At 41.7% G+C, this 143,533-nt stretch overlaps 7 protein-coding genes across 15 annotated transcripts; 6 read left to right on the forward strand and 1 right to left on the reverse strand.

The window, feature by feature from the left end:
• The first annotated feature begins 12,542 nt into the window (after nt 1-12,542).
• On the forward strand, nt 12,543-21,656 carry smad3b (SMAD family member 3b). The gene is made up of 9 exons (XM_034588600.1): nt 12,543-13,079; nt 16,738-16,931; nt 17,055-17,189; nt 17,320-17,394; nt 17,478-17,528; nt 18,444-18,656; nt 18,775-18,912; nt 19,044-19,188; nt 19,996-21,656. Exons 1-9 carry the CDS (start codon nt 12,877-12,879, stop codon nt 20,117-20,119), a joined length of 1,278 nt encoding a protein of 425 aa, XP_034444491.1. The 5' UTR covers nt 12,543-12,876; the 3' UTR covers nt 20,120-21,656.
• Nucleotides 21,657-22,227: 571 nt separating this feature from the next.
• aagab (alpha and gamma adaptin binding protein) lies at nt 22,228-25,928 on the reverse strand. Its single transcript, XM_034588874.1, has 10 exons — nt 25,729-25,928; nt 25,241-25,431; nt 25,052-25,148; nt 24,859-24,948; nt 24,218-24,301; nt 23,943-24,022; nt 23,672-23,768; nt 23,417-23,521; nt 23,190-23,239; nt 22,228-22,798 (listed from the first exon to the last, which is right to left on the reverse strand). Exons 1-10 carry the CDS (start codon nt 25,820-25,822, stop codon nt 22,721-22,723), a joined length of 966 nt encoding a protein of 321 aa, XP_034444765.1. The 5' UTR covers nt 25,823-25,928; the 3' UTR covers nt 22,228-22,720.
• A 415-nt stretch (nt 25,929-26,343) lies between these two features.
• iqch (IQ motif containing H) lies at nt 26,344-47,760 on the forward strand. Of its 3 annotated transcripts, none has more exons than XM_034587671.1 (21): nt 26,344-26,463; nt 26,762-26,881; nt 26,983-27,080; nt 27,181-27,271; nt 28,004-28,123; nt 30,136-30,235; nt 30,407-30,493; nt 30,867-31,063; nt 31,143-31,688; nt 33,109-33,175; nt 34,176-34,259; nt 34,338-34,519; nt 35,423-35,695; nt 35,864-36,052; nt 40,534-40,654; nt 40,857-41,143; nt 44,315-44,467; nt 45,632-45,754; nt 46,219-46,280; nt 46,731-46,839; nt 47,025-47,760. In XM_034587671.1, the coding sequence occupies exons 1-21, from the start codon at nt 26,419-26,421 to the stop codon at nt 47,106-47,108; spliced, it is 3,138 nt and encodes a 1,045-aa protein (XP_034443562.1). In that variant the 5' UTR covers nt 26,344-26,418; the 3' UTR covers nt 47,109-47,760. The 3 variants fall into 3 exon arrangements, with proteins under 3 accessions (XP_034443562.1, XP_034443563.1, XP_034443565.1); XM_034587672.1 differs by having other exon boundaries at nt 27,196-27,271; XM_034587674.1 differs by lacking the exon at nt 30,407-30,493.
• Nucleotides 47,761-48,476: 716 nt separating this feature from the next.
• Nucleotides 48,477-49,667, forward strand: c6h15orf61 (chromosome 6 C15orf61 homolog). 3 transcript variants are annotated; one of them, XM_034587682.1, is made up of 3 exons: nt 48,477-48,581; nt 48,850-49,276; nt 49,370-49,667. In XM_034587682.1, the coding sequence occupies exons 2-3, from the start codon at nt 48,910-48,912 to the stop codon at nt 49,495-49,497; spliced, it is 495 nt and encodes a 164-aa protein (XP_034443573.1). In that variant the 5' UTR covers nt 48,477-48,581; nt 48,850-48,909; the 3' UTR covers nt 49,498-49,667. The 3 variants fall into 3 exon arrangements, with proteins under 3 accessions (XP_034443573.1, XP_034443572.1, XP_034443574.1); XM_034587681.1 differs by having other exon boundaries at nt 48,567-48,673; XM_034587683.1 differs by having other exon boundaries at nt 48,567-48,651; nt 48,844-49,276.
• A 7,945-nt stretch (nt 49,668-57,612) lies between these two features.
• skor1b (SKI family transcriptional corepressor 1b) lies at nt 57,613-93,292 on the forward strand. 3 transcript variants are annotated; one of them, XM_034587677.1, is made up of 11 exons: nt 57,613-59,175; nt 59,803-59,911; nt 80,045-80,120; nt 85,357-85,636; nt 86,105-87,852; nt 88,191-88,284; nt 88,385-88,489; nt 88,613-88,672; nt 89,281-89,355; nt 91,600-91,674; nt 92,551-93,292. In XM_034587677.1, the coding sequence occupies exons 5-11, from the start codon at nt 86,122-86,124 to the stop codon at nt 92,622-92,624; spliced, it is 2,214 nt and encodes a 737-aa protein (XP_034443568.1). In that variant the 5' UTR covers nt 57,613-59,175; nt 59,803-59,911; nt 80,045-80,120; nt 85,357-85,636; nt 86,105-86,121; the 3' UTR covers nt 92,625-93,292. The 3 variants fall into 3 exon arrangements, with proteins under 3 accessions (XP_034443568.1, XP_034443566.1, XP_034443567.1); XM_034587675.1 differs by having other exon boundaries at nt 57,614-59,175; nt 92,493-93,292; XM_034587676.1 differs by having other exon boundaries at nt 57,614-59,175; nt 92,496-93,292.
• Nucleotides 93,293-95,200: 1,908 nt separating this feature from the next.
• pias1b (protein inhibitor of activated STAT, 1b) lies at nt 95,201-104,127 on the forward strand. Of its 3 annotated transcripts, none has more exons than XM_034587679.1 (14): nt 95,201-95,310; nt 97,099-97,531; nt 97,702-97,786; nt 98,004-98,051; nt 98,745-98,835; nt 98,929-99,063; nt 99,202-99,307; nt 99,683-99,756; nt 99,943-100,103; nt 100,610-100,743; nt 100,832-101,003; nt 101,082-101,221; nt 101,309-101,346; nt 102,072-104,127. In XM_034587679.1, the coding sequence occupies exons 1-14, from the start codon at nt 95,266-95,268 to the stop codon at nt 102,396-102,398; spliced, it is 1,989 nt and encodes a 662-aa protein (XP_034443570.1). In that variant the 5' UTR covers nt 95,201-95,265; the 3' UTR covers nt 102,399-104,127. The 3 variants fall into 3 exon arrangements, with proteins under 3 accessions (XP_034443570.1, XP_034443569.1, XP_034443571.1); XM_034587678.1 differs by having other exon boundaries at nt 95,266-95,872; XM_034587680.1 differs by lacking the exon at nt 95,201-95,310 and adding an exon at nt 96,351-96,368 and having other exon boundaries at nt 97,213-97,531.
• A 2,449-nt stretch (nt 104,128-106,576) lies between these two features.
• morf4l1 (mortality factor 4 like 1) lies at nt 106,577-111,486 on the forward strand. Its single transcript, XM_034588741.1, has 12 exons — nt 106,577-106,755; nt 107,944-107,990; nt 108,082-108,149; nt 108,251-108,337; nt 108,898-108,975; nt 109,087-109,112; nt 109,277-109,368; nt 109,542-109,643; nt 109,742-109,830; nt 109,945-110,117; nt 110,852-110,936; nt 111,026-111,486. Exons 1-12 carry the CDS (start codon nt 106,716-106,718, stop codon nt 111,108-111,110), a joined length of 972 nt encoding a protein of 323 aa, XP_034444632.1. The 5' UTR covers nt 106,577-106,715; the 3' UTR covers nt 111,111-111,486.
• The last annotated feature ends 32,047 nt before the right edge of the window (nt 111,487-143,533 follow it).

A 143,533-nucleotide genomic window follows, 5' to 3' on the forward strand; every position in this document is an offset into this window, starting at 1 on the left:
TCTCGAGGGCCACGTGTGGAGTCCATGAAGGGTTTGTTGGACAGGCTCGGCGAGCACACAGCTCGGGGAGGGAGTGGAAGTGTTCTGTCATGGTTGAACATGGGCGTCTGGTGGTGATTACAGACCATTTGTTTCTGTCAGAGCACAAAGCTGCAGCCTTCTCTCTGCGTGATAGATGAATTAGTGGAAGTGAACTGGAAAGCAGGATAAAAGGGGACACACTCATCAATGAAACACTCTGACACTGAGACGTTTGGTGATTACCTGCGCCGGAATGTTTTTCTCTAACAGCGGCCAGATCTGATTTAAGAGAAATGTCTTCCTTCAGTATTTTTCCCCTCTGTCTGTGTGTGTGTGTGTGTGTGTGTGTGTGTGTGTGTGTGTGTGTGTTTTGTTCTCTCATGGATAAAATTTTCCATTTGTGTTTTAAGTCATTGTATCCAAACTTGTCCGCCCCTCTCTCTAACCCCTTGTTGTTTTCTTCTCTCTCTCTCTTCCACACACACACACACACACACACACACACACACACACACACACACACACACACACACACACACACACGCACATACATAATAAACATACTAGTTGATGACCTGGCTAATGCTTGTTCCCCGTCTAAAGAGCAGAGATAAAAACAGAGAGGAAAGTGGCGAGCGGTGCAGTAGACCCCACCACCACCGCCGCCTCCCCCACCTCCCCTCTCTTTCTCTCGCTCTCTCTCTCCCCCGTCCTCCCCAAGGGGATCGGATGTTCTCAGCCGTTATAAGCAAGCAAAGCTGGCGGCCGGCAGACCGTCTGGCTCCAGAGCAGCCCGGGCACACAGACAATGCCAGACCTTCTGTCATGAGGTTTGCTTTCACTGAGGTCAGCTAAACAAGCCTCGAGGCCCTAAACACAGCCATGTGCACACGTACGCCTTCATCCTCACACGCACACATACACACACACACACAAACACACACACACACACACACACACACACACACACACATCTGCACACACTCAAGATAACTGGCTTTACTTCCTACCCCAGGCAACAGTGTCAGTCCCTTGTTTGTGTTGTCTACGTCTGTGTTTGCAGTGTCACTCGGTCCTGCAGACAATGACTTCCCTCTTCTTGACCATTGATTGGCCACCTGACCCGCTCACCGCGCCCACGTCCACACACTTTGCATGCCGTGGCGTTTTGATTAGAGCATCACTGTGCATTATTATTACACATACACTGTTAACACTGTCACCGCCAGCTGTCAGAGTGAGCTGCTATAACACACTGTGACATATCCCATTGTTACCGTGGACATCACTGCAATGAAATGTAATCCTGCTGTGAAATGTAACAAAGTACATTTACTCAAATACTGCACAAACCTACAGGTCCGAGATACTTTTACTTTACTGGACTATTTAAACTTTAAGCACTATTCATATATAATGCTTTTTACAGTACCAGTCACATTTACCATTCGCCCGTTCATACTGCGCTTTTTATCTTAGACACCATTCATACACAGCCATCAGGAGCCAGTTGGGGTTCAGTATCTCGCCCAAGGACACAAGGACAGAGCACAGACGAAGAGCCAGCGATCAAACCACCGACCATCTGCGTAGTGGACGACCCTGTGTACCTCCTGAGCCACAGCCGACCCACGTTATCTAACACCAGAGGTGGTAAAAAAGAACACACATTCTTTACTCAAGAAGTACAGATACTTGTGTTCAAAAATACTAATGTTTTCTGCCGGCTGTATCCGTGCAAAGAAAACTTAAAGTAATGTCACACTAATATAGTTCACAAGACAAATTTAACTTGGCCTACTCTTACTTCAAATAAAATTAAAAATACATTACAAAAGCAGGGGTTATTGCAAGAAAAGTTTTGTGAGCATGAAAAACTGTCCAGGAGGAAACGTGTACATGAATGAAGTAATCTTAATTTAAATAAGGCCAGGGATGGAAAATTCGTAGTTCTGCTTGGTTGTAGACGTTATCAACGTAATCAGTAACGTTGAATTCTTCACTTTCTTCCATGTCGTTACTCTTTGTCACAGACATATACGCTGTAATTCTTCTCTGCAGTTTAATGCATCAGCGATAATAATCCTGTATAATGATAAATCATCAATTTGCTGCAAAAAAGTATTTTTCATTTTAAAATGACACCTTTAAAACTTAAACTGGATTGCATTACTTATTTGTGATCACTCAGTGAATATCAGTGAGTTGATACAATAATATCAATTTTTTCACATGTAAAATTCAGTTTGAGATTTAAATTGCTCCCTCCCCACTTTAGCCTCGTCTTTCTCAATTAATCCGAAAACATATAGTGACAGAAATACATCTACATTATTAACATACTGTAGGACCGGCCATCCTCTCTCATGGTATGCAAAGTGTTATATTGCCGTATTGATATATACCATGATGCAGTCAATATTCTGGAAAATCAATCAAGACGGATGCTGCTGCATAAAGCAGTGTCTGTTTTAGCAAACTCAGCAAATTAAATACCTAATAAATTTCGGTTCTTTATTATATTGATGAAAGAACATATAAAAACTGCAGAGTCCTGATCATTTCTCTAATGGCTTTAATGTATTGGAGCATTAAAAGGGCAGGAGATAAACTACTTGGAAAAATCTCTGAAAATACACTTTTTTCTCTTTGACCCCTTTACTTGTTCTTTGAAGTTATAAAAATCGTCTTGTGTCTGAGGGAATCATATATATGTTTTATCGGCTCAGTCCAGCTCTTCTTTAACATCACGCTGAATAAAATACATCAAGTTTGGACTCTGTGGTTTTTATGGCTGCATTATTCTGTTTCATGTTTGGGATGTTTTGTGAGGGTTTGTGTAACGCACGACCTTGTTATGACCGACTTCCCTTGTTCCAGAAGCATGATGTATATATTCTCTTCTCTGTGTCTGAAAGTATAGACAGAGAGGAGAGGAGAGGAGAGGAGGGGAGAGGAGAGGAGAGGAGGAGAGAGGGGGGCCGCTGGACAGATCAAGGTCTCCTGTGTTTGGGGATGCGCCAATCAGCCCTCACTCAGGAAAGCAGAGTAACTTTTGTGAGTGAGTTATTCCAGCTGAGGCTTCTTTGTAGCCTGCTGCGGCTGTTTTTGATTTCACAGTTCACCCCCCCACCACCACCTCTCTCTCCCAGCTAGCATCTCAGAATGCCCCCCTCGCCCCCCCCCCCCTTCCTCCAGCACTACCCCTATACTACTCACTGGTACTCACTCACGTTCACTCTCACATGTTAAAGCAGTGACACGCACCACAACAGGTGTTTACACTCGCTTGTCTGTCCGCACAGGTCTCAGGGTGATTTATGAAAGACGGCAGGAAATTAAGCATGAAGGATTACATTGTGTTTGAGGCGGCGGCCGGGGGCCTGCAGAGCGTGTGTGTGGTGTTCGCCGGGGGAGGCTGCTGCTGGCCTGCAAATGTGAGTCCTCTGATAGACAGATTTAACAATTATGGACCATATAGTGGCGTGAACTTTTGTAAAAGAAAGTGGCAAAAAACAATTGAAGCACACTTTTTTACAAGACATTTTTAAAGGAGAAATTCTTACTCTTATAGTAGATGGAAAAATTAAAAGAAAAAGCAAAAATGAATGTGTGGATTTGCTGAAGTCGTTTCCTCTTTTTGAGCTTCCAAAAATTATCTCCACCAAGGGGGGGGGGGGGGGGGGGGGGGGGTAGGCTTCAGTGGAGGATTTTTCTAAATCAGGTTCCATAAAGGGGCCGCAATTTACACAGAGGGGCCAATTATACAGTATGTCCAATATCTATATGCACAAATTCCTGATCCAGTAATGTGCACATTTAAGTCATTCCTCATTGACTGTTAGGCTCTATAGCTTTGAGCATTCACTGAATATATTTTGAACATTTTTCCGTGTTTAAGCTAAATAAAAACTCTTCACAAATTGTCATATTTATTGTTCATGTTAGTAGGTAGCTTTTTTTTTTAAAGAATACTGAGTGGGGCAGGGACACTGCAGGGGCCCATCAGATTTCAGCTGGGGCAACTGCCCCCCTAGCCCCGCTTCTGGATCCGCCCCTGTTATGTTCAGACCCCTGTCCGTTTGGTGGTTTGTTTGTAAGCAAGATTACACAAAAATCACTCTCATGTTTAGGGGACAGATATTTGTAATATAATAACATTTATTATGTGTTCAATTTGGTGCAGATCCTTATACAAATGTGGATGCAGTGAATTTAGATGTGGCTTCATTAGGGGACTGCTGGGCCTTAGCAGAGGTGAGGTATGCGCTCAACTCACAGTTTTATCAATGCAAAAAAAGGCAGATGCTTCTATACCAAACAATATGGGACACTAATGGTATCTGTTCTAGATACATGCGACACTACTGTGTGTACTTCACACAGCAGATTGTGCTGTTTTATATTGAGAGGTCTACAGTGCAGTCTCTCTGCAGAAGGAAATAACAGCTACATGCTCTGAAATGCTTCCCTCCCCTTTGGCCTGCTCCCGCTCTGCTCTCTATCCATCTATCTCTCCTACATCTCCTTCCTCTCCTTCTCACCGTGGTTTTATAATCACTCCCTCTCTCTGAATGAGCTGCCCTCGGATCACTGGGGCTTGTGGAGGTCTATCAGAAACATGTGTGGAGGGTTGGAGGCGGCTGATGGGAAGTCCTTCATCAGGCGGCTCACCCTCGCTTCTCGCCAAAGGGCCCGAGCCAGTGGGGAAGAAAACCTCTGCAGCGAGTACAGAGACATAAACTTATTGGCTTTTTACAGGATATTATTTTCCACTGAACAGATAAACAGGAAAAAACTTCTCACCCTAAACCACTCTCTGTAAAATACAGGAGCCAGTTGGAGAAGTGGAACATTCACTCCCCTCCTGGAATTGCCCTCAGCCATCGGCGCCCCTGCTTTCAGCCTGTGCCTCTCCTGCCCTCTGCGTCTGTCTGACTAATCCTGTGTGTGTTTAATTGTGAATTATATCATCACAGAGCCACATGTTGGGATCTTGGAACATCATCATCAATCAGGGACGATCAAAGGAACCAGTAAAAGATCATTAAAGATGTGATTTAATCTCAGACTGCTCTCTCAGTTTGTGTGGATGAGTTCTTTGATAATTGAAAATGTTTCATCATATCAATGTTTATGAATGACAATGGTATAAAGGCGGCCACTGACAGAATTTACACTTTCACTTCGCTTTTTTGCAGAGCACTCAAACACTGCCCTCTTGTGGACTGTGTTGTCTTGTGAGATGTGTATTAGTAGTAATGTTTTAGAGTGAACCATTTTCAAAACAGAACACTTTAAACAGCAGATACAGATGCAATGAAGCAATGAACACTCATTGTGCGTAAAACGTGTATTCATGGAAGAAGTACTTGACAAGAATGTCAAACACCCCTTTACAAGTTAAAGCCCACAGAACTACAGAAAAGACAGTACAGAAATACTGTCAGCAAGAATACTTCTTTTGCGATATTACAAGATTCAAGTTCCTACTGATGAATTGATGTGTAAGTAGTTTTTTAAACTGCTGTAGCTGAAAGTTTGGTCCAGTGTCTCCCTATTTAGAGGTCAGGTCCTGAGATTATTAATGGACTATATGAAAAAAGGAAAAATACATTTCTGATTCGTGAAATTACGTAAAACTTCCCTCTTTTGGTCTCAATCATTGAAATTAGACCAACTCCGAGGTTTAATCAGACAAAAAGACACAGTTAGGAGCCACTGATTTAATCTTTAACAATTTGATTTAAAGATATGTCAAATAAAACTGGTGTCGTTAAAATGCAATATTTACATCTAAAACTAAATTAAGTAGAAGTAGCAGAAAAGGGGGGAAAACTTCAAGTATCTCCAAGTTTAAACAAAATCCAGTACTTGAGTAAATGTACTTTTCACGCCTGAAAATATGAAACTTGGTTCTTTTGCTCCAGTTGAACAGTGTCACTATGTTGTTGTTATCACAATCTTTACCGTCAAGAGATGCATCAGAATAACTACATTTATAATTTTGGCATTAACTGGTACTATGCAACCAACCAATCAGCCTTCAAATCAACGAGGTGTAAATTCACCAGTTACTGTAAGTACATTACAAAACCTGAAGCCCAGTCTTTCTGCTTATTATAAAGAATTCACTGCAGGAGAATGAGGAGTCGATCTCCCCGCTCTCATGTGTTTCAGCTGCCGAGCAGAGAGAGCCTGAGAATGAGCCAGAAAGGGAATGGAAAAATCCACAGCATTTAGGTAAAGCCGTGTCATAAAGGCAGCACTAATGAGCCAGAGGTTTTAAGAGGGGGGGGAGGAAGGCAGAGGAAATTGTTTACATATGGATTTGAAAGAGCACAGGCATCACAGCTATGTTGTGTATTTAATGAAGCAAAGTAATCCTGGTGCACATGTCTCTCTCACTGCTGCTCCAACACTCCTCTTTCACACACACATGTGTTTTATCTTAATATTATCAACTTATTCATACAAGAAAAACTATATTTACCATTGTTAGATATTGAAAAGTAGGTTATTTGATTTGAAAGAACGGAAATACACTTTGATGACGCTCTCCCTGATCAAGGAAGAATATCACAAATGTTCCTTTCCTCGAACCCTCTCAGGAAACTGGGTCCTTGTGCCAAAAGCTACTAACAATATGTCACTTTTCTGATGCTACCAGCACTAAAACTAATAATTCCACATCTATTTTGTCTCCAATCTGCTGCTTAAGCTCAGAGAACGCAGGGATTGACCAGAGGCTGCGTGCAAATGCATAATAGATAAATGCAGACGATAGCTGAGGACTAGAACTAGCCTGATTGCTTTCTTTTCCTGAAGCCACATTCAATCATCCCCTAAGCCACATTAAACTTCGTACCCATTACAAGGGAAATAGGCCGGTAGTTTTAATGAGTGATATACCTGGAAGAAAAGCCACACACATTATAGATGTGTCAGCCTCATTCAGCTGCTTCATCTCCACATGAAATATAACAAGAGAAAAACTATGAAAATCTAAATTGCCCTGAAATACTTTGGGTGGTGTGGTGCTAAGAAACCAAACGGAAATATTAATGTCCTGAAAACAAAAATACATTCATCCCATTCAAGGAGTATAGCAGTTAATTTACTGCAAGTTGCATGAACATATTACAAAACTTGACTTTTTGAATGTACTTCTTTTTAACAACGAGCCATTTTTCTAATTTATTTACGTATTTATGTAACATAGTGAAAATCTGCCAGAGTTGAATTATTGTTGCAAGTAGTGAAAAGTGATGCAGTGCATTAGTGAATCTGCACTTCAACTGAATTACCATTCAAAGTTATGTATTATTATATTATGATATTATTATCGCACAACACACACACACACACACACACACACACACACACACACACACAGACGCGTTCTCTGTTGACATTTATTTCTTGTTAACTTCAAATGATAATTGAGTTTCTTGAAACTTCATTTCACACCCACACAGAAGACAACTTCTTCTCGCGCTTCCTCTGATAAAAGGTTTTACTGTCTGCTTCTCATCATCGCACACATTCTTTACTTCAACCACAGAATTAAAACAATACTAGGTGATTTGGTTATGTGAGAGTTTTTTTTAAAGACGCAATTTTATGTGACACATAATTAAGGACTAAGATTTGGTCCTAATCTGGTTGCGTGGTGGCTCCGGTATGCATCTGCTTTTTAATCCAAAACACATGTGAATTACGTTGCCTTAGTTTCAGCCTCTTATACAATCTCAATGTCTATAATAAAAGAAATGATGATATAATAATGTCTAAATAAAGATTTTTCTTTATTTATTAAACAGCTAAATCATGCCACTGTTTCCTAAATTGACTGTTTTGTCATCATATCATCTTTTATTAGGTTTTAAGGAACGTATGTGTTGGTGTTCAAATGGAAACTGTATATTTAAAGATGTTTTAAAAAGATTATGATTGTTGATATGCTAATGAAAATCACTTTTCAGGATACAGTAAGAGAGATAAAACAAGAAAACCCTAACGACTGCTTGCCTACTAATACTAATGAGAAGACATTATCGGGAAACACCAGAAATGGTGATGAGTCCAATAAGAGCCCTGCACTGCCTGCAGTTCTCTGAAATAAGCAAGTTTTAATGTTCAAGAGTAATGCTTAATTATCCATACATGGCCATTTACAAGCATATTGCCACAGGGCTCCAGTTTCACAACAGTCCCCAATCTAATAGAAGATAGCATTATTGCGTGCAGTCAGAATTATTCACTGCATTACCCACGATTCATAGCATGTATTAACACAAGCAATTTCATGCATATGGATACAGTGGGTCTTAGCAGGGGAGCTCCTGATTGCTCTGAAACTAATTTCACAATCATTAGTTTTGGCGGTGGTGTGAGTGACAGAGTGTATTTACCAGATTTCAGAAAATGACAAGTTCCACCAGCTTTGGGGAGGAAGTTTGATCTGTGTGAAGATTTGTTTTTAAAAGGAACTATCAAGTGTATGCTGTGTTGTCAGATAAAGGAAATCTGCTTTAATCGCCAAACTTTTCCCTTTCCAAACTCAGAATGTACACATTATATATGATAAATAATCAAAATTGCTGAGTGTATATCACTGATGATATCAATGTCCGCCCATAAAAACAGATTTTTTTTAAAAAGAAACACAGAAGGAGCTGTCTTTGTAAACACAGGGCCAAGAGGAGCGGGCCCAACAGAAAGCCATTTTAGCCTGGAGGTGAAGTTAATGAATCATGGCCAAGTGCTGCATCGTGTCCTTATGTAAGATGAGGAAATATTGTGCTAAGCCTCTGAATCAACTTAATGCTGTTATGGGCCGTTGTTCACAATAAACATGTAAATTGTGTTTATGGAAAACCATATAAATCAATGGCACTGATTCACTAATAAATTAACAACCACACTGATTCCAGACCATGTGTGTGCATCGGCAAAAAAGTCCAAATAATAACAAAGGCATCATTAACACACACACACACACACACACACACACACACACACACACACACACACACACACACACACACACACACACACACACACACACACACACACACACACACACAGCTGAATGTAGATCGGTTAAAACAAATTTCTGTTCTGTTCTTTTCACACTATGACATGTCAATATGTTTTCAGTCGAAAACATAGTGGTACATATAGATTATTCAGAATGGCAATTTACTAGGAAATATTTACATTCACAAAAATTCACAACAAATAGCTGAGCTGTGTATCATGATGAATCACATTAACTCTTGTAGTAACCAAAAAACGCCAGTAGGTGGCGACACATTCTTTACCTTGTGGGAACTTGTATTGCAACAAAGGTATCAGCTAATAAATGTAACATATTTCTATCAGATTTGTTCAAATCATTCTGGATAATTGTTTAAAAATAAGCACAGTAACAGAATTAATTAATGAAGTGAACACTGCGCCACCATCCAATTAGGTGCTCTTTATGCTCACGTTCATAGATAATGCAATTATATTTCTTAATAAATAATTTACTGATGCTTTATAGATCCATTATAGGGAAATAATGGGAAATTATTTTGGGGTTACAATAATACAGTTATAAATGTCTATTTATAGAAGCTGATGGGTTTCTTACTTTCTGTCATGTTGACATTTATAAATGTTACTGTCATGTGGCAAAGAAGTGTTTTTTTTAAATAACTGATGTATATATAAAACAGGAATGAAGGATGGTTAACCACTGATAAAACCATCTGTTAGAACTTTGTAAAGTGAACCTTGTTAGACAACGGTTCTGCACCTTGACATTTGCCCGTCATAGGTGATCAGACGTGCAGCCACCTGTGAGGAAAAACACCAGAAGATAGATTTCCAAAATGGTGGGAATCAGTGAGAAGGCAGGCAGCTGATGCAGGCAGAGAGGTGGATGTGATGATGTGTCACCTTCATGGGTCTGAAGCCAGAGGAGGAGGATTTGAGGGCTGCTTCGGTTAAGGCCAGAGGGAGGGATGCAAAGAGAGAGAAAGAGAGAGGGAGGAGCAAGGTCACTGCTGCCCCAGATTTGGAGGTGCCACTGTCTGGGGAGAGATTGATGGCTTCAAGCAACAGATAACAGCTTGCAGTGTGAAGGGAGATTAGAAGAAGAGGCAGAGATTGTAGGGAGAAGCCGACCCCACCCTTCTGGGTCTGTGCTGAATGGTCACATCAGATTCTAGCACACGGCAAACAGCTGCTGAGCCAATTACAGGTTTGTGGAGGATAAATGGGAGCTACTCTGATTTTTTAAAAATCATACTAAAGAAATACTGGAGAGCAATCACTGATCACAGATAAGAATAACTCATAGACAGATGATTAGTTGCCTTAAAATTGAGTTTTTTTAAAGAATTCATTAGTCTCATAACACTTCTTATTTGACTACAATCTGTCCATGTGGATTTACAAAAGGCACATTTACTCTACTTGCTACTCCGTCCTTATCTAATGTTGTTGTGACAGCAGCCCAGCTGATTGGGCCTCTTCCAACACATCCTGCTTGTTTCCCATGTAGCCCATGAGTGGTCCATCACAATGCCATTGTTAACCACCACATTGTCTGCAGCCATTACTTATTCAGCCAGCCACCGGGCCTTTTGTCCAAAATCACCACTTCAGTCTGTCCCTAAGACCTTCTCCTGCATGCTGTGGCCCATCTGCCCCTCTGTCTGCCACCCCCCCCCCCATTCCCTCTCTAACACACACTCACACATTGACACTCAGACACGCAAAAGCTCTCCACACCAGCTGTCCAGCTCGTGTCCCCCGGTGGTAAACGATGTTGTCCCCAGAGCGAATCAACAGAGTTCACATGGAAGACGTGGTCACCGCTCAACAGCTTCTTCAGTTTAACAATAGTAGTTGTAAATGCAGAGTGAACTCTTTGCAGCTTTGACTTGATTTGACCAGATTTAGCGATAGAAAGTACTATGTCAGGTACTGCATGGAACAGCTTCAATCCTACTCTGTCACCACAAGCACAATATTTGAATATTCTATGATATAAATATGTATTAACACCCAGTATGTAGCTGCTTTTTAGTTAAAAAAAACCGATTAGTACTAATAATAAGTATATAGTTATTATATTTTCATGACTATTTATATATATGTTTAAATATTTTCTATTATTATGTTTGTCTTTACCTTTATTTTATTTCATGCTTAATTCTTATTTCTGGGTTTTTGTGTTTAATCTTGTCTAAATGGAGAACTGGCAAAGTAAGAATCTATTTTGACTGTCAATATTTATCAAACATGCCAAAAAAAAGAAATTTTAAGATGCATAAAGTTTTTACAGAGGGATACAGTTTGTAAGGTGACACTGTCAACATAGCTATAATACGTATTTAAGAGGAAGGAAGTAAGAAGCCATGCCAAATACTTGCTTAGAAATAGTCAGCACTCATTGATGGAGGATATAAATAGAGAGAAGGAACAGGGGCTGGTCCTGGACGGGGGATATTTATAGCACAGGCTCATTGCTGTTTACTGGAGGCAGCAGCCAGGGGTGTACTTATCAATAACACCATAACCCCCCCCCCCCCAAAAAAAATACTACTGAATGCACAGTCACCCCCCCTCAGCCTCTTCTGGAGAGATGTGTCAGTGAAATGAAATCACTTTTATGAGCGGATCAAAAGGATTAGTCCTCAGGGTCTTCTATTCATGGACACACTCGATGCAAAAAGTTGGATCACTTTGCAGTGTTGACATATATCTGGTTACAGCATGTTTCACATTTCGTGCATCTTAAGTTTTTATAAATGTTGGTGCACAGAGCACGGTTAAAAGAGGGAGAGAAATCCCATAACTGAAAACTGAGTTCAGAGGAAACTTTTATAATGTGACATGGACAGTGTGTGAATTACTAAAACAACCCATTGTGTTATAGGAGTTTATCACACAGGATGACTTCAATAGTGCATTTTAGTTTGGTGGTTGAATGTTCTACCCTGGGTTTAGAGGGATAGTTCACCATAAAATGAAAATTCACCCATTATCTACTCACAACTTTGCCGGTGGAGGGGTGGGTGAAGTGTTTGAGTCCATAAAACACTTTTGGAGTTTCAGGGGTAAACATTGTTGCAGTCCAATACAATTGAAGTAAATGGGGACTTTTCACAGCGGACATTTAGACTAAAAACATGGTGTAAATGGTCCAATTTGAATGCCGGCGCTTACGGACACTTGGATGACACCACACAAGCAGTATGGAGCCGTTTTATATATCTTTGTCTGTTTGAATAATCGGTCACCATTTACTTCAGTTGTATTGGACTTGGCTGCAACGCTGTTTACCCCTGAAACTCCAGAAGTGTCTTGTGGACTGAAACACTTCACCGACCCCTCTCCATCAGCATGGTGAATTTTCATTTTTGGGTTAACTATCCCATTAAGAAGGGATTTCTTATTTGGACTTGCAAACCAAACGAGGCTTTTTCTTCACTCCCCAGTGTCACGTGTTATTTAGTGGTGTTCCTGTAACAAGTCGAAAAGTGGATCTCAGCTGCATGTGTGGAGGAAACACTTGATCCAGGTGGAGGACAGACCAGCTGACTGGGGACCAGGGGGAGGGGACTGACAGGCGGCTGGAGGCGCTGCTCCACACCGACAGACAGACCACTTGAGCGGAGTGAACCTGCGACTCGAGCCGCTGCCGCCGCCGCCCAGCCCCCGGCAGCGACCGAGGCTGCTGCTCTGGAAGTATAGCGAGCTAAGCTAACTAGCCAACAGCAACAAGCTAATTATTTGCAGCGCGGGGCGGTGGAATCCGACCGGAGCACTGTCACTGGTTGTTTTGTAATTTAAAACATGTCCATATTACCGTTCACGCCTCCGATCGTGAAGCGGCTCCTGGGCTGGAAGAAAGGGGAGCAGAACGGACAGGAGGAGAAATGGTGCGAGAAGGCGGTGAAAAGTCTGGTGAAGAAGCTGAAGAAGACCGGGCAGCTGGACGAGCTGGAGAAAGCCATCACCACACAGAATGTCAACACCAAATGCATCACCATACCCAGGTAACACACGCAGCTAGCGCCCACTAGCTGCCCCGGAGTTAGCCACGCTAGCGCTAATGACAGCTAGCATTAGCCGATTAGCTGGGTAGTTAGCTTGAGTAGTTTTTGCGCGAGGACGAGTTAACGTTGTCTCGAACAGGTTCGATCCGACGTGATTGATGAGAAGATAAAATAAATGACATAATTGCAGTGTTTTTTTTTTCTTCGCACCGATCGTTAGCTTTAGCTGCTACAGTGCAAACAGTCCTACAGAGGAGCTAGAGCTAGCATTAGCGGATCAATGCAAAGTTAGCCCGCTATTTCTGCAAAACAAGCTCGTTTTGTTTGGGAGGAAGGCGACAGCCAATGGTCATATTTTTGTCAGTCTGAAATACCGACGCACGAGTACATGTCACGTTTGTGTGTGTGTTCGCCAAATGTGCTGCACAAAGACCCACGATCACACACATTGGATTGTGTTATGTCACACACCGGCGTTAGTTGTGCAGCAGGAGGATGCACAGGAGGACCAGAGGCAACCTTCCCGAAAATGTCCCTGTTGTGAAGTGAATGTGATGGAGTGTCTCTGAAAGTGTCCAGGCTGCAGGTTAGTGGGACACGTAGTGCTGCACAGACAAGTGTGTCCACGGCTCACACGTGTGATGTGCAGGAGGAGAAGGGCTGACTCACAGAGGATGTTTAGGCTGGAGTGTGTGTACTGTGGAAAAGTGTTCGGCGTGGGACTCCCCATGTTAGATACCCATCTGTCTGAAGTCAGTCTGAACACATGAGGGCTTGATTGCGGTGAAAGGTGTGTGCATCTGTACAGTTGTGTTCTCAGAGGTTTGAATGAGTCCCAACATGGTGATGGATTGATAAGTATTATACAGTTTTTAATTAGTACATTCAGTGGACACCCTTTTTCAATCTGTATTAACTCTGCAAATGTCAAATCTGTACTTCCACCTGTTGCCCTGGCCAAATGTAACTGTAAATAAAAGTGGATACTGTTTGCAGAAAACTCAGCCAGGAAGAACAACATACAGAGACATAACAGCATGGCCTAGACTGTAAATACATTACACCATTTCTACATTGTGAACTATTTTTGGCATTGGCACAGTCACTCTTTCCATGTTTCCAGTTTGAATATAGATTCTCTGCTCTTTGTTCTTATATGAAGTGAATCAAGCAAATACTGGCCCCGCTGGTAGGAGGCAGTGTTGAGGGAGGTCAAATACACCCATCAGTAACTTTCTAGTTGTAATTCATCCTCGAACTTTTATTTTTTTATATTTCATCGCTTAGCTTGCAGGATCAATAAAACTAGGAGTGGCGATCATAGTGTGTAGAGAAGTCAGAGCATGGGTGGTAACCTACGTTAAAACCCTCTTCTCTGTTCTCGGGAATGTGCTCCAGGCTTTAGGGAGGGTGTGGGCCACTCTTTGGATTGTGGTTCAAACCCAGTGTGTCAGCGTTTAAAAGTGGTAAATGCAGGCCGGAGATGCTCGAACTTAGAGTGGACTCGAGCCAACAGGAAATTATTATGGATTAATACATCTCCATTGTGGCAGCTTCAAGAGCAGATCAATTGTCTGGTCCTCTGTAGTATGTGGAGAGTTTTATAACTTCACCATAAACTTAGTGTTTTTGATTTGTTTGGTGAAAAGGCAAACCTGCTCACTTATGTTACATGTGTTTTATTTTGACAGAATACAGCAATAGGCTCAGACTTTTTATAATTGCCTTTTGTTATCTGTATAAGATTGTAGCAGACACTGCAGGTATAATGTGTTTTTTGGTTAAGAAGAAATTTATAATAACTGGAGGGCTTTTGCCTTTTAATACCTAACTAGTCAATATAGAGGTGACAGATAATCATGAGAGACAGAAATGAATTATTCTGATCATAAAAATATGAAAAAATGTATATATTTATACATGGAGGTACTGGGCAATACACACTTATTTGCTTGTGTAACATCATCGAAAGTGTTTCTTATTGTTGCTCCTGCAGTGAAACTCTTCAACAGACAGTGGTTTCTTATGATAAGGTGAAGGACTGGTGATGGGATGGTGGTGAATCACCGGCTGGAAGCCATACAGTTGTTGTATCGTCTGTTGGATAAGAGGGTTGCCTCAGTCCAGCTGTGTGGCAGAGTGGTCATCATGTCAGAGTGACAAATCAGGGGTGACAGGCCTAGGCCTGTCTCTCAACAGAGGCATGGCAGTGCTGACCTCAGCTGCCCCAACAAACACACCCTCTATGCAGGAGGCAGTGCTGGAAAATGAGTCTGAAGCCATCTCTTTTGCGGTGACCCTTAGTCCCCTATTTACACCTTTCTCTGGTCTTATATGAAGTTTTGATATCCATAAAATGATATATTTGTGGTTTTAAGTACCCAGAACCATCTTAATAAAGTCTTGCATCTCCTCTCATACACTTTTCCACTCTCTTCACTAGAACAGGGTGTTTTGTGTCGGCCTCTGTGTCTTCTGATTGCCTGACGGTTTTCTGAGGTAACACAATGTTGCCTCCTACTGTAGTTTAGTTACAATTACTGATAAACATATATAATAAAGTATAACAAAAAGGACATAGAAATCTCAATATCAAGCCTCATGGTAACAGTGTCCATCTCAGTCCAGTTAAGCACCTCTGTTTTTGAGATATGCACTTTTTTGTATGATTGGTGCAAACTGTGTCAAAGCCTGTTGTTATGGTTCTCTTGGTTATCCACTGGTTGATGTGGCTGTTGATTTCAATCATGCAATTACATAAAGGGCTGAAAATGCTTTATCTGAATGATTTTGAGCTAGACAGAAAGTGGATCACATTTTCTTCAATTCCCTGGAGGACCTAATGCTAATGTAGCCTGGAATTATCTGGTTTATTGGAAATTATAGTACTTTGCTTTAATTTAACAACATTAATAAGATATATTGTCGGTCACCTTAAAACTAGTGCCCAGCGAGCTATAACTCGTTTTCCTTGAACCCAAGTCCCCCTCTGACATACTTCACGGGAGGCCCGGCCGTGGTAAAGAATGAGAACCATATGTTTCTTGTCTGACAGTTTAACAATGAGCTGAACTGTTGTTGAGTTCAAGTGGAAAAAAACTGTCACCACTGTGGAGTCAATGTGAACAGACAGATCAAGGCTCTGTTACGGCCCTTCTTTTCCCTTTTTAGTCATTTGATTTTCATGGCAACATACACATGGTCCTACACTTCAAAGGTACATAATTACTGTTAGTATGAGTTTTCATCACTTTTTGCACACAGCTGTCTCTTTATGCAGTCACGACTTTATAGTAGGACATCATCACTTCAGACAGCTGATGTTTCCCTGACTGGTGCTGCTGCGTGGGAAGAACTGAGGGAATGGTTGGCACAGAAAAACCTCTTTCACACCTATGTAAATACAGTCAATGGAAAAAAAAAAAATGTATATTCAAATTGTGTATTGGAAAAAATGAACTGGTCTGACGTTAGTAAAATGCTTTGGTGTTCTGCCCACCTGGTAATGTTGACTTATGTAGAACAAGGTAATATATTATTTATACATTTTATCCTGTGCTTCAAAGACATTGTTTCAGCATAAGTTAGAGCATCGAGCAAAGCAACACAAAGTGGTTACATCTAATCCGCATGTATCATGTTTCTTTTGATCTCTCAGATCTTTAGATGGGCGTCTCCAGGTCTCCCACAGGAAAGGTCTTCCCCACGTGATCTACTGCCGCTTGTGGCGCTGGCCAGATCTGCAGTCCCACCATGAGTTGAGAGCCGTCGACCACTGTGAATTTGCCTTCCACACCAAGAAGGACGAAGTGTGCGTCAACCCCTATCACTACCAGAGGGTGGAGACGCCAAGTGAGTGCAGTTAATTGCTACGTGATCCAAATTACGGTATTCAAAATAATGCTTTTGACAGAGGGCTACAGAACCAAACGTGTTTTTTAATGAATTTATCTGTGTGTGTGTGTGTATGTGTAGTTTTGCCTCCTGTCCTTGTACCACGGCATACAGACATCCCTGCAGTGTTCCCACCACTGGATGACTACAGTCCATCTATTCCTGAGAACACCAACTTCCCCGCTGGCATTGAGCCCCGGAGTAACTATATTCCTGGTGAGAAAAACTATGCCTCTCATTCTGAAGGCAGAAAACAACTTGAATTCTTATCATCGATTGATTTTGTCCTTTTTACGTCTCTAACAAAAAATATAGTATTCATTAAGTCTACTAATGCGTTTCACAGAAACTCCCCCCCCTGGGTATCTGAGTGAGGATGGAGAGACCACTGATCACCAGCTCAACCACAGCATGGACACCAGTGAGACACAATTCAACCTCATACTGTTCTAATTATGCCTCATCAAGATCATGACCCAGTCCTGTATTACTGCTCTATTTCAGGTTCACCCAGCCTGTCGCCCAATCCTGTGTCACCCGCAAGCAGCAATCTTGGTAAGCAAAAGCAAAGGGCGCTGAGCTTCACTTACAGAGCATAACATTCATTATGTGCAGTCATAAGTTCAACTGAAATCACATTCATTCATCCTCTCTGCTCTGTTAAGTAATGTGGTTATTAAATGTATTGGATTTTTTTAATAAGATACATTTACAACAAAGATATATAAACAAGACATTAAAGGCAAGGGGGAACAAATATAAATTAATGTTAATTCATTAATTGTCATATGTGGCAGTGAGAAAGAGTTCCTATTTGTTCCAGATTTTCTATATATTGACTATATTTTCTATATATATATCATGTCTGACAAATCAACATTACTTATTGGTTGAATAGTTAGGGATATCTCTAGGACCAACAGTGGTCTTTGAGTGTTCTTCCATGATAGGGCGATCAAACGCTTCTCTTGAAGTAGACCAACATCTTTTAGCGTGTGTTTATGTGTGTGAGAGACAGACCAGTAATATACAGGAGAAGAGGACTACTTCTGTGAGGGCCTCGGGGCAGTAACAGAGAAAGTACGGTATGAATGGAGTCTTTGTCTGTGGTCCATCCTCATCTGTGGAAAGGCCAACTACAGACAGCACAAGATAATGCAATAACAGTACCATCCTGTTGCTTGGTTATTTTATCCATGTGGAAAGCCACAAGCAGGTCACTGTTTAAAAAAAATATACACGCGTGTCATGTCTTAGCCGTTCCTGGCTGGGGCCGTGAGGGTCGTGGGAAAGAGCCATTGAAGAGAAATCAAAGGGAACATTATCAGCAGTGTACATCTTCCCAGTCAAATGGTTTTGACCACAAAGCACTTTACCTGTTCCCATGAAGAGTTTTTTTTCATGGCTCCTACTGAAGCTTGCTTTGTACATTTCTCTCTCTCTCTCTCCTCTCACCCGCTGTTCACACAGACTTACAACCCGTGACGTACTGTGAATCTGCCTTCTGGTGTTCTATCTCCTACTACGAGCTGAACCAGCGTGTAGGAGAAACCTTCCATGCCTCCCAGCCCTCCCTCACAGTAGATGGATTCACAGACCCCTCCAACTCTGAGCGCTTCTGTCTGGGCTTGTTGTCCAACGTCAACCGCAACTCGGCAGTAGAGCTCACGCGGAGACACATAGGTGGCCATTTTATTTCAAACGAGTATCACATAAGATTTGATCTGATTTGCATTTTATATCTGCACTTGACATAATCAGGTGGTTTCTGAGATACAATCTTTGCTCCTCATCCTTCCAGGGCGGGGCGTGAGGCTGTACTACATCGGGGGCGAGGTGTTTGCGGAGTGTCTCAGTGACAGTGCCATCTTTGTCCAGAGCCCCAACTGCAACCAGCGCTACAGCTGGCATCCTGCCACTGTCTGCAAAATCCCTCCAGGTTAGTATGAGAAGATATGTACAAACACGTGACGTGACCAGAGCATAAATCAGTTCTTATGACCCACTGACACGAACATCTACATGCTTCTCAGTGCTAATGACCCTAATAATGAATCTTTTGCTTGTCAGGCTGCAACCTGAAGATCTTCAACAACCAGGAGTTTGCTGCGCTGCTCGCACAGTCCGTCAATCAGGGCTTTGAGGCTGTCTACCAACTCACAAGGATGTGCACCATTCGCATGAGTTTTGTCAAGGGTTGGGGAGCTGAGTATAGGTAAATAAGATATCTATACAAAATTAAGCTGCTGAATAATGGATACCTATAATTATATCTGTAACATCTAGTCATTTTTAAGGTATCTTTGTTGGCCCCATTTGTTGAACAATTAGTGTTATTTATTAATGTTTTTTCCTAATATGTTTTAACTTTTATAATGGTTAAAGGCTTACAAATTACAAACTTGTACTGAATAAGAGGTCAGACAATGGTAGCATAACACTTTACATGTTCAGGACACAAAAGTTTTATTAAGCAGAATACTCAAACTTAATAAGAAAACGTGCGAGGGCTTGATATTTATGATCAGGATGATTCAATTCAGTCTAGGGGTGAAAAAGAAGGATGAGGGGGTGCTTCTACACAGACGGTAGCAGACTTGTAAATGAAAAAAAGGGTGATGGGGGATGGTGCAGCTGTGAGTGTGTAAGAGAGGGCTGAGTAACGGTGGAAGAATGCAGCAGGCATGCAGTGATATGGGGGACATGGGAAGGTGAACTCATTTCAGACAACCTTTGCGAGGGGATTCCCACTGGACTATGAGTAGTGGGGGTGAAATTTCTGGCACCAAACACCTCGGAGAAAAACATCTCTGGTAGAAACTTGAATGACTTAGAAGAGCCGGTAGAGTTTTCTTCACGCTTTGTGCTAATTCAACTTAAAATAGTGGACTGTATCGTTGCATTGACTGCAATGAGGTTATATGAACACTGAGATGACTCATAGTCATTTTAAATTTGTATGGTACCATGAGTTGAAGTTTGAAAACAAACTACATTGCCTCTCTCCTTCTCTTCCCTGCAGGCGGCAGACGGTGACCAGCACCCCCTGTTGGATAGAGCTGCATCTCAACGGTCCTTTGCAGTGGCTGGACAAGGTCCTCACACAGATGGGCTCTCCCAGCATCCACTGCTCCAGTGTGTCATAGGAGCGGCCCCCTATCCCCCAACTCACTTAAATACAAACCACATAGGCAAACTCAAGTATCCTTCAGTGATGATAAAGAAAGAGACGCCATTCGTCAAGTTTCTCACCTCCCTTGTCTAGAACCTTTCACCGCACATGTACAGCATAGCACTTTCCTTAGAACCATCGAGTGTTTCCATTGAGTCAAGACATTGTTTTGTTTTCATGTGTTCAACAGGGAACCAGGGTATTTGCCGTAGGATTCAAAAGAATACCCTAATTTTACTCATTGTTCATTCAGACATAATGTCTGTGCTTGGTCAATTTTTGATACAGGGGATTGAAATGTCATCATCTACATGTTTCATTTTTGATTCTATGAATTAGCTGAAATTGTGAACAAGCTGCCATCACTGGTGTCAGAACCACTTGTGTTAACACTGAATCAGGAGGATTATTTATCAAAATGCTTTAACTTGAAAAATGCCATTCTGTTTAGTGATTAAATAGAATATATAGAATTAATATTTTAAGTACAAGGTACTTTGCCCATATTGATTTATCTGTATTAATGAAAACGTTAATTATTGGAATGATAATTTAATTGGTATTTTATCTATTTTTAACAAAATATAGACATTAGCGCCATTGTTTCTTGATGAGAACCCTTGTATGAAAACTATTTTGCTCAGTGAAAGAGACATTTTATAAGTTATTTTTGCATATTGTCCTGCATGGGAATATATTTTTATTATTGCCTCGATATAATTGTAAATAGATATTTATAGCTTGTGATTTCTTGTGGTCATGCGTTGCTTGAAACTGTGGACCTGACTGACCTCTGGCATGAGTAGATTCACAAATACAAGACTTTTGAATGACCCAAAAACTTGGCCGCCGTTTGACGCAGGCTTTTCTAACACATAGGATTACTGTACCAGCTCTTACTGTTGTTTCATAATGACACAAAGTATGAGTGATCATAGTGGACTGAATGCATTTAAGTGTGACTTCAGTGTGAACAGTACTTAGTAGCATGAACCGTGGCTGTGGTTCTTCCACGCTGGTTTTTTAACCATCCGTTAGCCAGTAGTACACTATGCTCCTTGTGGGTAAATGATGCACTTCAAGTTTAATGTGTTGATCAGTGTAAAGCTTTAGTTCCAGTGGTAATTTGACTTGTCCAGTAAATACTGTATATTACATGTACATTGCTACAGTATAAGGCATGTGTAATATGCTCGCTGTCATTGTCTATGAAGCCACCGATTTAACCCTGCATTTACTTACAGTGCGTAAGACTGAGACACCGTGTTATCCATTAAAAACGTTACATGGTGCTAAACTGAAATACTGTGTACTGCAATGCATTAGCTAGTTGCTAGATCCGTATCAGTACTTGTGTTCCTTGATGTTTGCAGTTGGTGGTTTTCTGTTCGAAGTCTTATGTACATGTTTATTTCATGTAGTCTAATATTTGTTGTCAATTGACGATTGTTTTGTTATCTGTGAAAATTTAATAAACTGCAACTGGATAAAAAAATTGAATTAAAAGCAAACGGCTTGTTAATTCAGTGAGTGGGGAAACAACATCCACACATTCATTCAAATCCAATATCACTTTACTGTAATGAATGCTACCATCGGAGAAACTAAGATTCAGCCCTGGAGGTTTCTGGAGGTCATCTTGTTGGACAGAATATTGTGACGTGTTAATCATTCTTGCTTCTCCAGGTACTCACACCTTGAAATATACTGTAGATGTAAGTGTTTTTCTGTTCTGCATACTTACCTTTGCCAGGGTTGTTTTCATTGATCACATACAAACTACTGGCAGATTACCACAGAACTTTGTGGAAAGATGCTTCATGGGTCAGAAGAGAAGCCTTGAAGTTTTAGTGCGAGATTTTTCAACATTATTATTGAGTGTGTGTAATTTGGTGCAGATCCAAATAAAAATCCAGATCTAGTGAATTTAAATGTGGTTTTCTAAGTGGACTGTTAAGCTTTTGCAGAAGTACTCTGTGCTCTACTGAGTGCCATTGTAGTTCTTCATAAGATTGACTTGAGCTGTATGTACTTTAGTAGTATGCTAGTCTTGTCTTCACAATAAATGAGCCACACACCCACTAAAGAGCAGGAACAAAATTAAAACCACAAGTCTTTATGTTGAGTCAACAGAATGTGCATTACAACTCTTCTAAGGCACATTATGTCACTTCAAAATATATGTGACAACTGCACCCAAAGAACAAATACATAAATCAAAGCCCACATACTTTAATTAATGAATTTTTTTTCATATGTAACACCATCACGTGTTCACGTTCAACTCAGGGCTTAAAATATAGTGACAGGACCCAGGAAATAGGACTGAGGGTCGTGGCCACTCACTGGCTTTGTGTCCCGATTATCAATTTCCATCTGCTTCTCACTTTTACACCAGTACTGAAATCATTTCATTTGAGTAATCCAAGGTTTCTAAACATGACTATGCCTACAGTACCATCTGTAAGCATCTCCACTTTCCAAGTGCAAGAAGCAGGTGAAAGGACGCTGGATCATGTGGAAGTCCCAAGAAAGGAGGAGGATCTGGAGATTAGTCTCTGGAAGCCTTTTTTTTTTAGCTTTCCTCACCCGATGACAATCCATCTATCTCATCGACATCACCACCGATGGCCGTCCAAAATGCTTTTGCTACCTGCGAATGACATTTAATGTAATATAAATAATTAGATTTTGCATTAACACGTTTGCTTAAACAATTTGATTGAGTTGATTAAGGATTTCGACAGAAATGTTTCCAAGTGGCAAATGTTTAACATTGAATGAGTGGTTTGTATGACAGAGTATTAGGCCATATGTCTAGCAAGTGGGGGGGTGCATTTAGATGTAGCATTATCATTGCATCTGCCTTGCAATATAGTGCCCTACACAAAGTTAATTATCAGTTTGTAATACACTCATCCAAACAATTCTATGGTAATACCATAACATTATTTTGAAACATTCAGTATATTTAAACATGCATCTACAACAAAAAACTAGAAGAATGAACATGCTTGTGGGGAGCATGTTGCACAGTGTCTCACCTTCTCTGCGTGAACCTTCCTCTGCTCATGAGGTAACGAAGAAGCTTTATCTGAAATTCACAGAGCACGTCATCATGAATGGCATCAGCTGTGCAAACATTTGATCTCCATGTGAACAATGACAGCTATGTATAAACTTTTTGTTTGTAAGTTTTAAATGGAAAAACACAGGCTGTGAATAGTTTCTCGACAATATTGCGTGTGTATGTGTTTCTTTCTTCCATTACCTTTCATCTCTTTTAATTTGGTAAAGAGACGTTCAAAGTTATCCACATCTGCATCTCCAGATGTCAGATTAGCAAGTTCCTGAATGTCCAAATCAGTCATAGCGTCTGAGAAAATCAACACAAGTGAACATGATCAAGATATTCACATTTTGGAAAAAACATTAAATTAAATGTGACAGCAGGATTACCAAAAGGTTTTGAGGAAGAAAATAACTAAATGTTGAAAACAGATTCCATCCAGAGCCGTTCACTTACCGACTACTGTCTGCCCTTGTGTGTTTGTGTCTGTGCTCCTCTCCTCTGTATGGTGGGCCTCAGTAACTACTGTGCCCTCTTCTGGCAAGCTGGAGGACTGTCACAGAGAAGAGGTTAGCATGCCTGCTTGAAAACTGACAGATTTAAAAAATTCAATTTAAATGGAAATGAATTTATTTATGTAACTAGTGAGTGAGGACACATTAAAGATGATTACAAAGGGAAACTTCAATCAACATAAATTAAAATGGTTAAAGAAAAAGCTCCTCACTGCTGTATCTTGGCAGTTGCGTGGGTTGTTGTGTCTGGAGGCCACCAAACTGCTCATCAGACCAAACCCCTGATTGTGCTCTGTTAGACAGAGAGATCAATTGTCACACGCGATACAAACAGCATACACAGTTAAACTGAATAGTAAGATGACATGACCGAACCCGACTATCATTTCAAAATGTATGTCTGAACCCGGCCCGAGCCCGTCAGGACCCATCAGGATCCGACAGGCTCAAGTCGGTTATCCACACTCTACTAAGGACTTAATCTCACCATCTCTCATCTCCATACTGGACCACACGTTTGCATTGAGAGCTTGAACAATTCTCTTTACTCCAGTTGATTCTGGAAAGTCATCTGATGAAAGAAACAAAGACTGTGTAAATGTCAGTATCAAAACATTTTACAAACCACGAAGAATGAAAACACGTCTACATCGTCACTAGCGGTTTTCAGACATGCATTGAACTCTGACATGGACATTCTACGAAGGGGCTGTATGTGTGAACGCAAATATCCGAAATAGAGCCTCCGGGCTTTCTGTGGACTTTCTCCGGCCAGCTCCCTAGTAAGAGGTCAGCAGAAAGTCCCAAAGAACCGATGTCAGAACACCACGAGCAAGTTCCTCCGATTAAAAAAATAAAAGAATACTAATATCGCCGCTTGAAAAACAGGTGCCACCCCAAGAAGGATGTCAAGAGAGCTTTGGGTGATATGGGCCGACACCACAGAATGTACATGTTGGGTCCTGCCTCCACCGGAGGATTTGCTGCAGCTGTGAACGCGTCTGAGCGGAAAATCTCCTGCTGAGTTGTTCATGTGTCAAAGGAAACTTCAGGAGAAAGACCTAATCTAATTCTGCAGACACCCTCCAGAGGTCATTTCTGAAAATGGCGATTGTGATTTATGCTCACCATCTTCATCCGGCTGCTCCAGTGGATTGAGCTCCACCAGCTCGAAGGCATGAGACAAACACCACTGCTGTGCTTCATGTCTGCTGACCCCTGCAATATGAATATCACTTTTAATGCCATATAACAACCTGAAACTGTGCCTTCTGGTGCCTTTCTGCAAACACAAGTCACCACAAAGTGCTGCAGAACGAACCTGTTTCACAAACTCTGTCACACACCAGGATGAGCACCTCCGGAGAAAGATCCTCCACCACTGATATCCAGGGATGGAGTTTTTCCAAACCATCCTTCTGCAAACACAATGCAGGCACGAGACACATTAGAAATCAGTCGGTATACTTCCTAGATTTAAAAAACAAGACCTAATTTGTAGGTCACGTACCGCTGTACTGTCAAAACAAGCGATGAAAGCCTGGGCGGACTGGGCGATCTCTGATGACATCTGGAAAGTGCTGGGCACGACACATAGCCTGACGTCAGCTGTGTAATATTTGTTGTTGATTTCCCACGGGTACCAGGTCACCGTCTCCTCTCGCTTGATCGGCTCCGGTAAAGTCTTCGAGCTGAGGATCTCTGAGGAAAACACACATTTCTCATATCAAATAACCCAAAACAACAAGAGGCGCTAGGTCAGGCTGCGCTGCTACACATGCTAGCTGCAGAAACAAGGTTTACTTAACCTCGTTTAAAAAGCCTTAGCATCGCCACTTGTACAACAGCGGCACAACAGTTACTGACTTGACCCATTAGCTTGACATACCCACAAACGAGTTAATAACCTGTATGACTAGTGCCATGCAAGCTAGGAGCGTTAGCTTTGTTTGACGTTAGCCTCTCGGACCAAATCCTACATGTCCATGCTAAACTCACGTTTTATCAGCTCCTCCTCTTTAAACCCGCTGTCACAGCTGGTGATGAGTACGCAGGGAATGGTCATCTCTGTGGTTTCTTCAGTGTCAGACATTTTAAAAAGATATGTAAAGACGAGCTTCTCCCCCTGGTGTTAGCTTAGCGCTACGTTAGCTCAACTTTGACAACCTTTCAACTCTGACCGAGCCGCTGCGCCGGTCACTTCCGGTGCAGCGTTTCGCTAAAGATCACAGGTGTATTTTAAAAACTGTTTTCAATAGAGCCGATTTCTTCTATAAATATATACATATATATATAGTATAATCAATATGTGTAATTTGTGTTTATGGCGATATTGAAGTTGACGCTGTGTGCTTACATTGGTGACAGAGAGTAATCCCTGAGTTTGGTCTTTCAGGCAGAGCAGTATCTCTTCCTAAAGCTTCATTTAATAAATAATACATGTTTATGATGATGAAGGAAGAGGATGAAAACAAAGTCTTGATATATTTTTTGATCAGCCAATTATAGCGACATTTAATGGAGGTGTGTTTGCCTGACAGTCTGTACACGGAACAAATTAAACACCATCTCTCGTTGTCATGACTACGTGTACTGTTTCAATGACAGCTAGAGAAAGACTTTGGTCGATGGACTGAATTTAAAGAGTTTGGTCGCAGTAGTTCGCTGTTTAACGCAATATGCAAAAATATGTCTCATAGAAACCAAGATAAATTTGGAGCAGTTTTACTTCAGGTAATGTTTCTAGTTTAGCTCAGCTCACAATTCTAACTTCCTTAGAGAATACACTTGCTTATTGGCCATTAGCTTAAGTTTGTTTGTTTGTTATACAATTGGCTTGGTTTGATGTCTGTTAATCTGACCACAGTGCTGAAATATATATATTGAAATATGTGCATATTGCATATATATGCTATTGTGTGTTAATATTTCTCTTAATGTTTAACCAATTGACAGATGTGTAGCTAAACTCCCAATATGCGAGAGTCAGCCCAAATTATGTTTGCACTCATCACAAAACTGTATATTGCAGGTTCAAGATGATTTGAGACAACTGAGAGGTAATCTCGAGAAAATCAGTCTCAGTGAGAGAACAACACTGGACATCCAAGTCCTGGACGACGCCATTCGCAAGACAGAGAACAGCATCAAGGTGATAATGGTTTATTCAGATTAAGCCCTGATAACAATGTAATGTGATAGACATCAGGTGAATGTGGCTGACCATCTCTATGTTCTTCAATTGTAAAAAAGAAACATGCAGAAGATTATCTGAAAACAGTGACTGAGCAGCTGCTGGTTCTTCCAAGCATTGAAGACATACACAAAAAGACCGTGCAGATTCCCAAATGGTAAGTATTTGTATTTAAGTGGGGAACATCTCCTTAAGCAGGTTGAAGATACGTGAACAAATATTTGTACATCTGATGATGGATATTTTGATCCTGAAAGCAAAACTTTACACAGGAAACCTGATCTGGACAGTTTCCCAGATATGCCTCCACAAAGGGAAGACCTGCCAGGAGCATCTCAGAGGGAAAAGGTAGATCACTATTCACAATTAAATACGCTGTTTTTATTTGATAATATAATATTGTGTAAAAGTGAACAATATGACTCACAGAAATGTTAGACATCCATCTGTTCTGTAGTATTACATGTTAAAATAAAAGTAGATAGAGCAGCACAGGAAAAAATAAAACACACGGACACCTTTCTATTTAGCAGAAATACTCCGTTTTCAGTTTATAAGGTACGCATGGCTAAAACTAATACAGTGTGCATTACAGCTGTCCCACAATAAATCCTATCTTCATGATAGTTATGTTCATTTTATACTGGAACTATTTTAGAGAGTTTTTGATTCTACTTTATTGTCATTTTGAAAGCTGGGGTTTGTTGTGCTGTTGAGTCATATTGTGTTATATTGGCAGGTCTTTCTATTATTTTGCCCATACCATTTTTATTTATATATAGCTAAATAAAAGAAGTATCTCTCTGTATTGTGCTGTACAGTCCAACACCACCACAAACTGCACCCCCCAAAATGACCATACAGTTGAATCAGCAACTCTCAATTTTAAGTAATCAGTAAAAACCTAATGGTAACAAAGGACTATTGTATTAGACTGAATTCTCTTTCGCAAGTGATACCTTTAATGAGCTTCCAGGTGACTGAATATAAACATTTTAATATCTAATATAGCTGATTCTACAGTCTGTCTAATTATTATTATAAAAGTTTTTAAACTCATCCTCTACCTGTCTCATTCAGCACAAGTCAACGTTATCCATGCATTCGCTTTGCAATCCTGCTCACCCAAACAACAGAGCTATTATGTACCGGAAAAGTGGGACATCACTTCCCGATGTCCACAAGAGGAGCACTAATGTGGTGAGTTATGTCACAATAGGTAAATTTAGTTTTAATCATAAATAGGATGTATTTTATGCTTTCTATAGAAATAACACACTACAGAAAGCTTTCATTAAGATTACATTGGTTTCTATCTTTAACCTGTATGTGTTTATTCTTGTACACAGCTCTCAAAAGAGATCATGCTCTACAAAATCCCAATTTCCAAAATAGAGCATAGTTTGGGTCATCTGTATCATGATACGTATTGCTACACTTACTATGCTTATAATAATATAATATTATAATATTGTCTTGACTATAAGAACAGTGTGTGATCTGTTGATTTCATTGTGACTTGCTTTTTCCTCCAGGTGGGTTTAAAACGCAGGTCTGCAGTAGAGCAATTTACGCCCTATGTAGAATTGAGGTGATAGTGGATTATTTTGACATTATCATTACTTATTATGTGCTGTGGATGGCAGTTAAGTCAACGACCTACTCAGTAGAATGTGAACTTTCTATTTGTGGAGAACACAGGCTACATCTGATATATTGGCCTTCTTACTTATGGAGCAGATATTCTCATCATACTTCACGTTTATCGCTAATAAAAGACACCGGTCAGTGCAAAAAAGCTTTTTTTTGTGCGGTGAGAAATAGACTCCTGTTGTATCTGTTGATGTTAATTGTAATATACAGCACATACGTCAGGAAAGACTTGATTAGGAAGTATTACAAGAGGTTCTGCTAGAGTTAAGATGGATTTGATATCATTGTTATTTTCCTTGATACTGTCACCTTTAATCCCCAGAATAGGGTTCATGCCGGAGTGAAGAATGATGGCACAGGTTTGCATTAAAAGATTCCTCAAGTCTCCTGCTCAGGGGGACACTGGCACAAAGGTCACTTGCATTAGTGTTGACAGCCAACACTTGTCACCGAAAACAAATTAATCTTTGCAAAGGTCGGCATTAGTTTTAGATATATTTTACACACTTTCCTCTCCAATCTGTTTTTGGGAATCTATACCTGACATGAGAAATAGAGGCCAAGACTGTCACTCTGATATAGGAGAGGTAGAAGAACTGGCTGCAGAAAGCGGAAAGCAGCAGATTGCAGCACATCAGCATTCTTCTAAAGAAACAGGCGCCTGATTGCTGTGCTATGGGCTACTGGTTTACAGCTGTCTCAGGACAGAAGTGGGTACCTGGTCCAGCATGCCAATAAGACAGCCGTAGCTTCCCCAACTGCTAACCACTGGCTCTCTGCCTGCTGCCTCCTCCTGCATCTCAGGCCAGCTATTCTCTACTCCACACCCATGCCAGGGAATGAGCTTTTGCATTTTAGCAATTTTACAAAAGGTGCCACCTTTTCCCAACCCCATCTGAAACAGATGTGTGCCTTTGAGGGGAGATTTTCCCAGCACCTGGCTACTACCTGTGGTCTGTCAAAGAGCTCACTGGTCTGAGGAGAACGAAGGAGAGGACATTAGGTGACATGTCTGGAGGATCTTGGGTTTTATGAGTAATGATGGATGAAACATTAGATGGAACTCCTGTTATCTTAAATTAGGACATTACATCTATCTTCAATTTTAAAATTCTGATACAGTACTGTGCATTGAATGTGTCAGCTACCAGCATAACTACTCTGAGTTATAGTATGTTAAGATCAGTTTTTAATCTTGAATACATGTGTTTGCATGATTGTTACAGGAAGTGGGTCACAGGACAGTTAATACATTTAAGAAATGTTTTTTCATAATTATGTATCAGGTCTCTCTTTCATACCCATTTTGCTAAATCATTTTTTCTCTTGCGCTGCTAAGCTGGCATGAGACTGATGAAAGTTACTCTCTGTACAAAAGTCACAGCACTTTTAATTGAAATGTCATCAAGCTTCGATCTTCTAATTGTTGCATTCACTGTGATGATGTTGAGGGCAAGCTTCTTTAACTTCTCAGGGACGAACCTGAATCTGGTAGCATTTCTTTGTCTTCATTTACATTGGGTGGAAAATCTCTGAGCTTATAAACATGTTCGTTTCAGGCAAAACCTCCCAGAATGATCACTGGCCCTGCAGGGAGACTGAAGCCATGGCCAAGGGGCCATCACAACCTGGCCGTACCTGAGGAAGCCACAGGGACACGTAAGCAGACATTTCACCTTCTCATCACCAGTCCCTCACCTCATGCAGACTGGATGTTCAGACTCGTTCTGTATCTTGTATTTTCTAATCTATCTCAGCCTAACCCAACCTTTATATAAAGAAGGACACATATTTTGAAAATTGCTTTTTTTACATTTATATTTTCTTCAGTGCCAGATACAAGTTTGCTCTGTATGTCGATCCAGCACAAGGCTGCTTCTCTTCACCCTAGACAGGAGCCATATTCTTGTAAGATAGGTCAGTGCTTTCTAAAGACTTTACATTTTTATGTGATAGTAAAATCTCCCAACTGTTGTATTCATAAAATTAGGATAAATTATCCCAAATGTGTGGGATGGAAAGAAATGTTGTGGACTGGTTCATGTTTAATGCTCTGGTAAGAAGGAAGAAAAGCTCTGACTTTAGAAAAAAAGTCTGCCGTGTCTCGTCCTCACATCCAATATTTTGACAGGATTTATTGCTACAACAATAACAGTTATGCACTTGCCCATCAGCATTGCTCTTCTGCCTTTTAAGCCCTTAGTTGTTAGAACGGCCTTGACCGCTTTAAATTGGACTGATGATTAATTACTTATACAGTTAAATTGAGCTTGTCCGTCTGTGACTTTAGGTCTGATGGGCTCAAAGTCTCTGTGTCATAAGCAGCTGAAATGGGAAAAAACACCTGGACACACCTGCGAAAAAACAGATAGCAAATGCACAACATTCTGGACCACCAGGACACCGCCTCCCTCCACATCCTCACAGAGCATGGAGCACAGGAGTATGATGCAAGCCGCCAACAATCTTATCAGTCAAAATCATCAGGTATGAATAATATTAAAATTCCTTTAACTGTATATTTAAAGTCTAGGTTGCCTCTCACTACTTTGACTGTGTTCCGCAGAATTTACCTGTGCCAGTTCCTGTAAATATCAGCAAATACCCCTTCGCCATCACAAAGGGGAGGATGGACCCATTGGCAGCGGATTTCTGTCTCTTCAGGCAGAGCTTCAGCTCGTGTTGGAGCAGTGTGGTTTCTGCTCTGGAGGCCCTGGAGAAGCTGCTCAGGGACTTTGCTGTGCCTATGGCCAAAGTGAGTGGGGAGCGACTAGTGGAGTTCTCCCATGGTTGGGACAGTGGTTGGAGAACAGCCCGTCCAGTGATTGGCCTCGTCTCAGTGCTCGAAAACTGGGAGGAGGTGTTGGGTCTGGTATCACGCCCAGGTCAGCGCTTCAAGGGAGAAGGAGGCATCGAGGCGGCTGCCATCCACATCCAGTCCTGCTGGAGGCGCTGTGTGGCCCGGACAGCCTACCTGCGCCACTGCCGCCGCAAGTGGGCGGCGGGCACCATCTCCCTCTCATGGTTGACGCGCTCTCAGATGCGTCGTGTCAGGGAGGCCCTGCAGGCGCGGCGTCTCAGACAGCTGGAGAATTCTCGCAGCAGAGCGCAGGTGATGTTGCTTTTATCCAAATGCCTCTATTCTCTCTGCCGCTCCCTTACTTAATATTGCTCTCTCACCTTTTCTTCATGATTTCTAAATTAAATTAGATAAGACAAATCAGAAGCTTCAAGGCAAATGATGAAGTTATCCACATAATATTTTAAATGTACATTGTGCTTGTGTGACTAAAGATTTAGATATAAGAGTTTTATTAATTTACAAATTAAAAACCTTTACTGTTTTTATAATTCAGGGCAAAAATGATGTTATTACATTTCATCTTGTTGGTATGAAGTTCTGTTTCCTATTTAGTTACAAAATCCAGTGATTTAATGAGGGCCAATCAAAATCTGTGTTTTGAGTCTTTATTCTAGGACATTAAATAAAGAACAAGACCAAAATAAAGACAGAAGGGAGGGAATGTCATGTCCATATGCATACAGTGTTATTAATCGTTGTCATTTTATTTAGTACTCCCAGTTTGAGATTAATAGAGATACAAATAAAGATATAACATTCAGCCAGGTTAATGAAAAACGTATCTACTAAAAAAAAAAAAAGCAAAAAGGAACAGCGAGAAACAGTGAGGCACATCAGCAGGACATGAGCGGAGACAAGTGAGACAGATGAGCAGTAGAGAACAGCAAAGAGATGGAGAGAGACGGATGAATAAAGTAACACTGCAGCCACGCTTCAAACAAAAGAAGACAAATGTAGAAACTGTGATTATGAGGGCGGTAGAACAAAGACAAAAAAGTTCCCAATCCATCCCAATGGCCTATTAAAATATAATCGCAGCAGTTAAATATATAATGACGTACAATAAATATTATAGCTAGTTTAAATAATTAAAGTTGTTTTGTTGCAGTGACAGTAGGTTTTAATTTGAAAACTGATTGTAAATGGAAATTCTTTTCTTTTCTTTTTTCTTCAGCTCATGAAATCTTCATCAGTATGACAGCACATCTTTTCCACATGATTAACACTTAAAAAAAAAATTCCACTATAGATAAAATGTCTGGACTGTCATCTGTCTTGAACATCTTTTTTGTGCGCTGACACAATATTAATTAGTGCCTACAAGTTAATTTAGTTTTAACATCGCCATGTGTGTATACATGCACTAAATGTATGTTCTCACTCAATAAACATTCATACCCTGTTAATTAAGCCTGATAATCTTCCCCTGGCAGTGGCATCATGTACCTTCCTTATTGAATTAATTGTGGGAAGATGTTTCTAAAGTAAACGCTCAATTTAATTAAGGTGGTATTTTATGCTTGGTTTGCTTCTGTTAGCCCAGAGAGAGATTGGCTTGATGTGTTTTAGCTATGCAGTGATGTGTGATGATTTGTGTGTGTGTGTGTATGTGTGTGTGGTGTGTTTGAGGCAGTCCCCTCTCTGATCACTCCTTTTTCTCCATCCACAGAATCTGGCAGCCAACTGGAAACACATCCAGTCCTCCAAGAGAACCATTATCCACATCCCTTCATTAGGTAGCTTTCTCTGCCTGCTGCACACGCATACACACACACACACACACACACACACACACACACACACGCGCAAACATGCGCACACACACACACACACACACACACACACACACACACGCACACACACACACACACATGCATAGCTGCAGCCATCCCATGTCTCACCACTCTGCTGCTCCAGTCTGTGGCCCTGGTGGAGTCACTCCGTCTCATTCAAATGACTCTCCACAGGAAAGCACTCACAGAATGATGACAGTCCCCATGCCAGGGAACTGAACAATTTAGTCTCAATCGCCATTTAATTTGCAGATTAAGCAAATGAAAAGCCATTTTGTTGAATATTTGCAAAAGGCACAAAGGTCTTATTTTATTGCATGGCGAAAAAAAAAAAAAAAAGCACACACACAAAAGAGGAAGAAGCTGCTATGTTTTTGCACAAGACACAGACTATGCTGCGTTCTTGTTCTAATTTTACCTCAGCTCTCACATTTCGACTGTAATCAGGCATGTGCATGGTAAATCATTGAGCGATTGTCTAAAATTATTAAGCCTAATTACTAGCAGATGGAATGCTTTATTTGCACTTGGGGTGGCTACACAGAGTGCTGTGTGAGCAAGGATAATTAGAAAGTTGAACCCCATTGTTGTTAATTAGCATGAATCCAATCATTTAATTACCTTGATTCAGCTGAGGATTCTCTCCCAGGCAGAAATCCAGACAGACATAGAATAGAATCCTGGAGGTGTCACTGGATGTAGCTCAGTGGTGGCTGGACATGGTGCAACAGGACTCCCAGCACACACCAGACTCTGCACCTGCTAGTTATTAAGCTAAATTAATCATCAGATCGCATTACTGTGTGATTAGACCTGACTACCTCATGCCCCAAATCTAGCAGCGCACACATCTGTGCGGAGCGACAGATTTTGAATCATTTATAGAAGACACAGATCTCTCTTTGAAAGCCTTGTGAGAGTTGGTGTGACCTTGTTTTGACAGGATACTCGCAGAGTCAGCGGCTGAACTTGAGGGAGTTTGACATCCTACAGAACATCCAGATAAACAGGCTGTGTGATATCAGAGGTAGGAGCTCCACCACTTTCCCCCCGTAAGTTTCACCGTGAACATGTGATTAATGGCGTCCGCTTTGCACATTTTTAGACAAAAACGTGGAGGTGATCTACGTTTGCCCTCGGCATCTGGGGGAGGACATCTTGCACTATTACACCAGCCTCCTGGTGCGTGATGGAGCCACAGACGGGGCTGAAAGCAGAACTACTGAGGCCTCATCCTCCGTCAGACCCTTTATCATCCTCACACCTGAGGCTGTAGATTATTTCCCGGTAAGGTCAATCACATTCTCATTTTGTACATGTAAACTTGACAATGTGTGTTTTCAGCAGGATATCTCTGTGGAGAAATCAACAACATAGCGCTGTAGAGATGCAACATGGACCTGCAGTTTGTGAATCCTCCTCTAGAGGGTACTAGAGGAGATTGTTACTGTACTCTTACCCTGTAACAGTTTAATATTTTTATTTTCCCTTTACTACATACTGCTACTTTGTTGTTTTAAAGTAAACACACGAGAGCTATATTAAGATTTACTTAATTAAATGGTCTCTTGCTGGTTCTCAGCATATAGTCAAATTCCATATTCCGTTCCATCAACTATTAATTCCAGGTTGCTGCTGTGATTTTGTTTTTAGAAATCCTGAACAGTTTTGGTCACCTTAATATAAAACAATCAAGGTGTTGTAAAAGTTTCTTTTGCATCCATCCATTCCATCCATCTTTTTACATCCATTTGCACCAGATTGAATGTGCAACATGACGTGGTCTTCTTTTCTTTCTATTGATTTTCCTGCTGTTTTGTTGTTAAAGTGTGCCAGACGTGTTGCTGAGATGAATCACTGCTACCCACGGCTGGCAGCGCATTCTGCCAGTGACAGAAGGGATAATTCCATGTGGATCAAATAAATACAGATGTGAAGTAATTAGTTGTATTCCCAAGGAGCTCATTGCTAGCGCACATTAAAGATGTGAAGGATAGGGGAGGCCTCCCACAGGCAGCTTTTATCAATTCAACCTGCTGGAATACAGGAGAGGTCAAAACCCTGCTGGCTATTACAATAATAGATCTGTTGTGTGTACACTGTGATAAATCAGGTCAAGAAACAACCCTTGGAAGACACGCTGAGAAACCATAGCTCCTGCAGTAATCTTTCTCCCCTCGTCTCTTCCAGACCCGTAACATGTGCCTGTCCACGCTCCTAAAGTACAGTCCACGCACCCTAAAGCGCATAAGACACCTGATCCAGGGGAAGCGGGCCTATATTGTGGGCGGAGTGGCCCATGTGGATGACCTGGCAGTGGCTGATGAGCTGGGAGTGCCCATCCTGGGACCAGAACCAGCTATTGCACAGCTCTACAGCACCAAGTCTGGAGGGCGGAGGATCTTCAAGGGAGCAGAGGTCGATGTGCCCCCTGGTCAAGGAGACATCTACACACTAAACAAGGTCAGAGGCCAAAAACAGAAATGCATTCGCAGACCCCATAACAGCCTGAGGTCCTTCATCAGTAACCGATAACATGAAATAACACATTTACATTTTTTTGATGTAACCTTTATTCGTAGTAAATCATATCAATTAATTTGTAACTCATATCTTTTTGTTTTGGTTTAGCTTCATGAAGCACTGGCAGAGATTATGACTCAAAACTTGGGTGTGCAGCGCTGGCTCTTCAAGATAGACTCCGAGCACAGTGGCCGTGGTACAGCATACTGTGATGTGTGCCATCTGAGCTGCTACAGTTGGGCGCTGCAGGAGTACCGTCGTCATAGTGTCGAGCTGTGGAACACAAAATGGATTCAGGTAAAGATGCGACTTTGAGGATGGCGTCATTTCTCTCCTGAAGCACATTTTGTACAATTACTTTTGTTTTATTGAATTTGCATGAATTTTGGGGTATGCGCTTTTATTTTTTTATTCACCTCATTACCCGGTAAACTGATGAACAGGTTTTAGAAAACGCAATACAAATTATGTTTATTGCTCTTATTATTACTCTCATACCAATCAGGAATTGTCCATTTAAAGTACACATGGTAACAGCGAGATACTTAGCAGATCAAATTACAGCAACACCTCAAAGAAGGGTTAGATTCCCTTCTGTCACTGAATGATCAAAAGCACAGGTCACACCGGGGTCACAAAGATGCCATCATTTAGATTAGAGTCAAACGTGTTAAAGTAACAGTCACAATTCTAGTCCCTGTTGTACAGTATTTTGAGCATCGTCCCCAGAGCCGCAGAGCATTAAATCAATACATAAAATATCTGTTTATACACGCAGCCATTATCCATTCTCTGGGGCACACACATCAACTAGTGTCATTGTGGTTTGGAGAACAAAAGCCTGTACAATGGCACTAAAATCACCTGGAACTGACAATTAAATCGCAGTACAGACATTCTGCTCAACAGAGCATTTCTTGTGAATTTATTTGTCTGAAACAATTTTTTAGATTAATGTCACACAGACTTACGAATGTCTTGAAAGTATATTAAAGTGCAAATAACACCAAACACTTAACATCTTTAATTGTAGCTGGTGTTGACGCTTTGATTTGCTCTTCTAGTATTTTAATACATTGATCTTTCTGTTTGTCAGTAACACTCACTGGATGTGTCTCAGCCATTTGTAAAGACAACATTATAATACAAAAACGTATTTATAGACTTAATGTGACATTGTAGTTATTCTCTAAAATATAAAAATTTGCTTTCACCTCAAAAATGAATTCAGGTTCCATTTAGACCTATTCAAAACAAATAAATGTATTTAATCATTGGTAAACCATTCAATTAGTAGCGGTGCAATCTGTACACAGCTCCTGAGCCCCTGGCTCTTATTTCTCATATGCTTACATAGTAGCCTTTGATTTTCTGTCATGTGTTAATTACCGTATTTTGCCATTTAACTCGGAGCTTTGTGTAAACTAATTACAGGCTAATGATTGTGGGCTTGGAGCACAACGATTTTACTTTTTATTCCATTTGAAAGAACAGCAGTCATCTCAAAGCTTCTTATGGCTCACTCTGTTTTGTTCCTATTAGCTTGTTCTTTGACTCATAGTGTATGTGCAATGCGGGGCTGTAATTGTTGTGGCATCGGTGCTGTTAATTATGGCAGAGAGTGGCTGAGCCACAGCCAAGGTCCATAATGGTGGCGGAGGCAGCACAGCAAAGTAAATGGGGTTTGTTTCACCAGCTGGGGTCCCATGGAGAGGGAAGAGTGCCGAGGCCCCCAGTGTAGGCTGACAGCCTCGGGGCTTGAGGGCCATATGGACACAACACTTTAACTAGCCTTTATTCTACACCTTGCTCTTTTAATCAAAGCAAAGCACACATCCTGTGCTCCTGATTGCATGATGTTTTTGTTATGACATTGTTTTCCCCTAAAAATGTAGTAACCCCTTAAATGTCCGTCTGCTGTTGTATTAGTTTATATTGAAGATAGCAATTTGCCTCTATATGCTGAAAGATTACAGAGCAATGTTGGTGATTAGATTCAAACATATGAATATTTAATATCGGAGTATCTCCTCACAGCAGAAACTGTGGATGGATGTGTAAAGATGGCAGTATATTTTGAGATATAATGCTCATTAATGGAGCACTTTGTTGGAAAGAAGTAGACTTAATTGCGATCGCAATGACAGCCAGTGAATAGGATAGATATTCACAATGCTGAATATTTGCATGCATTTAAGAATTTGGTTAATAGATGTTTAAAGCTATGTTTATGGAAATGGTAGCAATTCAGTTAATTATTAATGAAATACAAATTATCAAATGAAGCATTTAAAATATTAATTCATAATTCTTCACGAAGATTATTGTTTACCAAGAAATAAGTGATGATTAAATTTGATCTAATAAAAATTAGTTTCACAATTCAAAAGGATATCCCGTTCCATTAAAAAACACTGAGAGTGGATTAGAGCAGTACACTTGGCCTGAGCCTACACACACTGCATGCATATTTTTTTTAATTATTGCTTGTTCTGAAGGGCTCAGCATGAAGAAGCCCGACTCACAAGAAAACCATGTGGCCTTTCTGAATAGAACCAACAGTCAGATCCCTTCTGGCAACGCAAAAGAAAGCCTAAAAGGATACAAGAAGGAGGAGGAGGAGGGATCGCATCCACACTATAGCGGCTTACACGGAGGTCTGGAGACGTGTGTGTGCTCCTCTAAATATTGTGAGGCCTCCAGCACAATGTTGCAGCCCGCAGAAAGCCCCCGGGCCTCTTTTAGCATTTACACAGAGAGAGGTTAAAGACATGTAGATCTGCTCCCATGCAATGCCTGAAGGGGGCCATACACACACTTAAGCGCTCACACAGCTTGCATATGGATCATTAGGCACAAGAGGGTAAAAATTACACCTAATAGCGTCAACAGATGGAGTATTTCTTTTTGTCACGCTGTGTACAAACAGATCTTGAGCAACACCTTATTTAGGTTACGTTTGTCGTCGAAATGGGTCATTTGATAATCACTACCACTGAAGAGGTAGAGGGACATTTGATACAGATGTTTTCTGTCTAAATATTGTGCAGCCTGTGCGTGCATGGAGAAGTTTAAATATGTAAGGATCTGCCTGAACACAATTAATGAGAATTTACCTTTTTTTTGTTTTTTTGTGGTGCACATTTTAGTGCAGTTGCTCGTCGGTTCCCTCTCAATTCGCTGGAAGTCATAAAAGCTTTGTGTGTAATGTTTAAACAGACAAAAGACTTCTGGCCCGCTCTGAGATTTTAACCAGATGAGGATAATGTGAGAACTAAATGTTTTATTTAATATTACACATCGAATTAGTCGTGACCTCAAGTAGTTTGAGGTTTGAAGCTCTGGTTTGTCAGTGTCACAGAAAATGAATCTTCATACAAAACGAATCAGATTATATCGCTCTATTCTCAGGATTCTCTCAGTTGTCTCGGTGTGTAATGGCAATCACAGAGGCAGGGGCAACATCTATTTCATTTATGACCAGATTGCTTGGTTTTATGTGGACACAAAGCAAAGCTGGAATCCTATCACAGGGCACTGTACGCAGTTTAAGTCCAAATAATTTATTGCAGAATACAGCTCTTTCTTTTCCCCCCTGTCCCGCTGCTTCTGTGAACTGCATAGGCAAAGTCCTGGGGTGAGCCTGCTCTTCCGTTGAAAATGACAACCGTTCCCTTACACTTTTTGCCGCACCATTGTGTGCTTTATGGTTTGTGTAGGGGGAATCACTGTGTAGCATTTGACCTCGCCTCTTACAGTACTTGAATATGATGATGGCTGTTACATGACTGGAATGTCAACAGCATAATCTCCGGTCCTGTCTCCAGTGAAGCCAGACAGCGTATACTCAAAACAAAGTGATGCTCTGGGTAGAACAGTGAGAGAACAAAGATAATATTTCCATTCAGAATTTAGTCAACTCTCCGACGGTTTTCGCATTTTATTGTGTATGACCAAACGGAATTCCTGTCTATTAGTCATACAAAGACATTATTGCATACAGAAGCCTGTATTTAAAAGAAAACCTAGCATTTGTATCATAAGCATTTAGTTATAGATTTATAATACAACGATTAAATGACAACTAAAGGTTCTACGTTGCCATTTTTCTTATTATTTGTAACTATATGAAAACACCTATGACAAAGATGGAAATAACTCAAGTACCCTGATAAAATCGGATGTCTTTTATTTAAAATTATTTCAGATTGTTGTCATTAAACCTAAAAGTGTCTGAGGAAAGGGTGCACTTGAGTCGCCGCACTGTTAAAGAGACGCCTAAAACAAAAGTAAGAAATTAACAGCGTAATTAAGTGGTGAAACCATTATGGCATTTCCTACTTACAGAAACAAGAGTGATATCGATCCCAGTCCAGCCCTGATTGATCCCCAGATAGATGGGGTTAGCTTAGGTATTCATCAGCTGCCCAGAGGAGAGAGTTGTTATTGAGGGCAGGTGCTGTCTCTGTGGCTGTAAGTTAAAGCCATTAGACTCCTGAGGCCTTCTGATAATAGGCTGTCACTCACAGGCCCTCGCGCAGTATCCGTCAGGCACTCGCACAGAAATTGAAGCAGCCACCAAAGGTCTCAAGGATAACAAGCAGTCACTGGAGTCATCCGGATAACACCGGAGCATTTCCAATAATACAGTCGACACAAAATAATGTAGCCAGGACTTCTTATTGACTCGTGTTTGATTCCACCAAACGTACATGATTTCCTGTATCACCAAATCCTTTTCAGTAGATTCCTGATGCACCGTGACTTTCTTTTGGCAGGAGTCTGTTCTGCTCAGATATTCAGATGAGATCCCACAGTGGCTGACCCGTTTCGCCCGGCCCGCTAAAACCTCCCGCTATCCCAACTGGGCCTGCTTCCTTAAGACCTTCCTCAGGCAAGGTCAGATATCTATTGTCAGGCACTGGAAACTATTCACCTGCTAATACAGCCATTTGAATATGTTAACAGTTATTCCCCATTTCCTACCCAGTTCTCAGATGTTCATTATGTGATTTAATGTGATGTTATTTTAGCTGTTTGTTATACTGCGGGATCCAGGAGCTGTATCATGGGTAACACTCTGCTCTCACTCTCTGTCCAGGCGGAGTGGTGGAGGCCTACCCCCCATCAGACAGTGTCACCTGTCTGACAGTAGATCTGCTACTGGAGCCTGGGGGCGAGGTGACCGCGTTGTCCTGTGGAGACCAGCTTCATGGCTCCTGTCAACTGGAAGCTATAGGTTGCACTGTTCCTCAGACCTCTGTGCACCCAGAGACCCTGCACTCCATCTGCACGCACGTGGGCCGGGCCTGTCTGCAGCGCTGCATCGTGGGTCACGTCTCCGTGGACCTGGCTACGTTTCTGAACCACAACACCATGGAGCAGGAGGTGAGACACAGCGAGGGGCAAGACAAGGCCTTTAGCACATGCTTCCACGATAAATATGACCTGAGCTGTTGTAACACATGGTGTCAAAGCTCTCTATATCACCACGTTGGTGAAAGGGATCAATTTTTAGGCTGGAACAGGGATCCATATGGGAAGATAGGTGCCTCCCATTCTGCTCCCCAGGGAAGTGGAAAACAGGCAAGGCAAACAGTGGGCACAGGCACCACATGTGTGACAAGGCCATCTAATAAACTGTCAGGTCTTATTGTGTCAATACACTCATTCCGCCATTTAAGGCTTGCCCTTTAACCTTGCAACGCAGAGAATTTCAGAGGCACCTATCTTTTTCAGACAAAGGGTCATTCTAAAGTGATTTGGCAGCTCCACGGCGATGCCCTGTCAGTGTTTAACCCCTACCTGCTCGGTCTGCTGAAATGTTTCTCCTTGTTAGAGCAAAACGGCATCGGAGTCGTATCTCATTCGTCAGGATTACTTTTTGTGGAAACCTCCTTGATTTATGATATTGGAAAGGGACTGGTTTATGATGGTTTAAGCGCTGCTCCTAACATGTGGCTACATTGACTGTGTATTGATCCGGAGCTGTAAAATGAAATGCTCTCTTTACAATATGGTGTATAAAATACTAAACCTGTAAAACAGTGGAGAAAGCACTGGGGCTACTTTACAGTGTCACAAAGGATATGAAAAAACAACACAGAAAGAGTGTCAATACAATTCCTGCTCAAAGAGTTTGGATTTCTTTTCTTTCATAAAAAAAAAATCCACCAAATAACAAAACAGCATTTGTTTTATCCTGAACACTTCAATAAATCTCTGTTATTTGTTTTTGTTTGCTCTTCACTGTTAAAGCTTTATTTATGTTTACAGTCATATTGTATTCCCAATAAAAAAGAGGGTAGACAGTAGCTAAGGGCACACTTGCCACTAGAGGGTAGTATCTTATGGATTAGATGTTAACAGTGTGAGTGAAGCAGTGTTCACACAATGTGAAACTTGAAATATCTTTCTAATGAACTTGATTCTAACACAGAACATTAACATTCTTGTTTACATTAAGATTTTGAATGCAGTAAATATATTTTTGTCAGAAGAATAGTCCTCATTTTGGCCATTTAGCTCACCATATTTAATTGATCATTTCAGGTATAAAAAAATGCACATAATATATATATATATACATAACTGTATTTTTTTACCTTTCAAGATTTCATATGGTCAAACTAAATTGCCCTTCCTGTGACAAAGCTGTGACTCAAACAGAAAATGTTGAGAAGATTCCTTTTTACTTAACTGCTTAGAATGATATAATGACAGCCTTAAAATACATTTTGAGTTTCAATGTTGACCTGAAATTGAATGTGATTCACCGACAGTAGGATTAAGAATAGACGATAAACAGCATGTGCTTCAATGGAAGCAGGAATATTAAGGACAGATTCTTAACCATCTCCCCCACGCACACACAGCTCAGACAGAAGAGAGCCACATGGGCAAACCTGTCTGGATTTAAACATCAATTTAGATTCAAACCTGTTGCTAAAAGCTGCCTACTTTATTTGATGGGAGGAAGTGGGTCACATATGTTTGCCCTTGCAGTCGTTCCTCACATTGTGGAATGGTGGGGCCCCAGCTGCAGCATCAGGGTTTTTAATGAAAATTCAAGGCAATAGAAAACAGGTGCAATCCAGGCTTACATTTCCCACTGCTTTGTTAAGAGCGACAATGGGACATTGGAGTATGATTTTTAGTGAGTCGAGTGAATGGCCCAGCGGAGTGTGTCCGTCACTCAGGCCCAGGTATCTGATGCATAGAGCCTCTACCCAGTGGTGGTAACTGCAGCCCTTACAGTAAAGGTGACCGAGTGTCGTACATACTGCTGAGCTGTTGCTCAAAATGAATGTACATGTGAATAGTTTATATCACTTTATGTGATTATATTCAGTTTTATGGCATTCCTGTGCACAGTAGCTTAAATTCTATTTTAAAGCTTATAAAAAATATTGATATTGCAAAATTTACTGTGGACGAGATTATCAATTACTTCACATCAACGCATTATTTCTGTCCTATAAATCAGATTATGTGTCTAAAATTGTTGTAACGTATAGAATTTTTTTTCCCCTCTATGATATTGTAATATATAATTTAAAATATCTCCACAAGAGGTGTTGAGTATTTCTTTGTATGACACATACATTTTAAAATTCATACATCATGTTTTGATTATTAATAGATTTAACTTGACCAAAAAATGTGCAACAATTATAATAATTGATTCATCATTTTTGATTATTTTGAAAGCAAATGATTGGACAAAACAAGACATTTGAAAACCTCGATTTGGAAAATGTGATTCTGTGTTTTCTGACTTTTTTAAGAAATATTAATTGAGAAATATCAATCAATTATGAACCTAATCATTACTTGCAACCCGACGACTATGACCTATGATTTGTTATGTCATTGAATTTAATAGAGAGTCAAATATAAAAGAGAAAGACTGTACGTGGTCAGATATCCATGTGTTAGTGGAGATAAAGTGCTCAGGTTACAGAGACTGCAGGGTTTCCGACAGGCAGCGATTTGCATTCAGTGGCAGCAGCGTTTACTTTGACAAATAGGAACAGCAAAAGGAGGCAGCCGACTGCCACTTAGTTATTAACAACTCCTTCACTCGTGATTTATTTGCCACTTTTGAAGAGAGGGCATAGCGATTAGGTTATTATTGGGGAAATTAGCCCTGTTTAAGCAGGAGGCTACGACCATACCTGACCCCTTAATATACTTATAATGACGCCATTTACCATACATATCTGAACATAGCTTCTCATCAGACCTGAGCCAAACAAAGTAGCCCAGGGCAGACTGAATCCAAATATGCAGGGAGGGATCTACTTTTGTGCACGTGTCACTCCACAGCTGAATTACCTATCTCTGTCGAGCACACGCCATTAACCGTGTTTTCCCTCTTCCCCTGCCTCTCAACATGGAGAAGATTGTGAGGATTAAAAGGTACTGACCCTTCTCTTTATAAGGACTGGTGGGTGAAATACTTTGAGGGTCCATTTTTGTGATTAAATTGGAATTATGCAGTTCACGGCGTCTGTTTTTCTCTGCTGTGACACCGAGTGCATGTTGTCTTCTTTTCAGGTGTGGGCTATTGATCTGGACCTCACATACAGTGACCAGCTGGCCATGACCCAGATGCTTCTGATGAGGACTGGAGGAACGTTGAATTGCCACACAGGCTGTTTAGAAGTGCCAGTCAGGGAGAAATACTGTGAAGACCAACCTGCAGCCAAAGTAACATTTTTCTATTTTTCTTAAACATCAGAATAAGGATTTTAAATGCTGAATTTGGATTTGTTTGATGCGTTTTTTTCTCAAATTGTTGTTAATTTATGCAGCCAGCAAGACAGAAACCTCTAAAGCGAGCTGATACTTTAGAGAATATTATTATACCACGAAGCGTCATCAAGTTCTGCTCCTCATTTTTGTTAAATACAACTAAATGCTGTAATTATGCACTGAGCTCAATTGGTGTTTAGGTGCTGAATTCATTATCATTTTGATAGATGAGCCTAAATAATCAACACATTAATAATTCATACCATTTCCATTATGCATGTGTATGCATGCTTGAACACCTCATCAACCTGGTGCCAGGCCTTAAACAATAGACGTCTTTTATTAGCAGTATGCCGGAGTTTACGCTTGTTAATCTGCGACTTGTATTATTTTATCAAACATTCATTTAGTTGGTGGCCTGGTGCTTCAGTGCAGCAGTTGAGCCACCGCGGTGGTTAATGGCTTTAGCAGTGGCCATCATTAGGGGCCTGCATATTACAAACACAATTAAATCCCTGTTGGACACTTTTATTGTTGTGTGAGAGTCCCGGGTTTGACAACTGCAAACACGCGGCCATCACAGCGAGTTATGGGCCATCTCCTGAGCTCACAGGGGCTTATGGCTGTGCTTTTTGTCTCCCAAAGGTGCCAGAGAGCCAGGAACATATTTATCCTCTTGAGCCCTGCCACTTACAAGTAATCAACCTCTCTAGTGTTACTTATGACACTCACATACCCAGAACCCGCTCTAATATGGTGATGGGTATTTTGCCGTGAGTAGTTCTATTGTATCTAGTATTGAATGCAAACATTTGTAGTCCAAAAAGTGTATTTTCCTTGATTGCCGTCTCATCTTGTGTTTGGCGTGTCTTCTAAGCATTAATTGTTCCTCCCCGCGGTTAATTAAGAAAGACCCAACAGTTTACTCCACGTGCCCGACACTCATCACATTCACTAATCACACACACAGTGACCCTTATGACTCATTTATGGGGTCTCTGTCCATTAGATACACAACACCATACACATACGCTGAAGCTCCAAATATAAAAAATAAAATTATTTTCAGGTTCAGGCCAACGATAATACATGTGCCTTCTGTGTCTTCTTCTTTTACAGAGTCCTGTGGTGAATCGTTACGCAGTTCTCGGGAGCCACTTGTTTCACTCTAACCTTTCCATGTTGTACCACAATGTGTTCCTTATGATGTGCAAGGCTCATGGCATAAGATTTAACATGAAGGTAAAAACTGTCATGATTAACCTATTTATGCTTATATCCTTCTTGCAAATTTTTTTTGCAACTGACCCGGTGATGATCGTAAAAAAAAGAAATACCCAAATGGCGATGCACGTCGAGCAACAAAATATGTGGCGCTCATAAACGCAAAATCCGGCGAACAAAAAACCTTATTCTAACTAAAAACCACAGAAATATTTGATTGTGTAAAAATAGTCTGTGTAACCTATGGCCTTTGCAAAAATGGCACACCATGAAGTGAGCATGATTTGTTGCTGCACTTGGAGACAAATCTCACCATGGTGTGATGATATGGAAATTTTGCTGCTTGTAAATTATTTCGCATTTATTTCCGTTATTTGTTATTACAAAATATATCTTTTTGGCCTGGCGGGGGTTCTTTTATAGGGGAAACAGTGTCATGATAAGGGATTTACTTTCAACTGTTTGTGGTTCCTAAATTACAGAGGAAAGAAGGCACCGTCTTTGCTCTTTACGACAGCAGTGAGCGATGCAGGATTGGAATGATGTGAGTATTTCCTTTTGCATCATTATACTTGAATGAAAGCAAGGTCTCCCCGAAGAAGAAAATATCAAATGAAGGTTTCCAATCTCAGTAGCTAAAAAGAGAAAAGCACAAGAGAAAAGGATTATGTGGGATAAAGTCTTCTGCAGACTGAGAGGAAAGACAATTCTTTCAGGGGATTGAGATGCCACCTCCGGCTTTTCTAACTGTTGTTACAAACTCTACAAGTTGTTCAGCAGAGTGGGTTTTGAACATATTTATCACACAAATCCTTTAGCTTACACTGTGCTGTAACAGTTAATTCAAGCTGTGCTCATCCCCCTTAAGACTGACGATGTTGTCTGCCGAAAGTTTCATTTAACAACCCCCCTGTCAGATGAACAAGGTGATTGTTTCTTAGCTGGCAACGTGGGGATCATTAGTAAACTCGTTTGTTTGGGGTGTTGTTAATAGAACGGTCTCCGAGGATCTCCAGGGAGCTCTGGTGACCTTTGCTCGGAATCTGTCAGTCATTCATCAGGAAATATCATCTTCTAAGATGCAAGAAGAAACCAATTTCAAGGTACCACGTTAATGACTTAATGATTTCCTCTTCTCTACACCAGGAAACTTACATATTCAGCGAAGCTAAAGTCAGTTGAAATTCTTTTGTTGAGGAAAGTTTATTATGTAAAAAATATAGATGAAATGAAGGATGGTGCTCACAGTTCTTTGAATTCACTGTCTCTTTCTATTTGTACTTTGGAGGCTCTGATCAAGAACATAGAGGACGTGCTGCAGACGATTGTTCAGAACAAGCTGCGAGCGGTGAAGGATAAACCTGCTGCTTAGACGGCGGCTTCAAAGATAAGCTTGCATTGCCCATACCAAGCTAAGTCATTGTGTCTTTGCCAACTTTAATGCCACATTACACTGTGAATGTTTTGGCCCTGGAGATTTATCGATGTTGAGCAAACACAGATTGCAAAATAAATTGCTGAGAGACATTGTTAGAATCTGTCATATAAACAGTTTTTGTTATCTAGATCTACAGTCTGAATATACTCTGTTAATACTTGAAAACAAATATAATAAACTGTGCACTTAATAAATACCACTGAGGAATGAGAAGGCTTTGTTCAAGTACTCATAAAGTAACAGCAAAACAAGCAGTGTCATCTTGCACTGTACAGTATCTTGAGTTGTATATCTGCTGTGGACAGTTGAGAAAGTGATCAGATTTTGAAATGTCTTCTTTTGTAGGTTGACTATATTTATTTAATTTCTTCTGTAACACAGTTTGTAGTGGAATATATCATTATTTTTAAAAATATAAAGGATTGTGTTTGCAGTGAAGTGCTAACCAGCTTGTGTTTTAGCCTGTTCATAAGTCATCATGTTTTGTAATTGCTGTGTGGTTCCTTGCTTTGTGTACATCAGCACATATTATTCACTAATGTCAAGATTAAACGTGAATATTTGACAATAAATCTACATGTGTGGTATAACATTTGCAGCAGGTGTGTACATGTTCTTTTACTTGATCCAGGGTCAGGTGAGGGGGCAGGGTTCAGTTAGCACAGAAAGGTACTGGCTGTGACTTCACCGATCCCCCGCCATCTCTACATCCAGAGAAAAACCATAGGAGCTGGAAATGAAACATTTGTGAAGATAATTATGAACTAATATTTATTATTTTTAATAGCTAGGTCTTAGATCACTTCTATGTCAGTAAATACACTGTAGGCCATGTGTTTGAATACTGTCTGATTAACCCTTCGTTTGCCTTCTGTCACACATATTCAGTGTTGACTGGCTGACATGAAGAAACGTTGCTGATTGGAAATAATTCACCAACCGCTGCAGTGTCTCTCAGAGGATCTAGTTTGCACTTTGAGGAGGATGTGCTTGTGGTGTTCACACATTTCTGCCACGATTGAAGTTTTTTCTTTAAGAGATTTAAATATTGTCTGTCTCGATGTATGTTAGTCTCTGATAAAGTTGTTTATCATATTTTTTAACAATTGTAAAAGCTAAAGGAAATTCCAGACAGCAAATTAAAAAACCCAAAATGTAATAATCAGCAACATGCTATTCAAACATTTAAATGATGGCAGCTGATCTGTGTGTATTATAGGATTGCCTGGTCTGGAGTAAACAGTAGTCTGAGCACATGGAGAACATCCGGTCTCTGAACAGGTGAGTACATATTTCTATACAGTCTCTGGTCCTTATGCATGTAGGTGATAGTTGTTGTTTCTGCTGAGCAGGAACAGCGGCGCCGCGCTGCGTTTCCAGTCGGATGACTTTGGAAGGAGTACCAGGTCAGCTCATGCAGTGCTGCAGAGGAGCAGCTCTGTTCTACTGTCTGCTGGTTTAAATCATGTTAGGATTCATAGTGTGTGTGTCCGGACAGGTAGCTCTGTGCACGGGGGTGTTGTCGCTAGCTTTAGCCAAGCTCACAAACACGGGCTGTGTTGTTTGCTAACATTAGCCCACGCTTGTTTCCCATGTAAACAGACCGGTGAGCAGCAGCACGCTCCTTCCTCCTCTGCTCTCAAGGACGTGTGTTGTGCATCAGCTGACTTCAGGTTTTCTGTGCATTTAATCTATGGCTTCCCAGGGAGTCGCTCACAGGCGGTGCAGGTGGTGAATGACTCATCTTTCCGCACGAGTCATGACGGACTTCTTGAGGACGGCGCACCGCCTCTTTCTGAAGCTCGCCCTGTTCCCCAGCTCGCTCTGCAGGACGGGCCCGCGGCCGAGCGCCTCCGAGGTGCTGACCTGCCACCTGCTGCAGCGCCGCCTCCCGCCGTGGACCTCGTTCTGCGTCCGGTACAGCTCGGTCCACAACGACCAGTTCGGTCTGTCCAACTTCAACTGGCCAGTGCAGGGGTCCAACTACCAGATCCTGAGGACAGGCTGCTTCCCCTTCATCAAGTATCACTGCAGCAAAGCACCTGCACAGAACCTGGACTTTGAGGACAGGTTTTTCACCGCGCTGAAAGTGATTAATCTGGGTCAGTGAATGCATCTGCTGCCCCTCGTCACTCATTTCAGTATATTCCTACACTGCAGACTTCCCACACTCACTGTGCACCTTGTTCTTGCAGGGATCCCTTGTTTGGCCTATGGCATCGGCTGCTGGATGGTAGTGGGAGCTTCAGAAACAGTGCAGACCAGTGTCGGACCTGTCACAGTCTATTTCGCCTACAAAGAAGACGAAGGCTCACAATATTAAACCGAGAACTTTTTTTTTTTAATCGTGAGATCATATGTTATATATTTAGTTGCTGTATTTACAGCATTTCCTCAGGTGGTGTTTTCGGGCATCCGCTGTCACAAGTCTTCTCATTGTGTGAGAGCACAGGTTCAGTTGTGTTTTAATTATTAAAGATTTAAGGTTGTAAAGGAGGGAGTCACTTATGCATGTTATTGCACTGACATATAACACGGGCAGTGTTGATTCAGAAAGCTGACTGCATTTACTTTACATTAATATTTAATGTAAAGTTCAGGAATTCTAATTAGACTGTTGGACACAATGTCTTTACTGACCTACACGTTTCATTTACTGCCTGCTGTTAATGTGGGTGTGTACACTCTGTATTACAGAAATTACTTACAATACTTACTGTGTTGTAAGTAATTTGTGCAACAAATATTAAAGTACCAAATGGCAGCACAGGGAATTTTGACGACAATGGGGACTTAAAATGATCAAGATCAACTAAAAAAAAATGATAAGATGGTTCTCGCTTTGAAATGAATATCGAGTTGCATTATTTATTTGTAATTGCCATGCCCTTTGCTTTAGTATCTGTGACAAACACAGGAATGTAAATGACTGCAGCTCATTTATTTAAAGGTGAATTAGTGATCACTCTCCATGCAACAGATAGTCAATAGTGTTAGAGAAAAAACCGGTGACAAGACAGGTCTGATAAAATAGGTTTTAATTACCAAAGTGTGGCCTTTCTATAGAGACATCTACATCCCTTCCTTCAGGCCCTCTCTGGCCTTTGATTTCTGGTAATGTGCTTTGCTGACGGGGCACACTTACCTCCGCCGCAGAGTCCTGCTCCCTCCGAGAGGCAGGTTGACAAACTGCCATATTGATTTCTTCACCCCTCAGCATCTCCTACTAATAGCGTTTATCAGCGACCTCAGTTTTCTGGCCTTGGCCTCTTCGTTTTCAGCAACAAAGAAACCAAGCGAACAATTTCTTGTTCTACATGTAAATCAATGCACCTTTTGACCTTCTCTGCTCTTAAAGGTTATGGGATCCACCTATTGGCTCCTGATGGTGTACAGCATCTTCACGGGTGACGTCCTATGCACAAGCATTTACATTTAAATTATATTAATAACCGTGCAGCTCCTGAAAAAATCCTATCCCCTTATGAAACCACATTTAAATTGGTTTCATAAGGGGATAGGATCTAGATTTTTATTTGCAACAAATGCCCAAACTCATAAATATCAGTCTCCTTAATATACTGGATGTTTTTTATCACGATCCCTGAGTTAGTCGTGTGAAATTTTGGAAATGTAATGGGTTCTCTCTTGGCGCATGTCCCATCCCGCCACCAAGTTTCTTGGAAATCCGATCAGAAGTTTTTTGATAAATCCTGCTGACAATCAAACAAAAAACATGGACAGGGCTGAAACCATAACATTCTCAACGGAGGTTATAAAAGAATATCAATAAAGGTGAAATTTTCCTTCCTCAATCGGAGGCTGCGTACATTTGTAGGCCTAACGAGAAGGCTTATTGGCTTAGCCCTTTAATTAACAAATCATTTATCCAACAGTTGTTTAAGGCTCCTGAATGTGCAGTAATTTGTACATCTCTTCAGTTACCTTCCAGAAAAACCCCAGGTTTTTATTGCTAACAATGCAAACCTTTGCCATTAGCACCAAATTTCGAAACCTCATGCAGAATTCATCTGCGAAATCCCGTTAAACAGCCTGATGACACCACACTATCTCGTAATCATGCTAATTGCCTTGAACGAGGAACATTTAGACACACTTATGGAAATCTGATCCATAGTATCAGGCTGCACTTAAATCCCCCTCCTTTCATTTCCAACCTTTCAGCAGGACTGACAGTGTGCATGGGGAATGCTCAGGCAACCATGTCTTAATTACTCATTGACCCTTTGACCCACGAGATGCATTGATACCACCGTATACAGCCAGACCCACAATTGCATGGGGTTGCGGCGGACTGCAGCTTAGTGTGTGGCTTTTACCGGGTGATGGGAGTCAGTGAAATCTAAACTGTGCAGCAGGTGAGCACATTGTATTTGTTTTCAGGGCTTCGTCCTAGAAGTGAAACTGCAGGGGAGGGCACCCCATCGGCCCGAGCAGAGGCTAAGCATTACACATTGAACCTCTTGTCACCGCCGGGGCAGTTCCAGGGCATCCTGACAGCAAATTGACTTCTGTAAATTAACAAAATATATCGGTATTTGGTGTGAGATTGATGCCTTTTAATTGTAGCCCTGTATTGAAAAGTCTAAATTACCCAGCACACATCTAACATGGTAATGAACAAAGAATGAATGCCTGTTTGGCACGTTTAATTGCACGCTGGAGCTGGTAATAAGTTTTGTCAAGGTGAAATCTTTAAATACTTGTACTGTTTAGGATTTAGGTAAGTAAAGCAAAACAAGTGCTGGAATTGAGTGTAGTGTTGCTGTAAATTGTTAATGTTTAGCAGAGAAATTGCTAATCAACTTGCACAGACTTGTAATTATCTTCTAATTAGCTAATAACTCATCAGATTCTTCCGTGTTAAAAGATAAAAAAGCAGTCCCCACCATGTTGACTTCCTTGAAATAGGTGATGCAGCTGATTCTTAAATCAATTATTTAGCAGGACAAGTCACACCATGTTTTTTTTCCCTCTGTCATATAGATATATAGCTTGGCAGAAACAATTATTGTGTGAACAACCCCTGCAGCTAATGCTGGTGAGGTTATCATTATGAAGCCTCTGGATCGGCCAGCAGCTCCATCTCCGTGCTTGCTCCACGATCAGCAGGGGTACTGGAGCCATCACTCAGATCACTTTAAGGATCACGACGGAATTACATCTTAATACACAAGTGTCAGCCGACAGTGTCGCAACGCTCCCTTCGACGTGGCATTTCTTTTTTTCAAAATTATAATGAGACGACCGAAACATACAGCTCATTACTTTTCAACCAGAAGGCATATGAACACTTTGAGCAGCTTTGTAAGCGTTAATAAAGGACTTTGATATTTTAAGTAATCAAATATTTAGTTTTGTTGTAGTTAAAATATATTTTCAGTAGTTGATAATCGTTCACCTCTTGCCTTACCTTACATTTGAAATACCTTTCCTTTTATCTTTTGGAGTGGGGTAGTGTATTGAAGCCATTAAAAATCTATTATGGTGTATTTCTTCACCCAAGGGATGACAAGGAGCACCATAATTCTTTTCTTTACATCCCCCTTTACTTCTTTATCTTTATGACATTGTGTGTGTGTGTGTGACAGTAGGGGAAAGGGGGGTTATATGCCTGCTGTGCCTATAAGTGTTGCCAAAGCTACTGCCAGTGGGTGGCTAAAATATCTGTCAGTCATCTTCTCTGGCTTTTCTGCCTCATGACCACTCTCATCCGACATCAGGACAAAGTTTTATCAAATAGAATTTTCGGACAATTTTCATCGAGGTCTTTTATGATTTACTTCACAGCAAAAACATGATAAAAATGCTAATTTTGTATCCGTAGAGTGGATCTAAATTTATTTCGTTTAATTTATCATTGTCACTGCTTATTCTGTGTTTAGTCGATGCCCTTAAGCCTGAGCACTTAACTTCCAGCCAAAACCTCCTTTTTTCTGGAGTTGAAGTTGATTATTGCTTTGTTTTTCTCTCTTGTTGATGATGTGGTATCATGTTCACTTCATTCATACTTAATGCTTACTCTGTTGACATTAAGAGAGTAGTGGATTTTAATAGTTTTTCCACGACTTATCCGCGGAGTTAAATGAACTATCCGTTTTTATTATATATTATGCAGTATTTAAAGTTTCAGCTCATTAAAAAACAGACGCCCTCCACACACCCCCAGGCTGTCTTTTACCCCCCACCAGCATGCAGTCGGGCTCCTCTTGCCACAGGCTCTGCTTGATCTGTTTTTCCTAAGTCAAAAATTGAAATACTCCGAAATATTTATTCATTTGTTTATGCCTTTTTCTTTCTCCAAAGATAAGAACAGCCTAATGTGTTTGTAGCCCAAACAAGCGGCATCGGTGGATCACAAAAGGTTGATATTGCTTGGTTTTGTTTGACAGATATAATTCATTGCACGTTCATATATGTTTTATCAGTTGCTTCAAGACAAAATATCTCATATGTATTAGTAATACTGTATGTACCCTAATTTTGCACCAGACCAGGCCCCTTGTGATTGCCCTGCTTCCTACATGCACAATGTGCAGCTACCCACACAGCAACTCAATGCTAGACTGGAGATTTACATTAAATACACTGATACTGATGCTGCATGCAAACACAGAAATGGAATAAATCAATTTTGTTCTCAGAAATGCTTCACATACTTTCTGATGCAGTGTGATCTCCAATCTTTCTGCAAATGAGCTGCGGTCCCATGTAATGGTTTCTGCTCCTCGTGGGAGGCCGGTGTCTGAGAAAAGCTGCTGATTGAGGGGGAAATGTAATACAGGTGTAAAGCAGACTTGATAGGGGTCTTACACGAGGGTTATGCATTTTCACAGCGATATACATACTGTTACATATTTATCAAAGAATATGGAATCTGCTGGCTTGACTCTTTCTGGCCTGCAGAGATTTGCGGGTTTCTGCTGGAGTGTTAATTCTGGCAGAAAGGGTGGCTATTATGTTGAATTAATAGGAATTAAGGGCTTAAATTGGTTAAGTAAGCACTTCATTAATCGTGACTGGATTGCTGTGTGAGAGAGGTTTATAGGTGGTGTAGAGTGCTGGTACTTAGATGAAAGAAAAGGGAGGGAAGGTGTGGATGAAAAAGCGGGATGGTGCTCAGTATGTAGCCAAGCGATCTCATATATATCACATAATAGAGAACTGAAAAGATTAGTTGATTCATTAGTTAGTTAATCAAAAACCAATTGGCAACTATTTTAATAATTGAATGATAATTTTAGTCATTTATCAAGCAAAGTAGTGAAAAGGTGTTGGGACGCTTCAGGTTCCGACTCCTCCAACTGGAGACATTGCTGCTGGTTTAGTGAAAACATTTTGGTTTTGGACTTTTGGTCATAACAAGACATTTCAAGACATCACCATGGGCTTTGGGAAGTTAAAGCTTTTTGTGGCCTTTTTATAGCTGTAACAATATTATTCTGCATTTTAGCCACTGACTCAGTGAAAACCTTTGTTGCTAGAGTATAACTGTGCTGACTGTATGCTGTGTGTATTGTCCTAGTCCAAGTTCTGTGTAACGTTTGGGACTTTTATTCGACTTTTCAACTTTTACTACGAGATACAATTTTAAGGGCTTTCATTTGATTAAAGGCTTCTTTATTCTGTTAATGCTGAAACCATTGGGCAACCGTTCAGTCAGGTAAACTTTGGCTCTCAGTTCGGACACAGCATTAGCAGCAGTAGGTGAAGTTATGGCGTAGGTCAGTTGGAAGCGTCTGCCTTACTTGACATGCCTCCCCTAGCAAAGCCGGACTAATTGAGGTGTGTTTTTATCTGGGCTTGCTAATGATGATGAGGGTGCAGGAGAAGTAGTCTGTCCCCTCAGGCTGAGGAATAGCATGACTTAGCCAACCCTCTGTACTTATTGTCCAACAAAGGGGGAATTCACTTAATGCAGTGTTTCAGAAAAGTGGATAATTGTGGCCACAATCAATAAAGTAACCGAGCGGAAAATGAACGGTGTGTGCAGTGTAGCTGTGTTGTAGATATTTGACAGAAATCGAAAAAAACGCGAGGTTCTTGTTTTTTTGTTTGTTTGCTTCAGCCGAGTCATCAAAAGAGAGGTTGATTCCAGTTTCTGCCTGCGATATGCATATGCAAGCTGGTAAAGCTGCACGTATTTACTTTGTGTCCATGTAGGTGTGACCAGGAGCACGTGTGTGTGTGTGTTTGTGTATATATGGTGGAGGGGGTAGGTTTGGTTGGATGAGCCACATTGTTCCTGTGCGGCCTACTGACATCGCTGGAGGCCAGAGAGGGATGGAACCTGAGAGGGGTGACAGTGATAAATAGCCCTTTTAATAACAGCTGCCCCACTTGGCCAGCTAGTCCCAGTCAGTGTCCTCTGTGTATTTATGCCTATGTTTATTTATGCATCCATAGCATGCAGGAAATCACCACCGCAGGGGTACAATCATTCTTTTTTGTGGTGGGGGGATTGCATCGGTTTAACTTTGGGAGGAGGTAAGCCAGCTCGTCTTAAACCAAGCAGATATTCATTTAACCCTGATCTTGATCTGCTGGTATGTCTCTGTGCTGAAATATAAAATAAATATTCTCATCTGAGATGAGATGTTTTTGTGACGTAAAGTACAAACAAAAGTTCTGACTGTGCAAATAAAGATAGGTTTATACTTCCATGCGCATGTCATAGTTTTGGACTCTGGTTTGGTATTGGTTCCCCTTGCGGTGAAGACAGTATTTTATTTTGAAATCCTATTTTCCTACTATATTTGAGGACAAATTCAGTGTTCAAAACACCCTGCAAGTCTTCTTAAAGGAATCTGGATGTGTTATTACTTTGCACCATAATGGTTAATCTTGTGCTTTTTACTGCCTTCAATCTGCATGGCTTTTACATTTTTGGTTTCATTGTTGCTGTTTGACTGAAGTCAAAAACCTTTTGTCTGCTGAAATATGACCTCAGGCCCGGGCCTGTGAATAGGGAGCGGGGAGGCTGTAGATCAGAGGTGTCAGAGCTTCTTCCCGGAGGGCACCGCCGGCGCTGTTCTCGCTCCAACCACTTCCCTCCCTTTAATTGGTTCAATTAGTTAAGTATCCATATACATTATTGTGTATGCATTTTTCATGAATCTTCTTAACGCTCTGTTTAAACCGAACAACTTCCGGCTATGATTTGCCATTTGGATGAACGTCAAGGAGACTAAATGATTGCGCTAATTGAGTAATTAAAAGCAGATGTTAGAGCAAGAGCCAACAGCATACACTTTAAACACTTTGCCCTCCAGAAAACCTACAGTGTTTTTGACACCCCTGTTATGTATGGTTATCCCAGAGGTGCCTCTGTAATAGTTACAGTTTCACCCTTGTGATTATTCAGTTGAAGTCTTTGCTATTGAACCAAGATGGTGTTTTTATGCTATTTTGGCCATGGGAAATGGTCTGGAAAAGAAAAGCCCATCATGCTGCCTAATGGCCGGACTCAGTGGTGCACAGATTCAACACGAGCTCTAGACGGGCAAAGCATGATATCTCTACACTTGCCATACCACTGTAGCCCCCCCCGCTGTCCTGTGGTGGGACACTGGTAGCCTGTACGAGACTCTTATGAGGGACATGATGTTATGTTGAAGGTAATTAACGCTGGAAATGTGCCAGTAATGGGAATCAGTGTGCCATCAAATCGCAAAGGAGCAGAGTCCTTTTCCGTGGTTTGACAGCTGTGGTGATTGGAGCAGTGCTGGAAGGCTTCACAAAGTGCAGATCAATAAGTAACAATTTTCCTATTAAAGAAAAATTACCTGGACATTGCACTAAGATAGCTTGTGGCTCTTTCACTTCAGACCAGTTGTGTACAAGGCTTCTTGTTAAAAGAAGGTTTGTGTCATTTAATCTGAGATGTTATTTGCTTTTCAGTCCTTCTAGTGTTTGGTAATAATTAAGTTTTTTTTTTTTTTTTTAACATGGATTGGAAAAAGGTGAAGCTAATGTTGGACCCCTTCTCCATCCTAATAAGTGAAAGTTGTTTATTGCAAAACAAATATTCTGCCGTCACATAATTTTTTGGTTCAGGTTAAGTAAGTAATTTCCCCATTACAACCAGGGATGAATTACCATTATGATGACATGTCTTTTAGACATGTTTCATGTTTGAATCAGATCCTGAGCAGAACATTTGATTAACACCTAATGTTTTACAGGGAATAATTAATGAAACTAGAATGGAGCACGTATACCTCCGCCAAGGCCCAACAGTCCCTTTAAATTCAATAAGGCTGCACCAAATTTCACACACTCGTACATATCAGTTCCCTAAACATGATCCATGAATTATTATCTAACTATTTTTAAAGAAAGTTATAAAACAGTTCCTGGATCCGCTCCCTCATCAGTTGTTTTGGTGTAATCTTGCTTAAAAACAAACTAACTAACATTTAAACCAACTAAACAACAAACGGACAGAGGTAAAAACAACCTCCTTGGTGGAGGTAATTAGTTAGGTAAACAGGTTTCAAAGAGTTTTTACAGAAGTTTACTTGCTAATCCGATATCTTTGAACCATCCTTTATGTCACAAGACTAAATAAAACCAAGTAAACAGTGTTATCACTCATTTTCCCTGGAAAGCTGGGGATATTTGTGATCATCCAGACCCTCTGACACTGTCTTATAATGGTTTTCAATTAAACGTTTACTGTCGACCCATTTTCCCAAATAGTTTATTTTGGCTGTTTCACCTGTGAAGTCATTTGAACAGAGAAGCTAATAATTGCCCACCTATGCCAAATGTAGTCAGTTAAGATGTTCTAAAGCAGCAGAGAGCGTTGATGGCAAATCTTGTTTTAATAAATCTCCAGGCCACTGGCGTGGCTAATGAACTTAGTAATTACTCATCACTGGTTGGGAGAGTTTAGCCCGGGTGAGATGAAAGCAGTGGCTGCTGGGAGCCACAGGAACGGCACAACAGGCAACAATCAACACAGTGTCTGCACAACAATCAATCAAAACTGTCAGGCCCTTAACACTCACAGTAATTTGCTGTTGTTTTTCAGAAATGAGTACACCTTGTAAAATGTAGCTAAGATCACTTTCCCAAACACCTTGCAGCACAATATGTTTAAACCAATGGGATCTGTGCCATATGATTTATCACGTTGCTCTCTGAAAAATTATTATTTTTAGCTAAGGAACTGTTTCATGGGCTCAAATGACTCCACTGGAGCTTGAAGTCAGTTATTTTTACAATACACTGTACTGTGTGGTTAAATGTTACTTTCCTTCAGTGTTTTTTTTTTGGGCTTAGTGTTACAGCTCAGTGGTTTTTTGTTATTTGCTTTGCTTTGTTTTTCACTTTAATGTCTAGTCAATCATGCATTTCGTGTTGTGAGAATGAGACGATATTACACTTTGGTAGCAGCTCGACAAACAATGACATATATATGAAACATATGAATAACAAAGCAGAAGTTTGTGAGTTTGTTTATTTATTTATTTATATACACATATTTATATTTTTATATATATATATATATATATTACAAGGAATCAGTAGAGACAGAACTAAAATAAAGTGAGGGGATAACTCTATCTATCTCTGTCTATCTCTCTATCTCTCTATCTATCTCTCTCTATCTATCTACTCTATCCATCCCACGTTGAAACATTTAAATATGAATAGTCAAACATTTAAATATGAGTCGCTGTGTTTTAGTGAACATCTGTTAAACCACAGTGATATTTAAATACGAGTCAGAGCAGGCTGGTGAGTAACACTGGACTATTCACAGATGCTCCTCTGCACAACTCTAAATCATGTTTCTTAATTCCCAGAGCCACATCTCAATCATACTCCTTGCTAATTTGAGAGTCACCCTCATTTCATTTTAAACGATTCATTTTTGGCAAATTTGTAAATGGCCCTGATGTGTTCTACAATTTAGTCAATTACTGTTTCAGCCAGCAGGACTCCGGGGACCAGGAACATACATCGCCTGGAGGTACCATCTCAATAATTGTTTCAGAAAAGTTGGGAATGGATTGCTAATGCTCTGTTCCACTTATTGAAATGTCAATTGGAGCCAAGACCCTTTTACTTCTCCTCTCACTCTTCCTCGGTGCAGTATGACTGCTTCACCTCTCCTTCCCTGTGTCCTAACCATTGCTACAGGAGTAAAACTGAATTTGATATTTCCTCTTTCCTCTTTCTACTTCCAAACCCTGTGTGTTCACGTGACGACTCTTTTGATACGGTTTATTTACAAAGAGCTCAACAGAACAGATTAGCTTCTGGAGGTTTCTCTGAATAAAACCATGACTTGCAGCTTTGCTGTCATTTGTGAAATAAAAATGTATGATTTGAACTGCTGTATACTGAAATTGTAATTAATTGATAATTAGCTGGATAGAATTAAGAGATGATACTAATCCAAATTAGGTCTTAATGGGCACTAATTAAGTGGAGAATCCTTCTTTATGGAACCAAACAGTGTGACCTGCAGACCCCAATTAATTAAGCTATTATTAGCCATTTCCCCGTGTTTGGCTGATCTGGATCTTGTTCAACAGAAAGCAACATTTGTTTCTAAACTGTGGGAAATGTGTTCCTGTTTGTTTTTTTCCTACAGCTTCCTCCCGTCCTCCGAGCCAATTAACCTGTGACGAGCCCGGTGGTACAACGCTGATTAATTAGAGCAGGGAAGAGATGCACACATGACGCTGTGGAGAAGCCCTCAGGTGAGCACATGTTAGTACAGGCAGTTATCTGTTGGCTTTATCCACACGAGTGGGAACTGAAACACGGTGAAGTCTTAGTCACCCAGACACTAAAAAACAGCTTAGACATGAAGAAGCTATTTGGTTAAATGGCAAACTGTCTTCAATGTCATAATAGAGATTCGGATGAGATAGTCGAACTTTTTACTGTTATCACTAATATCACATTTCTCCATTGTTATAGGTAATATATTTACATATTTCCAGAATAGAGGTGTTCAACAGGATCATAAAGGACACAATGTAAAACTCATTTGCATCACAACCACAGTGGAGCGTGATGTCTGCAAAATGCTTCAAAATACAGATTAATTATAGTGATTAGGTAAGTGAAGTACAATACTTTGCAATTTGAAAACCATGATGAATGGCAGATCTGCAAATTATCCAATTCATAAAACATTACCAAAGGATAACAGATACAGATAATTATTTATTAGTCGCGCTGTGGGGAAATTTGCCATGTTACAGCAGCAAAGGGGATCGTAAAAATAGAAAAGTAATAAATCAATAATTTAATATAATTATATCAATTGCAAATAAAAACCGAAATCGGAAAAATATTGTTGAGTTCCTTAATATAATGACAACTAGTTGAGTGATGTTTTCTCAGTAAAAATGCGTTCAGTTGTTTTCTTTTGAACTTGAATATTTAATTGCATTTGCTTTTTAAGTACAAAGACATTGGAAAACCTTTGTGAAATCATTAAAGATACTTCAAAAATGACTCAATACCTGTTATAATACATCAGTCCGAATGGCACACAGTGTATATTACAGTCATGGTTAATAACAGGGAATAGATATGTGTGTTTGTGTGTGTGTGTGCTGTGGGTCAGCTGCATGTGTCTGTTCTGATTACTGGATGGGTAATTCTGTACTTCTGTGTGTAAGACCTTCAGCTCTATTCTATAATTAACTCTTGCCTGCGCCCATCAGCTTCCATTCCACACTTGATGTGTCCATAGTGACTGTTACATGCAACCAGCTTGCCATTCAGTATGTATTAAGCTGTCAGAGTGGGCTGCTCTCCCAAGCCGCCTGTCTTCGCTGAACAACCCAGCCTATTAACTCCTATTGACTGTGACACACATGTCCCTCCAAAATGAGCGGTTCCGTATTGATTTTTCCTGAGCTCTCCTCACTTCCCCCTTTCACGCCGCCAAGGGTGAGATCTTTATCCTGACTGATTGTATATGTTCATCGTATCAGCGCGCCGTTGTGCAATTGCCATTTCAGACCCATGGACCCCCGCTCTGTGCTCCTGCTCCTGTGCATCACGGCTCCTTGTATGCAGCCGGGTCTCAATGAGACAATTAAAAGACCCGACTCCCCTGTGTCCTCTGCAACACCGCGGTCAAATGGAGCCGTAGACCCTCCACACGACCCATCGTCTCCCTCCAGCTTAACACAGCACACAACATAAGACATAAGACATGACAGCCAGCTCTTCTCCCCCCACTAACAGACTGCCTCCCAATCAATGGAGCTGAGTAGAAGGGTGCCATATCCTCTCAGTGACGCTCTCTCTAACGGCTGCAGACAAAATGAACACTGACAGCAGGTATCGACGTCATATCAAGCTCCGCCATTGAGAGAAAAATGATTATCTGCTGCTGGAATCAGTTATTGACACGCTGTGGAATAGCTTCCCCTCCCCAAGGGATTTATTGATACAGTTTATGGTATATAAATATTTATCTAATATGTGTCTGAAATAGATTTGTCTAGTTAAGGTACACAGTGCGTCTATGGTTAGCCCACGGAGGGCTATCAACCCTTCGCTCCCGCCACTCAACCATGACTCTGCCTTTCCCTCTTGTTGGATACTGTTTTTACAGGCAGCATGAAATTGCTTTGGCTGTTGTGACTCGGTCTTGAAGTTAATAGTAAAACATGTTGTAATTATATTTTATAGCCACTCACTCGAGAAAATCAAAATGGCTTTACACAGGCCCTCGTACCGTAGACCTGCCGCGTGTCACGACATCACTGCAGGAGCTACTCAAACCCTAAAACATGAGGAGAAATGCCTTAATCGGAACTGTAGGAGTCTTAATATTTTATGTGGAATATTATTATTTTAATTTTTGACAGCAATGCAGTTCATTTCTACAGCATATAATGAAGCATGCGTTTAGACACTTTGGATTTTAAGTTTTTGAAGTTTGTGCCATTGTGTGGCTGCAGGTCCAAACTGATAACTGTGAGTTATACAGACATCATGATATTACATGTGCTATTGCAAATGGTTAGATACTAAGTTTGTACACCAGGTACAGAGCAGCCAAGACATGAGCACCTATGATCAGTCTTTTATAGTCAGCAGCAAAATATGTTGCTTCTGTTTCAACAGCTGCGGAAAAAGACAGTTTTACATTTGCTCTAATGCTTAATACAGCCCTTTTGTCAGATCTCTTCTTTGTCACCTGTCCATACTATGATTTAGCAAATATGGTTCATTCTTGAATGCAACATCTATTGCTTGTGTGTGTGTGTCCTGGAACAGGGGCGGCTTCTGTTGCTCTTCACTGTACAGATTGTAAAGTCTCTGAGAACAAATTAGTGATTTGTGGTATTGGTCTATATAAACAAAAGTGACTTCACTTGACTAACAGCCGTGATGGCAGGATGTAGAGACAGGTCACAGCATTTTTTGATCTCCTCGTCTTCCTCACTTGAGAATGAGCTTTGTCGCTTTTTAATTGTTTACACTTCAGTCACAGCTACTGACAGAAAATTCTTGTTATGCAAATATGAAAATGGTCCAAAATGACTATTTCATTGTAAACTGTATTATCTTCTTTCATTTAAGAAAAAGTAGATTGCAATAATTGTCAATGGCCAAGAGAGTGATCAGTCTTTTCCTATAAACCAGCAGAAACTGAAAACCCACAGGAACTACTAGTCTTTTGTTGACACCAGTAACTCTCAAAGAAATCCAATGTGCACCATCTCTGGGCCATTTCAGAGAATTCTTCATGTCCAATAATTCCAGTGTGGGGACCTCGTTTTCACAATTCTCCTCTGACAGCTTTTATCAAAATCAGATGAAACAATTCCAGCCAAACAAATTTGTCATTAGATTTGTCCATCAGCTTCTGCTCCCTGGTATTATGGTTTTATTGTACAGCAAATGTTATATTGATCTCCCGCCTCTCACAGCAGCTGAACTTGAGGTGACCCGCCCCGATGTTTAGAGGTGGGACAATGCAGCCTTGGCGTTTCATCATTCAGCTTGACCTTTGCAAATTTGTTAGTTAGTTTCATCTCATTTCTGTGAAAGTTGATTTACAGCACGGGCAAAGGTTGTGGGTCAGCGCTCCAGCCGCTAAAAGACAATTAAAATCAGATTATTCTGAGGAGTGTTTTTCTAACAAAGATGGGAAATACATCAAATGCAGTGATATTGTGTGATATTGATTTTTGCGGACAAGCACATGGCGGAGTGACTTTTTCTCCCCGATGATGCACGACCGCCGCCCTGTGAACATGACAGGCAGTCTCAGGTCAAATACCTCCGTCTCCCATCCTCCGCTGTGTCTCTATTACAATCTGTTGGCTCTTTGGCTGACTTATTGACCAGCTCTCATGCTTGTTACTCAACAGAGGAGTAGTTTGCTGTGATTGATACCATGACTACTCTAAGACCTCTCTAAGCGCGCCCCCCCCCCACCCCCCCCCCCCCCCCCCCCCCCCCGCCCGCCTCTTTCCTCTCCAAATCCTATCTGCGGTTTTAAAGCCATGAGTGGGTTTCATTAATGGTCTCTCCTGTTTATGACACCATAATTAGAGTTGAGGAAAGGCACCTAACTACCACAGTTCCACCATACTGAGAAAGTCAATAATGCAAGCCCAACAACTTCTCACACAATTGAGCCCTGTGGAAAATCTATATGCTCTGCTGCTCTATGTCTTTATGGCGCCGTTTCAGAAGAAGCCACCTGATTTGTTAGTGTTTTGTCCTCCACTTTTAACTAATCCCACAGAATTGATTATTAACGCCGGCGATATCATTTAGCTTCCAGCAGCCTCCACAGAATGGATGCTGTGTGGGATGTTTCCTCTGTTTTGCTGTGTTCAGTATAGCTTGTGAGGCCTTGTGGCCATTTACCTACTTTTATAATTTGTTTTGTGCTCCAGCTCATGTACATGCAGTGACTCCTGTAAAAACCCAACCAGGCTGACCGCCACGCCTGGTTTATTTGTGTGCAGCAGGTCATGGGGGATATTACATTAGATTGCTTTTCCAGAAAATAATTCTGCCAGGTGGTCTGTTGGCCTTTACTCTGTGTATCTGTCAGCCAGGATCGTGTGCACTTACACTCAGAAAGAGAACTGTTTGAATACACACAATTACACCCTTGTTTTTTTACTCACCCATCTGTCTTTTTAATTAAAACAACAACCAAAAAACAGCTCAGGGAGTTCCAGTGCGTGCAAGAGAATATGTGCTATTGCAGACTGCACCTTGGATGATGAAAGAAATATGTTTGCTTTCTCCTACGAGCTATTTTCAATTGAACATTTTATCCGTGTTAACGTAAATTCAATCATCCAGGAACAACACCGCTACTTAAAAATAATTTTCCAGTCTGGCACCTGTGTCAAGCTCTTGAAGTATGTTTTGTGTTTCCTCAGTCACAGGTTAGTTTGAGAAAACAGCTTTTGGGGGGGGGGGGGGGGGGGGGGGGGGTGTCGAGCCGAAAAGTGTGTAAGGTCTTTAGATGCTAAGCAGATGAGGTCCCTCTTGAGTAAAGACAAGTCCGGTTTTTATTTATTCATAACCCAGCATTGCAAAGTGTTCCTCAGGACTTCACAAAAAGAAGGGAAAAAAAGAACAGTGGTCACGTAAAGCACTAAAGTTCAAATTAGAGTAGGATTTTGGTCTTGGTCCAGTGGTGCTGGAGTGTCAGTATTTGTAACAGAGCTCCCTGTTCTCACTGAGGGTCATGACTGTCATCTGATGGGCGCTTTAGAAAGCTCCATGAATAGTTGATGTCCAAGCATTCACTGTGGCCCAGACATGGATGTAAATAAGATGCAGGTGACTGGGACACCATTTCAAGGGTCAGGCTGACTGCAGCTCGGTTTCATGTGGCTTTGCTATTTGCACATTTCCCGATAGCCGCACAGAAACAAGAGTAAAGATGTGTTCATACCGACAATAGTGCTTGAGTATAGAAATAAAGCCCTCCCATTCATTTGAAGCCGACAAGAGTAGGCCAGGGCTGCATTGTTCACGCAAACCACCTGACCACTAGTTTTGTATTTTGTACAATCCTATTTGATAATGTGAGTGGTACTAGATTACTTGTAAAACTGACAGTTGTGTTGATCTGAAAGGAAATGTATCTAGATAACAGAATACAAAACTCTGGAACTGATCAACAAGTAGATGGATACAAAGATGTTTCCACTTCCTCCCACTATCCAGAAATGAAGCCAAAATATCCTGGATACAAACACTGGCATCTGGCGTGCCTGCACGGTAGAGATCAGAGATGGGGCAGCGGAAGCACTAAACACAAATTACACCTGTGAGTAATAGGAATGTTATTCCAGTTATTTGTCCAAATTATTACACACAACTTTTGACCATATGATGGCAAGTTTACCAATAGGATTCATCAATGGGGACTATGAATGTCTGAACATGGGTAATGACAACCATCCATCGGTGGTTTTCTGGACCAAAGTGGTGGACTGACTCGTCTCCATCCCCAAATATAACCCCTTTTATAAATGCTAATGGGAAAATTAACCACTCCTCCAAGTTTAAGATTATAGGTAGCAGTCATGTTGCAATCTGAAGGCAGTGTTAATGAGGCCAGAAAAACATGTTGAGATGACAGCAGTCTAATGACTAATGAGTATACAGGCTCTGGTGTAATCACAACTAAATGCCAGACACCATAAGGCCTGGTGCATAATGGCTCCAGATTGATATCTCCATCTAGTTTTAATTAAGAAATCAAATTTTTTTGCTTCACAGGTATTGATTATAGGTTAAAAGAAGAGTAATTGGTCAAACTAAAAGTGAAGAGACGACCCTGGAGTCGTGAGTGGACAGTGAGGGATTAACCCTGACAGACCAAAGCCAGGCAGCCACACACTGGTTGGCTACATTGCTTTATGAAGATGATGAAGTTAAGTAAGGTGAAGTTGCACTGTAGCTGACAAATTTGAGTTGAATAGCAATTATGATAGTTACCACTCAGGTGCAGAGTTTGGTCATTAATCAAAACAGTCAGTCAGGAACCTGTGAAGCAGTTTTGTGAGTAAGTGAATCCCCCAGAGTGAGGAGCGTCACTCACTTTGCCGGGCAGGAGCTGAGCCGGTGCAGGTAGCAAGACAATGGATGTTATCTATCATGAATAAACTAGGCCTCAGAGAGCCGAGCGACCGGCCTGGCTCCACGGAGCTGAGCTGGACCCCCGAATGGGACCTTTCCCCCAGAGACCCCACACCCTCTGGCCAGTCGGCCCTGCTAGATTAAATGTTATCAGCTTGGAATCCAACATGTGCTTGTGTAAACCTAAACCAACCCTAGCTCATATCAGATCACCCTTATCTGGAAACCTAACCTGTGTGACTGAATGAACCAGTATCATAATTAAATCATCACTGCTTCGCTTTTACTGTGCTTGCAACCCTAACCACTGCAGGAGAGGGGTAAGAGGAGCGTGGCTGCGCTCGCCTGCGATGACAGTGAAACCAGGAGCTGAGAGCCGCCCTGAATGGTTTAGAAAGGAGGGAGCTGGGGGTGCGACAGCCACCCCCTTAAACACCTGCTTAGACCTTATCTGGATATCTGTGCTATCACTCTCTTAGTTACTCCTACATTGCCCTTACTTACCGCACTCCTTTTAAACATTGTTCATTACCTTTGAGGAGGAGGGTGCAAATCTAGTTAATAACCTGCAGATTACCTGCTCCTTCAAAAACCTATATATGTCTTTCATTTGCCGTCAGATACTGAATGATATTGAATCCCCATCCTCCAACAAACGGCGCTGCAGCGAGAGGCTTGCAGTCATGTCTGCTCCTTGTTACCTTAATATCCAGTGGCTTGTTGCGCAGCTTGTGTAATGACTGTGGACCTATCAGAGCTTGTCCTGTTGAAGTGAGGATATTAAGGAGGGTAGTTACAAAGGCCAGACTTTAATTTGACCTCTGTCTGCCCTCTTCTCCACTGAGGTGGCTCGCGGAGGCAGACCTGTGGTTTGGGCAGTTGGTGATGAATGACTGTATTTGTTGGGCAGATTGTTACAGTTCCACACTAATTGAGGGGTCAACACAAAGAGCAAATGAGGTAATTGAGTCACTTGACTGTGGCTATAGAGCTTACCACTGCTCTTTTGACCCTGTAGCCTGCCGTGAATTCTACAACACAACAGCCTCTCACCTCTGTTTTTTACTGTGTCTTGCTTCCAAAACATGTTATTCTCTTCTATATTAGTCATTTGCACGGCAATGCATGTTATCGTTTTCTTCTTGACCTCTTTGTGACTTCTTCATGATAGCACTCATTACATGTAATGATGATAGGGAATCATTTACTGATCAATATAAGCTTTAGAAAATGTCTCTTTTATTTCAGAGATATTTTCAGAAAATGTGTTTTTGGACCATATGTTTGTTTGACCCATGACCCTCGACCAAAAGTTACATATCGGGAGATACCATCTGAAGTAATAATCCCTCTAAATATAATGAAAATCTGTCCATGGTGTGTTGACTTACTTTTACACACATACACACAGAAGGGATGAAAACAATACCTTGCATGCACGGTTGGGCATATAGGATAAAAATGGTAACCTATCCTTTAAAGAAGGATCATTAAGTGTTTTCATAGGACTACGTGTTGAAGAGTCTGTAGTGCAAGGATTTGTTTTATCACGATCAAAACTCAGAGCTTTTATTTACGTGTCAATTAGATTGATTAGATCGTATCCATATTTAAAGTCAACCAATGTCGTCATCCAGTGTTATTACACCAGATTCTGATGACTCTATTTAGTGTCCCCATTAGTAATTAGTCACTCCAGTTTTCTTACTCTCTTCTTGTTTGAATTGTCATTAACATTGACATAGACGTTACATAATGGATAGGGCTATAACTAATGATTCAGTCTTTATCAACTAAAATGTCAAAATGCCCATTATATTTCCGAGAACCGGAGGGGATGTCTTTCAATGTTGTGTTTGGCCCAAGCAACAGTTTAAAACCCAATGATATTGAATTTACAAAGATTGGACAAGTGGGAGCCAGACAATCACTGTTCACAATGAATTTACTGTTTTGTCTCTATAATAAGAAATTATGATTTTTATCATCTATCCGTTTCCTCTGCTTTTGTGCCTCATCCTGTTGGAATGGTTCACTGTTACAGTTTTTACCCTCGGCTGCAGAGATGTTTAGGCTGAGCCTCGTACCGGTGTTATTTTTGCAGTAGTGGTAGAGTTTGTGGTGAAGACAGGCTACAGTATTATTGGATGGGGTTTAATGGATCTGTTGGCCTTTGCATTTGCTTTGCTCCTGAAACATGCGCTCGGCTGAGACTTGGGCAGAACACCATCCATTTACACCTAATGGCCATTGCCTTTGGATGTGGTGAGTTGTGAGCAACATTGCGTGTGCGCGTGTGTTTGTTTGTGTGCATGTGTGTGAGAGGTGAGACAGAGAGAGAGAGAGAGAGAGAGACGCTACAAGGACAAATGCATTCGGCATTTAATGAGTGTGGGCCAAAGGGAACCTGGGTAGTTAAAACTGAGAGTTGGCAAGACTATTTTGTCCCTTGTTACCTGACTCTTCTGTTGCACCTTTAAACTGCAACATGCCACTAAACTACTCTGATGGTCTCACAGGACAGATGTGGAGGCTGCAACCCTGTGTGAATGGGATTGATAGACCACATTAAACTCTGAGCTTCATTCTGCTTAAATGCTTTTGCACTCTAAAGCTTCTCCGCTATATCACTGCGGGAAGACTTCAGCCTGTGGAGGATTTATCCATGAGCTTGTTTGGGCGTTGCTGGGACTATATATTTAGTTGATATATGGGTTAACAATCATTACCGACTTGTGTCTGTTAATTATATAAAATACTTGAATGGAAACCAAATCTACATATATATCCCAAAAAATCTGTTTAAAGATCCACCATCTTACTCGTTACTGAGATGTGATTGTGTCACTGCACAGAAATGTGGATGTTGTAATTACCATTTGCACAAACAAGACAGCAGCTTCATTGATATGCTGCCGCTGATAAGGCAAGAGCTTGGCAGCGAGACAATGGCTGAGGCCACCAGGGGCTCTTCAGCACTAGGGACACGGGACCGTCCTGCCTCCTCCGTCAATGCAGACAACCAACAAAAGCGGCCGTCATTCACAGCACACTAGCATTTTTAATTAATTTTCAGTCAGCTCTCCTCGGGGTGCGCGTGTGTGGTGATGTTGACCTCAGATCTGCTCATGAATGTAGCTTTCTCCTCAGCCCCGGCTGACAGAAGGTCAGTGGTGTTCGCTCCCTGAGCCGGAGCCCCCTTCTTCCTTCTAGAAAAATATACAGAATGTGTCAGAGATCAATAAGGACATTCAGTCAGCCTGGTGTAATCGCATGCTAAACATGATTCGCAGAATAGATTCTGAATGTTGAAGCTTTGTGTGGTGTTAAGCCGTATGAGGCCCTTGTTTTGACAGTTGCCATTTTAATTGTCTTTATCGTGACGGTGTCAGTTATTGGCAGAACCGTCAAAGCTTATTAAGCTTAAGATATAATTTCACATTGTCAAGTTGCTTTAAGCGTCCACGGTTAATCGTTTTAGTGTCGCTCTTGCTCGCCATGCAAGAGTACAAATCTGGACAGCTTGTGTCTAATCCGGATCAGAGCTGATCAAATTGCTGGTGTCTTAAAGGCATTCTGATTTGGATTAATCCACAGGAGTGGTCGCACCGGTGCGCTTTGTAAATCTATAGGTCCTTATGTTTCCACCTTGGACCCCCGCCGTGCTTTGGTGATCTGCCGCGGCTTTGGAGGATGAAAGGAAGTGGGACTTCTTATTTTTGTTGAACGTGCCAACTGTGTTAAAGGAGGCTTTTTAAATAAGTGCCCTTGACCTATTCTTAGGTTTATCCCCGTCTCCTTTTAGCCCTCTTTTGTCTCTGTGGGGGCTAAATTTAGTCTGATTAACTAATGGATACTGTTGTTAGACATTTGGGTTTTTTCAGGCGACTGTGGGCTGTGATCAAAGCCCTGTCATCATGTGGGTTGCTCTTCACCTTGGCTTTGCAGAAGGAGATTAAACCAGCAGTCCACCGGATCTGCACGCTTACATTACACTGATGGCTGGTCAAGATGGGTTTCAATCATATCCTCTTCACCTTTATTCCATGTTCTTCCCTCTTTCTTAAGCCCAACTCTAGACTTCAACACGTCTTTGGTTTAGGACAACGTTGAATCCATGTGTGTGGGTAAATGTTTTGGCTAATCTAGGAGGGTATCACTCGAATCTGGCCCCGGTGCCCGGCTAAGATGTCCTCTGGTCTCTAAAAGCATTAGATCTAATGGTGGACCATTTTGTTCACAATTAATAGGGCTCCCCAAGAGACCAGGAGCCTATAGACTTGTGGAAATACTGTAGCAGCCTTCAGGCAGCTGGCTAGATGTGGCTTTCTTCCCCGTCACTCACATTTGTCGTAATGGCACGAGAGCCTCACTGGCTATTCCCCAATGCTGTGTGTATGCACGAGTGTGTGTGAGCGCACTGCCCCAAGCATGTCTCATTTCAAGTGCTGTCACTCCCTGCTTCCTGGCATCTATTAACACCCACCATTATCATGCTAATCTACATTGTATGATTACATAAAGTAATTTATGCACACTTCTATTCCATGGCTGCACAGGGATGCGTGCACCCATTGTTGAATGTTTTAAAAAGAACAATTTGCGATCATAGCATTCCTTTTCTCTTCCCTTCTCCTTTGAATCTCGTCCGCTTTGCCTTCTCGCACTTTCCCTCACTTTCCTTTTACTTCATCAACAAATCCGTAAAAGGGTCTCGCAAAGTTTTGAAGGCCTCTGCCTACTGAGAAAATAATAGCTAAAATCACTAACTGAGCCATGCTGCTTGGTTCATGAGGAGACGATAAGTTGAGATCACTTTCCTCGCAGTCCTCCTCTGCTCCATATCGAAAATGGTAAGAATGTGTTTCGTGTTGAGGGCAAGAGATGAGCTCTCTTCCTCATTTATTCACAGCTAGTGGAGTAATTAGGAATGCAGAGGGCTGTTAAATTAAAACTGAATTGCACTTATTAACATTTTAACTACCAACCCCACCCTCTTTAGACACTAAACAAGGACAGTTTCAGCTCTAATATGCCTGTAGAATCCCGCTGAGGGGACTCTTTATGTATCTCTAAAACAAAGACGTTCTTTAAAGTAAGATCTCCCTTTTGTTTAAACAACCAAGCATTTAACATTCAGTGTAATATGCCAAGGCTTCCTGCATGCTGTCAGGAGACACACCACCGGAGCTTCTCAAACTCTTTGCTTAATGGAACACTATTTGTGGTCAGATTGGATAGCTAATGGTGGTCCCTCTGAGGGTAACTCTCCAAATTAAATAGCATGGATTCACATCTGTCAGACAAAACCAGGAGGCTCTTTGTAATCAATGACCCAAACCAAGAGAGGCTCCACATGGGGCGCCTCCGCTATGATGGCAGCGTGTATAAGGAGCCGCCAGGGACAGAGGCAGCTCACCTGCACTAACAGCCACTGTACCAGGCTTGTGGAGCACACACTAGAACCTGGGAGGGAGCACCAGCAGGGTTAATGTACATTTATAGAACAGGTCAAACTACTTAAGCCAGGCACTGATTTATAATGGAGGAGTGCAATGTGACTAAACTGTAAAGGGAATTCTTGTTTTTCTGTGCAAACATTGCCGTCGGTGTTGTGTTAAAATGTTGAACCCCATTAATTTTATCACTCCCCCTCTCTTGTTTCTCTACGTCTTTAAATTTTGTTTGGAGGAGAGACTAGCAAGACCTCCCGCTGTTGTGGAGAATTTCCTCTCGTTGTTAATTTTCCCTGCTCCATATGGCGCCACAGACACTTCACCTGCAGGCTGTAGCAGGCCGCGCGGCAGCCAGCAGACATCCTCAGGCTCAGGCTGTCATTTACACAGGCCCGTGCATCTGTCTGAGCAGAACAGAGCACAACGGAACGGAGACAGCTTTTCCCTTCACCTCGCAGCCTGAGTCCGGCACCATCCACCTGACGAAATCGGAGGCTATTTCTGAAATATTGTGTGATGGAGAGATGGTATAGCAGGTTAAGACAAGACTCCCTCAATGCAATGAGCTCACGTCCTCACTACCAGTTTCCCAAAAGACAAGCTGGAAACGAGCCAGAGAGATCATGCCAAATCTGTGCATGTGTGTGTCTGTCAGTCTGTCTTTGAGTGTGTGTGCATGCATGTGTGCACACAAGTGTGTGTGTGTGTGTGTGTGTTTTCAGGGGGCTTGAAGTTTGCCTATGGCAGAGCCATGGAAGAGAGGGTTTCATCCTGGCTTGTCATTGATTAGAGAAGGGTCTTTAATTCCATCCCACCCCATGTTGTGATTCATTTGCATTCTGTGTCAGGAGGTAATGGAGTTTTGCTCTACGGTTTGCTCTGAAAATCTTGAAGATGTGGTCTAATGTGTATGCAGCCGCTAGCAAAGAGCTTTCTGATTTATTATGTCTCTTGTGTTGCCTCATTTTTCCCCCTTCTTCCTTATCTTTGGGTAGAACTCTGAGCTCTCCAACGGTTTGGAGAGAGAAGTGCAAACACTGTAAAGATATTTGTCATGATTGTTGTTTTACACCTTATAAAACAAGAAATCCCTGTGTGCCGAGAAGATTTACTATTTGGACACATTGTTAATTTCAGAACCATTTGTTTTTTTTCAGATTTAGGTTTCATGAATTCATCATTTTGAAAATAAGGAAACTTCTCACCACTCCTCATAATTTAGGTTTCTTAATTCAGATGTAATGTGAATTTACAACATTTCTAATTATTTGAAATATTTGAGGTGACAATTTGGTCCAAGTCTTAATATTAATTTTTCTTTGATAAACGCTGTGAGCGCTCAGAGTCCCTTGTCACTCCAGCACATGCCCTTATTTTCCATGAATCTTAAAAGATTCCCTTTCACAGAGCTCTGATTTCCCCATTATGTGTGGAGATGAGATATGAGGTTATGGGGAGAGCTACTGGTGGGGCTGTGGGTTGGTGAGTCGAGTTGGTTTCCTGAGCAAAGTTGGGAAAATGTGGTGATAAAAATTTTGTCAACCTCTGGGGGAGGCTGTGTTCAGGGTCACTGCTAAATCGGTGTGCCGCGGGCAAGAGGCCAGCCCATAATTCCAGCACAGACGAGCAGAGAGCTGACCTCAGTGCAGCTGAGGCCAAGACACACTGATTTCTGCCCACCTGCCGTATCATCAGTGGGATAACAATGAAGACGAGGGGACGGACGAGGGGGTCTCTCTCTGTCTTCTTCTTTCCCTTTCTCCTCGGCCCGTCTATGGAGACACCTGAACGTCCTTGCACGCTGACCATCTCTGCTTTCCTGGAGAGAATACAGCTGTTCACATAACGCTGTGCGGCTTTTCAAGTAGCAAATAGAATTTTTCAAGGCGTCCTCACAAATACTTAGTCTATTACAGGAATAAGTCAATAAATATCTAAAATGACAAGAATTGCACTCTTCCAGTTGCCATCCATTTCCGTCCACATATTGATTTTCTATTATATTAAAATGTTGCATCAACACGCAATCACATTAATACATCTTACCTATTGTGAGTCATGGCTCATTCATCTGATAAATATGTAAATTAAAATGCTTTATAGTTGATAGCCAACATTAATCTCATTTGGATGTCTTAAACCAAATTAAATGAGAAAGTCGAGCACGTATAGCAGTTTGGAAAGTGTGCCGTGAATTCATCTCTGAATTAAAAAGGAAATGAGCAGGGGACAGAACTTCTCTTTTTTTTTATTACAAATGTTAATGAAAAATGTTATTGACTTGAACAAATGGAGGATACACCTGGAAATGTATATTAAAAGCCCTTTCCAATTTCTCTCTCTGTGTAGTTTGCAATTATAGTTATTTCAGCAATAGTGGGGGAATTAATTTTGCGTGCAGACTGATAATGTTAGCAGTGTAAAAAGAATGGATATTGTGTTGGATAGGGGGTCTCTGGGTATTTACAAGGAGTGGAGAGAGCAAAGCTTTATTTAATTGAAAGAATTAATCAATAACGGCTATAGCGCTTTGTCAGAGAAGGCCTTGCGAAATGAGCAAGTAATTTACTGTGGACAATCTGCGGCCCAGTGGATGGCTGATTGAAGGCACGTATTCTGGGTGTGAGGACCATCAAGTGCAGGTAGATGCAGGTGGGACTCTTAAAAACTTAACAAATTACAAGGACAAGCTTTTTTCCGTGGACGGTTAGTGTCAGTGCTGGGGAGTGACAGAAAGGATCCGTCAATACATGTCTCATCTCCCCAACAAAAACGCTGCACACTTCAGATGTCAAGTGAAATGTCTTCAAATCCATAATTAAGGATAAATATTGTCCCATTCGTACGCAGACGTGAACAGTAAAGCATCAATCTTCTACTACATTTTTAATGAAGGTTTTAAAAGTTTGGATAATGATTTTCTTTTCCCTTCTTTTATTCTGAAGTTTGCATCAAAATCTTTCCGCCTGTAAGAAAAGCTCTTCGACTGTACAGGAACACACGCAGAATTTGTTTTTCCTCACTACTTACATCTCACACTCCAGTTTTTCATTGCTGCTGGATGTTGGTAAATGTTTTCTCAGATCTATGCATCATTACTCTCACGCCATCACTGAGATCCTTTAACAAAAAAAAAGGAAAGAAGAAGAAAGAAATAGTCTTTAAGGTAAATTAGTCTCCCTGCACACTGGCAGACGTCCCAATATGTAAATTCATGTGCTAATTCACAACATGATTTCATTTCAACTTCCAAGCAAATGAGATTTTAATTGAAAATGAGATCTTCCATAGAGTCTCTCACTGGAGATGTGCGACAGGGGAATGATACTTCTCACCGATTGTTTTAAGAGACAAGGAGACTTTTTTTCCCTCCTTCCAAGCCATTTACAGCAAGATTGTATGTTTTCTGAGCCTGGCGTCTCCCCACAACCTGCAGGTTAGTGAAAATGCACTGTGAAATTAACATTGCGCCTCAGCTTGGTCCGTATGAAGAGGCGGCCTATTAACATTTCTGTATTTTCATTATGTTAATGGTGTTAACACATGCCCACAGATTGCCACCAGTGGTGCAGTAATTTTGTCTCGCTGATCATAAAGTGTCCGAGTGGGTCATTTTGATTATGACACGCTAATTACATATTGCCATCTCTCTCTGTGTGTTCTTCCCCCAAACTCAGAGCAACCTACAGTCTTTAATGGTGAGCTTTTATGAGTTGGAGGAAAGAAAATGGCAGGAAAAGATCTCTGCCTATGTTCCTGACGGCTATGCTGCACGCATGCTTCACTGCTTCCCTTTAAACTTCCTAAATTGTGTTTCACAATAAATAGATGCCCAAGCCTTTAACTGCCAGTATTAGATTAGACACCATTAGATGTAATAGAAAATTCTCTCCCTGTAATATTTTCATAAGAGTTTGAGGCATTTGATTAATCTGACCACATTTTATTGCATTAATGATTTTTTTCCCCCTTTTCGCTCTGCTGTAAAGACATTGTATACTGGCTAATGCTGTTTCCTCTCTCCCCTCTCTGCTCGCTCTCATTCATCCTCAGCCGTTATTGCAATGCATTGTTGATGAGGTGAGTCGGCGTCTTATGTGCTTTCACTCCTAAAGTCATTCCTAATGGAGTGGAAACCTTATATTTTGTTTCCTAATGAAGCACAGGAGTGGCAGACAGCTCCGCTTGGGCTGTCCTACGGCTGCCTGCAGGTTGAAGCCACCGGCCCGAGCCGAGCTGCTCTGAGGGAGCCAGCAGGGGATGTTGTGCCGGGGCAGCAGACAGCTTAGACATGAACTTATGCACGGGCCGGAATCAATCTGTGGAAAAAAAGATAAAAGATACAAAATGTGTTGGTGGATTCAGACATGTTACTTAAATAGCAATATGGCCATTTAAACATAAATGACTTAAGTAAAAATCTGAAAATATATTCAGCAAAATGTAGTTTTAGGTATAAAACAAACCTTTCATCGAGCACACGTATACGGCATATTATATTTTAATGTTGTATGGTAGTTTGAGGGACTTTTATCTGTAACTATGCAGAAAATTGTATAAACTGATCATAGTTTGTGTATGTAAAAATATACAAGAATAGCTTGACACTTTGGAAAATACCCACATTCACTTGATACCATGATTGTGATGTAAATTTGAAGCTACTGTCAGCAGCTCAGACTGGAAATATGGGGAATTGCCTAAATATTAAAATATCCACCAACCAGCTCCTCTGAAGCTCACCAGCTAACATGTTGTATCTTAGTTGTGCAAAACAAATATTTAATAAAGTACCATGATTGTCAGTCTGTATCTTACCTTTGTTTTCATTCCATAGCTCGGTTCACTTCATTTAACATATTGAGAGTGGACCCACTCATATCTTCAAAATGTTTACATTTATTTATATACAGTGTAGATATATTTTAATATATTTTTAGACAACCATCTGCAACTCTCCCATGTACATTACCCCAAGTGCTCGAATTGTATTGTCTTATGTCTCGTATTGTATTATCTTATATGTGTGTGTCATTGGTTTTTCGTTATAAAACTTTAAATAAGCACCATTTGTACTGTGTGAATGCATCTGCGTTTTACTACTAGTTTTGTTGCACTCTCTGCAATGACAGTAAAGGAATCAGTCGATCTATGTCAAGTGTAACACAACAAAATCCAAGACTTATTTTCATACTTCATTGTGGTCATCAATTTAAAGAGCACTGCACTGATGCAGGACGGATACATTGTACTACCATCAAATCAAATTTCTAAAGCCAACAGTAGAAAAATAACTCCAAGTCATTCACATACTGTAAATATAAGAATTACATACAAATCATCTGAGAAAATTAGTTCACACAATTTTGCCTTTTTACTAAAACTGTGGTGATTTCTTGTTTTTAATATACAGTGCTAACTTGTTCCATACACTAATTTAAGCTAACAAGCTCCTGTAGCTTCATATTTCATATGAGTGCAGTTTCAACCTTCTCATCTAATTCATCAAGGAAACGTGCAAAGACATTTTACAAAATGTCAAACTATTCCTCTTATATGCAAAGTAACAAGTAGCTGCAGCTGTCACTCAAAAGTAAAAGGTTTCAATATTTCCTTCTAAAATGAAGAGGAGCAGAAGTAGCATAAAATTACTTATAATATACAGGTAAATGTATTATTCATAAGTACATTACTTGAGTAAAATGAAATAAAAAATCCAGCATCTGACCATATAAACACTTGAGCGGCAGATCAAACTGTAAAAAAAAGTAGCTTTGTGGCGGTAAACTCTCTCACAGTATTAAAGCATTATATTCTCACTCTAATGAAAAGCTTTTAATCAGCAACATTTGAAGATGCGATGGCCCCATTCGCTGCTTAAAGCTCCATTTAACCAGAAGCTGAAGAAATCGGTCTGTGCTCCGAGAGTCCGTGGAAAACTATCTGAGCTATTCTGAGCCGAGGTTTCACAGCAAGGTCACTTTTAAAACAAAATGTCTCCTCCGCCATATCTAGGTCACGGCACATTCTGCTACTTTCTCAGAAACTTCCTCCCTTCCTTCCCTCTCTCCTTCCTGCTACGGCTTATAATTAAACACACACAATTATCCCAAATTTAATGGGATTTCAGTACCAGGCTTTTATTTAAGAGGTAATGAATAATATTTTAATTGCATATGTAACTGTGAGATCGAAATGTTCTTCTCTCATCACTTGTAATTACTACGCCACATTTTTCTACGGCGCTATTCTGAGAATGCGATCAATAGCTGGGGAGTGTGTGTTATTTTTCTTCTGTGTTTTTAAGGTAAGTGTGTAACAGTTACTAATTGTGAAATGATCCAGTGGGGAGAAGACAAGGCATAAGCACACTTAAAACATATGGGCAGTGTCCTATTGTTTATTGATGTCTGTAATTAATGATATAATGCATGTCACTGAAGTAGTTTGACCTCTGAACTGATCATTATTCAGAGTGTAGAGGCATCAATCAAACTGTGCTTTTCTCACACCTATTTTTGCACACCCCCTCAGGGACAGATGGAGCACCCACTGTATCCTCATTTGTATTCAGCTGACCAAGGCCTTGGCATCAATGATTTAGACGTCTGTATAAGACATAGAGTGTGTGAGAGGAAGTAATATGAGCTTTTACAAGCTGCTGCTGAAGTTCATAAAGACCACAGCTCCTGCTGCACTGCCTCAAACTCCCAAAAAGACTCATTTTCTTTATAGGAGTTTTGTGTATTTACTGGTCCTTTTTTCTCCGTTCCACTTCAGAGAGGACGTGTATTTACTCGTCTTTGGGAGCCGTAGTTTCTCTGTCCGGTAACGACAGGCTCAGTATTATTCACCCTCTCCACATCATGATCATCATATGAATGTCTGCTTTTGGATGGAATGCTGGCCTGATTGTTTGGGCTATCTGGAAGGAGCGACATGCATCGCTGCCCAGCCTGGGGTTCAGAGGTGGTGTGTGTCTGTGTGTGTGTGTGTTTGTGTTGATGTCCCACTCGAGCAAGCAACATCCCGGGCTCTCCTCGGGATGGGCGCATTAGAATAAGCCATTCCATTGTTAATTTAAATGGCTTAATACATCACTCTAAGGTAACAGAGTGATGTGAGGAGCAGAGGGAAAGAGTTTGAGAGAGGGGGTGGGGAGAGAGGGAGGGATGCCAAGGGGTGTTTCTTTAATATCAAATGAAATTGAATCCTGCGTTACCTCACTTGTGCCGTTTCTCAAGCAGCTCCCAGGCTATTAATGGGAAGCTGTAACAGGATTGGTTCGGTCTTTCGGTTCTTTAATTTCACCGCAGCTCCCAGATGTTAGGTCTTTGTCTCATTGCTGATCCCTGGCTGATCTATGGTGTTGTCTTTATCCTGCCCCAAGTCCATTGTGGCTATGTGTTGTGTTATTGGGTCAGGTGAATCTATCAAGGACGGAGAGTTGGACAGTTCACACACCAGGGGGATAATTACGGGGTGATTGGTGTCCTCACGCTCTCTGCTCTCACTATCTTTGTCTTCTCGCTGTTAGCTTCGCCCTTACATAAACGCACACAGCAGTCACAGCACTGGAAACCGACCAAATAAGCGACTCAGTCCGGGGATCCCGGCTCTTTTACCTGTCCCAGTCTCCGGGGCCTTGTTTTAAACAGCTGTGTTTGTTTGGTAGAAAATATGTGCATCAGTGTTTACAGATGTTTGTGGACTTATTTACACCAGCTGTTCGAGTGGAACACGGGAGACTTTAGACTTTAATTCTCTGCCACCATCACCTCATCTAATGCTATTATTAACTTAACCTCCTCCCATAGATAATTCATCACAGTTTCCTTCCAATCTCACATTTTTTCTGTCTAACTCAGCCCTCAATCCTCACATCTGCATGTCCTTTCTGGGTCATAATGACTCTCACAAGCTGATGCTCCAGTTCACATAGAGCGAACACATTGTTGAATTAATTACTATGTAAAACCAGGTCCAGTTTTCAACATGAAAAGTACAGTTTGACATTTTGGGAAATGCCTGCATTTAGCTGAGAGGAGTGATACCTCTCCCATGTCTGTCCTTCAACTACGAAGCTGTTTAGCTTAGCTTAGCTTAGTTTATCTTAGCTTTGCATATATACTAGACAGAGGGAAACGACTAGCATGTCCAAAAATGGTTAAATAATATATCTTGGGCCTTTGTAATTTTAATATATGAATTTGTAAACGTTTTGCTGGGCACAATGACTTTGCCCTCATAAAAATCACAATTCATCTTTGTATTGCTTTACAGAACAAACAAGGTGTCAACATCAACAGTCCGCCACCACCTGTAAGACCAAACTCACGAGTGATGAAGATGGCCAAAGGTAGGCTTGATTTCAATGCAGCCAATTTAATCAATGGAGAAAGGCATGGCCCTGAAAATTGTAAATATATATATATATATGCATGTACGGCTGAAGAATCACACAGGGTCACATTGGACTGGAGCAGAGTAGGAGAGGCAGGACATGTCGCCAGTCTATCACAGGGCTCACATTCACAGTTATGGACATTAGAGTTACCATTCAACTTAACATGTCTTTGGAGCTGAGTAACCACAGGAAGTCATGGAGAGAAACATGCAAACTCCAAATAGAAAGGCCCAGATGAAAGCTTCTATAGTTCACCATGCAGATATGAGAGTGGTATCGATCTTTTCATGCAAATCTTGTCAAGTGGAACATTTTTACTTTCATACACGCTGGATACACCTTGTATTTCTGGGGATGTTGTGCGTTTTTGAGTTTATAACCTTGAAGGTGTACATTTTTTTCCTCTTATTGGAAGTGGGGATATTTGTCTGTTTGCCCCAGTCCCTGGTGCTGACAAGTATGTCACCCACCCTCTCACCTGCATGTGATCTTGATGGAAATCTCTGGTTCTCTGTTCGCACACACACACACACACACACACACTCACACACAGTCTGAGCTATTTACACCTCCTGACTTTGAAAGCTGTCAGCAGGGCAACAACAGACTGTTTCAGTACTCTGGACAGTTCCTCCACAGAGACCTGCAGAGTGTTCAAACCGGAGGCTCTTGTCTCACCCCAAAGTCTGACTGGAGACAAGACAGTCCAACACTGAGACTTCCCACTTACAGACCTGTGTGTGTGTGTGTGAGTGTGTGCGTGTGCGTGTGCGTGTGCGTGTGTGTGGGTGTGGGATGAGGCCACAGTCACCCAGCCCTTCCCCCACACACGCATATCATCCACCCAGAGCCATTCTATCTGTATGGAAATTTGGGCTCCACAGCTGGAATCCCACAAAGCACTGTCATCTACTAATAGTTATTATCTCTTTGGCCTGCTCCCTCACAAAAACCCTGCAATACAAGCACATCGCATCTTTATGGTAATGCCCTACAATACAGCCCCAAGCTATGGTGCATAGACCTTTGTTATCATTACGATAATTCCCATTCTCACTTGACTCCTCATTACACCATCGAAACTGCTCGAGGTTGGATGTAGACAAATTCCTGCATCTTTTCTTTATTACACTGTAGCGTACAGTGTTGATACGCAAAACTTAAACTCCCTCAATACTCTAAACACAGTGAGTCAGTCGCTGTAATGACAATTAAGTGTAAGAGTTGTCATCATGAAATAGCAGAGGTCTGTGTATTGTCCTTAATTTGTGGTAGATAGGGCAACAAAAAAAAGTCAGTATCATCATGTTGACTTTTAGTGTAATGACATCATGACAATATGATTATACGGTGTTGTTTTACCATACTGTGCTGTCCTAATTATATAATTTCAAGCAAGTTGTAATGAAATGCAAACAAACTGAGACGATGGTGGACTTTGTTTAACATCTTGTGTTGCCAACATGAATTTACTTTATCCCACAAAACTGTGGCTTTTATTTTAGCTTGTCTCATTTAACACAATATGAACCAAATGTCATTTCATTTAATAGAAATTGGATTATTTGTAATATTTGTCATGTGTAATTTTCCATATTATAATCAGAAAAATATGATTTTTGTTATATTGATCTCAGCCGTCATCTCATGCCAAGGTAGTGTAGCACATTCAATGCAAGCTCTCAAATTAAAATGCAATAGTTTTACAAAAATGTTTGTTTTATTTTAAGATTGAGAAACAATAAGCTTCCCTCAGCCAATCAGGATGGAGAATTATCCTCTGATATTTGTATAATATTGGTCATGATTTACTCTTTTCTTTCAATATATTGACAGTTTTTATGTTGAATTTCTATCCTTTCCATTTCTTTTGTTCCAATCCTTGAAGCACAACTTTACCACATTGCATTTCACTACACATTTTACTTCTGTGTGTGACAAATAATATTTTGCCTGCTTCATGTCTTCTCTGATGTGTCTACAGTGGGAAAAACGGGGGGTGAATTTGCCAGTGGTTTTCTAGTCACGTTCTCTGACAATTGAATCAACAGAAGAGCAGGTGATTTACTACACATTTCTGTCGTCGCGAGTTTCAGGTCAGCTCTGTGTGAGGAGGAAAGCGCACAGAGACATGGACCTTGCCATGGCTGCTCGTGTCCTTGCGTCTCTCCATGAATGCCCTCACAAGGCCCCTGGATCGCACAAAAAAGTAATTGCGGAGTGATTGGCACAGCTTGTCCCGTGCAGCCTGTGTCCCCCACACTTGAAGGCTCTCCTCGGAGCACCTTCATTGTCACACAGCCTTTTAGCACCTTTGTTCCTCCCTTCCCGCAGGACCTCACAGCTCACCATTGGCAGATGAGTCCCTGTCTGTGACAAAAGGGTCCCTGCGCTCAGCCTCATTTGATGCAGTGATGAACTCCCCCAACTCACCCACCTCACCCCCACCCCACTCAAACACACACACACGTTGCAAACCGCCTCCTGCGAGAAGAAATGTTCCCGTTTAGCGGTGGAGGATGTGGGGGTCAGGACCCAGGGGTGGGCTTTTAGGAGACAAATAAACATCAGAGGAGGAGAGGAGTGATGTCTTGTTTACACATTAGCAACCATTTAGCAAGTCTCAGTGTTTTCACTGGGTCTCTCCGGTGGCCTCTCAAACAGCTGATCTTCCTCTTTTGTTGTGCCTGCAGTTGAGGATCCATTCAGGATCGACGCTGTGGTCGGCGGTGAACGATCTGAGCAGTCGAAGTTGGTCTTGATTCGGATTTGCGTTGTTAAAACTGGCAATAAATCATGAAGTTACCAATAAATGAAAGTGATTCACCCACTCATAAAGAGCAAATACTAGCAATAAGCTGAATAATTAGCTCTTTTCCAGCTCTTTTGTCACCAAACACTCATTTTCCACTCATCCACTGTTCCATTTTGTGATTCCCAGTCAGGGAAACACATACACACACACTCACACACACATACACACACACAGACGCACACAAACTGCATGTTTCTCAACCCATCTAATGAGGTGATGACCAACCACTTGTTATAATTGCTTCAGTCTCCTTTTAATTTTCAAGCTTATTAATCATATGTAGAGTTATTTAAGAATGCATAAATTAATCTTAGATTAAAAAGCCTATCAAAGCCTCAAAACAATTAAAGAGTAAGGTAAGATTTCCCCTGGGCTGGCACTTTTATTTTAATAGAGTGTTCAGGTGATTATCATACTTTGATGCAGCACTGTGATTAATGCAGACACACTTTTAAATGAGCCGTTCTCTCTGGCACAAAAAGGTAGAGTTTATATGAGCCTGGTAATGACCTCACTGACTTTTTTGGCTACTTTTCCTAATTTCCTTGCCCACGTTGTGTTGAAGCACACTCGTCACACTTCACTTCTTACAGTGAACGAGTTTGAAAATACAGATTTCATATCAATCTGCAGTATATATAGTGTTGGGTTGTGGTTAAGATGATGTTAAAGTTTTATTTGCATTTTGTTGAACGTTTTAATTCATTTAATTTCCGGAGGGATTGTTCACAGTGGAAATAAAATGAATGTATCTGGTAGTAACAATGACTTTTAATTAAGAGGGTTGTGTTGGTGACAGCCCAGGTTTAACAGGCCATATCCAGTCAATAATCAATAGATTGGCAGATGGAGGAGATTGCTGTATAATTTGAATTTTGTAGCTCTTTGGATGTAAGCAGACGCTTCGAGTTGGAACAATCTCTGTTCACTGTCGCAGGCTTTTTCTCTCCAATAGATTTCTTTTTTCAAAACTTCATATTTTTTGACATTGATCTCATCAATTATAGATGAGAGAATTTAATCATATATGCAAAAAACGATGATCATTATGGGAGAGAATTGAAATGAAGAAAATGTTAAATTTTGGTGGAGTCAGTCTTATGTTTTATCTTATTTACTTTTATCATGTATTTGAATTGCATTGTTTTTATTGTTTTCACTTTCTTTTTATTCATACATGTATCGTTCTCAAGTCCTGTTGTTTTTAACCTGCGTTTTAAATTAATCTGACATAACTTAAAGAAGCTTTTTCAATTTACATTTAAACAATACTCTAACTACTACATAACTATATTTTTTGCATTTGGCAGCTGTTCAAAAAAAGGATTGACAGTTTTTTAAAGACCAAACGTTGAAATTAGTCGCCAAATATAGGATCAATTCTACATATATTCTAATCAACAATGCATAATACTAATAATAATTATTATTATTATCATTATTATTATTATATAAAAAAAATTGAAATGCTGTTATTATTATTATTATGATCGTTGTTGTTATTATGCTAAAATAATAATTAAGGCCAAACTGTCCTTATTGCTGCTCAGCTCAGTCCCTGTGGAGTCAATAGGACCAACAGGGGCGCGTGTCCTGTTACCTTCATCAATATTGCATCGGTGCTGCGCGTCGCGCATGTGCCACATGCACGGAAATGATTAACCCAAAACCTTTATTGACTGGAAAAAACAAAGTTGAATGGTGGACAGTTGTGGCGCATGCACGTATGTGCGTGTTGTCCCTGTGTTTGCTCTCTGTCTCACGGCTCTGAGGGGAACTGAAGTGCACATCACACACAGTGACCTTTGGAGCCGCTGGTTATTGTCGAGACGCGTGTAGGCGAGGTTGTAGCTTGTAATCGGTGAATCCGTGGGAACCCAGCACATGACGCACGCCTGCGCTCCCTCACTCCGTCCACTCACACAACAATGGGTCTGTGGGTCCCTGCTGTGTTTTTTATTTTGAGTGGAAAGACAAATCCCACTGCCGCCTCATCCATTCACACTGTCATCTTTTTAAACAGGAAAGTGCAAAAGAATAAATTAAACGCATTATGGTCCGGTCCATACAATAAGCTATAATGAGTAATGACAGACTGATGTGGATGTTTTCTTTTCTTTTGTATGTAGAATATGTTTCAACATATGGTGCATATATAGTTTGTATTAAATACAATGTTTAGCTGTTTTCTAATTAATCATTTGACTTTCTCCAGCATCTTATCCGCATGTGTGCACCTGCAGGCTGCCACAACACCAAACACTCCAACCATCTTCATTGCTCATGAAGCCATAGTTAATGCAGACTGCCAGTGTGAGTGGGAGTGCCTTGCCATAAGTTTTCACCGTCACTTGATTGCTGTCTATGTCGTAGAGGGGGCTGTACTCCAGTCTGCAGGCCATGTGGCCACTGCTGCTGCTGCCGCTGCTGCTGCTACACGCACCATCCGCACACACCGACAGCGGAGCAGAGAGAGACGGAGGAGGGCAAGTGAGCAGGGAGGAGGCGGTGCTGCGCGGACAACTGCGTCCCACTCCTGAAGCAAACATCTTCCACCAGATCATCCAGGCACCACACTTCTCCCCAGCTCCGACATCCAGCTGATCACAGCGTTGTGGTGGAACGACGGAGGGGAGCGGCGCAAACACTGAAGGTGAGTTTTAGGAACTGAAGCAGAGAGCATTCAAGCTGTGTCTCGGTCTGTGTCTCCGGCTCTTCTATCAGGTGCCACGACACCAATCTAATATTACAACGGTTTTTTTACGCACGGTCTGATGCAATAATGAATTTATCCAGAACTTAAACCTGCAGAAATTCGTATGTTAACAATTGCAAAGTTACAGGGAAATAAAATAAAGTCGAGTTTTAAGTGTATTTGCACATTGACCTTTGATATGGCTCAATACCGATCTGCTTTTATTGTCTCTTAAATACTGGACTTAAGTAAAAACGCTGGCCTGCAACTTACTTGTCTTGTTTTCTGTGTTTACAATTTTAAATGCCGACTATAATAAAGAGCTTAAAGTGTGTTTCGAATAATTTGCCTATTATAAAGTTTTGCTTGAGGCTGGTTTGAATTTGTCAAAAACTCACATGTCCACGTCAAACGTCGTCTCCGCAGCCTCCAGGCCTCCAAGCATGGACTCCATACCTGCGGGGCGAGACTCCAGCTCCCCGCCCAGCTCCAAACAAGAACTGTCCTACCCGAGCACCAACATGAAGCCCAACCAGGTCGGGCAGACGGTGCTGTACGGAATACCCATCGTGTCTTTGGTGATAGACGGCCAGGAGAGACTTTGCCTCGCCCAGATATCCAACACCCTCCTGAAGAACTACAGCTACAACGAGATCCACAACCGGCGTGTGGCGCTGGGCATCACCTGCGTCCAGTGCACCCCTGTCCAGCTGGAGATCCTCCGCCGAGCCGGGGCCATGCCTATCTCCTCCAGGCGCTGCGGGATGATCACGAAACGCGAGGCGGAGAGACTTTGTAAGTCGTTTCTCGGGGCTCACGCGCCTCCTAAACTTCCAGAGAATTTTGCTTTCGACGTGTCCCACGAGTGCGCCTGGGGGAGCCGAGGCAGCTTCATCCCGGCAAGATACAACAGCTCCAGAGCCAAGTGCATCAAGTGCACATATTGCAACATGTATTTCTCCCCAAACAAATTCATATTTCACTCGCACCGCACGCCGGAGTCCAAGTACACGCAGCCAGATGCAGCAAATTTTAACTCGTGGAGGCGACATCTGAAATTGACAGATAAAAGCAGCCAGACAGATGTACTCCACGCATGGGAAGATGTGAAGGCCATGTTCAACGGGGGCAGTCGGAAGAGGACGCTGCCGGGCAGTGGGTCCGATTCCAGATCCCATATGAAATCACAAGGACCCAACCGTCCCCGAGAGTCACCCGAGATCCCTGCGAAGATCATCAGCTGCGAGGACAACCGCGGCGGCATGCCGAGCGCACGCAGCTACCCGGTCATCCCGGTGCCCAATAAAGGGTTTGGGATGCTGCAAAAAATCCCACCACCCCTCTTCCCTCATCCATACGGGTTCCCGGCCTTCGGCCTGTGTCAGAAGAAAGACGACAGCATCATGGGAGAGCAGAGCAAGCCGGGCCTGCCGGGTGTCCTGTGGCCTGCTAAGGACAGCGCCTATCACCCCTTCCCCATGTTCTGGCCCGCGGCGGGCGCGCTGCCGCTGCCCCCGTACCACCAGACCCAGCACAAGCCCGTGCCAGAGCTGCTGTGCCCGCCCAGACAGACTGACATGGACATATCCGAGCACAGTGACCGGAGCACCAACACGTCCAAAGACAGCGTGGTGGAGAACGACCGGTGCTCCAGCACGCAGTCCGCGCGTAACGACGACGACAAGTCCGGGGACGAGGCGAGGCCGCTGGAGGGGATGGCGCTTGTGCCCCGGAAAATCAGCTACGTGTCCGCGTTCAGGCCCGTCATTAAAGACGCTGACTGCATCGCTAAGCTCTACGGCAACAGGGCCCTTTACAACAACTGTCGCACCGGCTATCTGTCGCCCGATTTTTTAAGCGAGAGCTCCAGCTACCGCTCCGCGTCCCCCTGCGTGGACAGCGAGGGCGAGCCGGACGTGGACGTGGAGACGAACAAAACACCTGACGAGGAGGAGGAGGACGAGGGCGACTCCCGGCCTCCGTCCTCGGTGTGCGCTCGGACTCCCCCCGGCTTGGCACGCAGTGTCTCGCCTAAGGAGTCGGAGTGTAAGGGCCTGCAGGAGAGCAGGGTGTTTGACTCCCAGAAAATGAGCGTCCACGTGGCCCAGTCCTCTGACAGAGACGTGCACAGCAAGCAGCTATCAGAGAGCCACATAACTGCGTCTTTCACTGAAGTGAGTGACTTCAAACTGAGGAACACAAAACTGTAACCCTTCACTTTTAAGTTTCCATTCCAGTGGCTTTGTTTTCCTAAAGCCTGTGTGCATCTTTACGCACATGAACATCTGTGTGTCCTTATGGATGCTTGTGTCTGTCATGTTAAAACAGTGTAACCGCAGCATGTCCAGAGAAAAACGCATAAATCATCATTTAAATAAAAATGTATTGCCTTCAATTTTAGACTATATTTTTAATTATGAATTATAGATGTTATTTAAATTAATTGTTATAATTTAACCAAACGTATTGTAATTTTACGAGCTGAAAGAAGTGGTGATTGTTTCTCCTGTAGGTTTTCACACCGGAGAGAGCTGAGCTGCAACAAAGGAGCAGTCCGTATCAGTTCAGAGCTGCCAGTTACCAGAGTGGAGTACTTCCAACTAATGGTTAGATGTGTTTTTATTCTGCGTTTGTAACAATAAATCTTTTTTTAAAAATCGGGAAAAAAGAGGGCCAACCTCACATCGATTTATTTTCCCCTGTAAGATGATGGTGCGAGTAAAGAGGAGCCGTCTTCCACAGTGGAGGAGATCGAAACGAAATCTTTTCATGAACAAAGCGGCGAGGAGAACCAGCGGGAGCCCGAAGACGGTAAGTCACACTGAGGTCAGAGAAAATAAGCTTAAATTCCGTTTTCATAAAGTCTGTTTAAAAACACGTAGGCGCCACTTTTCATTTACAGAGAGAAATATAATTTATCTTCTGTGTGTTCAGGCGAGGACGCGCCAGTCAGAGCTGTGGCGACACAAAGAGATCTAGAAAGTCTGGCTAAAGGTAAGACAGTGACTAAAAGAATTAACGCGAAGAAAGGATATAATAACATTGTCATATTATTAGTAGCATTAGTATTATACTATTGGATGAGTAGAAATCCCACTTATTTACACTTCATCCATTTTATTTCATACAATAACAACAATTGTTTTAAGAGTAATTAAAATGAGCTTTAAAAAGGATATTGCCACTTTCCATTTAATGAACTAATTTCAACCACTTCCTCCCACATTGCTCATCCCCTTCAAATTGTAATGCCTTAGGGCAAAACACTTTCAAATTCCCCATTTATTTCTAACTTTGGTCGCATGTCCAAAGTTTCACTTGCAAAACCTCACATTCTCCTATAGAATTAAAATTAAATATAACAATTCATAAATTTCAGTTTTTTTCCCCTTGAGGCAGATTCTGTTGTGTCCCAAAAAATGTAGAAGTGGAGGTTTATTTATTTTTTGCTTCAGGCCCATAAGACCTGCTCTAAATTGTCAGTGTAAATGATGATGATGTCCTCTTCCCTGTCATTAAAAATTGAAAACCGCCCCAGAAGGACACACAATACTCCTGTACCTCTGCCCCTCAAACAGCCTGTATTTGTGTCTGCTTTTTAGATGAACTCCAGAAGCAGCTGTTAGAGCAGGTTGAGCTGAGGAAAAGACTGGAACGAGAATTTCAGAACTTGAAAGGTAAGCCAGATTCTGCAACAGTGCCTTATCCACCACTCTGGCTGCTATCCCTGTGAAAGTGATGTCATAGATAGAGACTCTTAAGTCTTCCAGTTCAAAGTTAAGTGTTCTTTTTCTTTCGTATTTCGTGATCCGGGCCTTGCCATGCCATGACCGGATGCACCTCAGCAGTGGCATGCATGAGCTCTCTCTGCAAAGCAAAAATCGGTTAAAGGGCGTCATTCATCCAAAGAACACTAAGTGGTTCAGGGACACACTCCCTTAGAAGAATGTGTTTCCAAAACCCATTTTAACACAGATTTGAGAGGATTATTATTTTAACCTTAAGTCCAAACATACTCACGCATGGTTAGAAAATAGCACTGGTAAAGAACATTGAGAAGCAGATATTTTGGTGCTCAGTTTATTTCCTAAACATTGATACTGTGAATACAAATAACTTGTTTTAAATATACTCTAGATGTCCATATAGACAGTTTTTTAAAATCTAAAATGTCAAAGTGTTGAACAATGAGGAGAGTGTTGATTTTTAACTGAAATATTAGAATTGATCTTAAGCTGTTTTGAATGTCAACACAAAGGAAAATGTTACAGAAAATATTTTAAAACCATTCAGAACATCTGGATTTATATATATATGATACACATAAAACTCCAAACTGGTGCTGTACAGATCATATTGCTTATAATAAACTGAAGGCTTAGCAACTGACGATATGGAGTCCATCATATACTTTTTTTTTTTCATGTCAGTAAGTAAACTCTCCAACATTTCTCCAAAATCTCACCCTCTCAACTCTTCACACTCTGATTTCGAAGCTTTTTGAGAAAAGTATAGTAACATCTAGAATGGATATTAAAAGGAGTCTGGGATATCAAAAAAAAGAAGAGAAAAGCACTAGCAGCATATCCCTAACAGCTCTAGTTGGTAAAATTATATTTAACTTTAAGAAACCTCAAATCTCCAGAGAGAGGAAAAACAATAGACTTGTTGATTTTAAAAGTCTTTAACAAAATGTTTACATTACTGAAGATCAGCACAGGATGATCCAAGTCTCTGTGGGTTTTGAGTCCAAGGTTAAATTATACACTACAGGCCAGTGTGTGGATAACGACTGAAGATGCAGCAAAAAGATCTCATATACATATATATACTACATATTTTACTGTTGTTTAAAATCATATTCATCTTGTATGAATCACCTTTGTACAAGACCATGCATGTTAGAGAGGCACTTTAAACTAATTCAGAATGATAAAGTGATAAAGCCACTGTGAAGTGTGCACATTGTTGATTTCTCTGTAAACAAACTAGCAAAAATGATTTAACACTTCCAGCTTTTACAGTTGTATTATGGGGTTTTATGTATTATTGTCTCATTGCTTTTTAACACATATAACATGAGTTCCCAGTGATGCGTCTTTGTAAAACTGAAATCTTTGCTTTGGACCTGACTCACATCCATAAATACATTTATATTTCTCTGTACATTCATTGATGATATTTGGATCCAACTATTGGGACAGAAGCAATAACAATTGAGTGACAACACAGTGCGACCGGTGCTCCATCTATAGCATTGGTTTCATTCCATATTTGTATAACACTTTAAAGAGGCAGTGAGGAGTGTTAGGATCTGGTCTAATTTTGATCTGCAAACAAGACCAAATTAAAATATTGACAAAATCCTAAATTTACAAATTGTATTTTTTAAGATCTGTTTAAGTAAAAAAATAAATTGTCAACTTAAGATTTACACTTTATAGCTTTGACTTACACTGCTATTGCTCATTTCAACTGTCATTGCTCCATTCAATGTTTTTTTCTCAAAATACAGCAATAAATGAACTACAGATAAATTACAGGTTTCTTTTCTTGAAAATGCTGAATCCTATATCTCCACTTTAAAGCTCTCATTGATATATCTCCACACCACGAGCCAGTGTGGAGGAGGCCTGTGGTTTGTCTGGTGTTAAGCTTGAGAACAGCGCCCTGTAGAGGCGAGTGAATCTGTGACTGTTATCTCTGCCATCACACTCTCGAACATAAAAGCTCAACCAATTTTCAAGGTTCATTTAAATATTCATGACAAACTCACGCATGATCTTGTTTTCAGCATTTTGGTGAGCCTGGTTAAATGAACACGTTGCTTCTGTGAAGATTGGTTCGTATTGACTGGTTGTGATGTTAGAAACTCACCGAATCCCACTGACTGAAATGTGTGGCTCACGTTCGTCCCTCAGATAATTTCCAGGATCAGATGAAGAGGGAGCTCTCCTACAGGGAGGAGATGGTTCAGCAGCTTCACATCGTCAGAGGTGAGAGACATATAAGGAGCGGAGGGATGCGGACACGGCACGTGCACACACACCATCACTTTCTATATCGATTCACCAGATTGAACCGCTGTGGCACGTTTTACTGGCGTGATTGATGATTGACAGTTTGTGCGTAAAATGGTCTGTGTGTGCGCAATGTCACGGATCAGTCCGGGCTTCCTGCAGAATTCACTTGCACTTATATATACTGTTTACATATCGGTTATTTAACTAGGGGAAAGTCTTCAAATCAAGAGTAGTTTATGTTGGAAATCCCTTATTGGGGACTTTCCTGCCTCTTACGCATAATCAGCGTCGTGTTTTCCTCACATTTGCACAGGGCCTGTGACCTAATGGAAATTACAAAGGGACGTAAGATTTCTCTCTTAACCATGTACATTGATTATCAGTGCTCGGTGCATCTCACACGCCTCCTTACGTCTTGGCTCTGCAGTGTCTCCTGCTTGACACTTGAGTTGGACCAAGAAAGCACAAGTTGAACTTCTGTAATAATTGTTATCCTCGTTACATTATATACAGGAGGTGGAATATAAGCCAGGGTGCATGGAGACATTTCTGCAGACAGTCATTTAACCGCCGTACATCCAGACTATAGACTCTAAAGGTTCAATCCAAACTTGCCTCCATGTTTTGCGCATGGTCGTGAATCAGCTGATCACATTACTGTTCGCATCAAACCTGCACATACGCGTGCGTAAGGCAATTACCCACCCTGCTTCACCTTGTATCAAATGTCAATCATGTGTTGTTTTCGCGTGCGCGTTTCACGGTTGATGGTTATATCCCCTTCTTCATAGAAGCTCACGACGCTTTGCACCATTTCTCGTGTAAGATGTTGACTCCTCGCCACTGCAGCGGCTCCTGCTCCTTCAAGTCTCCTCTGCTGCCGCCCTGAACCACACCGCTCCCCCTTTATACACCTGACCTGATGAAAACCAGAGGACACCTCATCCTCCCTCCAGCTCCTGTCCAACAGCACACCGCGAGGAGGAGGACACAATAACCTCCAGAGACACTCGAGTCCAGAGAAGACTAACGTGTATTATTTCCCTGTAATATAAAAAAAATGTGTATCCACACTCCCAGCGTTTATGTAACCATTTTGGCATAAGGTGACATTTGTTTTTCTTTCCTGAAATAATACAATTGATATCTATTATTTGTGGCAAAGTGCAATGACAATGTATATGTACCTTGTAATAGTTCTAGGTTGTTTATTTATTTATTTATTTGGGTTTTCTTATGTCAATAATAGCAGCTTGGATTAGCCCATCCATTGCTCCTGATCCTCACAGTATTGTGAATTAGCCGACCACTACTTTTTACTGTACACCTCCGCAGGCCATCAGCTTGGTTGTTATGCACTTTAAACGTGTGAAATTAAAAAAAAGAAAGCCTGTGCATTGAAATTAGGCCTAAAATAAGTATATAGCGGTCAAACCATGCATTCTTTTTTTTCTTTTGAACAAACACAGAAGTTAGTAGGCTAAACAAGTTCACCCCCGCGACCTTGTAAGTAGCCACATATTGTATTAAGAGTAGATTATTTGTTCATGTCATAGTTTTCATCTCTACTGAATAAATCGTTTAATGAAAAGAAATGTGGATTATTCATCTGAGCAAATGTTTATTCACAAAATGACAAACAGCAAAAATATGAGCATATAGATTGTATATGGATCATATAACTCTTAATCTTACCCATAAAGGAAGAGCAAAGATTTTATCAGAACAACTTTGTATCCAACTTTTATGTGCTTGATTTTCGACATTATAGCAATTATATCCACGGGGAAAAAAATAACTTTCCTATTTTCTGCATATATAAAATACATAAATTAAACTCCCCAGTATGGAACCAACAATTGTTCGTCATTTGTGCTTGATTAGGGCCCGAGCTCCGACTGCTTTTCGTTTGATTATTCAGGAAAATTAATCGCATTTTTGACGGCTTGAACATACTCGAAAAACTCACCAAACTTCGTGTCAGGCCTGATTTAAATGTACGTATTCTGGAGTAATTTGAAATAGGCGTCGCAAAATGGCTCAACAGCGCCTCCTAAAGCGCAGCACAAAATTCGGTAAACGTGTATCATGACCGGAGGAAAAAAAAGTTCCTAGCACCACTTTGATTAATGCAACAGGAAGTTGGCCATTTTGGCCATTTAAAACAAACTCCTCATAGAGCTTTCATCAGATCAACTTCAAATTCGGTGAGTGTCATCTTGACTCCTTGCAGATTGAAACTAACTCAAATTGTGAGTTTTCGTCAAACGGTGTGACCGTGGAGTGGCGTCAAATTTTGATGAATCACCATCAAAACACAAGGTTGTTATATCTCGGACATTCATGGTCCAATTGACTCCAAACTGGACATGTATGACAAGAGCCCCGGCCTGATGACATCTACACACAAAATCATGAATTAAAATCACAGCGCCCCTAGTGGCAACCGGAAATATCTTGTTTTTTGCACGTCTTAAACTTTGATGTATTCCTCCTAGTCTATAGACCACAACCATGTCAAACTTTCTCAGAAGGGCTTCAAGACATTGATGATGAAGTATTATGGAAACTCTGAGTTTTTGTCAGTACCATGTTAGTGGCGTGCTATTACACACGAAATTGCTGTAACTTCCGTGTACTTTGTTCAATCTCCCTCAAACTACAGGTTTGTAGTAATAGGAAGTGACATTTTTTTTACCTTGATGCACTGCTCCTGGCTGTTATACAATATACAGCTCAAATGATCTCAGACAAGTCATATGACCATGGTCAGAATCGTGACATTTCCTCAAACCGTGTAAACATTGAGGTAGGGCGAAGGTTGATCCTTCGCCAAAGGAGACAAAGTTGTCATAACTCCACTGTGAATTGTCCAATCAGCACCGAAATTCTGACACATGATCAGTGTCCCAGCCTGAACAGCTCCATATGTCAATATTTACTAAGGGTCATAGCGCCTCCTACTGATTCACTGTGAAAAGAGGAAAATCAGTCATCAATACACACAATCCACTTCTGTTGTTTGTGTCTTTTCTCTACACATATATTTATTTATTCATTTATTCGAGTAGAACATTTTGAGCCACCTCATCAGATATTTGATTTGGCTATTTGAATAAAACCAGTATAACTGCTGACAATTCAGAGACATTTAATGAATGAATGAGCTGTTGGGTCTTTTTTTTGTAGGGAGTTAAAAGCCATTTAGGTTGTTAACTTCTGGTTTAATCTTGGGTCCAAGCCTTTTATTATATGGAGATATGTTAAATCTTCAGCAAACCTTTAAAGAAAATACAAAAGTAAAGTACAAGCACCGTAACACTGTGAAGAAGTAGCCTAAAAATAATTGATTAACAGTTGCGGTCTTGGAAGAATAAGAAGTGTTATTTTGTATGTTTTGTGTACACGCCTCACACACGCTGGGTGTGAGTGGTTTGTTTATAAAGTTTCTTCAGCGGTTCCCTGTGTATTTGTCTGTGCTCCGGCAGCGCCCCCTGCTGCCCGCTGCCGAGAAGCGACGGACTATTTTGAATCCTCTCTGTCCCTTGAGGCTGGCTGTTGCGCATGCGCAGCCAGTACAACAAGATGGCGGAGAGTGCGGAACTGAAGGTAAAGCTAGCCTCTACCGTAGCTTGACAAATAGACGTTTCCCATTGCGATATTTCACGTTCAAACCGAAGCGTCGTTGTTGTTCGACAGCAGAGAGGCGAGGAGCGGTGTGATTGAAGCGCCCAACGAAACAGCGAGGCAGGGAGGCCCGAACAGCCTGTTAGCTGACTGGCTAGCTCGTTAGCATTAGCTTTGTTATTGTTGCCGACGCTGCGTTAGGCTGTCCCCGCGGTCCCCTGCAGATAAGGCCACATATCGCTTTCAGGAAAAGACCAAAGACACAGTCACGTCAGCGCTTTTGAGCTCAGCAGCTCCGTAGTTCCATCCACCTGATAGTATCCGGGATTCGCAGACCGGACCGCTGTGTCTCTTTCAAAAAAACGGGCTCTGTCTATTCCCTGGAAGCCGAGCGCCGTTTAGCTTCCAACCTCTCATCTCTTGAGCAGATACAATGTGAAACCCCCCTTAAATACAGAAATAATCCACAGCCTGCATAGGATTGATGTTGACCCACGTTGATGGTTACTATTCAAACACACGGGATGAAGTAAACAATGTAAATGTAAGTGTTTAAATCGGATGACACCTGTATCGTTCAGGCGCTGTTAGCTGCTTTATAATGTCTCCTTCTTCCTATCTATTCAGTTTAGGTAATCAATACACAGCAGCTATCGATATTAACGCGAAACATCCTTGTTTTGATTGTTTCCCTCCCTGAACTAATCTCTGCTCTGTTGACACTACATTCACCAGACGATTAAATAATCTGTGTCATTTAAACTCAGTAAATACAGTAAATACATGAGTGCAGCACCGCTAATAAGACATTTAACTAAATCCAAGAGCTCAATAGTCATTTATTAACATCGACTATTTGTTCTACGTATGTCTGAAGGTATGTGGCTAGATTTCAAGCGTCATCAGGATGTTTACTGTTACTCAAATATTTACCTTTTGCTGTTTCTCTCGGGGCTAACTGTGCTAACAAATTCACAGATTACCTCGACTGGTCATCAAAGTTTGACAGTTACGTCTGTTTCTAGGCTTCATAATATCAGGTTGGCTTTTTAAATCTAACATCAAGTGTTTGATTTGTTCACTAGCAGGGACAAGGGATTGTTATTATACTGGGTGGACCTAAACATGTGGCGTTGCTTAAATTAATGGCATTAGGATGTTTGTTATTTTCCGGAGAATTACAAGTATTAACACGGGTATTAGATTATGTGTTGTTGTAAGATGTTTCTGTTTTTGAGAACCTCCTACAACAAAAAATAACAATGTCCTTCATGTCATATAATACAAGATCACACTCTACTTTCTGAAAAGATAACCAAAGCTGAATCAACATTTCTGTGACGCTGTATTGGATTCAATTCTTTTGTACAGATATTTGTGTTATTGTGTCCACATCCTGTGTTATCACTTGCGGGTCGGGAGATTTATAGATTATGGATTTGACAAACTAGATTGAGGAAGAAGTAATCTCAGAGTGGGTGTGTTTGTTACATTTATTGTAGAATGACGTTCATATGTTCGTCTTCGTTTACAAAAACAGATAGTGGGACACATGTCAAAGACTATGTATACTACTATATTATATTTGTCTTCTATGGACAATTCGCAAGATAGCAAAGGATATTCAGGATCAGCCAATCAGCTTTGATATTATGTTTTAAACAAATCATGTTTAAAGTCTAAAGAAATTGTGTTTCTTTACATCAGTGTAGCAATTATGTGTTCTCCGGGGTATAATAGACCATTTTCCCACTCTTTATTTTTCACCAGCAAATGGTAATGAGCCTTCGAGTTTCGGAGCTCCAGGTGTTGTTGGGGTATGCAGGGCGGAATAAGCACGGACGCAAACATGAACTTTTGACCAAAGCTCTCCACCTACTCAAGGCTGGTTGCAGTCCTGCGGTCCAGATGAAGATCAAGGAGCTCTACAGACGGCGCTTCCCAACCAAAATGGTTTCGCCAGTGGACCTGGCCCTGCCTGGCGTTCACTCTGCCTCCAGCCTGCCCGCTGGCCTCGCTCAGCTGGGGTTTGACAGCCACGGTTCGCCGTCACCTCTGCTGCCTGTTTCTTTACTTGGGCCTAAACATGAGCTGAGTCTGCCTCACCTCCCCTCTGCCCTGCACCCAGTACACCCTGATGTCAAACTCCAGAGACTACCATTCTATGACGTGCTGGATGAGCTCATTAAGCCAACCAGCCTGGGTGAGTCCACCACTTCATGCTGAGCTCTGGGTCCAGTGATAACACTTCTCTCTCATGTGTTTACTGATGGAGCATTGTGAAAGTCCAATATGTGATCACATTAGTGATTAGTGTTTTCTGTAGATTTGTCCCCTGACTGTGATGTTCTGTTTCTAATTTCTTTTTCGTAGCCTCAGACAATAGTCAACGGTTCCAGGAATCATGTTATGCCTTCGCATTAACACCACAACAAGTTCAACAAATCAGCAGCTCCATGTAAGTGAGAAAGCTCTGGTGCAAATTGTCTTCAGCTCAAAGGGAATAACAAATAATACAGTGAGAGCATTGTAGCTGTCAAACCCTTTTACATGTGTTTACTCAAGAAAGCAGGTTTTATCTGACACCTATCAATTACAGTAAACTGTGTAGTTATTCAATATCTGTGCTTAACTGTTCTCACCAGTGTGACCTGACTTCTCTTTTTATCCTTTAGGGACATATCTGCGACTAAATGTGACTTTGCTGTTCAAGTCCAGTTAAGGTATGTCTAACTATCATACTTTTCTTCTGAGCACAAAACCCTTCTGTTTTATTTAAGATGTACATTTGCTCTAAAGTGAGTATTGTTTAAAGCTATTCTCAGTTTTGAACTAAAAACGTCCATGTCACTTGTACAGTTCCATTACTTCATTATGTTTTTGTCTTAAAACCTAACTGCCCATCATATAAACATCCCTGTGGTTAAGGTTCACTTTAATATTAAGATTTACAAAGTAAAAAAAATAAAAACATTAAATAGAAAAATAAAAAGGTTTAACTTTAATTTACAGGTGATGTTAAATACCAAAGCTAGAAATCAAGATGATTTACCATGAGAACAGGTTCTGAGCTGTGGGATGAGGCGTGCAGGGCATGTCTGTGTCTTGGATTCACATTCACAAGTTTTGAAACACATTGAACTTAAGCCATTTTATAAGAAATTAATGATAAAAAAAAAAAAGAATGAACAATCCGGTCAAAGCACAGTTGCAGGATTAAATATTCAGTGTTGGGATGACTGCCATCCTTTAAGAAGTGCTCTCCTATATCATAGATGGAGATGGCTGTACTTGACACAACTGACATGGTAAAAATAAATCAAGCAAGCCAACCTTTTTGTGACAGTGGCAACAGAAACAAATTACTTTTGACATTAAATTTATCACTTTACGTAATCTACTTTCCTTATTTTCAGATTTTGTTTATCGGAGACGAGCTGTCCCCAGGAGGATCATTTCCCCTCTAATCTGTGTGTGAAGGTGAACGGCAAACCCTGTAATCTGCCGGTGAGTCCACACAGTTTGTCGTTAATCTCTCTTTTGGCTCCATATACAACCACTGACAATTCAAGTCATTGATGTTTGATATTTTTTCTGCAGGGATATCTTCCTCCCACCAAAAATGGAGTTGAACCAAAAAGGCCCAGTCGTCCTATTAACATAACCTCTCTCGTGCGATTGTCCACCACAGTCCCTAACACAATTGTGGTGTCATGGACCTCAGAAATTGGGAGGGTAAGAAGATCCATAACAGAATATTGGCCAAGTGTTATGAAACAGCTCTCGTACCACAAACTGTTTTCCTTTTTCCTCCGAAGCCTTGAGGAGGATATTTGACCTTTTTACTCACTGTTTTTTTATCTCTTTTATCAGAGTTTTTCCATGGCTGTTTATTTGGTAAGACAGCAGTCGTCTGCAGTGTTGCTGCAAAGACTAAGGGCCAAAGGAATTAGGAACCCTGACCACTCAAGAGCTTTAAGTAAGTCACCACTTAATTTTATTGTGAAAACGTTGAACTAGCTTTGCCACATACATGTTCTTATTTCATATAATGATAGATTGGAATTTCCAGGAATTAAACTTAGGACATAAAAAGGGAAGTAAATGCTGCTTGGGCTTAAGTTCCTCTGTGATTCCAGGAAAACTCCATTTGTTTACTGTGTGGAGCTATACAGTAAATCCAAGTGTGGTGTTTGTCTTGTATTGTCAGCTGTATTCTGTGTGTATCAGTGAGGGTATTAGAAGCTAGATTGGGGTCCTAATGAATAAATCAACATATTTCACTCTTCTTTTTTTATTCAACCGTCTTCATTCTTGTATTTAATCCTTGTGTTTTTCTTATTCTTTCTCACAGTCAAAGAAAAACTGACGGCAGATCCAGAGAGTGAAATCGCCACCACCAGTCTACGAGTCTCTCTCCTTTGTCCTGTAAATACAATTCACTACTATACTGCTTCATAAAGAACATTTCTATTGTGTAAGGGGGGGGGGAAATGAAGAAGTGTTGGGGAACTATATTATTGCTTCTGCTATAATTTGTCGTAAATGCTTGTATTGTATAGCGTATGAGAGAGGGATTTTGATCCTGTGTTTCCCTTTGTTTGTTTTTTAAAGCTGGGGAAGATGAGGCTGACAATCCCTTGCAGAGCATTAACATGCTCACACCTTCAGTGCTTTGACGCTACGCTTTACATCCAAATGAATGAGAAGAAGCCGACCTGGGTTTGTCCAGTCTGCGACAAGAAGGCTCCATATGAGCACCTCATAATTGACGGGTGAGCACAACACTGCTTCATCTGCTGCATGAATCCTTTTTGATCTTTTTCAGCAAGTGAAGTATACAGTATGACTGTTTACTCTGCTTACGTCCTCTGGCCAGCTCACACTTTCACAATGAACCAATAGTATTTTTTACAGTTCTCAGTTTCCCCACACACAGATTTATTTGATGCCACAGCCACAATATTAACACCCACGCATATTGATCTTTTTTTATTTTTTTTATAGCAGAGCTGTACATTGATTTGCTGAGCCTCTCTCAGCTCCACGCTCTCCCTCACACAATGAAATGCACACACTGAACTGCTTAAAAGGGACATTTGGTCTTTATCAACACCGATGACAGAAATGCTTGTGGAGACATTCTAAGACCAGGTGTGAACAGATGTATTCGGAGATGTCCTCTTGTAATCGGATCGAAGATATTAATATCAGGTCTGAAGAGGATTGTAATTAATTCCACAAAAAAAACCTGTATTGAAATATCATGATGTTTTCACAGGTTGTTCATGGAAATCTTGAGTAGTTGTTCTGACTGTGATGAAATCCAGTTCAAAGAAGATGGAAACTGGTCCCCCATGAGGTCAAAGAAAGAGGTGCAGGAGGTGTCTGCTTCGTATAATGGTGTCGACAGCGGTAAGTAGCACATAGACTTCACATTTTGTACATGTGCTCACGTCATTGAGATCTGTGGGCAGAGAGTAACTAAGCTGTTTCTTCTCAGATTCGACAGATACCCATGATCTAAAACGGGGGTCATCTCACGATAACAACAAGAAGGTTGATGTGATTGATCTCACGCTGGACAGCTCCTCGGAGGAAGAACCTGATGATGAGCCGCCTCCTAAAAGGGCCTGTCCCTCACTTTCACCAGTCTCTCCACCTCCAAACAAAGGGTGAGTCACCACACCACAAGCAGGAAGTGTTGTGTTGCTGCTTTTTGTCATTAACATGATTATGTTGTTTCCTCTCAGGGTTTTGAACCTACACAGCCAGGCCTCACCTGTGAGCAGAGCTCCCAGCATGCCCTCTGTGGAGACAAGCTACATTCCTCCTCCTCCACCTCTTATCCAGGACTACCGCCACTATTACCACACAACTAGTGACCTGCCAGGTATTGTTGTTGTTTGTTTGTTCAATCAGCTTGTAACAACAAATATGATGAATGTTATTGGACTGAGACTTCTTTCTTTTCTTGCAGATCTAAATTTCTTCTCCTTCCTCCAAGGCGACAATCAGGTATACTTACAGTTACCTTACTCAGTAACAGTCAGTGTCGCAGCAAATAGTTTCCTCTCGAGTCTTATTCACACAGTGCAGTCTGAAGAACACTGAAGTAATTAGAATGGCACTTAGTAGAGCGCATAGCTCCGCCAGGGCCCAACTGTCTCCTTAAATCCAATCAAGCTGCACCAAATTGCCAAGAATCATAGATATATGTCCTCTAAACATGCCTGTTTTTTTTTTTAATCAAGATCCATAAATAATTCCCTGGGAAATCAGTGACAATGTCCAAAAATCGTGTCTCGCAATGATAAAGAAAGTCATAAATAAAAATTCCTGGATCTGCACCTAAATGTGACGGACCCATACCACATCCTTCCACACTTCTTCTTTGTAATTGTCCAGTAGTTTTTTGATAATCCTGCGTACAAACAAACGGAACAGGGATAAAAACATAACTTCCTTGGCGGAGGTAGTAATTCTGTCAGATGGCTGAGATACTGAGCTCAGCACTTTTAACTTCTCAAAGACTCGAGGGGTAATTTTACAGTTTAAATGTGTTTTACTCCAAACCCATATATTTTTGTGTTTTTCTCCTAAATCTGTCGCTTAGAAGCTACTTTTTGCCCTATGTTTCATACAAACAGCCTCTGAACTAGAATGTAATGTCACAAGGCAGCATCATACTTCAGTATAAGCTTGGTTGTTGGGTAACTGTTGCTTTCCTCTTTTTCTGTTAGCATTACAACATGGTGATGGCCGCCGCAGCAGCTGCATCGGCGTCCGAGGACCACGAGCTGCTCCTCAACCGTTTCCTGCCGTACGGCTCCTCTCAGATGCTACGGGAGCCACCGGGCACCCCGGGGAGCAGCACGCTGGCAGCCACCAACGGAGGCAGCAACAGTGGCAGCACCAGCAGTTTGGTGTCGTCCAGCAGTCTGCGGGACCGAGACAAAGACAGAGACCGAGACAGGGACAGCCACGCCCTCTCAGGATTGTCGAGGTCCTCGGTGGAAGCTGCAGCGGCCATTTATGGCTCCATATCTGACGTTATCTCTCTTGACTAGACCCACACAGAACTGAAAGACACGGGGGACCTCGAGAACAGGAGTACTTTGTAAATAAGGAAGAGGAAGACGAAAGAATACAGTCCTATGTACAGAGAGGAAAATCTATTTTCAATTTTACTTATCATATGTATATAAACTTAGGACGCTTCTTGTCCAGTGAGTTACTTCAGTTGATATTTTTCTGTGAATACTGAAGACTTTTTCACACCTCTTCATGTGGTCCTTTGATTATATTGTATCTTTTGTACCTGGTTTTTACAGTTTTGTTTCGATATTCCATGTCAATGGCATTATTTCAGTATGTTACATGCACAGAACCCAGTAAGGTGACACCTTATGGAACATGATATTTAGAATATAAAGAAAATGGGCATTGTTATAGATGTACAAAAGACAAGTTACAGCAAAACAGGAAAAATGTGTAACACTTTCTCTATTTTCTAAATGGCATCATTTCTGTCAAAGACAATGTTTTGACAACAGAAAGATCTGGCCATTTACGCCATCACTGTAGATTTTTCTGGAAGACATTCATGCTGTGGTCATATTATTTTTAAGGAATTATTTATGATGTAAGTTATGTTGGATGTATGCTGTTTTTTAAAGAAGCATTCCCTATGCCTCGAGGAACCGTTGCCACTAGAATTTGCAAAAGCAAACGCTACATCCTTCTGTTGTCATGACCCTGCACTCGTTTCCTTCTCCTTTCTGTCAGTCAAATCAGAGTTCATACTCTATTTAACACACATATAAATTGGGAGTAAGTCAGTATTGTAAGAGCAGGTTTTTTCAGTGTGTGAATGGCTCTAGTCCAGCAAGCAGCCTTCTCTTGGTAAGTGACACAATTGGACCTTTATACACATTTAAGAACTGCAGTATTGTGTCTTTTTTTAAAGCACAGCTGCTCTAATGCTCTATTACATGTTTAAAAAATATACACAGTGAACGACAGTGAAGTTGCCAGTCGACAAATTCCTTCTCCGCTTTCAAGACAAGGCTAGTTTCTGGTCCACTTAAAGTATTTATTTAATTGAAAGGCTTAAAAAGTGTTCAGCGAGTGCAAGTGGGTTAATGACATTTCATGATATCTTTATGTTTGATTTTAGCACTTGCTTTCTTCTTCTTTTTTTTACCTAAAGGTTTGTATGGAGCTGTGAAGCGTTCACAGTTGCATTAAAAACACGAGTAGTTTTCAGCTTTGCATGTATCTGCGAATTACCTGAAAGCTCACCTGTTAGAGTGCTATGCTGGTTCTTAGAGTCCACAGGATTAGCATAGCCCCATGTTTTTGTTGTTTAGTGTATTTACAACAGCCTTTAATTAAGATATCTGTGATAGCTTAGTCTTCAAGTGTATCACAACATGCATTTTGGCCTAGAAGTTCAAAACTATTGAAGTTAGGATGGACACACCCCCTCCCTTAATTTTTCTTTACTTGTGCTTACAATTAGGATTATTTATTATTATCATATATATTTCCAGCATTTGTTGATTCGTGGATATGCATTGCTGTCATTGTATGTGATATTTCTTTTGTAATTATATAATTAATGCTATTTAAAAATGTCATTGTTGCTTGACACGCAATGTATCATTTTTTGTTTCTCTGTCCGTTTTATTATCAGATGATGTCAATAACTCATTAGAGGCTTTGATCATTTTGAACCGCTACAAGGTCTACTGTGCTGTTTGATATTTGTAAGAATTAAACAGATATAAGAAAGTGCATCTCTGTAGTCGGTCTTAGGGCAGAACTCATTCAGCTCATTCTGTCACATTCTGCTGTAAGATTTACTTTGAATTCAATTTGTTGTTTGGCAAAAACCCTAAAATCAATCACACCTTTTAAACTCTTCACTACAGAACATGCTCACAATAGAGTTATCAATATCTGTATTGTTAAAGAAAAAGGTTGCATCCTTGTTTTAAACAAACTGTCACTGAAAATGAAATGATTCGAAGTGCACAGCAGATACTGAGGTGTTAGATTGTCGTCAGAACTCATTTGTGAATCTATAACTGAAACAGTCAGGGACCTTGAGTTTTTAGCTTGTTGAGTGTCTCTAGTGATCAGTGAGATTTAAAAACTGTTAATCGTATTTGAACTTCCCTTAGAATTTCTAAGTATGGTGAAGGCCGTTCCATGAAAAATCTAAAAGGTGTTTTATATCTCCTTTCTACAGCAACAAGATGAATTTGTCAGTTGATAATCTGTCTTTAAAATATAAAAACAATAATTAAAAAAAGGGAATCAAGAGGGAATTACACTTAATTCAAGAAAGGCTTTTAGCAGGAGCTCCTGCTGCTGCATGAGTTCACTTGGATGAAGTAGCAATAAGTACAGTTTTAAAAGCCTTTTCAAAATGAAATTTGCCGTTTCATTTTTTCAATTAAATAATTAATTTACAATTATGGACAGAATAAGAAAATGCTGTGTGATAATTAAATGGCAAATTATCTTTTTATTAATCATTAATCATGATCATTAGATGTTGGGTTCATTGAGCCATCAAATGCAAATCAAAAGTTTCATATTATACCATGCTTTTTTTCAAAGGTATCAATTTATTCATTTATGATAATTAAATGCTTTAAAACTATGATTTTATTGCGGCAAATTACTTGCTCTATAACGGACTGCTTTATTGCAACACACATCTACAGGAACGACAACATTCATATGTCTGTAATAGTGTTAATGTCTGCTCAGTTCCATGCAAAGCCATAATTAAAGTTATTCATTATATATTTTTAAATGCAAAAAAGTAAAAAGTCCTCACAGACAGGTGAGAATTTGGAGGAAAGTTTGATGTCTGTTGCCACTGTGTGAAACACTGAACTGAGTTTGTAGTTGTTGTGGCCTCGCTGCTGTGACTGCAGAGGAAGAGGCACAGGAGCAGGACTGTAGTTGACTCTGAAGACAACATGTCTCAAGTTGTGTTTCTGATCATTTGGGGGTTTCCAGTTAACATTTACATTACACTCAGTAATGATTTTTTTGTTTTCTGAAAATAAAATTACGGGGCCAAAGCATTTCCACAATGAATGTGGTTTTTAAAATATGATTTATAAATTTGGTTTATTTATCTTATCTGTTCATGTATAATAAATAAGAAAGAATTACTGTGGTTGTATAATTTTCAAGAGAGACCTGTGTACAAGAATATACATTCAAGATTTAGTATAAGAATGGACAGATGCAGAAAATCCCACACAGTGTAGCATTAGGGTCACATTGAATTTTTTTTTAATATAGAACTATAACATCTTGAAAGTCTTATAGTCTGAAATGAGATATTTTTTTATTCCATTTGAAAAGAGCATAGCAGTCTATCTGAAGTAGTTCATGGTAAAATATCCTGAGACCAGAGGTAATTAGTCATTTTGCAGCCTTATAGTAGCTGTGCAGTTTTCAGAAATGATTAAATACATAAATACAATATGAAACCCATATTTTACAAATTATTTTTTCTTGTTAGTAGAAATTTCCTGGATACCTTTGATCAAATTGATCAAAACCATCTAAACTAGTATTGACTTGGCTATTGGCTTTACTACTTATTTTTAGCCAGGACATTCCTCTTACTTCTGTAAAAAAAAACGCTAATTAAAATCTGTGCCAGAGGAATTGAACACAATGTTAAGTACAAATAGATTTACAAGGGTGTTTTATTTTCATTTCATACATTTCATTTGGAGGCAAGTCCTTTCCGTTTTTAGGTGTTTCTTTTGCAAATGGTCATCATTTTTTTAAGGCAATAAGTTGTCAATACAAACATAGTATTTAAAACCAGACTGAGTATGAAGATACAAAACATGAACATACAACAAAATGATAAAAATGCATTAAAAGAGAGAGAAAACAGGGGTTAGAAATCTAATCAGGAAATAAAGTTGCATATTTTAAATAGATGTTGAACTTTTTCATTTACAAATCTGCATCATCAACTCAATCTATCAACAAACTGCACAGCTAAACTTATTGAAGTATTGTCTTATATTTCCTTATATTTATCCTGCAAACACACTTCACTTGACATAATGACATCATCGTACAGTCTGTGGACACCATATGTTCATTCGGGTTCTTTTCAGAAGTCAAAATTTTAAAAAATATACCCAAAGAAAACTTTGCGGGAAATAAAATGCGTAAGAGCTTCGATCTGAATCACAGCGCGTTTCCCTGAGGTCGCATCTCACGTCGCAGTTTTAATACGTCACCTCGCTGGTCATGACGTATGTAGAAAGCGGCGCCGTCTCAGACTGGAATGGGAGCTGGCGATTTTCCCCATATTTTGTTAGTTTAATCCGTGAATGGCGCCGAAACAGGACCCGAAGCCTAAATTTCAAGAAGGTAACAACCTCTCTGTTTCCTCCCCGGCTGGCTCCGCGCCCTCTGTCAGAGCCGCGGCCGCTGGGAACGTTAGCTGGCTAGCCGCTAGCTGACAGTGACGCTGCCGCCGAGCAGCTAGCGCCGTTAGCTTTCATTGTTGATGCGAGCCCACGAAGCGGCTCCTCGTCCCGGTTGTTCGCCACATTGGTTCCGTGTTGAGTGTGTAACCCTCCAACACAGCGCAGCGGCGGCGGCGGCCCGGTAGCAGCGCAGCCTGGGCTCCGGATTGCAGCCATGTTGTGGTCAGCTAGCTCCAGGCTGGAGCATCATTCATGTGGTGTTCACGGGCTCACCGCAGTCCTTCTCTTATACAGATCACTACTGCTCTCTATCAGAGACACCGAGAGCACGGTGGACACCTGCGTGTCCCCTGAGAGGTCAATTAGCCTTTTAGAGGAAAGACGAGGTTCGAGGGTGGACCGTTTCATTTCTTGTTCATTAATGACAATGGTCATTAATGAACAGCAAAATGACTGTAAATGAATAATTTCCATCAGTTTTCTCTGGCCAGTTTTGAAAACACATGACTTGTTATAGTCAACACATACAAGCAATATATACAGACTAATATCCAGACAGGTACAGTGCATATCAATTAAGTAATTTGATGTTTTCATTCACTGCTGATTGCTTTAATAGTATCAAAAAGAAAAGCCCATTTCTGAAGCCAATGTACATGATACACTTCCTGTTTCTGAGGCTGTTGGATGTAGTGTTTGTTGAGCCTCGAGGTAACGTGACTGTCTCACCGGAAACACATTCTGTTTAACTGGGTGCAATGTAAATAAATGATGAGATGATTAATTATTGATTGGACTTTGGACATGCAGTTAACTGTCAGTGAGTTAAACATTTTCTCAAATGTCAGCATTTTCTCTGTTTTACTCGTGTGTTATTATTTGAATGTACTGTATTTGGCTTCATGACAAAATTATAAAATGTAATACATATTGAACCTTTTCTAGGCCTGCACTTCATACCACAGGTTGACTAAAGGCTTATGTTCTGGCTGACGTCCAAGGCTTTTAGGAGAATTGTTTATGTTCCCCTAATCCGAAACCTCTAATGAACGTTCAGCATGTGTGTATGTGGAAGTCGTGTAGTTGGCTTCCTCTCATGCTGATTTTAATTGACCACCACTGTGTGCAGGTGAAAGAGTGCTGTGTTTTCATGGGCCATTGCTCTACGAAGCTAAGGTAGGCTGACATGGTAACCTCTGATCACGTGATCATCTTCTGTGTCTCTGACCTCTCCTTTTTTAACAGCCAATCCTGTCTCTTTTTGCAGTGTGTGAAGATAAACATCAAGGAAAAACAGATCAAATACTTTATTCATTACAGCGGCTGGAATAAAAAGTAAGTTCTCTGTTCAGTTAAATCAAGTCTCAAAGATTCGCACTGTGAAGATTTCACAAGTGCTTGATTTCGTCCTTTGTTGGATTTTCTTTCTGCTCCAGCTGGGACGAATGGGTTCCTGAAAGCAGAGTGCTAAAGTATGTGGACAGTAATCTGCAGAAACAGAAAGAGCTTCAGAGGGCCAATCAGTAAGTGCAGTCTCTCTGTTTTTAATGTCATGCAATAAAGAGTTAATTATGAGCTCCACAGAGCCAATACATAAATATATAAATAATACATTTAATCAAATTTCAGTAGAACAATGTAATGTGGTGAGTGAGAATACAGCAGGAAAATGTCCGGAAAATTGACAGCGAGTAAGTTGGCGTGTTGATGTTTCTAACATGCAACAGACGCAAATCTTAAAACGTAAACAAATGTCTAAGAATGAAAAAGAGGAGCCATAAACGTAGGAGATGCTGACGTAGAAGCGAATGAGATTCTATAAGAGCTGACACTGGTGTCGGTGTGCTGTAAACTGAAAACGTGTGATTTCTGCAGTGGAATTTATACGTCCTGCCTCCTGCACGCTCGACCCAGACACCTCCGCTCGCCTGAATGCTCTGGACATTTATTTTTGTTTTTGTTGTGAACATGTCTGATCCGGACAATCTCCTGCTGCGTTCTTCATATGTGAAAGACAAACTGTCTTCACACAATTTTCTGAGTATATTTTTGAATTAATGCAATTTTTGCTTTCTTATTTTAGAGACCATTATGTAGAAGGAAGAATGAGGGGAGCTGCACCGAATAAGAAGATACCTCCTCCATCGCAGAAAACTGATGTGTGAGTGCAAGTCATTTGGTATTCTATTTGTCAGCTGCTGTTTAACATGTGTTATACCTGTTATTTAATTTTTTATTGTCACTTTAATACTATTTTTGTTTTTTCTTGTAGGAAAACCAAAAAGAACAAACAGAAGAGTAAGTATACAATTATAATTGACACTGTTAAAACACATAAACCAAAACCCTCCAAAATATATTCTACCTGTTTATTGCACAAATGTTTCTACAGTCATATAACAGGGTGTAGCAAAAAACTTTTATGAATTTAATTACAGTAAATTCTTTTTATCTTTGTGAAGCTCCTGGACCAGGCGAAGGGACAAGTTCAGGAGGAGACCCAACCCACCCTCCACGAAAGAAAAGGGCACGTGTTGACCCAACTGTTGAAAGTGTGAGTTCACAAATCTATTAACCTGTTATTGTTTTGGTTGGTGGTTCCTTTAATTTGCCCTTTAATGTAAATTGATACTGAGCTGCACTGAAAGTATCTGAGTAAGATGCTTAAATATGTACTTGCTGCTGTTTCGTAGAAAGTCGAGAGTCTAATTTCTGAAATCTGTTCAGGAGGAAACCTTCATTAATCGAGTGGAGGTTAAAGTAAAAATCCCTGAGGAGTTGAAACCGTGGCTTGTGGATGACTGGGACCTAATTACACGGCAAAAACAGGTCAGTCACCAGTGATTTAAAGATGTCACCGTTTTCACAGCATTTTATTTATTAATGTTACATAATGTGCATTTTGTCTCTTTGTTCTATGTTGTTAGCTCTTCCACCTACCTGCCAAAAAGTCCATTGATGCAGTTCTTGAAGATTATGCAAATTACAAGAGATCAAGAGGAAATTCTGACAGCAAGTAAAAATACTCATTTTTCACATTCTGAAATCCCAAAACATGCGACCTTCTTTTTTCCATTTCCCAGTTCTTTGTGTTGTAAAGATTAAACATTTTCTTCTTTTCACCGCTCAGGGAGTTTGCTGTGAACGAAGTGGTTGCTGGTATCCGGGAATATTTCAACGTCATGCTGGGGACACAACTTCTCTACAAATTTGAGAGGCCGCAGTATGCAGACATCCTGGCCAATCACACGGATACATCCATGTCTCAGATCTATGGCGCTCCTCATCTACTCAGACTCTTCGGTACAAACACTGTTGCAATATTTTTTAACAACATTCTTCTCACCAGTCCCCTGCCTCTCGCTGTAGAATCAAGTTAACCTATTCTTCGTCTTTAGCTTTCGTGTGAACCCACTGACCTGAAGTGTGGACTCACGTTTCCCTCTATCCTCTGTTACCCTCTCATCCAGATGCACTCGGGTATCAAAAGTTGACACTGTTTGATATGATGTAAATTGACACTCAGCCTTAAGTCTCAAGCTCGCTACCTAACCCTCATCTAAGCTTTAAAAGCATTAAACCGTAGCTTCCAATCTGACAGGATAAAATACCACATCTGCAATGAGATCTCTGCCTCTTTAGACACAGGGATCTTTTCTGATGTTTAACTCACGATCTTGATTTCTGACTCAAAAAAAACTTTTATAAATTGGTTAATATTTAGAAAATCAACACTGGCTTCAATGAGATGGACATGTAAAACAAAATCTGAACTGTTGTACATTTCAAGCCAACAGAACAGCTTCCTAACCTGCTATTGAATTATTTGTTGTACATAGAACAGAAACGCGAGTTGCAGCCTGTAGCTGCTTTTACCTTCATTTTGAAAAGATCAATGTTCACATTTCTTTAGCTTTATGACCTGTGTTCTGCGCTGCTTTATAAGAATTGAACCAGTGAAGTGGAAATAGAAAGGTATTATGAATAAAGGTTACCGGTTGTGTGGTGTGTAAAACTCTTTTGTTTGGTTTTGAAAGTGAGAATCGGAGCCATGCTGGCGTACACTCCGCTGGACGAGAAGAGCCTTGCACTCCTGCTCAGTTATCTACAAGACTTTCTCAAGTGAGTACTCAAGCTTTCACAAAGCTGTGAATAAAAACTCGTATTGATTCATCTGCAGCAAACATTAGTTAAATGTTGCTCCGTTCCAGGTACCTTGTAAAGAACTCGGCGACGCTGTTCAATGCAAGTGACTATGAAGTTGCCCCTCCAGAGTACCACCGCAAGGCAGTTTAAGGATTTTTATTTTAGGAGCCTTTTGTTTGTGGAAGTTTGGAGACTGTGGAAAGGACGGGATTACAAACAGCCTTCGGAGAGCGGATTGTGTGGGATCTGTCGATTTATTAAGGAAGGATCAGAGCAAGATGTCACACTAATCCCTGGACAAATTGTATTTTCTTTCATGTGGAAAGCTGCTGAGTACACTCTTCCTGTATTGGTATGTTTTTCAGTACCACATTTTAGTTTCTATGATGCTTGTTTTGCCCGGTGTTTTCCAAAATCTCGTGAAAAGGAATTTCATCCTGGTTTTTATTTTGTTTCCTGTGCAGATGCTGGCTAAATTTGTCTTGTAGGCTGTCATCGTTTTCTAATAAAAGTCTTTCACTCTCTAGTTGGTCTGTCTTTGTGTGTGAGTTTTTGAGTTTACCTCTTCAGGACCTTTTCAAGCATAGACACAGACCTTGTCAGGACTAGTGTACCTCATGGGGACCAAAGCTCAGTCCTGATGAGACTACTTAATTTCTGAGGTCCTGGTTAGGGGGATAAGGTTTTGGTTTGGTTGTCCAAAATGAATTCCAAGTCAATGTAAACTCCTAATAAGAATAGCTGCACAAGCATGATGTATACTCTGATTTATCTTGTGACCATTTATTTATTTTTATATATATATATATATATATACACTTTGAGAACAAATGATGTAACAAATTCAAAACAGAATCAAAGTAAAAAATTTAAATCGTAGGCTGACTCAGTGTGTATGGCCTCTGCGTGCCTGTATGCACTCCTGACAACATCTGGGCATGTTCCTGATGAGTATGCGGATGGTGTCCTGGGGATCTCCTCCGAGACCTGGATCAGGGGAGCCGTTACGTCATCGGTAGTCGTCAATGTAAAATGACACAACAAAATGTTTTGCCGGGGATGTCATTGGAATAACATTGAGATCTTAAATAAATCAATGCTATTGCTTGCAGTTACTAAAGTGACGAACCTATAATATCCAAATAACATCTATGCTAATGCAGTTAAGTCAATGACATTTGACATTCATCCAATGGAAATTGAAAAGCTTGGATGCTCTGCATTATTTCACATATAAATCAAAAGTACACAACTTCAGGCTGCTAGCAGTGGTCTGGAGGCCACCCGGCCAGGATGCATTGTTATTAGAGGAGCAGTTAAGTTCCGACTGTTGTCGGAGATGGCGTGGAAGGAAGTGCAGGACACAGCCCAGGCAGTGATCGAGGATATATTTGGAGGCATATCCAATCCTCTACCTTCACCTGAAGTGCAGGACACAGCACCGGCAGTGATGGAGGAAATATTTGGAGGCCTATCCAACCCTCTACCTTTATCTGAAGTGCAGGACACAGCACCGGCAGTGATGGAGGACATATTTGGGGACATATACCAGCCTCCACCTCCATATGAGGTAGTGATGGAGGTTATTCGAGGCGCACCCAATCCTCTACCTCCTGTCCCTGCCATGTACGGTTTTGTCCCCCACCCTCAGAGATGCGCTCTGTGTGGACTGGATGGAGAAGCTCCAATCAGCTGGGTGCCGCCATGGAGGATTCCTGCTGAACTGGAATATCTCCAGTACAGAAACATTCCAACAGTGAGACTTCCTCAAGGCCTGGAGCAGAACCTGGTTCCTGTTGGATTTGTGTATGTATCGCTCACACATAAATGTAAATAAACACATAAAGCCTCTGCATCTTCAAACACACTTCAGTTATCTAATGTATCTGTCTGATTGTGTTTATCCAGGGATGGAAAGGTGGCTTATGGGTATCCACCAAGGACAGCTCTTCCTTTTGCTTCTTCGAAATCCTTCTGCAAACGCCCGCATTACACAGTAAGTCCACCCGACTGGTTCATCGTCTGCGGCACCAACTGGAAGACCATAACAAAACCAGACTCATAATCCAATCACAGTCAAATTTCTTGCATTTATATTTATTTGTGTGTCAAGATCCCAGTTGACTTTGTTGTTCTTTTCTTACCTCACAGTTTTACATCGTAGCAATTTTCCCTCTTGTTCTGTTTATCCATAGAAACAGAAAGTGTGAGCAGGACAACAGACGGTCGTACATCAAGCAGCCGCCTCACGCGTTCGGGATTTTTATGAAGGAGCAGAGGCCTTTGGTTGTGGCCCAAATAAAAACAACTGACTTTGCAGCTGTGAACCGCATCATTGGACAGAGAGTAAGTGTCTTCACTTTCTATGTTTGAGCTGCTCAGTGTCACACAAACACAGTTTGGTCAAAGATTTTCTGCCGTCAGTCATCGAGCAGCATCCAAGACAACACTTAAAATGTTCCTCCAGCGATGGTTCTTGATAATAAGTTTTGTTCTTTTGAATGACTTTATTCACTCACGTGACCGGGGAACAAATCAAAATTCAAACAGTGGATTTATATAATTTATATAATAAGTTGTTATGCCTGTAGTTGCACTTGTGTTGTTGTGTGTCCACAGTGGAAGGTGCTGTCAAAAGACCAGCAGGCCAGATATTACTACAAAGCTGAGATGGGGAGGCGGCTCCATAATGGGCTCAACCCTGAGTGTCCCCCAAGGGAAAACTATGGAAGTATTCTCACATACAACTCGTACATCGTAAATGATGCAACACAGTTACTGCAAAGAGTTTTCATCAGCTGATATCAGATGTGAAGTCTGTGTGTTTCTGTTCCTGCGCAGGGCAAAGAGGGGAAGAGGGTTAGGCTTCGGGCTCCCACCAGGACTGAGGGTGGACTGTGATATTTGTGTCCAGGAACTGTCACTGAACCATCACATGTCCGTGGGACACTTACAACAAAGCACTTAGACCGCACACTGCACATCGTCAGCTGTGCTTCATCGTTTGTTTTTTTATTTTACTTTTCATTTGGAATTTTTTAGATTTTAGGTTTTTGCCGTCTTTTGGGGTTTTTAAAAAGGTAGCAGAGTTCTGTAGGAGTTCATTGTCTACCTCCTAGAAAAGTGGTAAAAACCTTCAATCTTTGTTTAAAAAATGTAATACGTTGATATAATTTGAATATAAGTAAATGTTTTATTAATTATATACTTTATCACTATCAGTTTGCATTTCTGTATCTAAAAGTGTATGAATAAAACGTGAGGGGATCACAGTTACTTGAAAATAATTCTCTGGGATTCATGAATGTTTGAAGCAAATGTCACAGTAAACCATCCAAATGTTGTTGATTTATTTCGTTAATGAACTGAAAAGAGAATGACACTCAGTAGTAGAGCCCACAACTCTGCCGAGGCCCAACTGTCTCCTTAAATTCAATCAAACTGTACCAAATGACACAGACTCAAGTGTCTCATCACTCATCAGTTCCCTAAAAATATGTGCCTGATATTTTTTTCATAAAGATCCATGATTGTGAAAAAGAAAGTGGGAAAGAAATCCTGGATCTGCCCCCTGATTCAGATCAGCACCAAAAGGCAATGGGTTCTTTTCTGACCCTCAACGGCAAATTTGTGGTAATCAGTCCAAGTCCAGTAGTTTTAGTGTAAACTTTCTTACAAACAAACAAACGTCAAACAATCGGACAGGGATGAACACATAAGAAGAAAGCAACTGTACTGTGCCACTAAGTCAAAAGTCAGAGCATCACCTGGAAACTGGGACCAAATTGTGTTCAAAGTCATAAAACTCTAAAGGGTAAGTTAAAACTTGAACCTGGTGCCACAGGAAACAGAGGATCACCAAAGGGTGCTTCCTCCGGGGACCTTAAATATCATTTATAAATTGAATGTCGCCCCTTGTAATTTCACTCTGAAATGTCAACCTCAGTGTGGCACTAGAGATGAGTCCAGGCTTCACCTTTCAGTAGGATTCATTGACTGGGAATCTTGGATGCACAACATTTCATAGCAATCAATCTAGAAGCTGGACAAATGTCTCATTCTGGGTCAAAGCAGACTGTGACATCACTCGTGTCGTCCAGCTATGGCTAAAATACACTGCTCCCAAAAATACTTAAATCACACATTAGATCTTGATGAACTAATTATTCAAGTTGAAAATCTTTACTGATGGACATTGTTTAATTTGTTGAGAACAAAATTATGTAACGACGGTCAGTGGAAACCAAAATCATCAACCCATTGAGGGCTTGATTCATAACCACATCTGGGCATGTTCCTGATGAGTCGGCGGATGGTGTCCTGGGGGATTTACTACCAGACCTCGATCAGGGCAACAGTGAGCTCCTGCACCGTCTGTGGTGGTACTTGGCGGCGTCGGATGCACTGATACATAACGTCCCCTAGGGGCTCAATTGGATTGAGGTCAGAGGAATGTGAGGGCCAGGTTGTCGTGCAGTAACTGCCGACACACTCTGGCAACATGAGGCCGGGCATTGTCCTGCACCAGGAGGGAACCCAGGGCCCACTGCACAGAGCTCTGACAATCTCTCTGAGGATTTCCTCCTGGTACCTAACAGCAGTCAGGGTACCGTTGGCTATGACATAGAGGTCTGTGTGACCCTCCAAGGATATGCCTCCCCAGAACATCACTGACCCACCGCCAAACCGGTCATGCTAGATGATGCTACAGGCAGCATGACACCTGTCAGGTTTTTTGTTTTCATTTTTTTCTTTGCAACTTCATCATTTTTCTCTAACGTACTGAAAAAGAAATTATTTTTGTGTTTTTAAAAGGGAAGCAGGGTTCTATAGGAGTTCATTGTCTACCTCCTCTAATAGCAAAGCAGTAAAAACCTTCAATCTTTGCACCAAATTTAATATATTGATATAATTTTAATATGAGTAATTGTTTTATTAGTTATATCTGTTTACTTTAACACAGTTTTCATTTGTTTGTGTTAACGTGTGTAAATACTCCCTGGCATTGTAGATCTATTTATTTCTGTTTGTTATTGCTTGCTTATTTTGCTAATTAACCAAGTTTATTTTTAAAAGGACACGTGATTTTCGCGGTTGTAGTAATCATTTCCATGGTAACAGTATGCTTCACCAATCAGAGACGTCGCTGTTGCACTTGGGAATTGTGGGTAATGCACTACTCCTGTTGACATTGCAAATAAAACACGTTTTTCTTAAAACTGGTTGATATCATACAGACTTGTGGGCTCTACAGAAGCATAAAACATCGTTTCCCAGTCTCGTAGCTTGTGGTGAGTTTACCTCTGAATTGTTACAATATTTCTATTCCCGAAATTAATGGGATTTTTACTTCCGGTCCTTAACCATGCTGTTGGTTTCAATTTATACCTGACAAGCCAATCAGTGCCCTGCTCACTGACCATCCAATCAGACGGAGCCAAACTGTCCAAAGACCCACCTCTCCCCTGCCTCCGATTGGACCGGGAGCACCGGGATCATCGCGTCTGTTCCGGTTGTTGCAGCTGCTGCAGGTGAGTTCACACAAAACTTCATCCAGGCTAAAGCTAAATGAACCAAAGATCTAATGTTGAGATCTTCAGCAGAGTTCATTTATCAAGTTCTGTCCCAAACTTCTGCAGCTCTACAATCCTGCTTCTACTGAGAAGTCCATGTGATACAGATGTTACTGTCTCACTGTGGTCATCACATTTAATCTATGTTTAAGAAAATGTTGTATTTAAACAACTGCTGACTGAAATATTCCACAAACTCAAATTATTAATGACCCTAATTTGACTTGATGATTTAATCAGGCAACAGTAGCAGGTACACATGTGTCACCTCTGAGCAAGACATGTAAGTTTGAGTGGTGTAAGTGCAAAGTGAGTAAGTGATGCTTTGTTTATCCATGTCACAATGCTATGAACTCTGGGTAATTTATTAAGGCTGCAGCTCCTGAAAACAAAGATTAATCTCCTCACATATTTGCAGACCGCTCCACGCATTGCACGGCAGAAGTTCAGCAAAAGTCACGGAAAAAAACAGCCAATTGAGAAGCCGCCTGAGCAGAAACCTGATGACTTGTCTGTATTTTCAGCTCTTGAAGCAAAATCCTTTTCCGACATTCATCTCCATGAACGCGTTTATCATTTGGCTACACATTTACAGATATAAATACACAATCTGAATATGTATTTGAAGATATTTCCTTTACACATTTTCAAATCCGATTACACACACACACTATCATTCTAAATACACATTTGCAGATCCATGAGCACATTCACAAATCTCATTACACATTTGGAGATTCTTTAACACGTTCACAAATCTGATTTAACACAGACGGATTGAGACTCACGTTTGTCAGTAGTGCTACGATAATGGCCCCAAAGTAATTCCCTTTGGGAAAGTGGCTCAGATCATCTGTGAGAGAGGCCTCAAGCACTCAAGGATTTCTAGAGGCAGAGCCAGACTGATTTATAGGCTGGCCGATAAAAATCATCCTATGAGAGCTTTTCACAGACATGTGCTATCAGCGTTTATGTTTGCTGATATGAAAATGTTTTTTTACAAATTAAACAAAAAGTGTTTTAATTCATGTTGTATATATTTGGTTGTATTTGAGTTTTCTTTTTATTTAAAGTTGATGGTTAAACTGTAAAGTATCAAGCATCATTTACTTTTCTTTGTAAATCACGGCTAAATCTTTTTGTAGTAAATATATCGGCTGATATAACGGTGTCAGACAGTTTTATTCCCTATTATCAGTGTATAGGGGAATATGGGTCAGGCTCTATTAGAAGTTAGCAGTATAGCCGTGAACTTGCAGCACCTTGTACGTACAGTTTAGGCTCTTCGTCACTATTTGAATGCTACAACTCTCTGAGACCAGCTGCTGTATTCTCACATGCTGTCACTTGCCCTGGTCTGTGTCACTGCTCTCACATGTTCTGCTCCTGTTGTTCTGCAGCTCTGCTTGTTCTAAGTGATCGATCAATAACCCACTGAGCTTTAATGGGTTCCTTCGTGACCCATACTACCTTCTACCAGGTTTCCTGATAGTCCGTCCATGTAGTTTTTGTGTAATGCTGCTAAAGGAAAACACTGATGAAAACATTGTTGTCACTAGATGACAGTTTAAACAGTGACCTGTGGCTGGTCTTGTGCTTTATAATGTCACTGCTTGTTTCCTCAAATATCTAATAAACATAATATTATATTTAATTTAAAATGTCCTCTGACATTGGGGGAGTTGCTCATAGTTCCAGGTGTCTCCACTGTTTTGCCTCGGCTTGTTTCATTCACTTTAAGGCTCTGCTGGAATTTTTTATCCTAATCATCTGCTCATGTTCTGTCTGGTTGCTTTCAGTAACCTGGGATGTTTGAATGGGATCATCACGCTGATGGTGACCTGCTTTATTTCAGCTAATTGTGGCTTAGTGACTGCAGCCAAGATTCCATCCTTTAAAAAAAATATTTACTGTAATTTATGGCTCACTTGGTATGAACTGGACATGTGGTTTTAATTTAAACATTTACAAGACACAGTCTGGGGCCCGTGTGCTGTGGTTCTGCCTCCGAGCTTTTATTACTCCACTTTAAAATAATTTCAAGTGAATTGGTGAATGTGATCAGTCTCTGGGGATTACGCAGACACTTGTGAGCGTTTTCTTCTCATATCGGCTGAAATGATTTTCCTGCTCTGATGGTTTGAGGAAGGTGCCAGTGGTGGAATAACATCTGGGTGATGGAAAGCATGTGGCGCGGTAGAGGAAAGAAACGTAATAGGCTATTGAAACCAGGCCACAGCACCTTCCTCCTCTCACCTCTCTGCTCTGAAATGTGTTCAGCAGAATCCCCTCCAGCTGGCGTCTTTTCCGCTGTTGTTACTCGACATGAAAAAGAGAAGCTAAATATTAGTTTCAGGCTGATTTGTGGTTTCGCCTGTGTCAGCCGCTCGCAGTTGTTTTGGCAAGAGCCGCTCAGAACTGTTTCAAGAGGAATTTCTTTAATCCGATGTCCCTCGGCCTTAACCAGGACCATATGCCTTTTTCACTGGGGTGTGCTCTCAGATCACAGCAGCCTGATAGCTTTTAACAGCCCGTCAGAAAGACTGACACACACACAGGACTCCTCTGCAGATTTGTTCAGGGAGACACCTCAGTGCCTGTTTTGGCTCAGTTTACCGCCGCGATTAACACTTTACACTCTGCGTTTGAGGCCGGGTCACGCAGAGGCCTCCCTCTTGTGCGATTTGCTTTTTATGTGACCCTGGTGACACTGAGCCGTAGAGCTGCCATAACCCCCACAGATGAGAGAGACAGACGTATGCATGATACAGCCCCGGCTATTGAAACAAAGTCTGAGTGATGGTTTCAGCAGGTTTATACTCCTCATGTGTCTGCTCTCATCTAAAAGACTCACTTCAGTCAGGCCTGCTGGAACAGGCATCAGAAACGACCTGAGTTCACTGCCCTGTGGGGACGGACAGGATTTAATATGAGTACTGTAACATCTATATGTGGTTCTGCTTTATATATCAGAGCAAAGAGGAGTTGATCTTTTATATGTATAAACTATAACATTTGGATAATACATTTAATTTGATCCAGTACAATTTTAAGGTTGTTTAACTGGGGTTTTGCCCTTTTTCACTACCTTTTGGGGTTCACTACATTTCAGAGGACAATGTCACACTATGGCTACATGTTAAAAAACAAAAGATATGATCAGTTACAAAATCAGATTCTTTGATTCAACCTCCTACAGTTTTTATGGAGCTACAACCAAGGCTGATTGGTCACATTATCACTGTATTACATTTACATGTACTCATGTGATCAGATACAAAAAACATTTACACAGAAACGTTCTGCTGACTGCTCACATTAAACGCAGGCAAAATATCCATTCTCTCATATAATCAAAGGAACACACCGAAATATTAGAACATTCTGGTAGTTTATCTCAAATTTGTGAATATCAATATGAAACACTAGAGACTCAGTAGAGCTCATCCCCCCCAAGGCCCAACAGTCAGTCCCCTTATATTCAATCAAGCAGCACCAAATTCCACACACACGTAGATATCATTCCCCTGAGATTTCATTTCATTTTCATTTAGATCCATGAATTATTCTCTGAGAAATAAAAAACAATCTTGCAAAACGCCCTGTCTTGCAAAGTTAATGAAAGGACTCTTTTTTTTTTTTACTGGATCTGCTACACAACTTAAGGGTTTCTTCCCTGAGTCATATCCCACAGCTCCACAAAAGTGAATGGAAATCAGTTGAGTCATTTTGGAATAATCCTGCAAACAAACAAACAAATGCCAATGTTTTCATTGGCATTTGTCACACTGTGATTTTTGTATTACGATAATTATAATATCACTTATACTTACTTATAAGTAAAAGATCCAATTAACTCCTCCACCTCTGGAAAAAGTTTGATCTAGTGTAGTGTTGAGTGAGAGCCAGCAGGTGGCAGGATTGCACAGAACAACAGTGGCAGCAGTTTCACACCGAAGCTCTGTGGTTCTCAGTGTATGTGCAGTTTCTGTGAGGTGCTGGGAAGCTGACCCCGCTGGCTGCTTCAGATTTATTTCTCCAAAGTCATTTCTCCTTCTAACAGAAGCTCATGAGAGACGGGCACCCCGGGGACGGATTAGGTTACTGCGGAGATGTAATGCCAATAAAAAGACAGTCATACAATCCTTCTCTCAGACCGTAAACTCAAGACAAACTCCTGCAGGCATCGCTGAGAGCCCCCCCCCCCCTGTCCATTAGACAACAAGTGTTATCAGTTTAAGTGACTGATGAAAGCCATTTGTGCTTCTCCACGACTCCTCCGGAGTGAATCCATCTGCTTCGGGCTCTCTGAGGTGAAAAACCCTCAGTGTTTAATCTGGTTGTGAATGTTTCCCCAGACTAGGAGTTAGTGGTAGACTAATTACACATTGGGCATGCAGCCTCAGTAGCACGCTGCTGCCAAGAGCCTCATGTGACTGTGTGTCATTAGTATTGGAAAAGTGCATTTGCCACAAAGGGCTGCGGTCACTCGGCGCCATTAAAACATGAAAGAACATACCCCACTCTTCTGGAGAAGGAATTTGCAAGACATAAACAGCCTGTAAAATGGAAAAGTACATCTGTGTCCATTTGTTTTCCTGAGAAGTGGCCAGATTCTGTCATTCTTACTGAGATTTTTTTTCCAATAACACAGTCCAAGTAAAGGCCGAGGCCCGTTTGATCCATCTGGTTTCAATGCGGCATAGTAGTGGTTTTGTGCAGCGCAGGATCCCAACACAGTGGGAGACTTCAGAGCGTGTCGGGGGCCTTTACTCAATTTACACTCTGGGTTTTTGTCATGTGTGTGTGTGATGAGCTCTCCGAGACACCACCCACCTCAGTGCAAAGTGAATCCACTCAAGAACCATTTAGATTTCTTTTCCACCACATTGTGGGAGCAAGTGAACCTGACAGCTGCACTTATTAGTCACTTTGCAGGTTAAGATTTCACATGCATACTTTTATGTTTGCAGCAGTCTTAGCTTGTGACTCGTTAAAACAGAGCAGCTTGCAGCCCCTCTTCGCCCTTCTAGTTTCTGTCAAGCTGCTTTCAGACGTGCACTTAACTGCGGACATTTTCCTGAAGTTTTCTGGAGGGCCTGTTGGAGAAAAGGCAAATGTCTCAGTCAGATGCTCTGGACAATTTGCAGAACTTTTCATGCCAGTCCCAGAGTTAGTTGTCCGGAAAATGTCCAAGTTAGCCCCTGTGAGAATACAGCAAGGAAAAGTGAACGAGTGGACGTGCAGTTGACCTTTCTAACATACGGCAGAAAAAAACTGAAAAGAATACAGGATGAAAAAGAGGTTTCCTACACGTAGAAGATGAAGATGTCAACTTATGAGATTGGAGAACTTTTGACGACAAGAGCAGACGCTGGTGTCCGGCCTCCTGCGTGCTTTAACCAGGTTTCTCCCCTCGCCTGGATGTTCCGGACCATTTCCTGTTGCTGGGCACGCGTCTTCATATGTGAAAGATGAACTCCAGAAACTGTCCAGGCCTGTTTTTCCACACATTTTCAAAAGACCATGTCTAAAACCGGTTTAGTTCAACCAGACTATATTTTCCTTATTTTATTCAAATTATGAATCCTTAATTAGTATAATGAACCAGAAGTTTATACTGAATAAAACTTGCAAAGATTAGAAAGTTTTATCATGAATATGTTTCCTGACCGATTTAAACTGATCTTATGACTCTCTGTGGGGGGGGGGCCAGACCGGAGGTTGGGAACCAGGAAACAACACACACCATTGTCACAGGTTAAATATACACGTCTGTGGTGTGACAGTGTTGAGACCTCAGCTACCTTCAGAGCGCACGTGAGCCTGTCAGCGAAATAGTTGAAAGTTAATCATACTATTATTAGACATCACCTCGGCAGAAACAGGAGTTTTCTTTTGATGTGGATGTGAAAGGCTGTGAACCGACAGCTCTGAGTATCTAATAAGAGGAGCCTGCGTCTCCCTCATTAGGCCCAATACGGAGCTAAAACACCTTTTTCATGTCACCCCAGTAAACAGCTTAATGTTCCTCTTTCATCTGCTGCTCCCCAGTGTCTCCCTCAGCTTTGATCCACGGCTCAGTGTCTGGCTGTGATCACATCTCAGTGCTGTAGATTTGTCCCTGTGTTCATTTAGATTTCGCGATAAGCTACTTACCACGAATGGCGGAAGGATGTTGTGGGTCAGGAACGAAGACATTTTGTTTCAGATTTGGATCAGAGGGCAGATTTCAACAATTTTCATTGATTTCTAAGAAAATATGTTATGGATTTGGTGAATTTAAATGTGGTTTCATCAGGAGACTATTGAGCCTTGCTGGAGGTATACACTCTACTGAGTGTCATTATAGTTTATTATCTATTGTACAGCAGCCTGCACTTATGGAATTCCGCAGGAGGAGTTATAGTTCATGGCAACACATTAATACACTTTTTTGTCTATTCAGCTCAGTGGAGTAACATTGACTTTTACTATTTCTTCTGAAATGTTTTCTTATTGCAAAAACATAACATTTTAATATTTATTTTACAATAAATCTCCGTCCATAATAGACTTCAACACCCAAACACCACGATTTAACCTGCAGAGGGCAGACTTTGCTGAGAAATAATCTGTTGAGATGAGAGCAGTTTGTATGAGACACTCCAGCTGCCAATTTATTAGGAACGCCTAAATTAAACTAACACAATCTAATACAAATACCTTACTGTGAATCCTACCTCCATGAAGGTTATAATGTTCAGTTTCATCTCAACCTGATTTAGATCCCAGAGTAGAGTTAATATTAGAACCCCCTCTCAATACAGCATAATACATAAACACTGTAAAAATCTCCTTAAAGCGGAATCAAGACCACTGTAAAACAGTGCCAACTATTCTAATAATAATAATAATAATAATAACAAGGTTCATGAAGGTAGGATTAACTGCAGGACTGTTGTATTTGTCTGTTTTAGCTCTAAGTAAGTAATAAACTGTGTGAAATGTAATTAGTTGCAAAGTAACAACACAACGTGCCTTCTGTCAATTCACGTCTGACAGGCAGCAGCTTCCTTTAGATGTGTGGGAATGTGGTGGTGGTATCTCACGAGGAGTCCTGGACCGTGACAGTTACATCTCCTCCAACTTTGCTGTTGGTCAGTTCTGGGTTGAGTGATTCCTCCTGACCTCGACGTGCCACAGCGTTGCCCTCGGTGTTCAAACTTATCCGTGTTGCTTGTTGACAGCAGCTCCCTGCTGGGGCTGCCGGGGATTGGCCCGATGCTGACCTCCTGCCAGTCTGCTGAAGGAGAGGAGGAGAGCGGCGTGGACCGCGAGGGGAGAGTGAAGCCGAGAGTAGTAATGAGGAGGAGAGGACAGATTCTTGACAGCTTTTTGCCTTGTGTGATGCACGCACGCACGCGCACACACACACATGCACATACACGCCTTGCAGAGTTAGTTAGTTTGTTCCCACACTCCCACAGTGTGAGTCAAAGGGCAAAGTAATAATTTATTAAATCACTACTTTCTTTTTATTAACAGGCATTATAATCAGTTGTCAAGTGAGTAATTACACAAATATTTTGATGGTTGTCCCTCAATTTTCGTGCTGATCTAATGGTGTAAGGACTGGCTCGGTAGCCAGCGTGGATTGTTCACTGCAGGAACAGAGAGCAGTGTATTATTATAATTTTAGAGGAAAATGATAGGTTCCCTCCGCACTCATAAATAGTCTTGCTGTGATCAGCGAGCAGCTCATAGTGGAGCTAAATTAGCCCAGAATTTTGTGCCGTAGATCAAACAGAAATGGCAGAGAATCAATTAATGATTAATATGCCATCTGTTTGAGGTGGCGCTCTGAATATCAATACGACTCCCATCGGATGTTTAATCACCTGATACCGTTGTGTTGGAACACAACAACAGAGCGGTTGGAAGTGCGGTGCAGTGTCGGCGAGCCCAAATGTTTTTGATCCACCTCCGCGAATGCTCATAAGATATTCACTGCTCCAGTGGAGGAACACGTCTACGGGGCCCTGACAGTGAGGCGTGCACGCAGATATCTGCTCCGTGTCTGGGGCCGCTCTGGAGATCCCACCCAGGGCAGGGCTCCATTCATGCTGCAGCACGGAGGATGTTATGTATATGGCCTTGACGAGCACACTCCTAACCCCGAGGCCCTGAAGAGAGGGACAGGAAACAGTTGGCTCTCAGTCGACTGAAGTGGTGCCTGGGACTTTCCCACACGCCTCAGGATCCTCCTCGTTCAGCCTGGTCTGCGGTTGGAGCGTGTGTCTGCACCACTTCACACCAGGGAGAGGAGGGAGGGGGGGACGGGGACGCGCAGGCTTGCTGTAGAAGTTGGAGAAAAGTTTTCTGAGGGGATTCGCTGCCCCTTAGCTGAGAGAACAGCATAAATTATTTGCACTGGCAGATGTTCACAGACCCAAATATGCATGAATTTGTAGAGCTGGCAGGCTTCCCTCAGCCAAACGTACTGGTTTTCACGATGCATGCAGGAGCAGTTGTTATTCTGGCTGTTTTACAGAGAGCATTAATCTGAGCTGTCAGCACCACCAACCGCTTTGGTGGAAATTATTTCACTCCTTAATAAGGGAACTCTGGTGCTGTATTACATGTGGCGGTCTGGGCAACATTCTTGGTGGGTCTGTCATCGTGTAGCTGTTCTCCAACAGAGGGCCTTCTGTGTTTGGCCTGAAGCTCACTCTGGAACCCAGAGATGAAAAGAGGACACTAACTGGACGTTAAATGAAACCACCACCTCTCACATCCTCTCTGCTTGTGGAGATTAAGAGCACCTCCTGCCAGGAAGTGGGAGAAAACCAATATTATATTGACTCGACTCTGAAGTTCTGTTCCATTGTTTAGCTGAAGCGGGGGAATAAAATATTTTGACAGCGGACCGCTTGGCTCTGCTTGTGGTGTCGATCGGATCTGCTACTGTTTCAGGTCAGGTTGGAGCCAGCCGTCGTCAAGGGTCAGTAAAGAGGAGGGATGTGGAAAAATAATATGAATCACTGGAAATAAAGTTAAGAAGAGCTGAGGCCAGATGGGAACAGAACAGAAGTGCCTGTTTTTTTCTTCATTTCAGTCAGGACCACTTTTAAAATTAATTTGCTTTCAATAATAGTAATATGTTATGTTTGGCGGTATGGCTCTGTTCTGGAACCTCGCTGCCCCTCCACATGCATACCTGGAGAAAGCCTTAGGCAGGGAGAGCACATATCCCTACCCTTCCATTTATTTTTGGTACTTTTGACTTTTACTCCACGACATATATCATGCACTTTCTACTTTCTACATTGTTATTTTGTATTTTATATTTCCAAAACTACTCAATAATGAGAGGGGAATTGGTCTACTGATCCAATCAGACCGGGCAGTAACATTAGACCCCGCCTGCGACAGCCTCGGGTGTGCGGTTACATGTGCACGATTGTCAAGCAAATACCGTGGGTCAAAGTTCGCCAAAGTTGAAAATGACTGTGACTTGCTTCACCACAAGACGCTTGTATTCACCTCCTCGCTCGCTCAGATTGGAAGTGAAAGGGAGGCGAAGGTTCATCACTGAAACATTTGCGTATGTGTGACCGAGTCCTCAGTGGAGAAGGAACTCCTGAAGTGGTTTCAGAAAAGGCCCAGACTCAGCCGTAATGATCGAGATGATTGTTGCATTAGGGAATAGGCCTCACTCTGTAAGCACTTTGAGGCCGAAGCAAAATGAAGTAAGTTCATGATTTTAAATATACTTACTCAGTTAACACTCCACCCTGCCAGAAATGCTCTTTATTTCTGTTCTGTGTGGATTCTTTTCTTTTCTTTTTACTTTTGTCCCTAGTGACACATGTTAAGCGTCCTTTGGTCTCTTGAAAGGCGCTATATAAATTAAAGTTATTATTATTATTAATGTGGTACTCTTACTTTTACTTTGTATCTGTACTTGTACTTTAGTAAAATGTTCCTTCACTGCTTCCATGAGCCTCCATGAAAAGTGAGGCAGGGAGAGCAGCATCTAAAAGACCCCGACACAGAGCAGAGCAGCATCAGTGACGACACATGACATTGATTAGGTCAGATTCAGTAGGACATGGAGGTGCTGGGGATGAGGAGGGTCTCCTGCAGTGGAAGCAGGAAGAGTAGAGCAGCTTAAATAGAGTACGCAATATGAGCTTTGCCAATTAACAGCATGGGAGGGGATCAGCTGATGTGGGATGGTGTCGAGATCTGCTGCTGTCAGCTGACGTACTGGATTGTGGCTGAGCTCGACTTCATGAACTTTAACATGATGCTCTAAAACCTTCAGCCCAAACACAAACAGTCAAGTGTTGTGTGATCACAGCACGTCCAGGTGAGTCAACGCTTCTCGCCACCATCATTGCATCACAAGCCTCTCCAATGTGATATTTGTGCAAAGCTTTTTTAACATGTTGGATTAGATGGCACACGTGTTTATGACTTACTGTGAAGTATCGGGCTGTATTGGAAAACGGATTTAGAAAATACCAGTCCTAGCGTCCTCTGTGGTCATTTATTTATGCCGGCTGTTCTAAGCAGTGGTAATTATATGGGCTCTAATGTGCAATTTGCACTACATTATAGCCAGTGTTTGTCAAACAGCATCTCAGTATTTTTCTGTTCCTTTTATATAGGTATGAACTCAAATTATGTCACACCTGCATGTGAAGCACATGCTATTAGACGTTGTATAATCAAGCTATCATCTGAGCTCCGAGATGCAAATAACAATAATAAAGGTAGAGTGAGTGTAACCTGTAACTGCCACTGCTGCGTCTAACTGCTGCAGGAGACGTGACTTAGAGCCTTTCCTGCAGGAGGTTCTTTGGCAGATTGCCACTTAGTGTGGTCCCCCTGAGGGCTCTTACTCGTGAATCAGAGAAAATGGGAATTACACATATTAAAGAGGGTAAACGTCAGTAATCACAGCACTGGGAGGATGCTCGAGGACTCATCAGGCCCGCTGCTGCGTTTTTAGAGTCACTTGTTTCAAGGAGCAGCCGTGTTTAGCAACAGACAGCACCGCCGCGACGTGTAAAATTAGATGTTTCGGAAAGGCGCCCACCTACGAGACTCGCTGTCAGCACACCTGTATTTACCCTCCGACAGTCTCGTATCCACACGCTGACAGCGTGTACTACGGTGGTGACACCGCTTGACCTCCTGATCCGTCAGTCATGCGGCAGCCAGGTAAGGTTACGGCCTGTCATGTCTGTTGTCATCCTCTGCCCATTGATATTTCCAGCGTGTTTGTGCTACGTCCAGCACATCCTGGTCCCTGTCAGCGGCGAGCTTGGTAGTTTTGACACACGGGGAAGTTTGTTTGTTTGTCCGTCTGGTCGGCAGAGGTCACGCAGCGGTGTGTTTGTTTGCTGGGTCAATTGAGTCCACTAACAGAAGAGGTCGGTGAGCAGAAGTGATGGAGGGAGAAGCACTCATTAGTGGTCCTTCCTCCCTGTGTGTTCCTCCTCCTGGTGGAGATGTCCAGACCACCAGGCCCTTTACCCTGACTCCCTGATAAGATGTCTGGAGTCGCTCCACATGACTTAGTGCTGTTGGTACTTTGACAGAGAACAACCCTCAAGGGAAACGCAGGCAACCATAAATATTTAGGCATCAAAGAGCTTTATGGAGTTAGTTGTAAAAGGATTTATAGCAGCCTGGGAGGCGATGCATCAGTGTCAAAGGGCTCGAGGCGGCCCAGTGTTTACAGCATCGCATGTGAATCCTCCCACAACTCTCGGCCAAGCCCGGAGAGCTCGACCAAATAAGCACTTGAGTGCGAGGAATGCAAACACCACAACTTTTCCAAACAGGTTTGAGAAAACAGGTGTGAGCTCTGTGTCCTCTTGGCTCCCAAACTGTAATCCCCTGCAGGGACGATTCATAAACAGGACAAGTCAGTGGCCTTATATGGACCGATCTGAAAAGTAGGTGTTGTGCCTCCTGACGATTTCATACAATTATTTGTTCCATAAAATGGAAACTAACCACTAGAAGGACAGTAGATGATACCTCTTTTGCACCAAAATTAAAGGGTAAAGACGCGATTGACTTCTTTCTCATTGCCAGAAGAAGAGTTTGTCTCTCAGTTTTTTTTTTTCTCCGGTGCGTCATGTGCAACTTCACAAACCTGCCGGAAACTGAGATGCTCTCTCACCTCTAGTCTTGCCAATGTTGCTCTGTGCACGACTGAAAGAAAAAAAATTGCTGTTTAACATTGTTGCCAAGATGTAAAAACAATAAATACACAAACTTTCATGGCTATTTATGTGCTAACGACTGGAAATTCAATGCAGGCCATAATGTAGTGCAGGAGAAGGTACCGCATCAGCGTTTTGACTGCCAAGAAATTTGCTTTTTTCGCCCGCATGTTTCAATCACTGCCAGTCAGATTTTTTTGAGTTTTTTTGACCAGTGGAAACTGTATATGAAGATGAAAGACATGACTGTTCCCTAAAACTGAAGCCAAAACATCTCATTTGCCACCTGGTGGTTGGCTGCAGAATAGGTCTGAAATACCGCCTCCTCAGTGACTAAAAGTATGTGTGAAGTAAATTTTTCTCAAAGATAGTTTCTGTCAATTTGAATAAGTTCTAATCACACTGATGTTTATTTAGGTGTTCAATTTGCTGTTAAGTTTGTGTTTAATTAGTTATCTGATCTTGATCTGTTGCCACTACTGCCAGTGTGACATTTCCAGTCCCAAAACGTACAACTGCTTCCCATGGCATTTTGTCGATGCATCCTTCCACCCTGACCTCCTCCATCTGTGGAGCGATGCCGCACTACGTCATCCTTCCCTCCCAACGGACCAGAGTCACACTTCCTACAACGGTATCGCCACTTGAATGTAAACAGGCTGTTTTGCTACATTTGCTAAAACAAGTGCTGCTCTCATTCGACCTGATATTTGACCGACAGAGGCGTTGATCCTCTCATCTGAATCTCTGCCAGAGAGTGAAGAAGTGTATATTTCCCAAAAATGCTTTAAGCCCCGGAGTGCTGTTAAATATTTAAATGTTGCCGCAGCATGTGGCGTGGTGATCTGTTATGCAAAATTAATCAATCTATGGACATATGCTGCTATAAAACCAGTTTACATAAACAGGTTTTAATAAACCATCTTCCTGGGTAGCTGATTAGTTGTTATTTCCTCAGTGTTGCACTGTAACATCTGCACCGTGTTTCCCAGCTAAACAAATGACTTTTAGCGCCAGCTGCCAAGGAAAGCCTCCACCGCCGCTCCTCTTTTACCTTCAGTCTCCTCATCAATGTTGCATGAGGTGTTATCTGCATCCCTCTCATCTCTGCTTTCCACCCTAGGTTTTATCTGCCCTTGTCTCTTTCATCTCTATCCTCCGGGGTGGCCGGGCATCTCGGGTCCACCATCCACACCACCACCGCTGCCGCTGTCCTCTCTGCTGTCCGCTCATCTTCCCCTTAGCTATATGCCCTACTTCTCCCCGGTGGGGTCACAGGGCTGCTTTGTCCCAGATTGCTGGGGGATCAGGATTCCTCATTATCCTGTTAACTGTACATTTATCTGACAAGACAGAGGAGAGAGAGCAACCCCCGGCATCATTAAGCTTTAATGGACAGCCTAGAAATGAGGGAGAAGCCATAAAAGCAGGAGCCGAACCAGAGTCTCTCTTTAATGTCTCTGATCGCCCTGACAGGATTATTAATCAGGAACTAAAGGAATTTAAAACCTTTGCTCTTGGCTTCCTCACTTAGAGTCTTTAGCTTGCACCATTACATAGCAACCCAGGGTCAGGAGGTCTGCAGCTAATTGGTTCTACAGGGTTTTGAATAACAATGAGCTGAGCCCAATTACTGAACTACAGAGAGGCGGAGATGAGAGGAGAGGGAGGGGGACCCAGTGGAACAGGCACATGCGGATGGAGGGAGGGAGGGAGGAGGAGACGGGGGAGGCTGTTTCACGGCTGCTGTCTCTCTCCTCCTCAGAGCAGGGATATTAATGAGAACAGTAAATGAGTGCTGGCAGAGACGGGGATGTGCTGCCGTCGAAAAACAGCCGCCCTGCCCCTGCAGGACATTAGCAGCAGCAGCAGCAGCAGCTCCTCATTCTCCATTCCATTTGACTCGCACAAAATATGAGCGCCTCATTCTTTTTTGTCCCAGTTTTTCCCTTTTTCTTTGTATCTCATGTTCATTTATTAGTGATGTATTTTCTTTTCTCCCAACACAGGGGATCTGTTCCTGTGGTCCTTTGATAGCAACGCTGTATTCCAGTCGGTCTTGTAGAGCCTTTTAATGCCGTCTTCAGGGGTTTGTATCCGGCAGCGGGTAATATAGTTAGTCCCTGCAGTTTAGAGGCAGCTCGGCAGTAAATTCGCACTCACTCTCCGGCATAACGACTGCTTCTCTTTCCTTAATTCCGTGACCCCTGCTGCTCGGGTCCACATCAAGGCCTGTTCTCCATCCTCATACTCATCCATCATTATATGCTGCACGCTTTCCGCTGCATCTCTCCACTCTAGTGTGTCATGCAGTGTCCCCCTCGCCCTGATATTGCTGATGAAACTGGTGCGGGTGGATGCATTATCAGATTTAGAGAGCTAATTTGTTCCAGTGGCAAAAAAGAAGGGCTTTTCAGGCGGTTGAAAGGATGTCTTTCTGTCTTTTTCCTTTTTTCACTTGGTCATGCTCCTGCCCTTGAAACGTTGCGTCACATTGAGCTGTAGGACTTTTCAAACTGATCTCTGCTTAAATCATCTCTTTCAAATTCATGAATTCACATTGAGCAATCCCCCCTCTTCTGAGCATTCATCACTTTCAATAAACCCTGGAGAAGCTGTCATTATGCCTCAACCTCCTCATCCCGCTCTAAATTGCTGTTCAAGGGCTGCAAATTGGAAATGTGATTTATATATTGCTTGAAACGGATAGCTCATATTCACCTAAGCCCCCAACCCCCCCACCCCACCCCCCATTGCCATGCTCCGTCATGTGATGAAAGCCGAGGATGTCGGCTGACGTTCGCCGCACGTCCTGCGCCGCCAGTGGAAGACATTAATTGCCGCTAGCGGAGGGTTTAGCATCTGACCTTTCCAGATCACAAGGCAAACAAAAATCCTCTGTAGGTCTTCTCCTCCACATGCTTTTTGTCACTTGTTCTTCATGGTTGGATTTCTCCGACAGATGAGGGGGATTCTCTTTGCTTACACTTTTAATCAGCTACAGAGCAGTGAAATACTCCAGCTGGAATGAAAAGGAGATAAATGCCCTCTTAACTCTTGACTGCAAATGAACTACAAATCCTTGAGCTGGATTGCTGTTCATTCTTCAATTATGTAAGCCTCCATCTGTGTTTTTTTTCCTACTCAGCCGTGTCATTGTGTATATAGAAATGTATTCATCACAGATATGATTTATAATCTCAAAATTCAAACGCAAGCGTAGATAAAGAGCACAAGTCCTTCTTGCCCTGGGATTTTAAGCAATACAAACAATAAGTAGGCAAATACACTCTGTGTTGATCATCTCCTGGAAAAGCTTTTGAATATTTATCACTGTTGATTGATTGGCTTCATATAGATTTGTGTGAGGCCGTCTTGCAAATACACTTTTGAAATTCCTCCTCAGCGCTGCAATGCTTGGATTATATGTTGAATCTCATCATTTTTTTAAAAATGGTTGCCAATGCCATTCACTCCAAACAATCCTCTGAGCCCGTAATGTATTCTGAACTCTCGTATCTGCATATTTGAATACTGTAACAGAGTTGCAGCTGCGGTCTCTGAAGAGTTTATCATTATTTCACATTTATTTTGTCTCCCTAATTACCTAATTAATTCTGTTGTTTTGATTGTGGTGTTTACCGTTTGCTTTGTGGAGGCGTAATCCTGTTCTATTTGTCTGTTTGAAGAAGGAGCAGTCTCAATGAATTATTCATGCTGCGCTCCAGCGACAGCACAGCCGTTTAAATGATGAAGGCATTCGTGAAATCCTCTCTTTCGCTCGCACGCACGCACACACACACACACACACACACACACACACACACACACACACTCCTTCTCACTCTTGCCTCTCTTTCTCTGCGAGCGCCTGAGGCGGTGGAAGTGGGATCTAAAGAGGGGAGAGGATTTTGTGAGGCTCACAAGCACACCTCAAATGAGGCGATGGGAAAACATGTCCCTCTAATGTGTCTGAGCGAGCTCTGAGAGGACGGGACTCAAAGCCATGTCTAATCTGACACCATAATGTGACCTTTCATCTCCACTTCTCACAGGAAACAGAGCTCCACCCTGCTCATTGTACACGCCAGTTTACGTGTGTGCGTCCGTGGTCAGGCCGAGCGACCCACTGAGCAGGAATGTGGACACTCGAGCCGACACACGGGCCTTCTGGAGTGCTGCTGATGTGTAAAAACGCCGTTTGCTGATTGGATATCGCTGCGTCATGTGGTGGATGGGTGTCCACTCCACACCATCAGCTGTGACTTTCACCAGTGCTGAGGATACCTGATAGAGCACAAGTCAGCAGAGGCGGCTGGATCTATTTGAGGGTTCCTGGCATCTGGTTGGACTTTTTCAAAGAAATGCTGCGTCTCGGGCAATCGGTGTGGTCTTAATGGCGTCCCCTCTTAAAGAGCACTTCCTCAGAGACAGGAGGAGGAGGAGGGCGCTGATGGGGCTCTCTGGGGATTGTCTGTTTGTAGTGTTTACTGCCAAACCCTTAAGGACTTACAGGCACTTTCATCAGCACTCAGTAGTACATAGTGCACACTTCCCCGCCTCTGTTCCCTCCGCCTTTAATGTCTTATTTTCCTCCCTTGCTCCTGTGCATAAAAAAAAAAACTATGTGCAACACCTTTGAGTCCCAGGAGTCACTTATCTGTGTCTGTAAGGACTGATTGCCATCTCCCATGCAACCATTATACACTCATCGCATGGCAAGAATCTGACATTTGTTCACAGTTACATTCATGCCTCCCCCTCAGGACGGCATCATCCTTAAAAATGCACAAATCGCAACCAGTAGCTCTGGTTTTCAGGATGCCTGTTTCTTTTGATGATAGCAGGCTTGATGGATGTTATCAGCCGCCAGGACTCGGGGCTCAGACGAAGCCCCGAGCATACAGTGTGTATGGTTTTATTTAAAATCTTTGGTAATGTGTTGTTTTCTCTCAGTAGGCCTGTGGATTTCTGCATTCTATTTGATCTGCCCTAAACATACATCTTTAATCTCCGCTGCAGGCTGTGGGAGAGAGAGAGTGTGTCACCGCCTCCCCACCGAGTCCCCAGGCCTGTGCCTCTCACAGCCCTGCAGCATCTCTGGGGGGCCTGCAGAGGGCAGCATACTTAACACATCCCCACCACCTAGACAGCAGCTCCTTTTGCACCTGCACCCCCACCACCGCAGCAGCTATCTTTATTAACATACATCTTCATTAACTCACAAGAGGAGCCAGGAAAAAAAGAAATTAAAGAAGGGAAAAAAAACAAAAAACAACAGGCTGAGAATGAAACCATCATGGGCCCGCGGGGTGTTCTACTGTTTGTACTGACACAGAGGACGAGTTATGCTAATTGAGAGTTCTTTGCATAATTAGGGAGTATAAACTTTATCATTATTATTAGTGGAGAATAGCCAGACAGAGGGTAATTTCAAGTTTCCCAGCAGGGTGCTGCCGGAGAATAGAAAGAAAAGGACACACTCTCAATGTTATTCCTGCTGTCTTTTGATGCAGGGAGCATAATTCATCTAAGATACTTAGCCTGAGTACGCTTTAATGACGATGACTTTTCCCAATGTGATTTTTCAAAGTGTTTTAATGTATTGTCTTCACAGCGGATGTGTTTGCCGTGGTAAACCCGAGGACTGCATATTAAGTTATCCACCTAAATGAGTTTATTTTTTTCTTCCATGTTTAATGAGCCTTCACTTTATGCCACTTTCTGCAGACGCCTTCATGCTTCTGCTTGTGTATTGTGTTTCTGTTACAGCTGGAGACTGGGGGGGCGTTGTGCGTGTACTGCGATCCTGTGTAAGGCCAGTGAGAGATGGCAGAGAGGTGATGCGGCCGGCGAGCTGGCTGTGAGCAAGTGGGCCGCGGCTATAACAGGCCAGTCACAACAGAGTGCTGAATCCATTAGCCCCATAACAGGGTTTCAGCAGGTCATTAGGGTTCAATAAGATCCTGTGATATCCTGTTATACACTTTTCCTCTTCGCCTAAATCCGATGATGCCACAGCCGGTGGACGCCGCTCGCAGGAAGCCGTCTCCCGCCTCAGAGCGCAGATCCTCATGTGCTCGCTTTAAGACTGTGAACGATAGTTTATGCCGCAGTAAGTATTCCTTTCAAAGGCTTTACAAGGCACCGGGGATTAAGAGACTGTAACACACTCATCTCATTTGTGTCAGGGCCGGGTAAAGGGAGCACTCTAAACACACGCTGCACCAATAAGGCGTATATACGGGGGAGAGCGGGGACGAGGGCTCTCAGATGTGAGGTAGAGACGCTCCGCACCTGCCCCAGTTGTTCTCCAGCAACATGGCCGTCTGCGCCGACTTCACAAACGCAGGGAACATTCCCTCGCTTCAAAGGTTCCCCTTGCTTTTTTTTTCTTCATCTCTGTGCACCAGCCCACGGCCAGAACCACGGATTAATATTTCAAAACATGTTTCTTGCTTGCACCCCCCCCCCCCCCCCTCCTCTCCATCTCCCTTTATACCTCCCCTCCCTCCTCTGCCCCCATGATTCTCCTCCCCCCCAACATCATCTTTCTCTCTCTCTCTCTCAAACACACACACATGCACACACACTCACAGCTCCATTCCCTGTTCACCACTTATTCTCCTTTCTACTCTTCCCCCAACGCCAAACCCCCCCCCCCCACAAACTGCCTGCCTGCTTGCTCGCTGAAATGTATGATATTTTTCCATATCTCATGTTTTGCTGCTCCACTGATCCCTTCAATCCAATCACCAGGACGGTATGTTTTATGGATTAATAAGAAATGATCCTGGAAGGTCCAGTCAGGCAGTCGAGGAGCCAACAGCAGGAGGATGAAGCGATGAAATGGAGGGGGGAGCGGGGCAGGGTGCCGTCTGCAGTTGAATTTTAATGAGCACCAAGGGGAATATCCTATTTTTTTTTTCTTGGGGTATCCTTCTGGTGCATCGCTCTAAATCACTGTCACACAAACAAGGTATTTCCCATCATGCCTCTGGTTTGGCTTGGTAACCGTGTCATCCTGTGGCACAGGCGCCTCACCGGCACACCTGCTCTGCTATCCTAATTGAACAGATGATCTGCCAATTTGTCATGTTTATCTTCAGAGGCGTTCTGGCGTCAATGCCCTGCTCTGCTCAGCCCCCTCAGAACACAGTGCAGATGTTAGCAGCGCTTTTTTTTTTTTTGACAGATCTTGTAGTCATTACTGAATAATTCATCGCTGCATTAATGTCTTTAGATAGCATCTCCTGCATCTTGCTTCGCTTTTTTTGGCTGCCTCTCTTTTCTTCCTTCTCCAGCTCCTCGCAAGGGAAAACTTTATTATTCTCTCCACTGACGGCAAAGTATACGGATAAAAGATAATTGCCAGGCTTGACTCAGCCATTGATATGAAAATAGGATTGAAATTATTCGCCGTGGTTTAAAGGTTAGTTGAAGGTTATTATTCAGGGGAAGGCGTATAGAGGAGAGTGTGCGTACAGCCTGGTGGCAGGTCTGACAAGACATTTCTGAAAGGCTAATGTGCCGCGCATGCCGCAAAGGCCATTCACCGAATAAACCGAAAGGCTCTCCCGAGATCTTCACACTGGAGGAGTCAATTATTTAGGAGCAAATTATGGCTCACTCTGTGCATAAACATGATATGCTCCAAATAAGATTGTGAGCTAGATTTTCGGCACACTCTGGTATATTTTATTCAGATTATTGTTTGTCCTTCCATTCAGCCTTTCATGCATGGTGGAATGTAATATGAACGCCATAATGAAGAGGGAGAGGGCTTTCTCAACCGGTTTAATGTATTCGATCCGTTGCATGCTTATAGGCTTGTTATGGTTCAGATGGACTTTGAACACGGGCTTAATAAATCACCTCCGCCAGCAGTCGTCTGATGTTTCTGCTTAAGAGCCGCTCTGATGTCTGTGGTTTGCCCGTCACTATTTACGCCGGTCTCCATTGCCATGGCAACTGGGGGGGACGTATGCAGGTAGTGTGCTGGAAGAAGTCATGGTGGGCTGTTTGATAGCAGCAGCAGACGGCTCGCTCTGTCTGTCTGTCTGTCAGCAGATTGTCCACCTGTGTCTACACCAATATGTTGCTGTAAAATAACATATATTTTCTTTCTGTTCTTTTTTCTACTCTTCATTTTTGTAATATTTCAAAAAATAAATCTCAGATCCTTGAGGATTGCCTCAAATCGGGGAGCTAAAACAACAATTCGTACAATTTAGATAATTACACACTAGAGAAAACATCACTAGGATTATTTTACATTCAATTTCTGCCAATAGATCCCTTTCAACTAAATCTTTCACACTGGACCTTTAAGAGCCTTCAATTCACATGTCTTTAGAACGTGGAGGGAAGATGCACAGACACGGGGAAAACAGGCATGTGATACATTTATTTAATGATTCATTTATTCATTGATTGCCATTGTTCATTTGGAGGTTCTCAGTCTGATATATATGTGAAACCTTCATGTGTATAGATCAGAGTGAGTCAGGAATGATCCCTCTCCTTCCCCTCCCTCAAGGATCGGGGTCTTCTTCCAAAGACGCAGGTGTAATCATTCACCTGTTTCCTTTGTTTGTCAGAACCTCTTCCTCTGCTCCCAGACTACACGAGTTATTCAAAATCAGAACGCCTGTCATTTTTTCCTCTCACTCCTCACAGAAACTTCACAATTTGTCAGAGCCCTCCATCTTTTTTAAAAAATTTTTTTATAGAAATTCACAAGAGCACACCGTGAGAGGATTATGAGGAATGTGGTATTTCATTCCCCAGTTGATTTTTATTCATCAGCGATCTGATACTCCTGTTGAAAATACATATTTTAGCATGAAGCCCTGTTACTTCACTTAAATGATTGAACCAAACCAAATTGGCAGCAGAGAGCTGTAAGGGTTGGTTGCTGGACTGTGTGCTAAAGGATTCCTGTGGTGATGAGGTCTGTTTCCACTGGGTTATACATTGGCAGAGTTAGGCCTCCAGTGCTGATGATAGACAGCCCACTGTCGATATCTGTCTGCGTTTCTGTTTCAGGCCTGTAGTAAAGATCACTGACACCTTATCTTTCTGCCTCATTCCCTCAGTCCTCCCCTGCGCTGCTCAAAGAAATTGGATCCTGTCCTTAAAGCTAAGCACTTCAGGATGAAGTTTTTCTCAAGCCCAAACTGCTCATGTGATTACAGGCGGATCGATACGTGGTTTTGTCCCGAGCCAGTTCTGCCGGCTGGCACAGGAAAAGATGTGATCCATGCAGCTCTGACATTGACGGGCCCCAGAGAGACAACAGCTTCACTCACTAGAAAAACGCTCTCCATTAGCTTGGCCGGGTGGCTCTGCCCTGTCATTGTTATGCTATCGAGGCGGTGACATTTGTGCTATGTGGATGGCAAATGCCTTTCTAATCATCTGCTCATGGCCCAATTTGAATTTTCATCAACCTTGATGGACAGCTCTCGAGGAATTATCATCAAGAAAATGAAATCTTCCCCGTGACCGCAAATGCCGTGGCTGCTGCTGCCACTCCCTGACGGCGTCCCACTGTGCTGGCGACAAAGCCGTAGACGGCCTCACAGCGTCTCCCTCCAGACCGCTGCCCTTTAGCTGTTGTGCTGCCGCTCAGGGGTCAAACCTCATGACTTTTCTCATAGTCTTGGAGGGGCCTGGTGAGAGGCCACGTCCTTTCTCAGACCTCAACAACACACGGGCCCTCTGCCCTCCCCTCTGCCCAGGAAGTGGTGCTTATATCCATGTCGGAGAACAGCAGCACTTTACCGTACAATGTGTTGTTTTTTTTAATGGCTGAGCCAGCGTCTCTTAAAACGGGGCACTTGTATTGACCCACCTCCCATCTCTCTCCTCTCCCTCTCTCATCCCCCACTGTTTCCTTGTTTGAAACAATATAGCCTGCCTGTTGTTATTGATTCCAGAAGATTGGGCCCCAGTAAGTGCTCCTTTGAGTCTGGTGTTATATTAAGCAATTGTTCCAACAGCAGATGACAGGGCTGGGAAGGTTTGGCTGCCTCTAATAGGCCTGGTATTACCCGTGTGTTAATTGATTGGGCAGCAGGAGGAGGGAGGAACTGGCTGCTTTGAGAATTCAAGGCTAAGCAGCTGATAAATAAGCACTAACTCACGATGTTGGCTTATATAATATGTCACAATAGCCGTGGTCCAAAGAGCTAAATGGGGTCTTTTCATTACACCAAGCAGATTCATCATTTTATAACCATCAAGTATGACTGTAAACAATGCAGTTCACTCGTCATGTTCTGGGTTTATTCAGACGACTCATTGTCTGTGCTGCACCGTCAGTAGTCAGACGGTGTCAGTGGTGCAGGCACAGTTTTGCACGGAGGTCTGTTTTATAGAAGCCGCCTGAAGTAAACGCTCCGTTCACACAACTGTGTGCAGTAGCCTCCATTTCCTCCTCTGTCACATGCATGATTAAGACCAGCTTCAAGTATTTATCACTCGACCAGGACACGGGCAGGTAGAGTCGGTGTGGGGCATCGGAGTTCAAGCAAAAGGAAACAGAGCCCACCTCGGTTTTTGTTCCTCTAACATCCAAACAGCTCTCACTTCTCTCACTTGTCAGTAAAACGTCATCTGTTCCCTCAGTGCTGCTGAAGCTTCACACTGATTCAGCATCAGCTCCACGTCTGCGCAAGTGATGACATTTCTTTGACAGTCATAATGCATTATGCATCTAATTCCATTAGCAGTGAGCGACCATCACTTGTTTTCAATGAACTCCCTGTGTGTGTGTGTGTGTGTGTGTGTGTGTGTGTGTGTGTGTGTGTGTGTGTGTGTGTGTGTGTGTGTGTGTGTGTGTGTGTGTGTGTGTGTGTGTGTGTGTGTGTGTGTGTGTGTGTGTGTGTGTGTGTGTGTGTTTATTTTGGTCAAGTGAATCCTATTAGATTCCATTTCCAATAACAGCATGTTCTGCTGTGGTAGCATTTCAGTAGAGAGGTAATTTGCTAATGGCATGGCCCTTATTAGAAAGCAATTATTATTAATTACCAGTGGGTGATACAAGAGCTGATTTAATCCTTAAACCCCAGTGTTTTACTGCCAGTGTGTGTGTGGGTCCGTGCTGTCTTTCTCAGAGATGATTGCCAGCCCCACACTCTCGCCCTCACCTCCCACTGGCCTGCTGCCAAGCGGCGACATTGTCATTATCAGTGTGCCAGAGGGCTCGGTAAATGTCATTATTGTAGCTTGTGGATTCCTCCAGGGAATCAGCAGCTTCCCGTTTAATTTCTCTAACAGCCCGGGAAATATTTGTTGCATCACCAGCCCGGTTCATGGCAAACATCTATCGCTGCTATGCAATTAACGACATAGATCATTTACATAGTCACAGAGCTCATTTTCATAATGTTCCCTTTATTATCAGAGGAAGAAATTAACCCAGGAATTTATTTACACACCCACTGCAAATGGTAACAGTGTGCTAATTGGCTGTTAGATGATTAATAAGCTTATAGCACATGCTAATGAATGGTGCACTCACTGTTTCAGAGGTGCTCTAGCACTCTGCTTGTTTTTTGGCAGCTTAATTAGACAGATAATTATGTACTTGTTGCTTTTGCTTTCAAGCAAATACCATCAAACATTAAAAAGGATTAAACTGGCTTGCACAGCAATGAGCTTGTATTGGTTCTCTAAGTTCCACATTAGTATAAATGGGTTTGTTATTTCCAGGCTCAGATTTCTGTGTCTCCACAGTAGCACCGTGTGTCGTCCCAGTGATTGTGTGGGAATTAAGAGGTATAGACCATTCACAAAACAGGTGCAGTTTAAAATATTAATTAATAATAAATCATGAAGAAATATGTAATTATGATCAATAAAGGAAACTGGTGCTTATTTTTGCATGTAAAAACTAAACTAAATCACTAAAACCACTTTCATTTTGCCCTTTAATGCCTCTGCAATTTGCTGACAGCACACAAGGGACCAACAACAGACATCTCCTCCTCTAATCTCTAAAACTTTTTTATTGTTTCACTTTGGTAATACAGCGATCATGTATTATTCATCGTGCTGTTGCTCTTAAAATGCTGTGTCCACTCTTAAGTTATATCCCTTGGTTCTTTTGTAGAGAATCGTGAAGCAGAGACCAAACACTTTGTGATGACAGGGCTGGGTTAGTCTCCGGAGACAGTGCTGTTGTGTAACCATGTTTAACATGTTGTTGGCTTGCTGGTTGCAGGCAATGGATGGCAAGAAAGCCCCGTGTCTTTTTCTGTTTAAAGCTCTGTTTTGTCACAATGCAGCACTTTGTAGATAATTACTGCAGTTTGCAACTTTCCTTACAGAAGACCCAATTTGGAGTGGTTGGCTCTTTACAGAGAATTCGCTCACTGGTTTTGGTTTCCATCTGCTCTGTATAGAATAAAAGTCAGTGGTTGTCTGCGCTTGTGAATCCTCTGGGAAAGCTGGGCTATGAATATTTGATGTAAATCCTCCTTTTTATCACTGACACGGCTCAGAGCAGGAATCCTCATTGATCTGCTGTTATAATCACAGATTAAAAGAACTCTCCCCAAACAATTCCCTGATTAAAGCTCTGTTTATACGCTCCGCTCATGACCAAGTGAGGATTCTCACACAGGCTTCGAAGAGAGCCCCCCGCAGGACGAGCAGCGCTGCGAACACACAGTCTTTAATGTGCCTCCCACCAGCTATTGTGAACACCAAGTCTCTAGATCTGTTTCAACTCATTAACTTTCAAACTTGGCCTGAATCTTAACATGTCACACATGAATCAAATCCGTGGAGAGATGAGATAGAACAAAAAGAAAAATAGAGAGAAACATTTTCCGGTATTTTCTTTATCTCGCTTTTTTTCAGACCGTATGAAACCTCTTCAAGATATGATTAGTTTCTCTTTCAAATTTACAGTGCAGGAACACAAGCTCTTATTCTACATTTGTGCAACTGCATATCCGTTTCCCAGCATCTAATTTCAAATTCAATCATAACCTACGTGTTTTCTGCTTTCTCTCATATATTACTCTTTTGCTTCATCCAACTCTGCTACGGATGCGACTAGCATCCACACTACTTCGGAGTTTAAGAGCTGCTAAAACGGAGAAGTTTGGAAATGCTGTTAGACCCGTTTTAGTTTAAAAACCTCGGAGCTGCGTTTTAGTCTGGACGGGCGGAAACTGATTTTTGGATGTTTGGAAATGATGACAAAGAAACTCACAACTGCTTCCTGATTGGGTGTTTTTGGTCACGACATAGCCTTCGCTGATTCGTCAGGCTCCTATCACATGACCCCCTTCCAGAAGAAAACACCTGGCATTAGCCAAGGCTACCAGAGTAGAACGCAATATGGATAATCCATCACAAGCGTTGCTGACCATGTTGTCTTTGCTAACAGTTGTTCAGTTAAATTCAGACATTCCCTGCATGACCAATGAGTGGTCAATTGATATACTGTTTCAGGCATGTTAGTATGGATGTAGCCTTTGACCTTTACTCAGAGTTTAAGGCCACAGGAATCACAATCCTCAATGCTGATTGAAGAAACACACGGACAGAGACGGATTAATACCTAAACAGAATGCCAGTGACATTTCAGCTGGCTCTTGGCCTCTTTTCAAACCTCCATTTATGACTTTAAATGATTGGCGAATTTCATCTTAATTACAACAAAGACGAGCCAAGCACAGAGTTCATTCTCATCATGTTCCGTTTGCCAATTATGGATGTGGCTGGCAACGTGGCGGCTCCCACCTCTCATTTCTCAAACCCATATTGTCCCTGGAGCGGAGAAGATTGGTACGTGCCCGACGTCTCAGTGCTGTGCTCAAAATGCAGCAGATGAGATTACCCTGTGTGCATTAACACGCTTTCACCTAATATCAACCGCGAGCCCACACCATGCATACTAATCCTACGGATACGTTCCTCCGTACGAACTAGCTCTCACCTTCATTAGTGTCTAAAATGAAACATGCTTGTTTTAAACCTGATTGATATTCTGGAGAAGTTCCCCAAGTGAGAGACTTCTGAGACTGACGACTGACAAAGCTCCACTTGCTATCTTCTCCTGCCGCAGTCTGAAGAAAACGCTGGCTGTAGAGCACATTAATACACCAGAAATCAGGACGGAGGGATGTATATTTTGCTTGCATTCGGTTGCTGTAAAAGGGATTGTTAATTTGTGTTTTGACATATCAGATTAAATTTGCTTTCTTCATGCATGTGCCAAGGGTAATCTGTTCCAGCGCTCAGTTATGATTATCCCGGTGGCAAGGACAGAAAAGATAGAGAGGCTATAGCAGCCTCAAGTAATTAAATTAGCCCTGAATGGCTAATTGGATCAATTTGGAAGGCAGACACTGTCAAGGATAAGAGTAATCATCTATGCAGCGGCAATCTTTTATTGCTCAGACACGTCTTGTAAAAAGACAAGGTGTGATCCCAAAGGTTAATGTAATTACTGTCCAATTCTCTCACTCACTGTGCACAATAATGCTAATTAATCTAAGATCTCTGGACTATAATGAAGCGCGACAAGCCAGGTAATGCTGATTATAGTATTCCAGACATGACTGAATATTCTCTGTTATTTCCTCATCCCAGGCTCACTGATGATGCTGCAATTAGCCCACTCTTCCTCACACTTTTCACAGGGCTATTGGCTTCAAAGCGTTCGATCTGGTTGCAGAGTGAGTGTTTTGTTCTCACCTGCGCTGCACTTTAGTATGACAGTCATGCATTTGCTGTTTTGTTTTTTTTTACTCCA

This window comes from Hippoglossus hippoglossus, chromosome 6 (assembly GCF_009819705.1).
Source record: "Hippoglossus hippoglossus isolate fHipHip1 chromosome 6, fHipHip1.pri, whole genome shotgun sequence".
In the NCBI taxonomy this organism is placed as follows: Eukaryota; Metazoa; Chordata; class Actinopteri; order Pleuronectiformes; family Pleuronectidae; genus Hippoglossus; species Hippoglossus hippoglossus.

Excerpts from the sequence above, each read along its gene's own strand:
- smad3b (XM_034588600.1), top strand. The coding sequence starts at position 12,877 with ATGTCCATATTACCGTTCACGCCTCCGATCGTGAAGCGGCTCCTGGGC. Across the intron at positions 17,395-17,477 it reads CAACCACAGCATGGACACCA|GTTCACCCAGCCTGTCGCCC; the intron begins GTGAGACACAAT and ends GCTCTATTTCAG. Across the intron at positions 18,913-19,043 it reads TGTCTGCAAAATCCCTCCAG|GCTGCAACCTGAAGATCTTC; the intron begins GTTAGTATGAGA and ends TTTGCTTGTCAG.
- iqch (XM_034587671.1), top strand. The coding sequence starts at position 26,419 with ATGTCTCATAGAAACCAAGATAAATTTGGAGCAGTTTTACTTCAG. Across the intron at positions 33,176-34,175 it reads TATCCACATCCCTTCATTAG|GATACTCGCAGAGTCAGCGG; the intron begins GTAGCTTTCTCT and ends TTGTTTTGACAG. Across the intron at positions 40,655-40,856 it reads TAAGACCTTCCTCAGGCAAG|GCGGAGTGGTGGAGGCCTAC; the intron begins GTCAGATATCTA and ends CTCTCTGTCCAG.
- aagab (XM_034588874.1), bottom strand. The coding sequence starts at position 25,822 with ATGTCTGACACTGAAGAAACCACAGAGATGACCATTCCCTGCGTACTC. Across the intron at positions 25,149-25,240 it reads CTTGTTTTGACAGTACAGCG|AAGGATGGTTTGGAAAAACT; the intron begins GTACGTGACCTA and ends TTGTGTTTGCAG. Across the intron at positions 24,023-24,217 it reads CAGTATGGAGATGAGAGATG|AGCACAATCAGGGGTTTGGT; the intron begins GTGAGATTAAGT and ends TCTGTCTAACAG.
- skor1b (XM_034587675.1), top strand. The coding sequence starts at position 86,122 with ATGGACTCCATACCTGCGGGGCGAGACTCCAGCTCCCCGCCCAGCTCC. Across the intron at positions 87,853-88,190 it reads TAACTGCGTCTTTCACTGAA|GTTTTCACACCGGAGAGAGC; the intron begins GTGAGTGACTTC and ends TTTCTCCTGTAG. Across the intron at positions 89,356-91,599 it reads AGAATTTCAGAACTTGAAAG|ATAATTTCCAGGATCAGATG; the intron begins GTAAGCCAGATT and ends TTCGTCCCTCAG.
- c6h15orf61 (XM_034587682.1), top strand. The coding sequence starts at position 48,910 with ATGACTCATCTTTCCGCACGAGTCATGACGGACTTCTTGAGGACGGCG. Across the intron at positions 49,277-49,369 it reads GCTGAAAGTGATTAATCTGG|GGATCCCTTGTTTGGCCTAT; the intron begins GTCAGTGAATGC and ends TTGTTCTTGCAG.
- pias1b (XM_034587678.1), top strand. The coding sequence starts at position 95,813 with ATGTTGACCCACGTTGATGGTTACTATTCAAACACACGGGATGAAGTA. Across the intron at positions 99,757-99,942 it reads GAGTCTCTCTCCTTTGTCCT|CTGGGGAAGATGAGGCTGAC; the intron begins GTAAATACAATT and ends TGTTTTTTAAAG. Across the intron at positions 101,222-101,308 it reads CACAACTAGTGACCTGCCAG|ATCTAAATTTCTTCTCCTTC; the intron begins GTATTGTTGTTG and ends CTTTTCTTGCAG.
- morf4l1 (XM_034588741.1), top strand. The coding sequence starts at position 106,716 with ATGGCGCCGAAACAGGACCCGAAGCCTAAATTTCAAGAAG. Across the intron at positions 108,976-109,086 it reads CCATCGCAGAAAACTGATGT|GAAAACCAAAAAGAACAAAC; the intron begins GTGAGTGCAAGT and ends TTTTTCTTGTAG. Across the intron at positions 109,831-109,944 it reads AGAGGAAATTCTGACAGCAA|GGAGTTTGCTGTGAACGAAG; the intron begins GTAAAAATACTC and ends TTCACCGCTCAG.